The 102,070-nt window shown below is 30.4% G+C and overlaps 2 protein-coding genes across 5 annotated transcripts; both read right to left on the bottom strand.

Moving 5' to 3' along the window:
- Window positions 1-201: 201 nt before the first annotated feature.
- On the bottom strand, window positions 202-69,640 carry LOC142320429 (mitochondrial disaggregase-like). Of its 4 annotated transcripts, none has more exons than XM_075358179.1 (10): window positions 69,157-69,636; window positions 46,897-46,948; window positions 44,827-45,020; window positions 35,402-35,643; window positions 30,192-30,306; window positions 22,482-22,660; window positions 20,005-20,166; window positions 16,789-16,945; window positions 10,712-11,065; window positions 202-2,783 (listed from the first exon to the last, which is right to left on the bottom strand). In XM_075358179.1, the coding sequence occupies exons 1-10, from the start codon at window positions 69,497-69,499 to the stop codon at window positions 2,629-2,631; spliced, it is 1,953 nt and encodes a 650-aa protein (XP_075214294.1). In that variant the 5' UTR covers window positions 69,500-69,636; the 3' UTR covers window positions 202-2,628. The 4 variants fall into 4 exon arrangements, with proteins under 4 accessions (XP_075214294.1, XP_075214295.1, XP_075214297.1 ...); XM_075358180.1 differs by having other exon boundaries at window positions 69,169-69,635; XM_075358182.1 differs by having other exon boundaries at window positions 69,530-69,633.
- A 6,964-nt stretch (window positions 69,641-76,604) lies between these two features.
- LOC142320428 (small ribosomal subunit protein eS10-like) lies at window positions 76,605-94,285 on the bottom strand. The gene is made up of 5 exons (XM_075358178.1): window positions 94,134-94,285; window positions 90,086-90,230; window positions 86,921-87,034; window positions 82,052-82,231; window positions 76,605-76,696 (listed from the first exon to the last, which is right to left on the bottom strand). Exons 2-5 carry the CDS (start codon window positions 90,227-90,229, stop codon window positions 76,652-76,654), a joined length of 483 nt encoding a protein of 160 aa, XP_075214293.1. The 5' UTR covers window position 90,230; window positions 94,134-94,285; the 3' UTR covers window positions 76,605-76,651.
- Between the last annotated feature and the right edge of the window lie 7,785 nt (window positions 94,286-102,070).

The raw sequence follows: 102,070 nt of genomic DNA, 5'->3' as shown, positions 1-102,070 counted from the left end.
GAAGTTACCTTCCGAAAAACTCTGTGTGTATGTATATATATATATATTTATATATTGATGAGAGCCACTTGTGTTTATATTACTTCCAGTGAATATCTCAAATTTGTTATATTACAAACCTAGGAATTATTTTTCAACAGCATTGGTTTTTGCACTGGTTATCAGTTTCTTTACACATAACAAAAAAGTAATCATCATTCATAAGTTTATATATATTTTTTTAATTAATATACTGCTACTTACAAATTCCTTATCACAATATTCACATTAATCATTAATGATCCTAAAAAAAATTATTATCTACAATCATATCTGTTTTGGTTTATGCAGCCTTAAAAATATATCATCATAAAAACATAAATAACAAAACAATTTATTGAAGTAAATATTACATGACATGACATGAACAAAAAAAAAGTTTAAATCAAATATTAAAATGTGTTAAACTGAGTAATATGATAACCAATAAATAAACTGATAAAATAAAACACAACTTCATTAGGTGAATCCAGATGCATTCTATAAAAAATGAGAAAAATTGCGTATAGACATACAAAATACTGTCTTTTTACTTAATTTATGTTGAAATTAGACATGATTTTACAGCATTGCATTTAACAGTTTTTGTAACAAAAAGTACAATTCATTGTGCTGCAGCTTTTAAAAAATAATTCTATATGTTTAGATGAGTTTCATTAAATGTATGCCTCTCCTTCAGTTTTCATACAAGAGAAAAATTTGAAAAACTTTTATAAAGGGATGATACGGTGTGCAAACATTTGTGATAAACTATTGACCTTTTCAGATGAAACAAGTTAATTAAAACATAGGTATAAATTCTTTTAGATAATATGTACTCGTTACATATCTTGTGCAAAAATCTCCCATCAATTTGTTTTGCTGAAGTTTTCACAACATATAAGAGAACATTTTTTAGAGAATGATTTGATTGAATTTAATTCATTGTAGTAAAAATATATTTGTATTTATTCTATTACATTTACACTCCTGTCAACAACCAATGAAGAAAACATTTCACTCTTTATCTCGCTGATAAATGATCAAAGTTAGCATAACACTACATGAAGAGACTATTTAACATATTGTTTTATAAATTTTAAGAAAAATATATACATTTAAACATTACAAAGCACATCGTGTGAGTACAGAAAGAGACAGAGGCACTGGTTGCCAGGCAGAGGTCGAGAGGGTTAATGATTTTTAGATCTTAAAAACTAAACATCAAACTGAACTATTAAATAATATTCAACACTTCTTTTGTCTAACATAGCACATAAGATAATTTGCTTACACAATAGGTAACATGTTTTATTCTTTGATAAATGTGCTAGTACCATAATCTGCTGTCTTAATCTGAAAATAGTATTAATAAAATCCAGTTGATAATCTCCCATAAAATTAAACAATTTGAGCATGTACATTCATGTAAAATTTAATTTGTAATTGGTAAATCCATGGATGATAAGTTGATCCTATTTATTCCTTTATTCAGCAAACTATAGTTACTGATAAACAATAACAAATAATTTAGATACAATAATTTTTTCATGGTTATGCATAAAATCATTAATTGCTGTAAATAAGTTGTATTGCTGTATTGTACTTAACTTGTGTGAGAACTATTTTTACCTTTCTAACACTAATGAAAAACATAATTATAGTAGCTTTTGTTAATATAAAACTATTCATATTCAAATACAAATAGTTTAAAAAAAATCTAAACCTCGTTCTAAATCAATCTTGATGTTTTTAACCATAAAAAAAAATATATATTAAGACAATTTTTGATAATTTCACAGTCTTCATGCAAAATTTTGGCAACTGAAAAATGAATTGATTAATTTTATAATCACAAAAATTTTAAGTCATATAATATTATTCTTATTAAAATATCATCACTCAAGGTATTTGACATTTTTGATCACCGATATCTTTAGCAATTATCTTATCTGCAAGATAATGTTTCTAATAATAATGTTAATCCAATAATGTAATCAAAACTAAAAGATGATACAGAACCATGAAAAATTATAGTTTTATATAAAAAAAACTTGTTATTCAACTGTCTTACAACAGGTAATTTCACTATCACATAAACTCGATAAAATAGTATGGAACATGCAGCGAAAGATACTTATATCAACAGGTAAAACATATTTAGAAACAAATAATGTGCTATTATTTTGATATGATGGTCCTTACCCATAATGTCTCGAATTAATATGCTGTGTCTGAGAAAAAACAAAACATTAAATTGTCTTCTACATGCAACCTTAACAGAAAGCAAATTCTCTTGTAGGATTTTAATAATACAATGTAGTCAAATCAATTATTTTTTAATATTATTTTAAAAATTAATTTCTGAACATGGAAGTCTATTGTTTATTATAAAACTGATGAAAATTATTTAGGTAAGGTTTACAAACATTTAGTAAATATTTTAATTAATGATAACAAAATCACTAAAAAGATAACATTCTCTCTTCACATACATTACAACTTTTGAAATGGATTCAAATATTTTTTTACGAGGACTGCATAATAAAAATTATTTATCATGAGTACTTATTAAAACTTCTTTTTATAGTTACATGAATATGATTGCATTCAAAACCAAAATTTGTTTCCATTTGTAACTTGTGCTACATTATCAATATCAACAAAGTCACTACTACGTTTAGCACGAACCTGAAGTTTTATTACTAATTCACCTTCAGAATTTTCTTTCTCCTTAACAATCAATTTTACTACTGAACCTTTACCTGAAAATAAATCAAATAATTATACAAAACCATAAACCATTAACAATACAAAGTGATGCTACTTTTATTTTAAAAATCTGATGTATACACCACATGTTTTCCTTGTATACTTATTGAATTACATACACATTTTTTTAAATGAAAGTACATAAAATTTTATTTCATTAATAACTTTTGATACTTTTTCGTATTTTTATTACTGAATCATTATTTATCGTAAAAATCTTTTTACCATCAGACATTAATAATTATTAATAAATCAGTATATTTAAATTAAAAAAAAAAAAAGTTGAAAAAAGGCGATGAAGTCTGATTCGAACCGATGCGCCTTCCCCTTGTAAGATCCAAATATTCATTAATTAAAATTTTATTTGGCTATAACTCTGGGACCAATAAAAATAAGTACTACTTATGATATATCGTTGAAAATCTCTCAATGAGGGCTTATTACTGCAGTTAGGAAAAAGTCCAAAATCTAAATGTTTTGGGATTTGTGAATTTTTTGGACACTTTTGATTCAATCTATTGCAATCAAAAGAGGCGGTACACAATTAGATGTTACAAAAGTCCTAAATCCAAAATTTCAACATCCTACGGCTAATTGTTTTAGAGTTATGCGAGATACGTACATACATACAGACGTCATGCTGAAACTAGTCAAAATGAATTCAGGGATGATCAAAATGGCTATTTCCATTGAAATCTGAAAACCAAAATTTTTTGCCATCACAATACTTCCTTTACTTCGTACAGGGAAGTAAAAATACAACAGCAGGTATTTAACAAAAAAAAAGTTAAACAGCAAAACAACAGTCACCATTACCACCATTTAAAGCCATTTCTGAAAGCTCATCGAGCAATTAGTTTGAACTAAAAGCAGCATTCAGAAAAAGTATTCCTTATCAATGGAATGAATGGGCAACTATTATTATTCATATTATTACTCTAATTGTAGCAATGAAATGTTACTATCTTTTACCCCACCCTTTCTACAAGTGAACAGCTGTGGTTTGTAATATGCAAACATCACATATATAAACCTAGATCTTCCTCATCCATTCTGCAGAATCTCTATGGAAAATTACATATAAATTATAATTATTACATAATTTACACATATTCAATTAATCCACTTTTACGATTTTATTGTGATCATTATATATTTCTACAAAGGTTGAAAAAATGTAATACAAACTAGCTAACTAAAAGTAAAATGTTTACTTGAAGTACAAATACTTAATATATTAATTGTAAATTAACTGGAAAATATTAAAATTTATAAATTCTTAGTGGGTATTTTCCATAAATAGGTAGTATTTTTTAGTAAGAATTCTTCAACATGTACATTATACAAAGTCCCAACTAGGCATTTTTTGTTTTAAATTTCATACATCTTTTTTATTTCAAATAGGATTAGATTCTTTTTTTTTTTAATTTATTATTTTGTATAATTTGTATTCTATTATCTTATCATTAATATGATTAATCTATTTATGGTATGCTCAAATGATTTTTTTTAACCTTGTTGGTAGTCAGTTTCTCCCCACAGTCTATTGCTAAACGTCATCACAAATGATAACAGAATGAGTATAGTGCATCCAGTTTTACCAAAAGCTTAGCGATACACAATACCTAGCAGGTACTGATAGCAATGCTAGAGGAGTTACATAAATAAAAGTGTACAAAAGTTTCAAAAATGAACAAAACGGATGGAGAAATATGATCATTGTTGTCATAGACCATTAAAAAATTAAAAAGGTAAAAATTCCAATTGATTGTACGCCCAATAAATTAACAGTATTAGTTCACCACAAATATATACAATATTAACAAATTATTTGGGCATATGTAAGATGGTTGAAAAATCTGCACCTAAGCTGCTGTCAAGTAAGAAAAAAGAATATGTTATATACTGAACACAATTGTGTTGTTCTTTTTAAATACGGCTGCCTACTCTTTAACTCATACCTTTTTTAACAAAAATCTTTTTATATATATATATGTATCAACCAGAAATTTTATATATATATGTATCAACCTACCTTTACCCTCCATCGGGTAGAGGTAGGCATCTCATAATTACACATATCAGCAGTGATACCAGGTTTGGTCTCTGGATTTTTGAATTTCAATCTACAGGAGACTATCATAACAAAATGAACGTCTTTTGAGAAATGGTTTAGCAATGTGTTACCTATTCTGGAAGATAATTCAGTTATTGTCTTTGACAATGCCCCTTTATCACTCATGTAAAAAGAAAAAAATTCAAGCTGTGTCTTAGAAAAAGAATGATATCAAAATGTGACTTAGTTCAAAAGGAGTGATATTTGAAGAGGAAGAACTTAAGATCCAATTATTGCAAAGGGTTTTGCGTATTAAAAGAATTTTAATGTGTATAAAATTGATGAGTTAGCAAAATCACTTGGTAAAACTGTGCTTTGATTACCTCCCTATCATTGTACACTTAAACCAACTGAATTTGCGGGCAAATTAAAAGTAACAAAGCGTCAGAGAATACCAATTTTAAAATATCTGATGTTAAAAATTTATGCTTAAAAGCTAACAATAAAACAGGCAATAGGAATGGAAAAACTATATAAAACATGTAATGAATACTGTAGAACCAAATTATTGGAAATTGGATAATATAATAGAAAACTACACAGACGAATAGAGAAGAGAGCGGAAGAAGTGTTAGAAGAAGACCAATTTGGTTTCAGGAAAAGTATATGGACAAGGGAAGCAATTTTAGGCCTCAGATTAATAGTAGAAGGAAGATTAAAGAAAAACAAACCGACATTCTTGGCATTTATAGACGTAGACTGGAATAAAATGTTCAGCATTTTAAAAAAATTAGGGTTCAAATACAGAGATAAAAGAACAATTGCTAACATTTACAGGAACGAAACAGCAACAGTAATAATTGAAGAACATAAGAAAGAAGCCGTACAAGAAAGGAAGTCTGATAAGGATGTTCCCTATCCCCGTTACTTTTTAATCTTTACATAGAACTAGCAGTTAATGATGTTAAAGAACAATTTAGATTCGGAGTAACAGTACAAGATGAAAAGATAAAGATGCTACGATTTGCTGACGGTATAGTAATTCTAGCCGAGAGTAAAAAGGATTTAGAAGAAACAATGAATGGCATAGATGAAGTCTTAGCAAGAACTACCGCATGAAAATAAACAAGAACAAAACAAAAGTAATGAAATGTAATAGAAATAACAAAGATGGACCACTGAATGTGAAAATAGGAGGAGAAAAGATTATGGAGGTAGAAGAATTTTGTTATTTGGAAAGTAGAATTACTAAAGATGTATGAAGCAGGAGTGATATAAAATGCCAAATAGCACAGACAAAACGAGCCTTCAGTCAGAAGATTTTTGATGCATGACCAGTTAAACTAATTGTTCTGTATTCTTCACATTTATCTGCCCCTGCTTGCTTTGGTAACATGACTATAACATTTTTTTTGAAGTCTGACGAAAATTCCCCTTTTTCATAAATATTACACACCAGTTTGTATAATCTATCAATCGCTTCCTCACCTGCACTGTGCAGAATTCTACAGGTATTCTCTCTATTTCAGGAGCCTTTCTGCCATTTAAATCTTTTAATGCTCTCTTAAATTCAGATCTCAGTATTGTTTCTCCCATTTCATCCTCCTCAACTTCCTCTTCTTCCTCTATAACACCATTTTCTAATTCATTTCCTCCGTATAACTCTTCAATATATACCACCCATCTATCGACTTTACCTTTCGTATTATATATCGGTGTACCATCTTTGTTTAATACATTATTAGATTTTAATTTATGTACCCCAAAATTTTCCTTAACTTTCCTGTGTGCTCCGTCTATTTTACCAATGTTCATTTCTCTTTCCACTTCTGAACACTTTTCTTTAATCCACTCTTCTTTAGCCAGTTTGTACTTCCTGTTTATAGCATTTCTTAATTGCCGATAGTTCCTTTTACTTTCTTCATCACTAGCATTCTTATATTTTCTACGTTCATCCATCAGCTGCAATATATCGTCTGAAACCCAAGGTTTTCTACCAGTTCTCTTTATTCCGCCTAAGTTTGCTTCTGCTGATTTAAGAATTTCCTTTTTAACATTCTCCCATTCTTCTTCTACATTTTCTACCTTATCTCTTTTACTCAGACCTCTTGCGATGTCCTCCTCAAAAATCTTCTTTACCTCCTCTTCCTCAAGCTTCTCTAAATTCCACCGATTCATCTGACACCTTGTTTACATCAAAAATTAATTTAAATGTCAGGAAAAAATTTTTCAAAGTGTATGTTTGGAGTGTCGCTTTATATGGAAGTGAAACTTGGATGATCGGAGTATCTGAGAAGAAAAGATTAGAAGCTTTTGAAATGCGGTGCTATAGGAGAATGTCAAAAATCAGATGGGTGGATAAAGTGACAAATGAAGAGGTGTTGTGGCAAATAGATGAAGAAAGAAGCACTTGGAAAAATATAGCTAAAAGAAGGGACAAACTTATAGGTCACATATTAAGGCATCCTGGAATAGTCACTTTAATATTGGAGGGACAGGTAGAAGGAAAACATTGTGTAGGCAGGCAACGTTTGGAATATGTAAAACAAATTGTTAGGGATGTAGGATGTAGGGGGTATACCGAAATGAAACAACTAGCACTAAATAGGGAATCTTGGAGAGCTGCATCAAACCAGTCAAATGACTGAAGGCAAAAAAAAAAAGAAAACAAAATTGAGCCTCTCATTATATCTCAACACGGCAGAATTCTCACACTCAGATGATGAAAACTGAACTGAATTTATTATTTGTTTATTATCATAGAAATTTAATCTAAAATATTAATGAACTTTTACTAATAGTGGACAATTGACAATTTCATAACTATTAAAAAACTCAAGGAAACTACATAACAATAAACAATTTTAATGAATAAAATACTCATGGGTTATCATATGTGCCAAACAAGGTAAGAAATTATTTTCTGATTATTTAATACGTCTCAATTTATTTAAATTTAAAATATACATATAATTTTTGGAAAATATGGCACGTGGTTACTAAATATTAATATTGCATAGTTTCTTTTATATGCATCAGGATTTACTGGAGATGCTTCTGAATCGACCGCCTGAACACTCATATGCCAGTCTGTTTACTTGAACTCTACAAACTAACTATATTAATTATAGTTATTGACAAAATTTTAAACACTATCATTTTAAAAAGTGTAAATTATGCTGATAATCTTACGTAATATTATTTCTTTACTATTTTAATACCCCCAACAAGGAAACAGAGGACCTTAGTATTGGTACAATAGGGTGTGTTCTGTTGATCTTTATAACTATGTTAGCAGTAGATTAACTACTGGTAAAAGAAGCAAAAAGGCAACAGTATACTACTGCCCAACTGATTGTCTGAGTAAAACGTAACGGTACACAATCTTCTTCCACAAAATGTTCTCTTGTTAAAAACAGTTCCCACTCTGGGGAAAACAGCATGAGATATTATACCACTTAGCTGCAAGATAGGAGTCAGAAAATTAATATGAAATGTTTCTACTTCAGAAAATTTCTTGTCTTTTTTCAAAAGTGTTCTTCAATTCTAAAAGCAAGAAGATTTAAAGAGAGATGAAATGAACAGAAAAGATATAAATGGGATAAGTGAAGTGACATGGAAGGAAAATGTGAGGTTAATGGTATTGATGTTACAATACATTATTTGAAGAGAGGGGATTGGCATACGAATCATTTTATTAAACAAATAGTAAAAGTGTATATAAATCATGAACTTAGAATAATTAGAATAAACCCAAAAGGATTTGTTTTTAATCCAAGTGTACATATCAATTAGTCAATATGAAAATGATACAGCTGAAGTAATACACAATATACAACACAAAGTTACCAATAAAGGTAAATATAGTTGTAGAATAACAATGATATATTGGAATGTGGTAAGGAAGGGCAGGAAAAACAAGTAGTAGGAAAAAGGACTAACACAATAAATGAAAAGGGAGAGATTTATTTAGTTTTGTAAGAAATAACATGTTCACAACAAATATTTGACTTACAAACTGCCATAAAGGACTATACAAGTGGAAGTCATCTGATGAAAACAGATATCAAATTGGTTACATAATTGTAGAAGACTGTAAAATGCGATAAAAAAAGCACATGGGTTTACAGGAACCGACACTGATATGGTCATATTCTTCTAGTAGCAAAAATACAGTAATACTGAAGAGTTAAACACGGGAAGAAAGTAATTAAATGGAATCTGAAAAAAAAAACAAAATTGTAAAGGCTATCGTAGGAAAAGTTTACTTAAGACCTGAAAAGAAAAAAATGCAAAAGACAATAGACCAAATCAATTTTGGGTAAATGTAAATGATGTCATAAAAACACCAGAATAGAACAAACAGTAGCTTTATCAAAGAGGTATAAAGAAGCTATGAGCTACCAGATATAATTTAAATCTTTATATAAATTTTTTTAGCTGAATTATGAAAAAAGGGAAAGGTGGAATGGCTTACAGACAAATGTTCTTAGAAAGAAAAGGTTAGTATGAACTAATCTAAGTAGACAGTAGGATAGGTTGAGATCTGTGAGGGTACAGATGTGTTATTTTGGCTCTGTCTTTGGATGCCCACTGTGTCATTGTTTTCAGGTTTTTTATTGTTCTTTCTGTTATTCGTTGTTTCGTTTGTTATTTTGTGATGTTTCGTTCGAATTTTGTTAATTATTTTACGTTCATGTGTTTTTTGTTTTTGTTACTTCGTTTGTGTTAGAGCTGTACCGGTAACTTTTCTTTGAGAGCTAATTAGTGATTTGTATTGTTTGGTTGGTCAGTAATTTTATAGTAACTATCGTTTTGGAGTTATTTGCCGTTTCATGGTTTAATTTAGTGTTTTTCAGGTCCAATTCATTTGCAAAAATTTGATAAACTGTAGTATGGTTCAAATTCAATTGTTCTGCAATCATTCTGACACATAATTGCTGGTTGTACCGTCTCTAGATTCGCTCAGCATTGTCATCACTTTTTGACGTTAACGGTCTTCCAGAGTGTGGACCGTCTGCAACTGATTCTCAGCCATCTGAAAATGCTTTAAACCACCTAAAACCTTGGTCTCACAACAGAGTGTCATCTCCATACGCCCTTTTCAAATTTTGAAATAGTTACAGTAGCATTCTCACTGAGTTTAACACAAAACTTGATTGCACAACGTTGCTCATAATTAATATCACGCATTTTTGTAACGCACAACAAAAACTCATTTCACCAAAAGTTTGTTTACGTCTCACGTGGCAACAATAGACTAAAAATATTAATACCTAATATAAATCAGCTGTTTATAAAACCATATGTCTACTAGTAACTTTACAGTGTTGCCACTTTGGCTACCAAAAAAAAAAACTAGTCTATTACTTTATTTACGGATCTCATACATATATATATATATATATATATATATATATATATTTAATTTATATTATATATAAATCCTAGTCAGAAAAAGGTATCTGATGTAATTTGGATAACACAATTATTATGGTTAAAATTAAAATTCTCTTAATATAACAACAAAAATGAAATCTATTTATTTTTATTATACTAATCAATGGACTAAATTAACACTTGAATGGATACTACTAAATGTTAAAACACCCACAAAAAAGACTAAAGGATTGTTGGATAAATGATATTACAAGTACACAGGACTAAACTGGCAGATCGCACAAGACCGTATTAGTTGGAAACATACAGAGAGGCCTTCATCCTGCAGTACATCAATAATGGCTGAAATGTGATGATGATACAATCAATACACCTACTAACGTTTTTAAGTCACTTACATAGACGGCCATTCATAATAACTTATAATAATAGAAAGATGTAAAACATTTAAGTAAGATCAGTTACCTATATTTCCCCGTTCATAAGCAGCAGCCAACTGACTGATAACACGTCTCTCAACTTCATATTTGATTGAACGAGCTCCATAATGTACATCATAACCATCAGCCAATACACATTCAACAGCATGTTCCCATTTCAATTCAATATTATGTTTTTCTTTTGCCTTTTTTGACCAATAATGAAGTTCCCTAGAAACTAATTTATTTAGTTCAGATCTTGAAAATGGTAAGAAGTAAACAATTTCATTAATTCGTCCCAAGAATTCATCCCGACCGAAGTGTCTTTTTAAAATTGGACGAACAACTTCATCCTTAAAATGACGTGATATAGTTATATTTTCTTCTAGATGATTTTCACCTATATGAAATATTAAAAAATAAAGGTAATAATTAGCCAAGGTACAAAAGCTTTCCCATGTACAATATGATTTTTTACTACTTCTTTGATAATACTTATTTTGTAAATATTTACATATCGTGCACAAGACCTGAGAATTGTTTAACTTCACATTTGTTTTGAAAATGATATTTTAGTGCCATCTGTTGGCTTTAAACAATACCTTTCATATCAGAAAATTGTCTAACTCCATTTATTCTTCAACAATTTAAAAAAGAAGAAAACTGTAAATCTTCATCAGCTGTTTGCAGAAAGAAAGTTGTGCATCTCCACTATTTTATATTGTACTATACAAAGTATTTGTAAAGTTAGTACTTCTAAGCTAATATAATTTCTTTTATTAAAAAAAAGTACAACTGATATTTCATAGGGTAAATATAAAAACTAAGCACATCTTTTCCTACACATCAATTAAATGAATCATTTTAATTTTGTTCTTTATTCAATACAGGAGTTAGACATTTTTTCTAACTAAAAATTCTTGTTATAAGTTCTGTATTGCTATATGACAAGTAAATCTAACGTTTTAAAGGAACTACGAAAACTGAGTTGGTGAAATAACTTAATCTCTATAATTATATTTAATTTCATTATTATTATTATTATTAAGTTTTTTCAAGTAGTTTTATTCACAAAATGTAGTTAAATTACATATAGTACTGTAGTAATTACATAAAGCAGGCATATATAAATTATTGAAGTGTGCACTTCTGTAATGGTGTAAAATTAACTTTTTACTAAATTTACTATAGGAAGAACAAACAGTTTTCAGTAATGCTAAATTACTTCTAATGTAGTACCATAATGTTGTAACTGCACAATAATTGTAAGTTGTAGCACTATTAGTACTCAAAACAATACAATTTTAATGTTAAAATAATAAGTGTTTTGGGAGGGAACCTTACGAGTCAAACATTTATTCTAGTATAATAATAGTACTTACAAAATAATAGAATTATATAAATATGATCAAAATTTGTCTTTACTCTCATCATGGCTCTTGTTCACAATTTCAATTTGCTGTTGGCATTCCTGCTTTATAATGCTATGTTTTTATTATCAGCAAGTTAGATGGTAACAAAGGATTCTAGGTTAATGGATGTGATAATGCTGAATATTTAAGCTATTAAAATCCTTATCTTGTTATTGAAGATCATTTCATCCAAGAGGCAGTCTTTTTGGAACTAAAGGACAGCAGAAATTCTGTCTTCCTTTACAACTAATAAATTGCCAATCAAGTAAAATCTTATACCACAGCTTGCTTTGTGCGCATTGGGAATCTGCTCATCTAATTCAGACATTAGTCAGTTGGTAATTGGATGCCAAGACACAGAAATTCCTGCCAAGTTGCTGTGGTATTATCATCAAATTGTTTGGCCAAAATTACATAGGATATTATTGTGAAGCCTCAATGCAATAAACTGTTGCATCCAATGATGCTACACCAAATCAGTGATCGATTATGATACTCTATCACTCTAAGCCAACAGTGATCTTTAACAAATGCTTTGAAAAATGCTTCTTTATTTTTAAATAAAATTTACAATGTTATGAAAATTGTGTTAATTTTTAAATACTATTGATTTTTTTTTTCATTGTAGGTATCAGTAAATAAATTGTTTTGAGTAACTCAAGATTTTATATTACAAATTTTTTTAATAAATTATTTTCCTGGGGGAATTAAAAATGTTTCCTTTAATAATTTATGAAAGAAAGTTAAAGATATATGATAAATTGAATTATAAAATAGTTTTTCGCTTACTCTGAAAAAATTAGTGTTTTAGGATTTATATAATTTCTGGTTTCACTGATGATATATGTATATTACATAAATTTTCAAATAATTCCTTCACACAATTACATAATCAAACTTAAACAACTAAATCTCAATCGGTTTAAATAAAAGTCCTTTAAAGTTCTTACTGATTCAAAGTAAAATTTCATGTTAGCAAATTCAACATAGCAGAATAATTATGACCCCTATGGGACACATATTTAGTTCTGAATATTTTTGTTTTATTTTAAAATCATAACCCACAATTTAAAAAAAAATCATGACTGATGCTAACCAAAATTGCAATTTTTAATCATCTGAATTAATATACCTCAAAATTTCATTATACTGCAAAAAAAAAAAAAAATACTGGAAACTCCTATTTCAGTGTTTGCAAAATTAAAAAAAAAGGCAAATGTAAATTAGGGAATTTTTAATTTCTTTAATGAAACTTTTAATAGATTCAACTTTTTTTAAGTCTACTTTTATCTAACAAAGGCAACTGAGTCAAAATTGGACATTTCATAGGGGTCATGGTAATAACTTAGACAATGAATGAAAATCACTATTAACATATTAAAAAACTTAATGTTTGATGTGTTAACTACGAGGGTTATTTTTTTTCAAGATCCGATTGGTCGCAAAATAAAAACCCATGCAAAAATCGGATGAACCTTTGCGCATATGTGTTGCACAGCATCTCTAATATGGCCTTCAATCCTGCCGCATCACTTCGTTTAGTTCTGAACATGCAGCCAGCATGTAAACATATCTACAAAAATGGCATCTCCCGCCAAGTGTGAAGTGTGTGCGGTAATTCGATTTCTTCAGGCTGAGGGACGTAATGCAGCTGAAATTCATCGACAAATAAGTAATGTGTACAGTGAAACTTCAATGAGTGACAGCAAAGTGCGACAATGGTGCAGGAACTTTAAAGCAGGACCTACAGATGTTCATGATGCGGGTGGTCAGGGAAGGAAGCGAGTGTCAACTGATGATCTTGTTGAGCGAGTGGATGAGGCAATTCGAGGAAATTGTCGGTTCACAATTTCTGTACTGAGTGATTCGTTTCCTGAAATTTCAAGGCTAGGAGGACAACATTTTGGCACAGACATCGAGCTGCAGACCAGCGTAGAAACATGGCTGAAAACACAGCCGGCTCCGTTCTATGACGAGGGTATTGGAAAGTTGGTACCACGCTACAACAAATGTCTAAATCGGAGTGGCAACTATGTAGAGAAATAGCATAACTATGTAAGTACTTGATACAAATAAAAAAATTTTTATTTTCACTCTGGTTTTAATTTCATGACCGAACGGACCTTGAAAAAAAAATAACCCTCGTATAATCATTTTGTTATGGGTCCATTAATTATTCAAAAGAATCTGACAGTAAACTTCCTTGAAGAGGTGTGGCCAGTTCTACAACTAATTGGTGCAAATGCTGATCTACATGCAATTTTCCAATAAATGGTGTGCCTATTAACTCTGCTTCCAGCCATTCAACAATGGTTGAATGAAAAATTTGGAGACAGTTGGGTGGTCCAGTAGATAATTCATGATCTAGTAGAGTATTCACAAAGTCCTTCAAATTTAACTCCCTTTGACTTTTTCCTTCGGGCTATGTTAAAAATATAATTTATTCAACTTAAACGATTGTTAATCTTTATAAATAGTAAGTAATAGTTGAGTCAAAACACTAGATCATTTGAAATCAGTTAATCAGTAAGGTATAAGAAACTGGAGCTATGTTTTTAAACAGGAAGACTTTATTTTGAACAATATTAATTTGCATTTTGTTTGTGAATATTATTTTTCCCCTAGTTATTAATCAGTTATGCTTATTAACAACTGAAATTGAAATTTCAATAGTGAATTAGTTAAAATACTTTGTTTTAGTCTTTTTTCAATAGTAGTAAAAAATAAATATAAGGCATGTTTTACCATCTGCTGTATTAATTAATTAATTAGTAAATATTAAAATCAATTAGAACTTGAAAATTGTTTTTACCTAAAATGCTTAAATTTATATTTATATTTAGATTTTTTAAAAGCTTTGGTAGATCTTAGGAAATATATTTTAAGATTTAAATAAATTTAAATTGATTTTGAAAAACACCAAAGTAAAAGTATTGTTGTTTTTAAGATATTATTATAATGTAATGAAATTTGAAGTACAATAGTGAATGTTAGAGCTACTCCATGTTAGAGTTACCTCTTTTAAGGGTGGTTAGTGCTACCTTTTCAACAGTGTTAAACTTGTGTCTCTAGAGTCATAATTATTCTGTTACATTGAAATTTAAAAAATCTACTGAGTATAAAATTTTATTTGGAATAAATAAATATTCATAAAAAATACACTATATTTCTTGCTTTTATCTATGTTAGAAGGGAAAAATTGTGTAGGCAGGCCACGTTTGGAGTATGTAAAACAAATTGTTGGGGATGTAGGATGTAGAGGGTATACTGAAATGAAATGACTACCACTAGATAGGGAATCTTGGAGAGCTGCATCAAACCAGTCAAATGACTGAAGACAAAAAATAAAAAAACTCTATGTTAATTGTTGAAAACTTTGATTAGTAAATAAAATAAAATTTGTTATCTATGATACACAGTAGAAATAACAGTGCAAACGATTTTGGACTTAGTTTATGAGTTAATTTTATCTTATTTTTTATTTAATTCTTAGTTCTTTTATATCATTATGATTCAGTAAACTTTGAATATAATTTTTGCCAATTCATACATTCAGAAAATATTTTTGTTTTTAGTTTATTTGTATTTTGTTACTGTAGTTTCTAGGCAGTTGTTTAAAAACTGTAAGGTCATAAGGTGACATTGCCTTATCTTCATCCACTCTGACAAGCTGTGTGACCTAATTATTGTTATTATTATTGAATAGAAATTATTTTAACTCATGAAGTAAATAATACTTAATAAAATGGCAACAAACATTTATGCATAATTATAATCATTTAAAAATACAAAAAAATACTACAGTAAAACATTTAAATTAAAAATATCTCTTTCAAATATAAAACATACAATCAACAGAATTTTAAAAAGTTATTAGCTGTATGCTTGATATCACTGAGAGATAAAATTACCTTTGTAAAATGTTAAATATCACATTACATGTATTACTGTACTATACATATATTCAAACAGTGTATGTGTATGTATGTTAGGTGCCATAACCAGTGCCAATCCAATACCAATTCTACTTCTGAAAATGGATTAGCCGATCTCCCCCCCCCCAAAAAAAAAAACAAGCATTCCATGCAAAGCTTGCTAAGGCTGATGAGGAATAAAGTGATTTCATGTTGTCCTTTTCAAGTGAGTCAAATACAATGCTCCAAATCAGTAAGCCGAGACCTTTAAAATGCAAATAATATTTTTAAGTGAACCTTCATTCAGTCCATCACAGGGACTGCGATTAGCAATAATGAACATTACTCTCAGAGAAAGAAATTGTTGACTGGTATCACTTGTATTTTGTATGCCTTACATATACATAAGAATGAATGAAACGATGTAAAGTTACAAATTATAGATGTATGTATTTACACAAAATAAGTAATCTTAACAGCTAATCATGAGTGTGCCAAGTGCAGTTACCACAAAGAAAACTTGAACATATAACTTTATGGATCAAGCAATTATTCTGCCATCCTAAAGTATTTATATCCTTGATAGATTTTTACAAAAGATGAATAAGTACAATTATTACATAGTTATTTGAACCAGAATATGTAATAAAGGTATTAAGCACATGAAACAAATGTAACAATAAAAGAGTTAAAGATTTAACAAATTAATTATTATTTACTTTAATTTAAAACTGTAAAGTAAAATATGGTCATAAAGAGTAAAATTCGTACTTTATAAAAATTTCATACTTAAATACCTAATTTTCCTTCTAATCTGTGAGCAGTTATCTTTTCAGCCTCAGATCTGAGTTGCAGAGCATGATAAGCAATTTCATCACTAGCTAAGTTAGATGTCATAACAAATATTGCATCCTTACATTCCACAGTTTTTCCTTTCCCATCAGTTAATCGCCCCTAAGTAATTTAACAAATAAAAATAAAATTAGTACAACATTTGGATTATAGAATAAACACATAACTTATATTAAGTGTATAGACACAAATAGTTATGCGATCAATATTAAACCATCATAAAATGTTTTGACAGATGAGACATTACAGAATCTTCCCAGAAAAAAAGTTTTTAAGCAGATTTATAGATATGTATTTTTTTTTAATATTAATTTTTCTGCCGATCAACAACAGGTGTTCAAATAGTATAATCACAAAAAATAGAAATTGTAAAAAGTTCTAAATAAGAAGTATTTTATAAAAAAATGATAGAACCTTATTAATATACTATAGCAGACTCATGATAATCTGAACTGAAGCCATACTTCAATTAGCAAAATATTTTGATTACTGACAGGCTATATAGAGGATAAAACCATTAAAACTTACTTGGAAATAAATGAGTCTTCTTGTTATACTAAAAATGTATTAATCACTTGTTTAATTATTTTAAGATCCTGAACTTTTATAACACTGAACAAAAATAAAACATCACAAAAAATAAAAACACTTTAAAAAAATTTAAGAACATTTTTAATTATGGGAGTAAATTTTTCAATGATTTTATAAAGAAAAGGTAAAGGTACTAGAGTTGATTATTATTTTATTAGTGATGAAACTTACTTTTTTGAGTCAATAATTTTATTTTGTCATTTAGATATTAAAGATCTTTTTTAACAGCAACTTTATATACTGTCTAAAGTATCATTAAAATCATCATATAACTTTTCTGTAGTATGCTTCACATATTTTTTGGAACTAAAAATGCACATTTTACTTTACTCCTACTGCTGCAAACATAATTGTGCAGTACAGTAAAAAAATCAACCTATTGTGATGAATAATGTTGTTTAATAAATAAAATTGACTATATTGTTTTACATCTTAGATTATAACTTTAAAATAGTAGTACAATTGGAAATAATTTTTTGAACAGATACCTTCTTCTTTTATTAATTAGTAAAGTAAACAAGGCTTATCACCTACTTATTTACACAAAATAAGTAAACTCAACGGCTAATCAAGAGTGTGCCGAGTGCAGTTACCACTAAGTGAACTTGAACATACAACTTATGGACCAAGCAATTACGACTTATGAACATACAGCTTATTGAGCAAGCAATTACTCTGCCAGGCAAAAGTATTTATATTCTTGGCAGAGTTTCACAAAAGATGAATATATGCAACTATTACACAGTTATTCGAACCAGAATATGTAATAAAAGAAATTAGATGTTTAATTTACAACACTGAACAAAATAAAACATCATAAAAAATAAGAACATTTTAAAAGAAGATGGATGCTAAATTATTTTACTGGCTGTGTTTTTATTTTTTGGTGATTTTTTTTTTGTTCTTAAAGTTTTTAACATTTTCATGTATTAATAAAAACGGATGATTTCAATAAAAATGCTTAAGATAAAATTATTAAAATTTATTATTTTCATGGATTTTGTTTGCTGCAGAGATTTAGATTACAGGAGTTAAAGATTACTAGAAGCATGGGGACCCAGAATAGATTAACAGAATAAAAGTAAATTTGCTAAGGGGGAAGATTGTATAATGTGTACATGTACATGAACACACAGTTAAATGGTTCATTTACAACTATACCATACAAATATCAGCTCAAGCCATAAGCATGACACCATAATATCACATACAATAAACTCTCTTATTAATGAATTTGATGTGGCATGATACTTCTCTATTATAGGGAACTGTCAGAAAGCAGCACCTAAGTACTGCCTCTTTCATATATCACGTTATTTCCAAATAAAAATTATTCATAATTCAGGGATATGTTAAAATGAATGATACTATTCTAGCCAAAAAAAGAAATTGCTTATCACCTTCACATCCAAGCACTTTGGCATGCTTGATTTGAAATGGTGATACCAATCATAGTACTGCATTCACCTCATACATCATTCCCAAAGGCTTTTTACGGTTTCTATAAACACCTTGTCCAATATAAAATAAAATTTCACATGATTACATTTTCTTTCAAGGATCTTCTTTTTCTTTATTAGAAAATCTACACTAGTACCATTCAACTTCGCTTAAATCTGCAGATTAAAAATGAAACAACATACAGACACACCACATCTATATATATAAAAATCAATGTTTGTTTGTCTGTCTGTTCCAACTTAACTCGAGATCTACCGAACAGATTTGTCTAGAATTTTGCACACTTACACTTTAAAGTCCTGCGGTGAACATAGGCTAATTTTTTTGGACCTCTGACATAACAAAATTTTACAACAAAATTTAAAACAATGTATTTCTTCCTTAAAGCTTATTTAATTTTCAAAATGACTTTGATTTTCAAGAAAAATTTAATTTTTAGCTAACATTTTTTTTCAACATTGAATTAATTTTGAAAAGGTCTGAGGTTTTAACATACAGTTATTCCTCCTAAGTTTCAATTGATTTAGCGCACATGCATATGTAATTTTTACGATTCATTCATTTACAATTTTTTACAGCTGTTTAAAAACATAAATAAATAGCTGCTTTTGTTTATCATGTGTGTTACTAATTTAAAGTGTGTAAAGTATTTAACTGCAATCTTTTAAATTCTGTGATCTTTTTTCAAAACATCATACCATGCCTAAAAGACATTCTTCAATCGGGAGAAATACAAAAAAAGCACGTATGATGAAAACTGTTCGAACGGCAGAGACTGAAGACGAAAGACAGTCAAGATTGGAAAGCGACCGCATATGCACAGATCAATCCCACTCGACTGAAACAACTGAGCAACGGGAAATGCGATATGCCACCGTTACTGTATGTGTGACTGACTGCACCTGCCTCCGGTTTCTTGACTAATAAATATAAAATAAAAAGATTGACCACCACAGGAAATGCAAGTAACCATATACCGCAAGTGAAGCCGCGACTGGGAGCTAGTACTAAATATTATTTCTAAAGAATCCCACTAACAGTAGTCCACAATGAAATATTTATTATGATAAATGCTGCCATATTTATTATGATAAAATATAATGCCTAACCTCATCGAACAACTGTAAAAGTACTGTAAGAACATCAGGATGTGCTTTGTCAACTTCATCAAACAGTACAACCGCATTAGGGCATATTTTCAGTCTTTTTGTTAACTGGCCACCATCATCGTGTCCAATATAGCCAGGTGGAGCACCAATTAATTTAGCTACCTACAACACAAAAATACAAAATCAATAAAACTCATTTAGAGCACACTACGCTACAAAAACCAACCATTAATATCATATAATTTTAAATTTCACTTTTAAAACTGGCTACAATGGATGTAAATTTTAAGACAGCTGATATTGTTTGAAAACATCTAAAAATTTAACATTTTATTAATTATTCAGTCAATCGACTGGTTTCACACTTATTCCCTTTTCCCAATATTATATATTGATTTAATCTCCACATACCTGTTACATTAAACAGCCTACTTCTTCAGCTATCTGTTTCATGCATTCTAACCTTTTTAACGATTTAGTTTTTTTAACCTATGCATTTCCTTTTATTATCGCATCGCATAACACTTAATAGTTATTTTATATAAACAAAATAACCCAATTTTTTTACCACCAACAACTGTTTGGCTTCAATTACTTCTCTAACATTTTTAATTAAAACTTGATTAACCCATCTTATTTTCAACATTCTACCTTAATACCACACTTCAATGGTCTATATTATTTGGTATCATGGTTTTTCTACTTTTTATATCTTTTGAACACAGCGCCTCATTATAATCAAATACTTTAATCTTTTTAATACAAGAAGTCCAAAATTCATTTATTCATCGGACAGCAGCCATGTCATAATTCATTGTTTTAACATCATTCTTCACAATATCCATACAAAAATTGCTTGTATTTATAAATCTTAATGAAGACTGTGTGAAAATTTTCAATGTTAATTTTTTTTCCTTAAATAAACTTAAACATTTAACATCACAAAATTATGACTTTAATTATAATTTACTTTCTTTTTATATAAATTGTAACATATTTTGGATGTTAATAATTTTCAAATCATTTTACTTAAAAACACTTTTGAATAAATGTATATTATAGATTTTATTTTGTCTAGCTAACAAAAGATGTAACATTTAATTAACATAGTAATATTATTACAATGCTACAGAAGAGCAAAGTTGGATACATTCTACAACTACAGTCGAGAACCAGAGCACTAAAACTTATTCTTTAGTTTTCAGTTTCTTTAACTCAACATAAAATTATTCAAAAGCATTAAAATTTCTTCTAGATTAATACAATGATCGCAGCATTTATGACGTGTCTTGGAACACATATCTTTTTTAACTGTTAAAAACAGTTACAGTGACTATTACAGTTTAGTACTGTTCCCTGAAGGTTAATATTTTACAGACACTCTCAGAAAATTGAAGAAAATCAATACTACCTGTGAAGTTTTATTTTGGTAATTATATGTCTCATGATTTCAAAAATAGTATTTGAAAAATGACAACAAACAAATCAGGCTTTTTCCTTTTATTAACAACTATAAATTTCCATAAAAAGTAAATTAAAATGTTTTATAAGAACTAGTTCAGAAAATATTTATAACAAGTTGTGGTGTCAAGTTGTGATACCACAACTTTGTTCAATTTGCTGTGATCTTTGGTTTTGATTCTAAAACCAGGTTTCATCTTTTATTGCACAGAGCACAATTCTTTTGACAGCAGCATATTTTTTTGTCTTTCTTTCATGTTTCATACCCATCTTCAGAAACTTCACTGCCTAAATATAAAACTGTCCTCTGCTGAGTTAAAGCAGTGAATGTAAGAGTTTCACTACAGTAAAAGAAACATTAATCTGTTGCTTTACATTATCTTTTCCATACTTTCAACCAACTGTAATGTACAATTAAAGCAACATTTACAGCTGCTTTCTGTGAGTTAATGATATTCCGTATACAGTCTGTGTTGAACAGAATAAAGGAATCACTTGAAGGTCCAAATATCACCTGCACTTTGATGAGGTTGGTATGGTAATACATTTGGCCCAGTGAAGATGATAAAAAACCACTTCTTACTTTCCCTAACAAGCCTGGTATGGAATAACAAGTCTACCTTTCTTCAAAGTAACAACTGACTGATATCACGTCACTACAGCTATTACAGATATGTAGTTAACTGAAATAAATGATTATTAAAGCTCGTATTAAGCAATTCAATTTAAAATGAAATTTTAAAAGATTAACAGAATAAATTTTAAGAACGAAAACTTAAGAAAAAAATTACTTAAAAAAATTACCTTAAAAAAATTTAAAGAACGAAATTTTATAAAGATACAAAAAGTTGAAAATCAGAGATACAAGAGCACATTAGTCAAATGTTTAGGTTAAATCAGACCTAGTTACCCAAACTTAAGAAACAAAAAGCAAATTTCCTTTTACAGAAGCATTTAAATAAATGTAATTATAACATGCAATTAATACAATATCAAAAATCACAAAAAAAGTTCACCTCATGTTTTTCCTGATATTCTGACATATCCAGCCTAATAAAACCATTGGGTTTGTCTTTATGTAAATAATTAGCCAGCTGTTTCGCTAATTCAGTTTTACCAATACCAGAAGATCCAAGGAACAAAAATACCAAGGGATGTTCATCATCCACCCATCCATTTTCTTTTCTTCTAATAGCTGAAAAATACATAAAAAGAAAAATGTAATAAAACCTTAAAAATTTAATCAATGAATAACTTGTTAAATAATTAAAAATTAAAAATGTTGACAATGCCAATGATTTCAGGCTTGTTTCCATCTTCTGCACCACAGTTTTGTTGACACACAGAAAGTTAACCCCCCAAAAAATGGTTAATATGTGGATTTTTAGTTGAAAATATAGTAATACACATGAACCACCATAAGATCACAAACATGACTTTCCAATACACAATACCATCAGTAGTATTTGTATAGTAGGTACAATGAAAATAAAAACTTGTTTGCATGAAGCAGACAGTTGTGCAGAATACTCTGTATATTCTCTTATAACATATTACTCTTTTCTCGTAGCATTAGGCTCATTCAGAAACCGAGTATTTTGCAATATGGTGTGTTTTAACTACTTTCATAAATAGCAAAAATTCTTCCACAATTAAAATTTATAATAATTTTGTTTAATTTCAGACGATAATTTCTTTAAAAATATTTAGCATACTCATAAATAATTCTTACTGTATGCAGTACAAAAACAGTTCATACATGTATTAATAAACTATTATTCCACTCCCTTTATCAAGTTAGTCATAAAATGAATGACCACTTTATATGAATGAAGGTTATCAAAATATTTCATTTGGCTTATATTTATGGGCACTTGTTGTAATGGGTATTAGTATTGTTTATGATGTTTATAGTAATAAAATTTATCATTAAATAACAGATCTGTACTCTACAAATTATAATAATTTAAAAACAGTTTACTCTTTTATATGTATTCATAGAAAAAAGTTAAGTAATATTTTTCAGTGTTAAACTAATATTCAGTAGTAATGTTTACTTTTCATTTTCAATTCTTGGTGTGCACCAACATGAATGGTATAGTTTATTCCTTCTGTAATGTTTGGCGTGTTAGTTGTTTTGTATGTATTAATAAATTTGTATGGTTTTTGTAAGTATTTTCTTTTTTGCAATGACAGAATTTAAATCCAAGTTAAGGATAAAAAGCTCTGTAGTCAAGCTTGTGAAATAGTTAATAATGAATACAATTTTATGAAGAAAGAAGCTAAGATTAGGAAAATTAGAAGACAATAAACATTTAATATGCATTCAAAAATGTGAAGTAAGAACTGCTGCAGCTTGTGGGATTTCAGATCACAAGTTCAAAAATTCTGAAAAGAAAAACAGGGTCTTCTTAAATTCAAATCACTGTCATGCTCATTCAGCACACCAAAAAAGTATAAACAACATTCTAACCAGTTAGTGGATTGATATTTTTGATCAAGGTATAGTAAGAACAGTTAATGAGTTTCACGTAAAACATAATAAGCTACCTATGTTAAATAAATTATATGAAGAACTTCAAAAGAATATTCAGTTTAAATGCTCTAGAACTACACTAGCAGCTATCCTGAAAGAGTTAGAGTTTAAGTGGTGTGAAACTAATATAATTAGGAAACTTTTGATTGAGTAAAAAGACACCCAGTGGAACAGGATAGAATATTTAAGAAAAATGACCAATGGCAGAAAAGAAAGTTCTTCAATTGTTTATTTGGACGAATAGTATATTTATTTTAATAACCCAATCGATGACAAAATTTTGGGCGGATGAGAGTGGTGTAGGAGTAAAAGTATTGATAAAAAAAAAATGATTGATTAATCACAATCCACACTGAAAGAAAAATGGGGTTCATTCTGATGATAACTTAGAAAACTAGTTCAAAAAGTTGTGACTACTATGAAAGCGTCAACAAAGACAATTTCATGAAGTGGGTATCTGAAAAATTAGTTCCTGGTCTTCCACCCAGTCAGTGTTTGTTATTGATAATGCACTATACCACAATTCACTACTACAGAAGCCTCCAAATTCAAATGATAAGAAGAGTAACATGATTAATTGGTTAGAAAAGAACAATATTCCATTTAATCAAGTAATGTTAAAACCACAATTTTATGACATAATTAAATCACTTAGAAATTCAAAAATAAAGTACCACTTTGATGAATAATGAAAAAAACAAGGGCATCAGGTTTCGCAACTTCTACTTCACCATTCCGATTTAAATTTATCAAGATGGTATGGCCGGCTGTGAAAAGATATGTTGGTAGTAATAACATAACATTTTTAATGTCAGATATTAAAAAATTTGCTGAGGAAAAAATGAATGAAATGAATAAGGATGATTGGGAACCATATTGTGAATATGTAAAAAAAAAAGCTGAAACTGAAACTGAGTATAAGAAGATGGAACCGCTAATTGACGAAATAACGGATAAATTTATCATACATCTACACAATGGTAGTGAAAGTGACTGTTCCGAAGAAGACAGAGAAGATGCTGAACTTGCACAGTAGCTGGACACATAATGCAAATTTCAAGTAAGCAATAATAATAATAATAATAATAATAATACAATCAACAATGAAAACAATCATACAAATAAAAAGAATTTAAAAACTCTTTAAAAAAATTGTACAATAACAATAATAATTGTATATTTACTTTGGTGTAATTAAGGACACAACATACATTCAAGCACCAGTTACAATTTCTTTAATTTAAAAATATACCTAAATTAAAATTCTTGTTAATGCAATCTTTATTTATTGAATTATTAATAGTAACTACATAATAATGAATTACAACTAATAAAACATGAAAATGGTAATAATAAATTAAATGTGCATAAATAAAATAATGATTATTATTGTCCAATTAATGGGTGTAAATATTTTCAGATTCAGTAGTAATGCAATCACAAACTTCTCTAAGCAAGCTTTTATTTTCATTCTAAGCATAGTATATGTGTATGAATCATCAAAACAAAGACTTGTTCCAAGTAGTAAATTCAGTAATACTAATACGGAAACAAAGTTCAAGAGAAAGAAATTTGTAATATCAGAATGAGTCATAGATTAATTGTAACATATTAAATACGATTAAAACATTAAGAAATAATACTTTTTTATAAAAAACTTGGTCTACTGACAGGTAAGACAATATATACCACGAACGATATTAAATATGCTTTTATAAAATGCATAAGCACAAATCTTGCTATTGTGCTTGAATATCCTTCAAGTATCAAAGATAATGAAACTTTATTTCCACTTTGTAACCATTCCAGTTTAAAATGGTTTTATTTTTTAATTATAAAAACTTTTAATTTGTGACTAAGATTTCTTTTAACATCAAGAAATGAAACCGTTACTATACAAATTTGTAATGTTGATTTATGGATGTAGTTTGATTTCAAGTGATCATTACCAGGAAGTAGGAAAATATAATTCCTAAAACTAAATTCTAGCTCCATAAAAGATAATTTTAGAAGTATTTATAATGATGAAAAATAACATATTAAAGCAATTACAGAAATATTACACTAACAAATTTACAACGAAGAATAAAATGATGAACCATCTATCAGTTTATGAATAATTCACTTGCAAAGATGATAATTTATTGTCCACCATTTAATGTCACTGTATAAGACAATGAATCCTATCTTTGCATTTTTTTTTTTACTATGAGTCAACCAAGTTTAATTCTAATTTAAAAGGTAGCACCACAGTGCTGAATGAAAATGTATGGTTTAACTTTATATTTGGGTATTTTTGTATGCAAGATTATTTTAATTTATTTTCTATTGTTGTTATTTATATCAGGATATTAGATTTATATTTTTTAAACTATTTTGCATATCCAAATTAAAATGTTGTGTGAACTTTCATAATAAAATTATAATTAGAATATAGTTGAGATACAAATATTACAACAATTTAATTTGTGACTATTTTTAATGTTAGTTTTTTAATATGTTAACTATCCACTCCATTGCTATGAATGCAAGGTAATTTAAAATATAATTTTGTAAAAAGCATATACATACATTAAAAATTATACCATACACAATATGCAATGTAAAACTATATAACTATTACAGACATTTTAAATATCTGAAAGACATTATTTTTAATAAATGATATAATTTTAAAAAAAACACACACAAGCATACAAAAACGAGGCATTTTAGAACATATGTATATGAGAACTTTTTCCATTACTTTCACTAGTAGAAAAAGATATGAATGAATATCCTTTTCTACTTCTTTATTTCCTGTTTAGCCTTCGGGAATCACCATCAGGTATTACTTCAGATCATGAATAAGGATGATATGTATGAATGTACATGAAGTCTAGTCTTGTACAGCCTCAGGCCGACCATTTCAGAGATGTATGTGGTTAATTGGAACCCAACCACCAAAGAACACAGATATCCATGAAATAGTATTCAAATCCGTATAAAAGCAACTGCCTTTACTAGGATTTGAACATTGGAACTCTTGACTTCGAAATTAGCTGATTTGTGAAGACACATTCACCACTAGAACAACCTGATGGGTTAGGTTATGAATATCCTGGGAGATCTTTGTGATCCACTCTCTCTCTCTCTCTCTCTCTATATATATATATATATATATATATATAATGTAAATGTTTTTCTAAAATCAATCCTTTCAAGATCCATATCACCTCTGTGATACATATTAAGTATGTAAAATTACATATTAAACTATTAAAATTGCGATCATATACAAGAGTATATGAAGTCATTAAATAAAATATATTAAAAACAAAATAAAAGCAAACACTTAAAAATGTATGTGGCTAGCCAAATACTGTAGTACTGTAAAATGTTTGTTTTTAATATATTTTATTTAATGACTTCATCGCAATTTTAATTTTTTAATCGTTTAATATGTAATTTTATAAATATCACACGACTGATGATGCGGGATTCCACAAAAGTACTTTCATGAAAAATTATAGATGTACAAATAAGGTAAGAATTCTCTTATATCTGTACTTCAGTGGATTAAGTTGAATTATATATATTTGAATGAAATGTATATAAAACTCGAAGAAAGTATAAAAACTGTACCACCAAGAGTACAGAATTCAATATGCTTCTTACCTTATGCTTGTTACTATATAAAAGTGCTTTCGAGGGTTTCCCTCATCATCAGTTAATAAAACATATTCTTTTTTAAAAATCACACATTAAAAATTTAAAACTTAAAATTGTAAACATATAAAAATATGTAGTCATAAAAGTTAAAAAGGTTAAGAATTTGTTTATATGTGGCTAGCCACACATACAATACTGTACTAAAATATTTTGAATTTTTATTTAAATTATATAAATGTGCTGTTATCTAAGGCGGTTCTGATAAAGACATTATCAAATTCTGTCTGTACATTAATCAAATTAAACTTTTGTCTATAATTGTAAATATAATATTTTTCTAAAATATTTAATTTTTTATTATCACACCTTTTACAATTTCTATTATATTTAAATTTGTATCCAAATCTGTGATTGAAAGTTTATTGATTATTAAATGGTCTTCAAGTTTGAGGAAACCTACCTTGTTGTTTTTATAAGATCTAAAATGTTCTGCAAACCTTGCCCTAAATGATCTATTAGTTTTACCAATATAAACTTTGTTACAATCATTGCATGTTATTTTATAGATAGCACACTAATTATTAGCATCATTATCATTATTATGGATTTTTAAATGTTTTATTATATGATTATATGGTCTATAACCTATTTTATATTTTTATCATTATAAACATTAGCCAAGTTTTCAATAATGTTGTTAGTGTAGGAATATTTTATATAAATATTTTCATCAACACTTATTATTTATAGGTATCAAAATTGTTTCATTATTAGATTTTAATTTTTGCTTTTTATACATATTATCAATTAATGACGTGTTATATCCATCTTTTACTGCAATACATTTTATAATATCTATTTCTGAATCTATTTTTCTTCATTATTATGTGTGTAATGTATTATTGCTCTACTTGACATGTTTGTAAATGTATTAATTTTGTGTGCTCAAGGATGATTCGAACTTCTGCTAATAGTTATTTTATTAGTTGTTGGTTTCCTACGTACATATGTTATAATTTTATTACTTTTACTTATTTCTATGTCAACATTTAAAAAATTTATTTTTCTGTATGTCAGTTTTGAAGGTAAATTTTAGATTATTATGATAGGAATTAAGTTTTTTTTAAATTATTAAATATTCAACGAATAATTAAGCAACAAAGAGAGGGTATAAAAGAGTAAAACTGATTATCTAAAAGGGAAATAGAAAGCGATTATAAATATAAAACTTCAGCTGAGAATAGAGAAGTATGGATTTGGAATTACAGCGATGCACCTACCTCAGGCCAAAAAACTATATGTTGATGATGATAATAATTATTAATAATAATAAAGTAAATACAAAATATAGTAGGGTCTGATTAGAGTACTTTCCCTTACATACAGTGTGAGCAACATAAAACAGAACCCATAATGTAACCACTGCACAATCGGTAGGTTATACTGGAATGAAATTTTACGAATGATAATAATAAATTAAAGAAAAAAAACATAAAATGTAATTTAAATGTTGCATTTATTTACCTTACTGTTACAAAAGATGTTCAAAATGACCGCTCTGGGTATCGATGCACTTTTGTGCTCAACTGATCATATCCTGAGTCGTCTGATGCAAAACTTTGTTGTCAATTGCGTTGATTTCTCATTGAATGTTCACCTTCAGTTCATCAATATTGTGGGAATTAGAAGCATAAATTCTCTCCTTTAAGTACCCCCAAAGGAATAAATCGCAAGTAGTCAACTCTATCTGTCCACCAATGTTTTTGAGAAGCAAGTTGCAATAATCAAGTCGTTTCAGTTTGTCTATCTCCTTCAGTTGTTTCACAGTTAACGCGGTATGGTTTCAACTTTAATTTGTGAAGAATTTTACGACAAGATGTTTATTTAGTACCAGATTGTTGGGATAACTTGCATAGTGATTTTTTTGGACTAGCAGTAATTCTCCTTTCAATATTGACAATGGCCTGTGGAGTCCTAACAGAAAGTTGCCTATTTCAGTTTGCATTTAAAACTGAACCTGTTGTATGCCATTTTTTAACTAAATTGTGTATGTACTCTTCGCTGGGATATAGGCACTCAGAAATTTTTCTACTAATACTTGACATGATTCTTCAAACGATCCAGAACGAATATAGACCTCAACTACAGCTATTCTCTCCTGAATTGAATAAGGCATTTTACACAAACACAACCACACTCACAACACTGCACTGCAACAAAACATATACTGCACTGACATGTAACCACCTGACAAATGGCAGTAGCAAACAGTAAAGTAACATATACATCCACTAGTCGCGCTAGTTGTGTCTTTCATACAAGTGTTAGGTAGCGGTTTTATTTTGGGTTTAGTTTTATTTTGCTCACCCTGTAGTATATTATATAGCTATATTGTATAACTACATAGCCGGGAAACTAAAAATGTTAGGCAATATTCTTTACAAAAATCAAAAATTCTTGTATGAAAAATTATCTATGTTTATATTTCAGAGATTAAAAAAAAAGGGATAATCATGGTAAAATGGCTAGTATTACAAACCTGCTGAAACAATGGTAATCGGTCCTTCTTGACCAACAATATGTTGCTTTAATCTATCCTCAATAGGAAACAATCTACGTGCCTCCTTTTCTCGTTCCGTTTGAATTTCATCATACTAATACAACAAAGTACAATAAATAAATACACTGTCATGGTTAAAATTAATTTTAATTTTCTAAAAACAACAGATTTATGGATGGAATGTGAAATACTTTTTTGTAGATTTTTCTAAGAAAAGTTAAAAAAATTGCAAGACTATATTTAATTATTTATCAAAACTTAATTGAACATCTTAACATTAAAAAAAAAAAAACAAAATACTTCTTTGTATAAATAAAGAAAAAAAAATTATATATACAAAAAACAATCCAAATTGAAAAAAAAAGTTTTCACAACCAGAAAAGGTTTCTTTCTATAATTAAGATGAAATACAGAATGCTTACATAAAAAACACACTGTTTACAAAAAAATTGGGGTGAAAACAGTTTGAAATGCAATTTAATCCTTTAAGAAAAAAAACCATCTCACAAAATGTAATATACCTTTTGACTTTTTTTTACTAGAAATGAATAAGTTCATCATTTTTTTTTTTTAGTTAAAAATCAAATTTTCCAACTCATATTTTTGATGCACTAATTAAGACTAATGACTGATTAGATTTGAGTTCTTTGTCTAGTTCTTATACATTATATAAAGTACTACAAACAGTGCAGAGTAGCTGTTTATAACTCAACTGAATGCACTATGTTAATGGTGTTATCAGTTGTTCTATGCTCTGGTTTTGGTGATGATAAACTGATTTAGTTGCAATAATCAACATTACTTCACAAATTTTCTGTAAAAATGTTGAAAAACTGTGATTACTTTAAGTAAACTGACTAAATTAATGAATCATATCTTCTATTTTACTTTGTCAGGAAGACTTGTGCCTAAAAAATCAAAACTAAAAAATTTTACTTTTTACGTAATTCAAAAAGGTTTATATCAGATGATAGAACTTTTTATTTCGTTAAGAAAGCTACAAAGGGCTTAACATAAAATGCCTTGATTTATTTATTTCTTTAAATATGGATATATGATATAAACAAAAACATATTCAATTTATCCTTCAAGGTTATAATAATATCCGTGTGTAGCATGTATTTTTCATTAGCAAGGTTTACCTATAATACTTTTTTTATGCAAGTAAATTAAAATGATTGATCAATTTCTTTTTAAGAAAGTCATTAATCGATCTCAAAGAAGGAAAGTTAATAGGGATATGGCTTTCAACTTCCTTCTTGATGGAATCAAATCTGCTATTACAAATCAGCACGCCAAGTCCACTGAAATGCACAAGAAGAGTTACCTTCACTATATTTTACATGTATCACAGGTCGCAGCCACAAGGAAAATGGGAAAAATAAAGTAAAGCAAAAATTTAATGTTGTCATCACTGTGAAAAAATGCATTATTATATACTGCCTCGAGTCAAGAAGGGTATTAAATTAAGTCAGCTAGCACATAGAATTATTAAGAACAATTATAATAATTAGAATTAGAATTATAAAAATGTAATTAGAAAGAGAATTAGCCATTTTATAATTAAATGAACAATGAAATTTGTTTTATCACCAAAAGAAACTGAGGATTCATAAACAAGTTAGAATGTATATATTGAGATTAACTTGCAAAGGAATTTAGATTGTTTTAACATTTGACTAAATTAAATTTTTTTATACCAGTGCTCTTTTGTTAAACAAACAAAAAAAATTATTGTAAACAAAAATGTATTATACTGTAAAAAGTAGTTTACTTCAACTGGATTGGATGTTAATGTTCATTCTAACTTGAATTACTCTCAGTGATACCAATATTTAGACTGTAAATCTGTTCAAAAGAAAAGAAGGTATCGGAGATAAAATAAATGTGGTTCATAGGTGAGTGTGCACGTGCGCAAACATACTCACTCACTCACACACACACACACACACACACACACACACACACACAGAGAGAGAGAAAACAAAGAATTCATATATTCCATGGCATGTCAGATTCAATTATTAATCTCATCAAAAAAAAAGGTATGTTTAATTAATTTTGCTAGTCTCCAATCACAAACGGGATATTTTCTACCTGCAACTTACACCTCATGGACTCAGTACAGCAAGATTATGTGAGTGAAACTGAACTAAATGAATTTCCAAATGTGTTTGCCACATCAATTGGTAAGGTGAAGAGGACACCATAGTTTTCCAGTCCAAACGGCTCCAGAGATAGTTTGATCCAGATAAGGTTCAAACTTTTCTCCATACAACAAATGATGGTGTTGTCCATGAAATGGATTCTATGTAATTCTGCCATGATTTCCATTTAGCACATCAAAACACTCGACAGCAAATAGTCCTTGCATTTTGGAATGTACAGAGCAATTCAGTTGTAGGCCTTTGATTGAAATTACTAGGGACCTCACAGGGCTGCCCTGTGATGATTGCTGTAATTTATATGCACATCTGCAGTCTTCATCCCACCAAGGAACAGCAGGTCATCTTGGCTTTCCAGATGTTAAAGGGATAAATTCATTCCTGCTATAGAGAATTAGATGTGTAAACTTGGTAAGATGGTGGATCACACTACCATTCTTATCATATTGGCCAAAGGAATCTTTATATTCAATCCAGTCCACTTTCTGAACCACCCATCTGCATGGCTGACTCTGAGGCAAATCACTGTTACTGACAAAGATAATACCCGTCTATGATCACTTCCAAAGAATTTTTTTGAAAACACGCCAGGTAAGATGTGAGAGTAAGGTTGCTGAACACAATGATAGATCGATACATGAAAACGTACCTGATAAATTTGACATAAACCTGCACGATCCATCATTCAATAAGCAGAGATCTAAGTTCTGCCTCAGTCGATCAACTACAGTGCCTCGGGAAGGACATGATAATGAGCTCCATGAATAGTGATGGGCATTGAAATCGTCAATTATTAGGCAGGGTAAAGGAATCTAGGAAAACAGACTGGACAGTTCACCCTCACTGATATCTAAATTTGGAGGAAGGTATAAGATGCATATATTCATTTTGAATGGCACCAATATCTTCACTGAGACTGCAGGGATGATTGTCACTAGTGAAATACAGGCGGCTATAACAATTTCCTTCAGGAGCCACACCTTCACATCTTCTGCCCTCAGTTTGATAGTTACTTGTTTCACTGATATATCTACAAAAGGACACATCCTGGGGATGGAAAAAAATTTCATGCGGATACAGTATTAAAGGATTTTCTTCCTTTAATAGAATTTCAATAGCCTCACAGCAACCACAGGGACTGCAAACATTTCAATGAATTACATTTGCACCCATAAATAATCTTCTACTGTTGCTGCAATAGCATGGGCAAGAGATTTTACCTGGCATGATAAAGCCTGGACCAATTTGGTTAGCTCTTTGCACGATGTACTCGTTATTTTTTTGCAGATTTTTAGGGAGAGCCTGGACAAAACTAACACTGGGCGCTAAAGGATTTTTCATGTTGAGGGATTTTTTATATTTCCAATGAGCCTCAGAAAGGATACTTTTTGTTCAATACAAATTCTTAATATAGCTGGTTCCTGCTTATAAACAGGGCATTCTTGAGATCTCGTTGAATGTGAACCCTTACAATTAATAAACTTTTCAGCTTCTGTGCATGCACTATCATCATGTCCTGTACTGCTACAATGCGCACAAATTTGCTGCTTAGTGCAGCCAATTTTGTTGTGACCAAAACCCTGAACTGAAAGCAGCATCTTAGTTAGGTATGTATAGTCGCACACAGACAGAGAGGCAGCCATTTCTTGTTCTCTCAGGAATAATTAGAGCAGGTTAGGATAAGTGAGGGTGTTGGCACATTAACAATATTCTCCCTTCTTCATGATCCTCTGTACCAAAGTAACCGATTATAGTGATAGCTTCTCTGAGATCTTCAATAATTCTATCCCTTGCTGGAAATTAGCGTATTATGTGGCTCCACTATTACTTTGTCTTTCCATTCATACCTTAGGGCTGTGAGTTTTCAGCTCTGTGCATCATCATTCACCTCAATCAACAGGGTGCCACTCCTAAGGGTTTTAATTGATTTCGGTTAGCCACATGCTGTTACTACACATTTGTTTATTAAAAAGGGAGAAACCTTAGAGAAGGAATTACATTCTTCCTTACATTTTACTATAAGAAATAATTAGTTACATAATTTAGTACTCTGCGTTACATTACTTGTTTCTTGATTGCTTGACAAATTTTTGGCTGACCTCCATTTTTTGGTGCCCAGAGGAAATCATTTGAGACTCACTATATAGAGCCATCCATCCATCGGCATGATAGAATCCACCTTGGGTTACACTTGCATTTCAAGTGTCACAATACCGAGTGTAAGTGTAAGAAGAAACAGCGTAAGATGTTGTGTTGCTGTGTAAGGGTATATGCTGTAATTTGTTAGTGCTTGTGATGTGGTGTATATGTATTGTGTAAAGCATTCAGCAGATCAGTGTGTAATAGGAAGTAAAACTGCTGACGCTAGGGCCATGGGGACGCCAATCCCTAAAGTCTTTAAGAGTAAGACTCCCCGTCGGAGTTATTAGATTATTGAGACAGTTTGTTTAACAAAGTTGTGGCAAAACAACAAATAGTAGTTTATTACTGTGTAAGAGAACAATATTTTAATGCGAGTTAGATTTCAATACTTGAATTATTGTAAGTGGTCACTGTTGTTGTTTAGATATCATGTGCGTGGACTCTCACTTTATTTAAAAAATAGACGATAAAAAAATGTACACCGATTCATTTATAATAAAAAACCAGCTCATACAAGTTAGATATTGATAACTATATTCTAACTCTTGAAATTTTAACTTATCCTGCCAACTTATCATTAAATTAAAACCATAATTTAAGAAATTGAATTACACAATAATTCCATTTTAACTTTTTGAGTTTAATTTACAGCTAATTCAGCAACAGTTTAATTCATAAATTTTCCAAGTGATCCTGTCAATTTGATATACACTACCGGAAGGAAAAGAGGGAGAAAAGACTCGTTTATATTTTCCTACCATTAATAACGTTTGCTCTGCCTTTAACAAATGTTATAGCACTTAAATGGATGAGAAGCAGCAATATCATCATCTATTAAAAAAAAATTTGATAATATATAGATAACATAAAATAAGATAATACCTCAACTATGTACTTAGATAGAACTTCTTTTGTTGTGCCATCAGCTGCTAAATCAATAGCTTGAACTCCTGTAGAGCTAACCACTTTTGGATTACAACCAGCTTTAATTAGCAATTTCACACACTGCAGATCATCAACAAGAACAGCATAATGAAGTGCGGTAAAACCATGGAAAGAATACCTTTTACCTACATGGACTTCATCTAGCCTATTACTGAAATCTTCTTCTCTCCTGTTCAATACTGAAAAAATGTATTAAAAAAAAAAAGAATAAATTTTAATTAATGGATTATTGTTAGATTTATTAAAAAATGTAAGATGTAAGTAAATTTACCTCTATGTAACATAAACTGGAAATAACATTTGGTAGTGAATACAACATTTGGAGCTAAAAGTACAATTCATTCATTGCTTATAGGACACAATCTTTTTTTATTGATAGCAAGTGATTTAATTACTTTTATTTTATAATAGTTTGTAAATTGTGGGGAAAACCAGAAGTTCAGTTATGTTTGGGAAGAGGAAATGAAGGGAAAATATTTGGTTTTATTAATTACGAACTCATTTGAATTTACACATCAAATCTCACATTCAATGAATGTGAGAAAAGAACCCTAAAAGGAAGAGGATCGAGGCAATGGAAATGAGGATCAGGAGGGCAAGCTGGAAGGTAGAAAAAGTAAAGAACAAGTTCTAAAAGAACTGAATGAAAACAGATTGCTTTTAGATTTGATTGGATAAAGAAGAGCAAAATTGATTGGGCATATATTACACCACAATCAAATTTTTAATAAATATATTTGAAGGAAAAGTAGTAAGGAAAACCAAGAAATCGTCCCAGAACTGCACTCGTTCAAAAATATGGAAAGGGAGAAGAATTATGTCATACAGATTGAAGATGGAGATGGCAGAGTTGGAGGGAAAGAGTTAATCTTACATAAACTTATATATTACACAGTTATCTTACGTAAATCTTATCTCAACATGCTATGTTAAGGTACCTTTAGAATTTAAAAAAGAACTAATGTGAACAACTAAACAAAATCTACATAAGAAAAGAAAAAATTACCAATATTGTTTAAGTTAATAAACTGATAATGTTGTGAACAGGAAAGACAGATAATTAAAAAGTAGCAGTTACTGTGCTCTTTTTCTGAGCCTAGCAATGAATTGATACTGTAAAAAATTATGTAAACACGTCCAACATGCAAAATTTTAAACACAGAGTGAACACAAATACTGTTTGATCAGAAATAACAAGAATGTGTGTCTGTGACTTGTTTTAGCTGACTTGTGTATAGGTACCAGTAAATTAGTAATTGTTTAGCAGTAAATTGTGTATAGGTATCAGCAATTTTGATTCTGGGAATTACAGCATTAGTGCTGTGCTCTTTGCATACACAAAACTAAATTTTTTTATATCCCCAAACTTTTGTGCGCAATATTACAAAATCATCACATTTCTATTGTCTCAAGCATCCACAGTTTACAAAAATGACATTATAGCCTAGACTATAGTCAAGGATTAAAACCAAAGGAATAAAAGTATCTATTCAAAATGTAAACTTATGGTACCACATCTTTCCATTTATTTTGTTTCACATTCCTTTTTTTCAATAAGTACTAACAATGTTTGCTTCTAAAACACATAGGTTTTAAGAAACAAAAAATAAAAAAAATACAGGGCCTTATACAGCTACAAGAGTGAATCGGGCAATTTTAAAACGTTATTAAGAGTAAATTTGTTTTAGTTGATATTAAGAAGGATGAACACAGCTATGAGGTCTGTTCAGAAAATAACCGAACTTTATTGTTTTTAATCTTTATTATTTATTTTAGATTATTGGTCCCTGTCACCTTCAAAGTACCCCTCTCCCTTATTCACACACTTTTCCCAGCAGTGTTTCTACTTCACGAAGCAGTCCTGGATAGTTTCATTTGAAATGCCCTTTAAGGTCCATGACGAATTTGCTTTAATGTCATCAATAGTCTCAAAACAGCATCCTTTCATCTCAGATTTTAATTTAGGAAAAAAGAAAAAAATCACAAGAAGCCAGGTCTGGTAGGTAGGGAAGTTGAGGGAGAACAGTCATCTGATTTTTGCACAAAGCTGTGTAATGTGTGTGCGTCTATGTACACAAATACTAAACGAGATATCAACAATCCAAGAACACATGGTTACAGAGGAGGTTATGCGGAACAAAATGCGACCAACCACAAGGCACTAAATACCTCTGTTGGTGCATAATAAAAATGTTCAGTTATTTTCTGAACATACCGCATAGACATGAAAGCATTTTTATTATTTATGATTTAAGTCACCAAAAAAAAAAATTTATCATCCAAAAATGACTGTTGCAGATGACCCCATTCCAACATACATAATCAATAAGTCTCTTGCTAAAGTCCCCCATTACTCTTTGCAGCATCTCTTTTTTTTTGTCTTCAGTCATTTGACTGGTTTGATGCAGCTCTCCAAGATTCCCTATCTAGTGCTAATCCTTTCATTTCAGTATACCCCCTACATCCTACATCCCTAACAATTTGTTTTACACACTCCAAACATTGCCTGCCTGCACAATTTTTTCCCTCTACATCCCTCCAATACTGAAGCGGCTATTCCAGGATGCCTTAATATGTGGCTTATAAGTCTGCCTCTTCCTTTAACTATATTTTTCCAAAGGCTTCTTTCTTCATCTATTTGCTGCAACACCTCTTCATTTGTCACTTTATCCACCCATCTGATTTTTAACATTCTCCTATAGCACCGCATTTCAAAAGCTTCTAATCTTTTCTTCTCGGGTACTCCGATCGTCCAAGTTTCACTTCCATATAAAGCTACGCTCCAAACATATATTTTCAAAAATCTTTTCCTAACGTTTAAATTAATTTTTGATGTAAACAAATTATATTTTTGACTGAAGTTTCATTTCGCCTGTGCTATTCGGCATTTTATATCGTTCCTGCTTCGTCCATCTTTAATAATTCTACTTCCCAAATAAGAAAATTCTTCTACCTCCATAATCTTTTCTCTTCCTATTTTTACATTCAGTGGTCCATATTCATTATTTCTACTACATTTCATTACTTTCATTTTGTTCTTGTTTATTTTCATGCGGTAGTTCTTGCGTAGGATTTCATCCATGCCGTTACTTGTTCCTTCTAAATCCGTTTTACTCTCAGCTAGAATTACTACATCATCCACAAATCATAGCATCTTTATCTTTTCACCTTGTACTGTTACTCCAGATCTAAATTGTTCTTTAACATCATTAACTGCTACTAGTTCTATGTAAAGATTAAAAAGTAACGGGGATAGGGAACATCCTTGGAATTTTTTTTAAATGCTGAAATTTGATTCCAGTCTACGTTATCAAATGCCATTTCTAGGTTTATAAATGCCAAGTATGTTGGTTTGTTTTTCCTTAATCTTCCTTCTACTATTAATCTTAGTGCTAAAATTGCTTCCCTTGTCCCTATACTTTTCCTGAAACCAAAGTGGTCTTCTCCTAACACTTCTTTCACTCTCCTCTCAATTCTTCTGTACAAAATTCTACTTAAGATTTTTAATGCATGAATAGTTAAGCTAATTGTTTTATATTCTTCACTTTTATCTGCTACTGCTTTCTTTGGTATCATGACTATAACACTCTATTTGGTCTGATGGAACTTCCCCTTTGTCGTAAATATTATATACCAGTTTGTATAATCTATATCGCTTCCTCACCTGCACTGCGTAGTAATTCTGCAGGTATTCCATCTATTCCAGGAGCCTTCTGCCACTCAAATCTTTTAATGATCTCTTAAATTCAGATCTCAGTATTGTGTCTCCCCTTTCATCCTCTTCAACTTCCTCTTCTTCCTCTATAACACTATTTTCTAATTCATTTCCTCCATATAACTCTTCAATAAATTCCACCCACCAATCGACTTTGCAGCATCTCTAGGAAATTCTTTCAACTTATTCCTGAATGTAATGTTTCAACTCTTGAATTGTGTAAGTTTTGAAGACTAGGGCTTTGTGATATTCCCAAAAAAAATCACATGCTGAAAAATTGGGTGATCTGGCTGGCCATTTGATGTTCCCAAACTTGGAGATAACACAATTAGGAAACAGGTTCTTTGAAAGTACCATGGAAGCATGTGCAGTGCTTCTTAAATTTAAAAAAGTAAATGAATACCACTAAAATACTTGCTAATATATTTACTGAAAACCTAATGACTAATTAACCAATTCCACATTACACTAGCAATGCTATCAATGGATGTCATGGAACAGTCAATACAATCTTAACAACTTTTAACAATTTTAGTGATGTCTTAGAACCAAGTTTTAATCAACTACAGTAGGTAAGAACAGTCTGCCAGGTGAGCTGTTTTCACAGTTCTGACTAAACGGAGTACCAAATTTTTAGAGCATTTCGTAATTATTTTTAAATAATTGAATCTTAACCTAGCACATTTCATAAGAAAAATAAAAAAATTAAAATTTTCATTGCATTTGTTAACAGCAACATACAAGAAATTAAAGGCATTAAAAATTGTTAAATATCATTTAAATTACAATTTCCTCTAAAAAGATTTAAAAACTGTCAGGTTATAAAATTTCAATTAATATTCTGGATTTTGTGGTCTATCTTACAACTTTTGTAAATTTACACCTCATTTCCATAAAACGCTAGAAATATTTTTATCTGTATTTATACTGAATATTTGCATGCATTTATCTACATGTACTCTATTTTGCATTTTTTATTTTAAATCAATTTATTTACAAAATTTAATTTTGAAATTAAATTTTTTTTTATGTTGAATATACTACAGTAAATGTAAGGAATATGAGAATTCTGTATCACTGTGAAATCCTCTTTCATCAAAAAAGAAAAAAATGTATATATATATATATATATATATATATATATATATATATATAGATTTTAAAACTATTATAAGGAACAAATCTAAAATTATGTTTTTCAATTCCTGGCAAATTTTCCATCAATTTAAATAACCCAAACTTCCTTTTATAAAGTGATACTCTAAAACAATAAACACCTCTAAATAATGCAATTAAATGTTAAAAATTCTTTTTTAGAATGAATTGCAAGGAAAATTTATTAAAGGTTTTTAATGGACAAATGTGTAGGGTGAGATATTTAACTGTAAGTACAGTGCATAAATTAACTCAACTTCTTTTCATCACACTACTTAACTGATCTAAAGCTTGTTAATGTTTTGTTTTAACAAGTGAAAAAAAAACATTATCAAATTGAACAAAGTGAAAAATAATTAGTTGTTTAAACATAGAAATCTTGAGATAATTTCTGATTTCCAGCTTTTCTGTGCCCCTCTTACTGATGATCAAACAAGAGATGACACTAATCCTTCTACATCTTTGGTCAGCAAGTTTGAAGATTAATAACTAACTTCATCTTTGTTAAACAATTGCACATGGTTAATTTTATTTCAATCCTGATTGAAACAACTTATCAAAAAATGTTTACTTATAGGAAAAACTGTTGGTCTAAAATCTGGACAGGACAATGCAAAAAGATTTTTAATAATGATACAGAAAATTTTCATTGTTGAATAACAACTGGGAGACCAATATTCGTTTTAGAGTTTGAAATCTATTAAAACTTTTTTGTGAGAAACACTCCAAAAAAATTACATATCAGGAATTAATAAGACAATTAAAATTTGTTTGCATGTTTCACACAGCCATTAAGTCAAATTAAAAAATAATCAAAAAATGGTACATTTTCTTTAGTATTCTAAAGAACGATTTCAATAATGAAATAAAAATAAGTACTGTTTTAAGAATAAAATAAGATCATTTACAATTCTTTACCTTTTTTATGAAGAAGGTTATTAAGCTTTAAACTTATCAATAAATAAAGGGCTATTACACTAAACACTTAATAAAATAAATTTAAAAACAAAACACTCACAAAAAAGGTTACTTAAATTCTAAAATGATGACAATTTTGATTGTTATATAACTAGATGGTGTTTCGACTGATGTTAGATACTGCTGAAATAGTACATATAAATAAAAAATGAAATGAATAAATTAAAAAATTACAATAAAACATTTATTGACAAATGAACAATAAAAGACAATAGAAAATAGTATTTTTAATGGTGAACAAGAGTAAAATACATGTAAACCGGGATTAAGAGTAAAACTACAGGCAAACAACTTTTGACGTTCAATCAATCCCAAATTAGAGTAAATTTAGCTTTAAAAATCCAAATCACTAAAATTTTTAATTAAGAACATGAACCTAACCAATTAAATGTTATTCCTGTTCATGAAAAAAGTTAGGGCAGTGGATAACCACTTGATTTTATGGAAGAAAGCTTTCACAAAAAAGATTTTAATAAATTTCATATTTCTAATAAATTAATTTTGTGACCAGTTTCTAAACAATGTTGGGCAGCAACAGATTATTTGGTCTTCAATATTTATGAGCCAAATTTTTCTTTATTCCAGTTTTAATCTTCTTCTAGTCGGCCCTTCATACCCTAAACTGCTATTATTGTAAATACAAATCAATTTGTAAATGTCCTTTCTTTCAATGTATCGTTTCATCTTTAGCGTTCCCAAGGACAAAGGGCAATTTCCTACATACAGTCATGGCAATGATTATAATTCCTTAAAATATATTTTTTATCTTCCTGCTATATGGAGTATAAAATACATTTTTTCTCCACAATTTCTCCAATCCTACTCCTAGATCATACTGAAGTAAAAACCACTGTAAGATTATTGAAATAAAGTTATCTTGTTGCATTTGCTACATTTTTTGTTAATTCTTTCAGCATCATGTTGCCAGTGGCTTCTCTGGTAAAATCACTGAACTCAGTATTATATCTTTAATAAAATTTATTCTCTGCAATATCTTGCAAACAAACTGTTATCCAGATTGCTCAGTAAACAAACACAATAAAATCCGCTATTTATGTTGTATAGGACATTATATATTATATATATATATATATATATATATATATATATATATATATATACATGTATTATACAAAATATAAACCACCAAAACACAGTAATTAGATAGTAAACTTACCATATTAATTTCCAATAATCGATTTTTGCAGGATACCGCATCTTCAGTTGGTACTGAATTCTATAACATATTCATATTATAATTTGTTGGAATTATTTTCTGTTTTAAAAATTTTGAAATTTATTATAAATGTATATGCAAATTCTGCTTTCCTTACTGGCCATCAGAATTTGCAAATTATAAAACAAATATGTTTTAATGTAGTTATATAATTCAATACAAACTGAAGAGCCTGGATCCTGTGAAAATTGATTATTGGAAATTAATATGATAACTCTAATTTATCTAATTACTGTGTTTTGTTTATATTTCAAATAATATTAAATTAAACAACACAATGGTCAATGAATTATTTGAATTTTCAATAAGTTATATATATATATTTATATTTTAAAGGCAATTCTTTTAATAACCATACTCCTCTATACCTATTCAAATTAATTTATATTTAATAGATCAACCCTAAGTACAGATCAATTGAAATAGTATGACTTATCTTATTTCAGTACGTAACAGAAGCGCTTCTGTGTTTGATTCACATCATCAGCTGCATACATTATATATATATAACATCAAAAACTTGCAATCCATGACAACATACCTCCCATTCACTTATAATTGTATGTTAAAAATTATTTTTAAAATAGTTTAAATATATATAGTGTATGAAAGTGATGGTGCAAATCAAATTCACGAAAGCACTTCTGTTATGTAATGAAATAAGGTAAGTCATCCTATTTTAGTTGTTCTGTACTTAGGGTTGATCTATTAAATATAAATTTAAAAAAAAAAATATATATATATATCTAAATTCTGTTAAATAAACCACCTAGCGCAGAATACCGAGATAAAAGACATATCTTATCTCAAGTACAATATTGAAATAAGACATCTCAATATTCTGTAATAGGTGGTTTATTTAATAGAATTCAAATATAATTTAAGAGAAGAGAGGAATAATATGAATCTTAAAATGATTAATTTCAGTAAAATATATATAAATATACTAACTTAAGTACCCAAATCTGGTCCATACTAAATTTATTACTCATTAAATTTTTATGCTTTCATAAAAGCTCGCTGCAAACCATATTCCTTCCTTTGAAGTTTAAGAAATGAATATAAAGGCTAGATGGAGCCTCTGTGCTTAATAATGCCGCATACAATTGCTCATCAGAAAAAAATACCACTTTTAGTTTTTTACCTACAACTTTAACAATTTGTTCCTGAGATTTATTTATTTTTACATGCTGCTTTCATAAAAATTATAGTCATAAGCTTGATGATTATTACTAAAGCAACCTGCAGTCAAATTTGATTTATTAGAGACTGATACACAAGAGAAATTTATGGTGTAATTACTGTTTTGTAACGCTTTCATTAACAGCCAAAATAATTTGTCTTGATTAGATATTTTTTAAAGATATGATTTCAAGTCTAGTACCATTACAGAGTGAAGGAGGGTCAAGGTTTCTTAATAATATAATGGAACAGCCATTTTAATATTATTTTTTAATTTTAGTATAAGAAGCATCCAGCCAATTCTGAGAATTAAATATTAAAAGAAAAATCAATAGAATTGTCTTCAATTAGATTGGTATCAATGGATTTGTAGATAATTCCCTCCTCACAATTAATTTGTTTTAAAAGCAGGTAATCAATATAATTTACTTTTATCACTTTTTATTTTCAGTATTGAACATCTTTTATCTGTCTAACTCTTCATCTTCTAAAAAAGTAAACCTGTAAAATTTAAGTCTTTTTAACTTCCTTGTTTTATATTTCAAATTGTATTCTTTCCTCTGGATTTTAAAAGCGGACAAGTATTTATAATCATCAATTATTTCACTCTAACCAAAACAAGTCATTAGAAATACTGAATTATAGTCTCATATTTGAAAGAAAATAATTTGATTTCGAATGAGTTGTAAAGAGAATATATAAGATGCTTCAAGGAGTTCTATGACATCCCAGAATTACCAATAATTAGGTCGATGATGCCGATAGTTACTTTAAACTGAACTTTACTAAAATACTTTAAAATAAAAATTAAAATAATTTTTTTTTTAATAATAAAATGAGGCAGAGAAAAATTACAGACAGCAGGATGAATTGATCACTTTTGGCTTCTGTGGAAACACCAATTTTTTTATAGATAATGCAAAAGACAGATAAAACACAAAATTAATAACACAAAGTTATCATATATATATTAAACACAATAACATTAAGGTTATATGAAAAGAAATTAAAAAAGAGGAAAGAAACCAGTTTATTTGTTATGTTAACTGATCTCTAAACCACATATAATCAATTTTTTTTTTACAAAAATTTCACCTTCCATTAGATGAGCACGTTTCTCCTGTGAAGTTTTGTAAACATTATAATACTCGTCACCCAAATTTGGATCCGCTCCTAAATCAAGTAAAACCTTCAGATTATCTGCTTTGCCATTAATTGCAGCAACATGTAGAAGAGTCCAACCCAAAGGATGTCTCATATTAACATCACACTTATCCTCCTTAATCAACCTGATCAGGATAAACATATTAATATTAAAAAACAGCAACGCTATCAATATGATTACAAGTTAATAAAACATAATAGAAATATGAAATTAATAAGTGCAAACAAATGCCATTATTCAACAAATGTACATCAATTTTTCATTTGTTTAACCCACAGTATTTTTACAAATTATAAACATTTCATGTATGTGCACACACATACAAATATATATATATAAAACCATCACAAGCAGTTCATGACAGCATGTGAACTGCTTTATGACATGAAATTGAGGCATTCCCACATTTTAAAAATATAATAAAACAAAAAAACTTTTACCTATTATATGATACAACATAAATCCCATCAACAAAACTATAGTGGGGAATAATTTAAAGGGTTTTTCTGGATTGCTTTTGGATATCTTGAATTTTACTTCACCCGTGCCTTCTGAAGGTAATTCTTTTTTTTTTTTTTTAATCAAATAAGATGCCAACATAATGTTTGGCAAACTGCCAAACATAATTTCTATTTCTTTTTAATTACAAAATTTATTCAATTACACAAATAACTGTCTATACGGGTGTGTGTTCAAAAAGTAATGAGAATTTTGCAGGCTGTATTAGTTTGGTTCTCAAGATTTTTTTGTTGTTATATTGGTAAACATGTCTGAAAAGTATCTGTACATCTTTATCCATATTGAATGCTTAGTCTGTTGTCAGCTGTCCAAACGATAACACGAATTTTGGTACGATCGGAAATTTTTTATTTGTATAAATAATGGATCAGAGAGTTTGTATTAAATTTTGCTATAAGAATGGAATAAAGTGTAGCAATGTTTTAAAAATGTTAAATATTGCTTTTGGTGAGTCTGCTATGAGTAAAGCAAGTTTTACGCGTGGTATAAACATTTCCAAGAAGGTCATGAAGATGTTGAAAATGACAAGCGCGCCGGTTGCCCCAGCCCATCAAAAACTGATGAAAACGTGGAAAAAGTGAAAGAAATGATTATGAATGATTGCCGAATTACAATCAGAGAAGTCGCTAATGATGTTGGGATATCAATTGGCTCATACCATGAAATTTTTTCGGATGTTATGGGTATGAAACTTGTGACAGCAAAATTTGTTCCAAAATTGTTGAATTTCAAACAAAAACAGCATCGAATGGAAGTTGCTCAGGAGTCGCTAAATGAAGTCAATAATAATACAGAACTACTGAAACGTGTCATAACAAGTGATGAAACATGATTTTATGGATATGATGTCAAAACTAAGGCTCAATCGTCCCAGTGGAGGCATTCCGGATCACCAAGATCGATAAAAGTTTGACAAATACCGTCAAATGTGAACTTATGCTCACAGTGTTCTTTGATTTTAACAGCACAGTGCATCATGACTTATTGCAACAAGGTCAAACAATCAATAAGGAATTCAACACCATTTGCGTGAAGCAATCCGGAAAAAGCAACCAAATTTTTGGCGAAATTATTCATGGCTTCTGCATCACGATAATGTGCCTTCATTGCTTGTTCATCAATTCTTAGCCAAAAATAACAATGTAATGATACACCAGCCGCCATCTTCGCCAGACATAGCCCCGTGTGACTTTTTTTTACTCCCAAAAATAAAGAGAAAATGAAGGGTCGTCGTTTTACAAGCACAGACGTGATTAAAAGTGAATAGCTGAAAGAGCTTAACACTATTCCAAAGATCGAGTTCCAGAAGTGTTTCGGGGATCGGAAAAAGCGCTAGCATAAGTGTATAATATCTAATGGAGACTACTCTGAACGGGATAACATTAATGAAGATGAATAAATAAAATTCTTTCCAAAAAACAAAAATTCTCATTACTTTTTGAACACACTTCGTATATGAAACAAAAACAGTAAAATAAGACCTTTTAAGTTCAGTAGGAGTTCCATATCTTGCAGTACGAAACAGTCTTAACTCTGAAAAAAAAAGAACACTCAATTAGAAGACTTACAAAATATGAAATTAAAAAAAAATCATGATAAAAGTGACATACTTTCAAAATAAATATATAATATACATTAATTCTTGGTCACTCAAGCAGTTAAATGTAACATTTTCTGGTCACTTTTTTTTTATTAATGGATGTTGAGATTGTTTCTCCCCACCTATGTTTCCACTGGCATTTGAATTTTGTACTGTAAAGCCATGTTTCATGATGTGTGTGAGGAGTAATAGAATCATTTATTTATATAACATGAATTGAGATTTAACTACAGGAATAATTGTGTTTCTTGTGTTAATATATAAGTGAGTGCTAGATAATTTTAAGAACACAAATTATGGCACTTTAATGTTTTAACTTCTGACTATTTTTTTTGAACTTTTAGTTTGGGTTTTGTAATTTAATCAAACAATTTTCTTAGTTGCTCACTTCTTTAATTTTTTGTTAATTGATTTTGAACGTACTTCATTTTTATTTTTTGTTTAATTAATTTGTTTTACTGTTAGATATACATTGTCCCAGGAACATGAATAATGGATAATGACTAATGACATTGAATAGACACAGTGCTGATTAAACAAGGCAAAAAATATTATACAAGATTCAACCATTGAATGAAAGTTAGTTAAATCAGATGACATTGACATTCTATCCAAGCAGTGTTCCTAATACCAATATGGAACAATTAGATGAGAATAACAAAGAATCTGGAGATGAGCCTACTTTACCACACTTAAGCAAACCATCAGCAGATTAATTTACAGAAGTAAAAATCAAATGACAATCTGATATATTCACAAACTGCCAACAACAATAACTGCTTACCACAATATTGACACAAAGTTATCACTAACAAATCAAATGAAAAAAAAAATTATACATTTTAGATTGCTGGACATTTTTTTTTACTGAAAATACTATTGCTGAAATTGTGGATTGAATAAATGAAAGGATTTTAAAAATGAGCATGGTTTACAAACATGGATTAAGAGAGTCCCTGCTAAATGACTGAAGAAATGTCTATATTTTTTAGTTTACTAAATTTTGGTAAGAAAAGAGCACGTTACGTTAAATACTTATGAGTAGTAACATTGGTAGATTGATGTAACACTGGAATAGCTGGTGATATTTATGTTGCAACTATATAAAAAAGGTGGCTGCACGCTTGGGTAAGCTATTCATTTTGAGATGTAACTAAAAAAGAATGAAAGAAATAAGATAAGGTAGAGCTAATACAGGCATTTTTTATCAACTTGTTAAAATTTGTGAATAAATATACACTGTTGGGAAATACGTAATGAGTCATTTAGGGGTAATTCTACAAAATTATGAGAAAAAAGCTAGCAAAATACTTTAAAAAATGTTCAGTTGACACAAGAACATTATTAACAAACATGAAGATTTATCCAAGAAAGCAAAGCTTTACCAAATTTATAATAATCTGTAGTGTTGCAAAATATGCCATATAAATAAGTATTTAACAAACAGGAAAAATATTACCATGGAAAACTATTGGTTAAGTCAATCTCAATTAACATAAAGGAAGAAATGCTGCAGGAATTTGAGACAGCACTACTAACTGTAAAACCTGAAAATAAATTTTAATGAATGCATGGCCTGTTAGCAAACAGATATACATAGCATAATTGCAGCATCTGATTGAACCCAATTTGAAAAGAGCTTACAGGAACAACAGACAATGCTAATGTGTCAAATATGATCCTACTGAGTAAATGTGTCATAAAGTCTTTAGAGTTACGTAGGTTACTTTTTCTGATAATCTAATGTTTTATTAAATTGAATTACAATTAGTAGCAACTACAACTACAATTAGTAGCGACTGTTATTAAAACTGAGTTTATTTATAAATAGGAATTTTTTTAACTTCAGTTATATTATTGTTCTTTGTTTTTAATTTTAATCATTATGGTGTGCTATATTCATTTTTAAACTGAATTTAGAGAAAACTGTAGTGAATTTAACTTTTTGTGATAACTAATTATGGTAACTTAATTAATTTTTTATTAAGCTAGTATGCATTTTAATGCATACTAGCTGACCCGGCGAACTTCGTACCGCCTAACTTTAGCTAAACTTAATTTAGTATTTATTAAAATAAGTAGCTGACCCGTCAGACGTTGTCCTGTCATAACTATAATTATTCAATTTGAACAGGAATAAAAACTAAAAAAAAAATTTATTTCCAAAGCATAATGTTTATTGTAATGTACAAGAATACTCAATATATTTTAGACCATTACGTATTTTTAGTCGTTTTATAGAGAAAGGTCTGACAGTTCAAGTTTTGGATTGAATGCTATTTATTGAAGCGCTTTTGGATACACAATGTTTTTTGTTTTTCCTTCTAGTGCGTACACAAATAAATTAGAAGATTTTCCGACGTGTGAGCAGGCCACATACAGCTGTCCATGTGAGAAGCATGGATTTTCCAAATTCAGTCCATACAATTTTAGCGATTATCCTTGTGCTTTGTTGATAGTCATTGCAAAGGCAATCAAACGTTTGCAGTTTCCTGCAAACGTTTGAATTCGAATGGCATATCTGTTGGAATTATTGGGATGAGCGGCAACAGTACATTTTTGCCTTTAAATTTTCTGTTTAAAATTGTAGCTTTGATTATGTTGTTCATTAGCTTTTTCACCGAAAGCCTGGTACCATTGCAGAGTTGTGGTGGATTGATATTTCATAGAAGTATGATAGGCACACCAATTTTCAGTGTTAGAAGGTGCTATGGCATACCTGGTAAATCAAGTGAATTTAAAAATTCTGTGGGATAATTGACAACTTCCTCTTGATTCATTACAGTATCGATGGACTTGTACATTGTCATAAAGTCATTATGACTTTCTCGTCACCTGGGATTTTGTTTTGAATGTTGAAATTGATTGTATTGACATCGTTGTTTTTGGCTGCTAATATAGCCCATGAACTCAGCCATTGATGATTTCTGTAATCTTGTGCTATATTTAGGAAAACTTTGTCCATTAACTTGTCAGTGGTTGCTGTGATTTTACAGAAATTTGTTGGCAATGTGATTCATTGTGTTGATTCATCGATGGCCATTTTTCCATTCCCAATATCCAACAATTGTTTTGCGAAAGGATCAGCGGATGTATCATTTTGTAGTTGTACAAGCATATTGGTCTTGAAGTTCAATCTATGTACGTGTTGCCATAAAACTGATGATTTGAGACATGGATTGAGTTCATCAGCTGGTGTTGAACGTGATATTACTGGTAGAGTTTGTCGAAGATCACCAGACAATAAAATGATTGCACCACCAAAGAGCAGTTGATTTCTCTTAAATCTTATAGTGTACGCCATAGTATCTTTTGTGCGCCATAGTACACTCATTCCATATGAGTTTACACATTTGGAGTATTTTACCCATATCTGAATTTTTGGTGATATTGCATGTTGGTCTTTCAGTGATTTGGATATTCAACAGCAGTTTCAGTGCTGAATGAGCTGTTCGACCGCCATCCAGAAGAGTTGCTGCAATGCCTGATGATGCGATTGCCAGTGCAGTATCAATTCGTGATCGTAGGTTTGCCAAAATAAGTGAAATGAGAAAAGTTTTTCCTGTTCCTCTGGGCACATCCAGGAAATACAATCCACTGCTTTTGCTTGTGATTGCATGCATAATTCTGTCATATGCTATGCGTTGTTCTGGAACCAAATTTGGAAGATTCATTTGAACAAATTTACTTAATTCGTCAACATCAACGTGTGTTTCTCGTTGCAAATCACGATCGAAAAGGCTGTTTGCGGATCGATTCGGCGCAGGCATTCGCAGCTGTACCAGTGCTTTGTTAACAATTGCCAAACACATGTCCAACCAATGCCTCGTTATACATGTTTGGATTTTGATTCATTGAAAACTGAATGTCTAGATTTTGATTCGTTGTACGCAAACGATGCAAAATGTCTTCACTCATGTAGTCTTTGTAATTTTTCCAAAGATCTTTCGAATTTGATGGGAAACACGTTGTCAATATTATCGCAAACAAAGTGCGTATTTGCTGTGGTCGAGCAGTTAGTCGATGCATCTGCGAGTGAAGTGTCCTAATGTGCATAGTTTTCAAGAAGATTTAATTCTTGGCAAGCTTCACGATATGTGGCCCAAACTTGGCCGTTCACTGTTCTCAATTGTTCGAAGGATGTCGGTCCATGTATGTTGATTAACAGTAAAAGCATTCTGCATTGTTTGGATGCACAGTGTACAGACGGCCTAACGCGTTGGTAGAATATAAATTGGGATGTCTTTCAACTCCTTTGCCATGTTTGCGGCGTTGAATCTTTTTCGCTGATGCATTCCATGTGTAATATAATGGCACTTCAGAGTAAAGCAGCGTCTTTGCAAATACATCTTCGCTGCACAGTGAGAAAAATGCAGTAAACGTTGTTAATGGTGCTGACAATGCTCTTGTATGTACATTTTCCGTCCTGAAGTACACGAGCCGGCCATTTTCAAGGTGCACTGCCAAATGAACAACTGCTGGATGTCATTCATGGATTGAAAATTATAAAATGCGCCATACTACTTCATTACTACTGATGTAGTGTCCCAGTTGATATTGATTGATTTCATCGATAGATCTAGTTGTTTTTCCCAATCCAAAAACTGCAATATCGCTCGCTACCTTTGTTAATATATTTGCAAAAAATGTACTTGATCGATTTCACCGAATTGCAATACTCGACGTTGATGTGAATGTCTTCGAGAGTAACGGTGAATGGTGAATACGGTACAACCCAACGATTATCGATTTCAACATCACTGTTCCGTACTTTTAAAGTGATGGATTTGCCGCCATCTTCAGTTTATCGTCGACGATAGAGTGGATATCCGTCATTTCCAGTGATAGTCTCGGCAACTAAAGCTCTTGGGTATCATTTTGTGCATTTCCCATCAGACATGCATGGTGAATGGTTGTTAGTTACACCACATGGGCCGTGAATCATGTTTTTCGTGACGACTTCAAATAAGTCTGGATCGCTGTTGACATCTGATATTTCTGCTGAGATGACCTGATCAATTTGATCTGGTGTGAGTTTTGTGATCAACTAAATTAAAATGTGTGCATGTGGCAATCCTCGTTTTTACCACTCAATAGAATACATCCAACAGCGTATCTCACCAAATACCTGATGCTTAACAAAGAAATCCATTAAAGATTTCAATTTTTGTTTGAACACACGTGCGGTAATGTCATGACGATCCGAAGATGACTGTATAGGTAACAAGAGTTCTTTAATTTCTTCCCGCGTAGGATTGCATGTGAATGTAATAAACAGATCTGGACGGCCATATGCGCGAACATATGTCATTGCATCTTGTGCATATTCATGCATGTGCCGTGGGCTCTGTTAATGTAGCCGGCAGAATGACTATTTTTCCAAATTCGTTGGGATTCAGATTGCCATCATTAACAACTACATTACGTAAATAAATGTATTCTTTTGAATGTAGAGAATGTAGAGAAGTCGTTCGGTTTCGATTTTCGCATACATATCGACAATATATTGATGGAACAATTGTCGAAATTTCAATACATGATTTTCAGCATTTTCACGAATCATCAAACGACAGGAATAGAAATTCATGGCACTGACTTTCTCTTGTTAGTTTCCTCATCTGACTTCTCATTTTGATGTTCAAATGATATCCATCTTCACCTTTCCAAAATAAAATCGGATATTGCAATCCGTCGTATGAGCGATATGTTTCTGCGACTCGCTGAACATTACCATTTCTGCGAAGAAGAATTATTTATATCACGTGAATTAAACTCTTCGCCAAGTATAACGATCGCCACTTCATCAATTGTCGGTGCATTGTATCGTCTTTCGTGTTGGCCGAGAGGTGTTTTGTCTGCTCTAACTACAACTCTGTAGTTATCAGCTGGCATTTGGTCAAGGGCAGTTCTAAACCATCGAATCAATTCGTTGTGTTGATCGAATAAAGTTTGTAATGCAGCGACAATTTCTTGTCAAGTGCCCGTATTGTTTCGACAGCGTTGATAGATTTTTTCATCAGTGTTTCCCATGAAATAAATTTGAAGAAATTTATGATCGGTATCTGGTAGTGGTAGTAATGATCCAGGACTATGATAGATTTGACCTTGCACTTTGAATGTCGGCATGTAATTGTCACACACGATATCGGTTGTCATTTGGAAACATGAATTGTACTTGCGTATGTTCGTTAAGAAATGTTTCGATTCACTTGTGTCGCCCGATACCAACATTGATAACGGTTCGGGTGGTGGATGTAATTCTGGCAATTTTTTTTTTCCACCAGCACAGCACATTCCTGGTGCTTCATTCTTAAATTTGAATGCACTACAATATGCGCATAGTTCATCCATTTCTCCAATAACCACACTTGGATGAATGCTGTAATTATAATTAGCATCGTAATGGAATGCACTGAGATTCAAATCAGCGTGAGTGGTTGTTCTCGTTGCTCGTTTGTTTCTAATGAACTGGCTCGAAAATTACGTTCTCGATTGAATTCCAATCTCGCTTCTCGTTTGTTTCTGATGCTCGTGTTGCCTATTTCTTTCGTGCTTCAGACGTAGAACGACCGATCGCTCGTTTTTTGGGAGGCATACCTGCACAGAAATGGCGTTGAAATTGGTTGAAAATTAAAACGTCGGAATGCAATGTTCACAACTACCGAAAGTTTTATATTTTAATTTTCAAAATAACAGATTTAAATTAAATATTCTATAATTTTCAGAAGTATCAAATCACCCTTTATCTTACAATTCTAAGTCTGGCATCTATATATGAACTCCAGTTTTTTAAAGTACAATATTATTTTTTTAAATATCTCATTGTATCATAATCTAGGCGTAGTAATTGTAGGAGTTATTCGGAAAACCCCAAACACGTTTCTTAATTTTTAACGGGATACCTATACACCAAATTGCACTACTATATCTCTATTGGTCCCCGAGATATGAAGGCTCCATACTCCTAACTTACACCAGTTTCAGTTTAATTTAGGATTTATTCGGAAAATCCCGTATTTTACTAACTCAGAAACCTTCCCTGGCACGCGTCCAACCATTCCCCAAAGTTTCATCGCTATCGGATGAACGGTTTAGGAAGGCTTAAGAGACATACATACAAACATACATATATATATATATATATATAGATTGTATTTGGAGATATACCATGCAAATGTCAGTTAATTTTGAATTTACATTTTTGGGATCACTGGAGTAACAGTATTTCACTTTGCATAAAATAGTTAATGTATGAAAAAAAATAGTTTCTATAAAGAAATAAAAATAAAATTATTAGGATAAAAAAAATATATATATATATATATAAATGTTATTTAGGACGAAATGATTCCGGAACCGATTTAAACTTTCTCCATACTTAAAATCTCAATTAAAAAAATCGGTTTGCGCCTCCACGTTGGTTCGTCTGGATAACCAGTTAGAAACGTGGAGATTTCTACTGGTGAACTAAATCGGAATCACCTCTCTGGATCACATCCAGAGTTGTAACTCGGGAATTTATTCCCACCCAAGGCTGACTTGCCTTTGAAAGTCAAATATGGAAGGTCTTTTAAGAAAAAATCCACCGTCTGGTAAATACCAGAGAAGGCTGCACTCGGATCCGGTGGGCAGCTGCTTAAAAGATAACAATGAATCGGAGCGTTTGGAAATACCCAAAAACAACACAACTTCAAAATTGAGGATAAGACACAAGCAAATAAACTACATTGCCACTCACAACATTAATTCTCTAACTCAACCCGGCAAACTAAAAACTCTAACAGACATAATGGACAAACAAAATATCCTAATCGCAGGACTTCAAGAAATGAGAAACACCGATCGAGAGCCGTTTGAATCTCAGGGTTACAGAATTTACAAAGGAATCCCCGGGAAACGTGTGATGAAGAATTGCCCACAGTTCGGAACAGGATTTGCAATCAATCTTAAAATAATTGACTCGGTCGTAGAATTTAAGTCTTACTCCCCCAGGATTTCAACCTTAACCCTAAAATCAGCCGATAAATTCTACACCATAATAAATGTCCATGCTCCCACCAATGACAAAAACAATCTTAAAAAAGATAGAGAAGAGATGGATAAATTCTGGGAACTTCTTGACCAAACTGCAAACAACATAAATAAGACCCACACGAAGATTTTAATAGGGGACTTTAATGCCCAACTTGGTAAAGAACGAAGATATCGTAATATTATCGGAAAATGGCCTGCCCAAAAGAAAACTAACAAGAACGGCCAAAGACTTGTCGAATTTTGCAGAAACCATAATATGATCTCAAAATCCACCTATTTTATGAGAAAACCAAACAAATTGAAGACTTGGAAACACCCAGATTGGAAAAAAGGAGAATGGCAACTGGATCATGTTTGCATGGACCGGAATTATCACAAGGAGATTTATAATGTAAAAGTCTTGAGAGGAACAGATACTGGATCGGACCATTACTTAATTAAAGTTAAAATAAAATTCACCCCGCATAAAAAGAAAAAATCCCAACCTAAAAACAAAAGAGCTTATGATCCACATAAATTAATAAACAATGCCATCTTTGAAGAAACAAAAAAAAAATCAAATTAACTAATAATTTAAAAGAACTGACATTCCAACTGAAAGAAATAGCTGAAGAACTAGCCCCTATAAACCCAAGAAAAAAACACCAATGGTGGAATGAAGAATGTGACAAAGCATTCAAAGACCGACACCGGGCTTGGATCAACCAACAAACCCAGAAAACTGAAGAATCTAACCATGAATTCACCAAACAAAGGAAAATAACTCAGAAAATTATAAGAGGAACCAAACGACAAGCCCAAAAAAACTTGATTCAGCAAATAGAAGAAAGTTCCAAGAAAACTAATTTCTGAGACTATTATAAAATTTTTGGTCAGGCTCTTCAAAGATATGAACCACCCACCCTTATGCTGAGAGGAAAAAAAGGAAATATGGCCCACACCAATAAAGAAAATGCTGAAATTTTGGCAGAAACCTTCAATAGACTCCTCAACTGTGACGACCCCCCAGAGCTTTTTGAGATTGACACTGAAACTCCAGTTAAAACTTCACCGGTAAATATCAACCCACCAACAATTCAAGAAGTTCTCGCAGCCTTAAATGAAATAAAAAACTACAAAGCAAGCGGAGAAGACCAGCTTTTCGCAGAACTCTGGAAACACTCGTCAGTTTATTCAGTCAAAACTTCCCTACATCTATGCCCCGTGAAAATATGGAACGAAGAAAAACTTCCAGAACACTGGACCACAGTCCTCATCCATCCATTACATAAAAAAAGGGATAAAACTAATTCGGAAAACTACAGAGGCATATCTCTCCTGGATTGCACATACAAAATCCTGTCGAGAATCATATACAACCGATGCAAAGACAAACTTGAACTGGAACTTGGGGAATACCAAGGGGGATTTAGGCCATGGAGAGGTTGCCCGGAGCAAATAATATCCCTAAAACTTATGATGGACTTATATAAAAGACAGAAAAAACAACTAATAATCACCTTCGTCGACTTTAAAAGGGCCTATGATTGTATACACTGACCATCCATGCTGAATATTCTGAGAAACCTGGGCCTTCACCCTAAACTCGTAAACATGATAAAATTAACTTTAACCAATACCCAGTCCAGAGTGAAATTCAGAGGTGAACTCTCTCAACCCTTCTACATAAAAACTGGATTGAGGCAAGGAGACGGCCTCTCACCACTCCTTTTTAACTGCGCCCTCGAATTTGTCATGAGAAAATGGTATGAAATAAATCCCAAAAATATAAAAATGGGTACTAAGAAAAACTCCATCACACTAAATTGCCTAGGATTTGCAGATGACCTCGCTCTTTTAGCAAATAATATTCAAGAAGCCAAAACACAAATCATGAGCCTTCAAAACCTAGCACAAAAGGTAGGGCTTCATATCTCTTTTGAAAAACTGAACAAATGGCCATAGATCCTCTGGTAATAGAGCGCATTACGGTAAACAATCAGAAAATTAAAATAGTAAAACAATTTAAATATCTAGGGGAAATAATTTATAATTTAAATGAAAAAGTGACATGGCAAAACAGGACGAATAAAATGATTAAATCCCAAAAATTAACTTGGTCAACATATAACAAAAAATGCCTTTCTGCTAAAACAAAACTTAAATATTATAAAACTGTAGTACAGGCAGAAGTCACCTACGGAAGCGAGACCCTTTTCAAAATCACTCAGAAAAACCGAATTGAAAAAATTCTGAAAATAGAGAGGAGAATTGTCAGAACGTGTATCAATAAAAAACACCAAAAAGAAGGCCAATGGTGGATTGTGCCAAATGAGGTGGTGTATCGAGAAATAGAGCCTGTTACTGATACTATGCGGAAAAAATAATCTCTTTCTTCGGTCATCTCATAAGGACACCGGAAACAAGACTGTCAAGAAATATCATTGAAAAGCTCTGGTTCCAAAAGCTAGAAGTAGGATGGATCAAAGAAATTAGAGAAGATATGAAAGAATTGGGAATTTCCCTGACCGACCTACAGAATAAAACTGGAAAAATTACAAAGCTAAAAGATAAAAGCATTAGATTTAAACAAAAGACAGACAAACGACAAAATACAACGAAGAGGGTGTTTACGGATGAAAAAAAGAAAGCAAGATCTGAACGGATGAAGAAATACTGGGCAGCTCGAAAGAGTAAAATAACACGCTTTTCTCAGAAAAGATCCAACTAAAATTGACTTAAGTGGTCCCATGTTGGCCGTAAAAGCATAATAATAATAAAAATGTTATTTAAAAACTGTTATGGACAACTCCATCTTCAACTCTATGCAAAAAAATTAAATCAATGCACATCCCATCAAGTATTTTTCAAGATTTATTAATTATTTATACTGAACACTGTTCATGGATACAGTGTTTTTCAAAACAGAAATTTTTCTCCATATTTATTTTTAAAATTAGTGATAATTTTTTTTTTTACAAAGAAAAATTATTTAGGAGCAAGTATGACTATTTACATGAAACTCTACAGATTCCAACTTCAACTCTATGAAAAAAATGAAATCTAAACACATTTTGTCAAGTTTAAACTTTCATTCAATAATCTTCTTACTACATGAGGTTTCTTTTACATTTCAGTATATGACATGTTTTTTGCAAACCATTTATATACACTAGATCTCAACAAAAGAAATGTAATGAAAAACTGTATCACAACTTATTTTTAAATAAGTTGTTTAAATAGTTGTATGAGTGAACATTGTGCAATATATATTTATTTATGCTTGTGTATAAAATGTTGAGGCTCAAAAATCTCCTACTACATCAGTTTCATTAAAATGTAGATATGAATGTTAAAATTTGATGTAAATGGTTGAGTCGTAGGAGTCATTCTTTACTGATCAGTATCAGCTGGACCACTTCTGAAGACTGAATATTTTGATAGTAGTTAATAAGAATGCTAACAGAAAAACTGTTTTGCGCATATGATTGCATTTTTATTCAGGACTCTTAAACACAATCTTTCATAAGACATCACTCTTACTTATTTAATAAAATGTATTTGAATGTACGGATGAAGTCGATAAACCCTATTTTAAGGATTATAGAGGTAGCATCACCGCCTCTCTGTCAAGAAGAAGGGCTAGCAACACCCTTCCAACTTTTTCTTGCATAACCTATTAAAAATTAGTTTTAGAAAAAATTTATCATTCAACCAATCACAGAATTGTGACATTTGAATTAATAAACAATTTTTTTTTGTTTAATTATGGCAATAATATTTTGTCAATAATGAATTTTAATAACACAGTAAGAAAAAAAGAAGACGATTAAAACATCTCTGAATTTTTGAAAACCAAAAGGTATTCCACCTTCAATAATGTAATTTACAAAATAACAGAAATGACATTACTGGGATTAAATGAATAATCTCTTGAAAACTAAAAAGTGAATAGTAACTAGAGAATCATATTTCTAATGCGAATTTTAAGCATCGCTGGCTACTATGGTGATTAGCTATGAATAAATGTTTACAGCATACAATGAAACAGTGTCCACGAGCATTTATTACTTTCTATTTACATTTTAAGTGTAATCTTGCAACATGAAAGAACTTAGCAAGTAAAAGGTGCTTGATGTCTTTAATGGTTTGGTTTCATGGAAGCGTGTACGTAGAAAAAAAAGAACTAGTATATCTTGTTTGAATTTGTTGTGTTTTATTGAAGTGATTATCATTAAAAAATCTTTCTTTTACACTTTAGCTACATATTTATAAAATAATACACTATTCTGTTTATCCTTTAGAATAGAATTCCAGGTGATAGATTCTATGTATTTTTCTTTCGAGGCAAGCAATAGCCCATGTTAAATAATAGTTCACGTAAGACAAAATTTTGTTACAATATTATAAAAGATTCTATCCTAAATTAGAAGTCTTAAATCGTGAAAAAGTTCTGGAAACTACATGAAAGATGGTACTCAACCACTGCCGCCTGGTTCATATGGATTTTTTTTCATTTTGGATTGAGTACAGTCCTTCTAATAATTTCTTTACTTCAAAGCTCTCAATAAAATTTATTTTACACAATTAGTAACAGTTTCTCTGAAATGTTATAAAAATTTTTAAATTTTCATTATATAAGCGCTGAAGAAAAATCCTGTTTTTTAAGTTTAATAGCTCTGATTGATGGCAAAAATAACATCACATATTAGTTATTTATTCTTTATGAAAAAAATGGCTTAAACAGGTAAGAAAGATAATTGTATTTTTCAATACAACTTTCTTTGGTAATTAACTAAAATCTGGCAAATGAAAAGAGGTACCTGTATTTTGAGTAGTTATAACTTCTAAACAAACAGTTAAAAACAGATTATGTCAAATTAAAGACTGTTCTATTTTAAGTTGTACTTATTTTACTGAGACCTTATTTAACACTCTTAGCGCTACGCCTAAATCAGTAAAACTTCACCCCAGGCCAGACATTTTTTATTTATTTATTAAGACCATTACGTGTGCATCAAAATTATACACATGGCCGTTTTGACATTGCTAAAAATGTATCAGATTGATACACATGGCGCTAAGAGTGTTAAACAGCATGAAAAGAATCATTTACATTTTCCATTATTTTATTGGTATGTGCAATTTCCAAGCTCTGTAACTTTTTTTTTAACTAAACATCTGTAAAATATTTAGTTGACATTACAAAATATGGACTTTATCTTTTTCCTAATCAAATTTCAAGTTGTTTTGTAATTACTGGGATGGCAGTGTGTTTCGTTTATGTTAAGTGGATTTAAATAAAACAAATACCGATTCGAATTAACAATTGTATATTAACATATTCATGATTTAATTAAATTTGTATTACATTGTTGAAAAATATATATAATTTAATGAATATATACATGTCTACTATATGATGGGTAAATTTTGACTGAAGAAAATGAGTCTTCAAATGACAGATTGAGACTAGACTAGACTGCCAGATTCTAGTGTGGAGCCAACTTATACAGAGTAGATGGAGCCGAGTGAATCGTCAGGAGCTGGGTGAAGCATACGAAGCCGAGTGAATCATCAGGAGAGGAGTGAATGATATGGAACTGTGTCTCAACATATTGCCCGCCATAATTTAACAATTATCTTACAATAATATACTATAAGTGAATCCAACAAGCTTGGCGACTAGGCCGTATCATATGGTTGTGTTATGCATTTGATAAACAATTAATGAATACAACCACACGTTAAATAAAATAGAAACAATTATGTTGAAAAGAAAGTAAAACTAATATTTAACATCACATGGTGTCAGACAGCACTGCTGCCTGAACATAGTAAACATGTTTAATGAAATTTATTACCATAAATGTTTTTTTTTTCTTTTCAGACATAAGACAACTTGAAAACTAACAATGAAAGTTAAGTTGGAGATTTTAACATTAGTGAACAAATCTTAAGAAATGGATTTAAAATGTCAAAATGGATAATAATTTCCAGGTTAAAGAAAAAATCTTAACATATATTGTAATATTAAAAAGTGTATGCAAGACTGAATACACTGATAGAGAAAAAAACATTTTTAATGTTTCTCTCAGTGTGATACTATTTCTTGAATTGCTTTTTTGTGTGCATTACAGATCTGTAAATACAATTTTTCTATCACCCTTAGTTTTAAATAAATAATGCTTCAAAAAGAATTACGGAAAAATATAGTTAAAATCTGTAAAATTTATCATTTTGTACGGCCATATCTGGGTTAGAATGATTTTGCCGATGCTTTTATTTTATAAATAGTCTCAGGCACATCCCAAATTAATGTTCAACAGTAATTGGCTAGCACGTTAGTATTCCACTTGCCTTTATAGCGGCTTTCCATCACCAAAATGTCTTGGTAGAAACGTTCACCATGGTTCGTCATTTACATCTCCAAGGTTGTCCGGGAAAAAATCCAGATGTGAGTGGAGGAGATGTATTTACGAAGACATATTACATCCCATTGCTCTGTATGAAATAGGAAGTTGATTAACAATATCGTGGTAGTTGTCGGATTTTTGTTTGCTGAGAAACATTTTTACAAACGCCTTTAAATGAAGCCCAAGCTTCACTTTCTACATTATTTAACATCGAGTTAAATACATCATCTTTGACCAACTCTATTATTTGAGGACCAACAAATATTCCTTCTTTAATTTTTCCTTCACTTACATTTGGAAATTTCTGCCTGTTGTACAAAAATCCAGGACTCTCCTTCATTGCTTTTACAAAATTTTTCATTGGTCCTAGCTTGATATTGAGAGGGGGTAAACATATTTTTTTGGGTTCAACTAAGTGCTCATGAATAATATTTTTCGCATTTGGAGTTAAATTGTCTCACTTCTTCCATTCTTTGGTAACATAATGTTTATCCCTAGCTCGGCTGTCCCATTTGCAAACACATATACTTAGTACAGCCTAACTACATGCCTACCAAAATAGCTATAACTTTCAAATCACCACATATGTTTCAGCTATGTTTTTATAATTTATTTTTTCAAGAATGTCTTTCATTACATCATATGTCTCTTTCAAATTAATACCATAAGCGATTGGTATCGAAGGATATTTGTTACCGTTATGTACTAGAACCACTTTTAAACTATACTTGGACGAATCTATGAAAAGGTGCCAGTCCACAGGTTTATGAACTTGTCCTAGGTGCAAAATAACCTCATCAATATTTGTACAATAAACCAAATTATTTTCATCAATAAAGTACTGAGAAAGTTCTTTTTGTCGGCTTCAAAAGCCCAAAATTTCAGAATTATTTGAAGTAAATTCCAAACTTGCAGTCTTGATCCTAACGGTTCAGCTTGATTTTTTTGATAAATTTAAATCCCTAACCAAGTCATTTAATTCACTTTGTGATGTAAGATGTGGCTTATTGGAAGATAATTCAAAATCAAAATCATTACTGTCTTCTTCAGTAGTGCCTGTTTCTTCATCGCTGCTTTCGAAACATACATTCACAGGTGGCGGAAATTATTCAATTTCATAAGGTACAGACCTGATTGCAGATTGTAATGAAGGATATTTTACAGTATGTTTAGATTTTTTAGAAATTCAAAACACACTTGTTAAACAAAAGTAACAATCTGCTACATGATCCTTTGGTTCACGCCAAACCATAGGTACATAAGTCATAATATGTAATTATGACATGATTTAATTGTTTGTCTAGTACACATGACAATTTTTATAAATAAAAATAAATTTATAACTTACAAATGATGTTAACAAAGTTAAACATAAAAAATGAGCTAACAAAATAAAATTCAGGAGTTTAAAAGGTTGAAAAATATGTTGAAAATGAAAAAAAATTCTTTAATAAAAATTTAAAGTTTTTCAAAAATGGTGGGCGATAGAAAGATTCTGAGTTCATATTCGTTTTCAGCATTAAAAAACAGATTAAAATAATGCATCACATGTTAGGAAACAAAAATTATATTTATCAGTGATATTTTTGCAATTTCAGTTTTTATCTTGTGAAAAATGTTTTAACATACATTAATCAAAATTACTGGTACTGCACAGATTTCTGTGTACTACCAGTGAATTTAACAAGGTGATACACAACTAGGCACAATACAAAAATACAGAATTTTATACTGTAATACAAAATTATTAGTACAAGAGATATTATTAGCAGTAGTATTTACTTATTATTAATAAAATGGATCAGGGGTGCTCAAACCTTTTTTGATGTATTATAATACAAAAGTATTTCATCATTGTACTTCTTTTCCCCTTAAATTGAGGAAATTATTTATGAATAGCAACAATAAGAATATCAGCTGTTCGAACAGCAAGAACAAACACTGACAGTTCTTACATACCACAGTGCATATGTCTGTCCAACATGCATCATGTTGCACATATAAAAAAAAAATCTTAATGGCTATTATAAAAGGATTACCATACTTTCCTCCAGCAGTTAAGTGAATTGATCATGATAATCCTACACATGGACGGATGTAGCTGCTTCCATTGTTTTACAAACTCTCTGATTTGAAAATATTGTAATTGTGTTACTTTTTCATTTGATAAAACTAGTGTCCTAGAAGTCCTAGTGTTGGCATACGTATCTTGAAAGCACCTTTTTTCTTATATACTTTCTTATTTATGTGCTTTGCTTGAATTAATTTGGTTTAATTTAATTAACAAAATTAGTTAAAGTTGATAAAATATAAATCAATATAGAAAAGGGGCTTAATAGAGCAATGACAAACAAAACAACACCAGACAAAAAACTTGTATCAATGAGCTCTACTTCAGAATCAGAATTTGCAGTAAGGCAAGATCATTCTCCTATTAAAATATGAATATTTATAAGAAAATATGATCCTGGGGACATTAATATTGTATTTACTGTGACGGATGTATAAAATGAATCAGCTTTCTTAAAACAGATTCAAAATCTGCTTTCTGACCAAAGTATGAAACCTTCAATATTGAAACACTACCTTACCACTAAACATTCAACATTAGAAACAAAAATTACTTTGTTCAAAAATTGTCAGAGATAAAATGCACAAAGAAAATTATGTCGTCTTTTTACAGGCAGTACTCAAAGAGCAGTTGAGGCACATCTTTCTAACAACTGGTGAAAAGCTGTTGTTACCTGCTGCAAAAGATATGGTAACTTGAATGTTAGGTGAATTGTCCACTAAACAACTACATACAGTACCACCGTGCACTAAACTAAACTGAAAGCATTGCATTAAACATAAAAGAAAACATAATAACTCAAGTAAAAAATAGTAATTTTTTTTGCTGTACAATTCAATGAGTGCATATGGAAGAAACTAAGTTCAAAAAAACAATGTAAAGCAAGTAATTTTAGCTACATTCAGAGATGCAGATGTTCCTAATGGATACAGACTTTGAATTGTATGATTGATTGACAGATGAGCTGTTGACTTTTCTTTCTTTTTCCTGTTGTAGCCTCCGGTAACTACCGTTTAGATAATACTTCAGGGGATGAATGAGGATGATATGTATGAGTGTAAATGAAGTGTAGTCCTGTACCGTCTCAGTTTGACCATTCCTGAGATGTGTGGTTAATTGAACCCCAACCACCAAAGAACACCGGTATCCACGATCTAGTATTCAAGTCCGTGTAAAACTAGCTGGCTTTACTAGGACTTGAAAGCTGTAACTCTCAACTTTCCAAACCAGCTGATTTGGGAAGACGCGTTCACCACTAGACCAACCCGGTGGGTAGATGAGCTGTTGACTAACACTAGTCTACTTAACAGATATTTTAAATTGTTTCAAGACTTAAATTCAAATTTGTAAGGTGAAACAACGATCAATTTTCAGTAGACAAAATAAAGGAATTTATCAAAAAAAATGTCAAATAATGAATAACAGGGTTTCAAATGAAAACCTCCTGCATTTTCCAAATCTGGAAAAATTTGTGACAGTACACAAAATTGAAATAAAAAGGATAATCTCATCAAATAATATAAAATTCCATTGCATAATCCTTACTGAAACTTTTGAAATTTCCAAGTTATGGAAATATTTCAAAAAATACTTTGAATTCCTATGATTAGAAACCCTTTTCATACTGGATATTATTCCTGGAATCCTAACTAGTAACAAAACAAAATCTTTGATGGAATTATTTTGTGACTGAGGCTTAAAAATGGAATTTACTAAATCAGAGTTATGAGAATTTTGGCAAAAGTTTAAAAATAAATATCCATCACTGTTGAGAAAACCACTATTTTTAATTCTATTTTCTAACACATATCTTTGAGAAACTAGATTTTCTGCTGTTGGGACGGTAAAAGTTAAATTTTGTAATACTGGAACTTGAACCAAATCTCCACTTATTATTAGGTTCAGCTAAACCAAAGACATCTCTCTACTTTTTCAAATACAGAGTACCACCCTCCTCAATGAATTTTTAGTCTTCAAGAATATTGTTATCAGTAATGTTAATAACTGTATAATGTAACATTTCTTTATAAAGTAAATAAATGTTTTTGTAACAAATGATTAAAAAACTTTTACACAAATTTTTAATTTTTACCAGGTTCGAGTCCCAGTCAGACGTCTTTTTTTATACACAACAAAACTTTTGGTTCATATTCCCATGCACAAGCTTCAAACCTTATATCGTGAATTAATCACAAAAAAATTGTAATAAATGATTATTTTCAAAATAAATGGTTACTTTCAAAAATAATTATAATTTTTTATTGCTTTACCATTCAGAGTTATAACTGTTGTTACCTTAATGACATATTTAATACCTCAGTGGCACACTACTGATCTGTAATTCACGTAAGTATACGTAAAAAAAAAGTTTGTGAACTACTGCTCTAGTACTTAACTTCTCACTAACATAATACAAAATTTTTCAGTTGTGATATATTCAAAATGAACAGGAGGTTTATTAATTATGAATTAATTATAACAAAAAGGATTGTTAATTTTAGGTTAGTTTATTTATTTCATAAAGAAATTTAAACCTTTGGCAAGGAATTTAGCTTAATTAAGTTACAAAGTAAATTCAACCTTACATTAATATATAACTTAACCTTAAATATGTAAAGGTGAGCTTCATAAATATAAAAAACAAAATATAATAAATGAGATAATTAATATTGTTTGTGAAAGATATATTAAAAATAAACATTAAACAGCTGAAAAATATTAACAAACCCCAAAAGTCATTTGTATTTATATTTTAAATGTATCTTTACTTAATTATTTTCACAATTAATTTAAGTTAAAACAATACTGACACTAAAATGAAAGGTAATATGTATATTTTATCTCAATTCATTAAAAGCAATTCACGCAAAACATAATGTGACATTATTTATTTATATACAAACACAAAAAATAAATAAATGTTAAAGGAATAATAAAATTGACTTTTACTATAATAATCTGTCTGGAAGTAGATTGCTAACAGAAAGCCTGAATTTGCTAGTATAGAGTAGGTGGAAATTAATTAATTTGAAGAATATATATGAAAACGTGCAAAAATAGAAAAACTAATAAATGTCTTTCTAAATTCCAATCTCATTTGAAATATTAGAAATTACAAATGCCAAATTAAAAAAAAACTTATATGTTTGTACTTAGTAGGTCATAACTGTAAAATTAGGAGACCTCATAAATTTTTAGTTGATGGGACTGAATGAATAAATTAGACATATCAAAATAGATACAATAAAAAAAACCTTTAAAATTAAACTGAAATCAAATACAGTGTACACAAAATAAAATCAGTTTTATTTATGCTAAAGAATAAAATATCCTAATAATTACAAAAGAAAATACTTTTTTAACACGATGTAGTTAATGAAATATTCAGAGTGATGAAGTCAATACAGTATATGGTCTGCTTTTGTTACTGGATAAATTGTTCAATAATCAACAGAACTTTACTTAAATTATGTATTTAATTAACTGAATGCCTTTCATGTATGAAAGTAAGAACTGAGTGGTAAATAATTTGTTGCCAGAATAAAGCCTTAGCAAATACAGAAACAAAGAATGTATAAGTAATAACAAGCTATACTGTATATGATAAAACATCAATACTTTTAAAAACTTTCATATTCATAAAAAATACAAAAATCAACTCCATATTTTCATGCAATGACTGGTCAAGAAGTCCAGCATGAACTGATAAAACAGAAGTAAAAACCCTACTATATGAACTAACTTGTTTAACTCAATTCAGGTTCTACAACCCATTGCAAAAAGAATCGTTTGTTTATTATCAACAGTTGTTAATTGCTAATTATTACTTAGTATTTGTTCTTAATACCTTGGAGAATTCATTAATGTCACACTCAATTACAAAACCTTATAGTATAACATTCAAAGCAAGACAATGAAATAAAAATCAAACTTAAAAAAAATTTCAATCCTATGAGAATAAATGTTGAGTATTTTTAACCCTTTCCAATCCATAAATTTAAAACTTTATTACTTTACTTTCTTCATAAAAAAGTAACAAATCAAAGAAAACAAACAAACTTAAATAAACAACTGTTAAGATTAATAGTAATGAATAGTACGTTTCATGGATATTACTGGTGCCAGGGCCTCCCTTAGTACGTTTTATTATAAGACAACTAGTATTTATGTATTTAAAGTAGCCAAATTTACCAAAACAGTGATCATTTATTGAGAATATCTGGCAGCAAAACATTTTTAACAATTTGTTTCAGCAAGTCTATGAAGAGAATGGGCAAAATGTGCATCGTGTAATTTGAAAAATTGTACTTTCTAATGCATTATCCTGTATATCTTGTTCAAAAACAGAATGTTCTTTTTTTGTTTAACCTCAGAGACCACCATTAGGTATTGCTTCAGAGGATGAGGTGAATGAATTGTAGCGTGTGTAAAAATGCCATGCTTGATCAGAATTCGAACCCAAGACCTACGGATGAAAGGCCGAGACGCTACCACTCACGCCACAGAGGCCAGCAAGCAGAATGTTCTATAACAATTATAATATTACTGCCTTTGAGTTACAGCACAAATGCTAGGTCAAAATAATACCATGTAACCAATGTAATGAGCAAAATTAGAAATTCTGAAAATAATACTACTATTAAATTATATCTAAAATACTAAAGTGGATATGACTGAGTAATTGTACAGAATCTCCCCACTAAATACTTAGAAACTGATTTAACAATATTACAAGAAACATGCATGACATTAAAACATATCAAACTCTATAAAGAGCAATGAAGGAAAATGGTTTTTTCAAGAAATGAACTATAGCAATTGTAATCTATGGGAGAGATTTAATCAACTGAAATCGCCAGGTCATAAAAAATATAAAATCAATAACTTAGCATGCACTTAATACAGTTTCTAACCACTTATTTGTTTTTTTTTTATTCAAATACAACAAACCAACAGTAAAAGGTAAGATGGTAATAGCAATTTAATCTACAACAGTAGATTAATAACAGCAACAGAATATTTCATATTTATATAAAAAGTAAACACAAAAAATACTTATAAAAGGTTAAATTTCTAGAATAAATAATTAAATAAACTTTTGCTACAATAAACTGTAAGTAAATTGCTAATATAAAGTAACTGTATTTGTTATGTATAGAGTAGGTGAAAATTACATAATTGAAGAATACAAATGAAAAATGTTCTCCTATCATCTAAGAACAATAAAAACTGTATTGAGTGCACATCGGTAAAAAAGTTAAAAACACAAAAAGAAAACTCATATAGTATTATGCAATAATCATTCGATGTGAACATAAGCACGACATGGAGAAATGGATAGGCGAATATTTTTTTGGGAACACTAGCACTGTGTGTACTGTTAATAGTCATAACACAGGTAAAAGCTACTTGTTCAAACAAATGACCACTGGAACCCCCAAATTAAAAACAATACACGAGACAACAATCATACTTCATTAAAATAATTAATAAAAACAAAAATTCGCGTCATAACAGCCCTTCCGTAATGCAGAACTTACACCCAAGCAAATCATGCAGTTCGTTCTATCGTTTATGTTAGAATGATGACTAGTCATTCCCAAAATTTACAACTGGAAAGGAAAGGGTTAATACTACATACGTTTCATCTTGCCTGTATGCGAACAATTTGCAACCGTGAGACCAAATCCACATACAGCAAACAGAAATTTAAGCCATACGTAACCAGATTCATAACGTTTACTCTCGTCTTCATAATTGTCATCGATGGCACTGTAAGGAGTTAAACTGATATAACTTCGTTTGGAAACTAGTAATATTCTCGAGGTTTGTAAACAATAATTAAATTTGTGATGTTCATACAAACGAGTACAATACTGACTATAACATAACCTCCTTACACTCGGAAAAGTATTGTTTTCTTTAGATAGAGAAAAACATCGAGAGCGATAAGTACAAATAAATCTTCTAAAACTAACTGCCATTATGAAATAGAAACAATACTACATAATTACTTAATATTTAACAAATTCAGTAACGTCCCAAACACTAGCGAAATCAAACTCATTGCATCATTAAAATTTGCGTTTGCTTCACAGCCTTTTTGATTACAATACACTTAACCTTCCGTTTAAGGACCGCGCAAGATTTGTTCTTTATATACAAACACATAATTTTCATACGCGCTGGATACACCCACTGAAAATTACACAGTACACCCTAATTATATAAAAACTTGTATTACAAACTTAACGGTATTAATTATAATAGTACATAGGTTGTAGCCTAGCTAGAATAATTATTTTCTACAGTAGGTCTTTAAATTTGAAGTTAGCTAGTACAAAGGCGTGGGTATTTGTTGATTGTACCAAAGGATCTGCGTATCGGTTGACTATGTACCCGTACTAGATATGGTGTTTGCATTGTCTTGTAATACCACAATTGGATTATTTTTCTCGAAAGGCCATCAACCAGAATCGTTTACGCTATCTTTCAAAAAAATGTCATACAATCTCTCATTTTCAGAAAACGCTTGGTAATGCTTACACAAAAATCTAATTAATCTCTTATAAAAAAAAATTCCGCACAATATTTGTTCTCTGTAAATCTAAATAATTTTTCTTTATTGTGAACAAATGAATATTGTCATAAAACATCTGACAATGTTTGAATCTAACTATGGATTTCAGGATATCACATAAGCTTGGCTTTTTAAGAAGTGTATCTATGTACACTTTAAAAGGTAATGTGCCATTCCTCTGCAACATTTGATTCTCTACATTTATCAGTGGTGCTTTTAAAAAGCGTATGGCTTTCCTGTAAGAATTTATTTTGTGCCAGTAAGCATATTTGGTCTCATGGTTCTCACCACCAGTTTTTTCAATTCCTATATATCCACAACCAGCCAATTAAATAGTTTGTTGGCTACTAGATCAATTGGTTGCAATTAACAATATATTGCCATTTTTTCATGTAATATTTTTATGGAATTTTTCAAACAAGTTTAAAATTGGAATTTTTTGTACAACACAAAGCTATGCTGTTGATTCTTGCTGTAATTTTATACATTTTGGTTTAGTTGCTGTTTTGACCCGTGTTACTTCAGAATAATTTCAGATATTATAAGCATCTAACCCTTCTTTCTTCATATTTCTAGAGAAAGGTTGTAAAAATCTCTTCAGTAAGAGAATAAATACTGTGTAAACTCTGCTGCACACTTAGTACAGGTGGCCAGGAAGTCACTGTACATCCCTAAAGGTAGAACCAAAAATTTATAATGAGTTATAAATAAAAATGCAATATAACAATGAATTATTTAATTTACTCACTTACACATAGTATTAATTTTAATGGTCTAGTGGATCTGTGTTCACCTTCATTTCATATGCACAATTCTACACTTCCTCTGCGACATATAATGGAGCATTTCTGGTGTTATATTACAGAAGACATCCCTCACAGCATCACATAATTCTACATTTGTGGTGTAGCGATGTACAGATACATGTACCTTGGTAATTTCCCCATAATGAATTGTCTGGTATGGTGAGATAAGGATTTTGTGGTGGCTATAATAACAGAGCTGGTATACCATGGTCAATTCAACATCTGGGAAATTTTTAATTTAGAAACAAGCAGACTGAAGAGTGAAATGTGCTCAATCCTGCTGCAATCATACCATGAGATGGTACACATTCCATGAGATCCTTCTCTTGAAGGTGTGGTATTTGTTTTCTTTGACCTTTAGCTTAATGTAATCATATCCTGTCATCATTTGAATAGCAGAAAGGCTACTAGAATAGATGGAATTACTGCGCAGTGCAGGTGAGGAAGCAATTGATAAATTTACAAACTGGTGTGTAATATTTATGAAAAACAGCAGGTTGCATCAGACTTTAAAAAGAGTCTTTAAAAGGAGTCATGATAACAAAGAAAGCAGGACCAAATAAACATGAAGAATACAGAATAATTAGATTAACTAGCCATGCATCAAAAATCTTAACTAGAATTCTGTACAGAAGAATTGAGAGAGGAGTGTTATAAGTGTTAGGAGAAGATCAATTTGGTTTCAGGAAAAGTATAAGGACAAGGGAAGCAACTTTAGTGCTCAGATTAATAGTAGAAGGAAGATTAAAGAAAAACAAACCAACATACTCAGCATTTATAGACCTAGAAAAGGCATTCGATAATGTAGACTGGAATAAAATGTTCAGAATTTAAAAAAAATTAGGGTTTAAATACAGAGATAAAAGAACAATTGCTAACATTTATGGGAACCAAACAAGAGTAATAAATGAAGAACATAAAAAAGAAGCTGTAATAAGAAAGGGAGTCCGACAAGGATGTTCCCAATATCCGTTAGTTTTTAATGTTTACATAGAACTAGCAGTTAATGATGTTAAAGAACAATTTAGATCTGGAGTAACAGTACAAGGTGAAAAGATAAAGATGCTACAAATTGCTGATGATGTGGTAATTCTAGCTGAGAGTAAAAAGGATTTAGAAGCAACAATGAACGGCATGGATGAAATTCTACAAAAGAACTACTGCATGAAAATAAACAAGAACAAAACGAAAGTAATGAAATTGACTAGAAATAACGAAGATGGACCACTGAATGTAAAAATAGGAAGAGAAAAGATTATGGAGGTAGAAAAATTTTGTTATTTGGGAAGTAGAATTACTAAAGGTGTACGAAGCTGGAGTGATATAAAATGCCAAATAGCACAGAAGAAACAAGGCTTCAGTCAGAAATATAATTTGTTTACATCAAAAATTAATTTAAATGTCAGGAAAAGATTTTTGAATGTATATGTTTGGAGTGTAGCTTTATATGAAAGTGAAACTTGGACGATCGGAGTACCCGAGAAGAAAAGATTAGAAGCTTTTGAAATGCGGTGCTATAGGAGAATGTTAAAAAAAAGATGGGTGGATAAAGTGACAAATGTAGAGGTATTGCGGCAAATAGATGAAGAAAGAAGCATTTGGAAAAATATAGCTAAAAGAAGAGACAGACTAATAGGCTACATATTAAGGCACCTGGAATAGTCGCTTTAATACTGGAGGGACAGGTAGAAGGAAAAAATTGTGCAGTCAGGTAATGTTTGGAATATGTAAAACAAACTGTTAGGGATGTAGGATGTAGGGGTATACCAAAACGAAACGACTAGCACTCTATAGGAAATCTTGGAGCTGCATAAAACCAGTCAAATGTCTGAAGACAAAAAAAAACTGTATTCTTATTTGTAAATGAACCAGGTAATTTTATTTATTGTTAGAATTAATTACATGAATTTACTTGAGAAGTTTTAGCAACATCGCTAAATTTTTATTGTTCTATCTAGACATATTTAAAATGTGAACCTAACTAAAAACATAAATTATTATAACTCATTGCAATGTTTAATTAATGAAAGGTAAATGAAGGAAGTGATTATTAATAATTGGTTATCTGGCAGTATTTAATGTATACAGTCTACAAAACCAACTTAATTGCTCTGCAGCTGAAATTGTTGTGCAGTATTAACCATACTTCCAACATCTCAAGTTTGTGCATTCACTGGCCCATCAAAAAATTGACCAAATGACGAACTGCCATTCCAGCCCATATCATGATGTGCAGTGGATTTCTTTCCAACTCATGTAATAAGGATTTTCTTTCACCCAAAATAAAATATTTCTGACCTGCAAACCAAGATAAGATTACACATTCATCAGTAAAACGCACCTTCCACGATGCACTGCAGTGGGTAATTCTAATAAAGCCCAGCAGTTTGCAGCAGAACGTTCCATGTCACCATCTGACAGTACACATTTACGAACATCAGCTGAAATGGCCTACTTTCAAGTCCTTGGTCTTGCATTATTGTCTGCGATATATGAAGTTCAACTGATCGTTTAATGAATTTATTTCATTGCAGATTGTTCAATGGAAACTGCAACCGCAGTAAATGTTTCTAACCATGTTAACTTTCATCCACTCTGCACCTATCTTTAACACTGCCTAGTATGTGATGTAAAAGCTTTTGCCAATCGATCTCAACAAAAATACCTTATGTACTAAACACACATTTTCATTAACTATAGGGGTACAGTGACTTCCAGGCCATACTGTACAGCAGTTTTGACAAAATTACGATTTGGGACGTACATTTGCAGTCCTGGATGCACCTTTTCTTTAGAGAAAACTTAAGGTCTTTATTTTTAGGAGACCTAAATATAAACTTCATTAAACAAAAAACCTACTTAATAACAATAAAAAATGTAATAATCTTTTTGTTTTAATATATCATTATAACTTTTGTTACTGTTTTTATGCAAACTATATAATCATATTTTTTTAACCACTTACAATCACTATTATTTACTACCCAACATGGATTGTTTCAAAATAATCTAGTTTTTTAGTTTGGGGAAAATGGATTTGGTCCCTGTCAAATAGTATAGTTGAAAAAGCACAAGTGGAATGTTAGTATAGTTTTATGCATCAAATTAAATAAAAATTCCATTCTAAGAAAAGTTTTTCTGAAATGTTTAAAAAAATATTTTTTTTACTATAGGAAAAATCATTGCACAACAGAAAAATTTAAGTTGTTTTCCTAGCAACACACTATATTCAATTTTGGATAATGGCCTAGACTTGGAACAGGTTCTGGTGTATTATTTATAGTAGACACAAACAAATAAGATTCAGTCATTTTATAACTATGCTATACTACAATATAAGCTGAACCTTTACAAGAAAAAATTACATGCTACTTCATTGTTAACTAAATTACAAAATGAAACAGGTTATTACCTTGTTGAAAATTGTTAATTAAGAAAAGGTGTAAGTAAGTTTATTGTAACTCTGAAAATGAGTATGTTAATACAATTTTAATTTGTAAACATCTTCTGGATGATGAGATCCTACTTAAAGCTTATTTCAGGTTCACTCTCATCAATAGTTTTATTCCTTATTGTGCCTCATTGAAGGCAACTAAATTACAGCGACTACTGCTTGTTCCCGTATTTAAAGCACCACCCTGTCAGTCAGCTCCATGCTGATGTCAAAATAGCTGTTCAGCAATGGTTATTTTCTCAGGCAGCAGATTTCTATGAAGCTGGAATACAGAAGCAGATTATAATGCAACTGCCTTCTCTTCTCATGTGTAAACCACTCCAGACCCTTAAGGGAAAGCTACAATTTTTTGCTTGAACACTCCGGTGTTACTGAAGAGCTGGATGGGAAGCATGTTATTGTTGCACCAAATAAAATAGAGCATAAAAAACGATAAAAAATATTTGACTATTCTTTCTAGTAACACGACGATGTTAACTGCTAATTTTTCCTGGTAAAGTAGATGTGGGAATCTTCAGTTAAGTCAGAATTAGAACAATTTGTCCAAAAAGATTTAGTGATTTTTCTCCCAATAAAATATCCTCCTCTACAAACATATAATGAAAGCATATTACAAACACCTAGCACTAGAAATGGCAAAAACCACTTACCCAACATTATATGTTTCTGAGAATTGTTTTGGAATCTGTATTTAATTTTCAGGTACTTCTTTGCACAATCTAATAAGGGATAACTTTCTTGTCAACCATCTTTATCAGTGAAGAAAGAAAACATGGTTACTGCCAGCTAAAAACATGATTTCATTAGCATGAACTGGAAGTTTTGTCAGAGATGAAGGATTAAAAGTAAGGTTCAGTTTACAGAATATTATAAGAACATATTGCTGCCTTTTCCCCAAGACACACAGTTGTTTGAAAAAAGAACTGCACTAAACAGAAAGATTTAATTTGTAGTTTGCATTTTACCAGTAATGACATTTTTTTCAATAAAATGTGGGTTTACAAGATTACCTTTTTCAACAATCTTTAGTATAGTGGTTATAAATTATTTGGTGAATATTTGATTATTTACCCTGTCAGTTACTTTATTTTGGCCAATTCTAATACTAGTTATGAATGATCTAATAATATACTGAAATTACAGCATAATTAAGTTCCATGTAACAAAAGTTATAACAGAACTTCTGAAACTGTTAACCCATAATTTGTGGTTTTGGAGCCATGCTCACAAAAAAGAACAGGTTCAAATTGATTCAAAACAACTACAACTTACAATTTACAATTGTAAATTACAATTTACAACTTACAACTACAGTTTTTTGCTCAAACTCTGTTCTTGTGAACCTCGCTTGAAAATTAATTAGGTTTACATCATCCTACAAAGTTTTATCAAAATTGATTAAAAATTGCACCTATAAAAGCAGAAAATGTACCCAAAACTCCATTTTTGGCTCTAACTCTGGTTTCTGTCAACTGATTTGCTTGAATATCATTAGGGCTTTATTCCCAACAGGTTTATATCACCCCACCAAGTTAAGATTTGTCTGGTAGAGCAGACAAAAAGTTGGCCTCCCCTTTAGAAAATCAGACAGATGCAATAGCGATTTCTACAAATTCTTTGGAAATATGCTAAAAATTATAGAAGACATGGAGAGTGATCAACTAATACAATTTGTGTGACAAATAATCTATAACCATTATTAGTGAAGATTGAAATAATGTTTGTCAAGTAAATTTTTGTTTGTCTAATAAATTATTAATAAAGAGTAATTAATTTATTAGATGGTATTATAATACATATGATTTTACATAATCTTTGTACTTGTTCCCACTTCCCACAAAGGAATAAAAAACTAAATGAATAGCAGGAAATCTAGATTTGGTCATCCTGCAAATGAAATCAGCTACTTTTTGCAAATAATAACTCCCAAGTCACAGCTGAACTATATCAGCGAAAACAGAACAAGTTGAAATGGGATATAAGATACTCAAGTTTTTTAATATTAATTTTAAATACAAAACAATGAGTGGTTTATAGTCAGTAGATGTAACTACATAGTTATTTTTTGTAATTGTAAGTACTTTTTTTACAGAATTAATAAATCTATTTTTAAACATTTAGGTACTTTAAACATAGGTATGGGGGATCTTCCTGTAGGTAATGCATGAAAGAATAACAACAAAATTTACAAAGTATTGCAAATTAATTGGCTCAGAGAATGGTTTGTCTAAATAAATTAAAATAAAGAATAAATTTTCAGAATTATTTTTAATAGCAATAATAAAAATACAAATAATTATTGAGGTGGAGGACCACCACGACCACGGCTGTAACCAGCTCTCTGAAAAAGAAAGAAAAAAAATAGTGAATATATATTTTACAAAAAAAAAAAGAATATAATAAAGTAGCCAGATTCAGTAGAGTAATCAATATATGGCTAGGTGGATCTACTGTGTTACATGTCACATAAATTTGTAACAAAAACATCACTTCTAAATCTACTCAAGCTTTTAAGTTTGTCTCAATCTCCACATAATATTGTGGTTATTCCTCCTATTATTTGATTCTGGTTGCCCATATTCTGTAAATATGATCAAGAACTTTTATGGTTAAAAAAGAATTTACATAGGCAATTTTACATTCATCTTGCACTACTAGGGAACATTTGAAATTTGGGGAATTTTAATGGCATTTAAACAGAGTGGACAAGCCTTCCTCCTTGCAATTAAATAGCCACTACTCAGATGATGCCATTGTTAATACAACTTTTTTTTCAATTTTCTGAGGAGTTTGTTAGTTAAAAAAAAATTATACCCCTTGTCTTCTGTGTATTTAAAAAGAAAATAAATTATCATTTCAGTTAATAGTTAAAAGAAATGTAGTTAAGTATATTTAATACTGTTCCCTGGTTAAAAGTGGCTCATGCAATATAATATATTTATATTTTTAATTATTTCTACACTTTGTGCAACATCTTACAGTATTAGAGATAGAGAAATTCTTTATATTTGATTTTAATGTTTTTAATAACTGAAGACAAATCAAAATTGAACACTGATTAATTTGACATAAAGTTTTAATTTTACTTTGTATTTGCCTCAATGTTACTTATTAATCTGCATCTGGGAGATAGTTACATTTATTTTCTTTGATGGTCCTCACATCTTTATTACGTCCCATACATTTTTCCTTGGTTGAAATTTTGCAGTTTAATAGGATAATGACAAAAAGAATTTTGATAGGCCCAGGGATCTACAAACTGCTGACTATGAGGCAATCATCCTAGGGCACCACAACCTACTAGGATAATTTTTATATTAACATTTACTACTGTTTTATAATTGAAAAATATTGCTCCCTCCACATTATGCAATAACATTTGGAAATAAAAATATTCAGAGTTGTTAGAAGGAACTATAAAAAAAAAACTAGCACTACAATATAATCATTTCTTATGCTTGGAGAACTGTTTACAGAAACTTCTCTCCTTCTGGTCTATTATTTACTATTCCATGTAAAACATGAGGGAATCTCATTTCAAGTAGTCTTTTCTTTAAGTCTTCTCAAAAAAGGATTTTCACAACAAAAGTCAAAAAATTCTTTATTAGGCATTTCATGAGGTTTATGTACTTTTTCTTTAACATTTTCTATATTAAAACTAGTTTTCTCCATTTTCAAGATGGGCAGGTAAATGTGTATCATTGCAGGATACATTACAAGAATGTCAGAACAAAGCTTCTGCTGTGGTTTTGTCTACCAGTTTATAAAGTTAACATTTCAGAGATTTTATTCAAAACCAAAAGATATTCTGATCAGAGCCCTTATTCATATATTTGCAGATATATTTAGTGGCTTTGACTAATGAACAATACTCAACATTAATGCAAGCATCAGTACATGGAGGACACACTACAGAACAATCCATTAAATTAAGGAATAATCCATTAATCCACTATGACTGTAGTTTAATGATTTTTTAATAAATTTATTCAAAAGGCCATATTTTTTTCAGATCTGCAATAAATTGGATAACTATTTTTATCAGAAATGATTTATTTTAGGAAGTAACTACTAAGCAAGGGGATTTTAGACAAACATCGTACCATGTACCATATGCTTGACTACATCAGCAAAGGATTGTGCAGCAGAGGAACTGATTGTGGATTAGGTATTTCTTAACTAATTAACAAATCTATTTTTCTGGTTGAATGTTAGTGTCTAACCACACTAAAAGATGGAATCGCCTTTTTAGCCATTCCACGGTGTACATATGACATTTTAACCAAAAATCTTCTTCAATTAAAGAGTTCTAATAACTTTTTTTAGTTTAAAATTAAAAATGCATGCTACTTTATCAAGGTTAAATCAGGCAGTAATTTTTCAATTAGCTTTTGGTTTCTCTATGCAATCAGAGATACATGTAAATGTAATACCAAGGTCAGGCCAGCCATATTTTGGAATATTACGAACAGCATCGTGCATTTTTCACATATATATTTCTCCATGAAGAAATGGAGAAAATTCCAGAAAATGTTTTTTACTAGTGCAAATAATGAAAAAAGTTCATATAAATGTAGGTCTAGAAACACTTTGTTTTCAAGTTATGGCTAGTGAAAGATATCGCACAGATTTCAACTCTTCTATTAAAAAGAACCCTACTGTAACTCTTGGGTAAATAGAAAAATAAATAAAAACTTAATTAATAAAAATTCTCTCCTTCACAATGTACACAACACTCTACCTTATGTAAAATATTACAGGTGGTTTCCCGTATTATCTCAGGACCTTTTCTTATAAATTCAATAGCATTTTGTATGTTAATGAGCAACTCTTCTTTATTATTAACTTTTTGTTGATATACTATAGTTTTCATATGGCCCCAAATGAAATAATCTTGTGGCGTTAAGTCAGGAGATTATGGTGGTCAATTTATTGGTCCACCACATCCAATCCAGTTTTAATTAGTGTTAAAGTGATTTCTAGCTACTAAAAAAAATGTGGCGTTGCACCATCATGATGGGAAATCATTTGCAATCTAATTTATAAAGGTACATTCTCAAAGAGCCAAAAAATTATTTTTCAAAAAAGGAACACATGCATCTCCCATAAAGTTTTCATTGAAAATCAATGGTCCCAGCGTTATGTCAAATGATGCCACACCAAACATTAATGTGAAATCTATGGTTGGAAACTAGTTTCCACAGTACGTGAATTGTTTTCACTCCATAAATGACTATTTTTAGAATTGAAGACTCAGTTTTTCATAAAAGTGTCTAATCAGTAAATAAAACTGAATTTATCTTATCAGTAAAGACTGGATTATATGCAACATAAAAAGCTTGAAATATGCACGTAAATATGCATGAAAAATGTCAAAATCAGCATACAATTAGTAAGTAATAATGTATCGATAAATTTGATAATTAACAATCATTTAACATTTTGTTACTTTTGTAAACATAAACAACCAGGTACTGTTCCAAATATTCGGTAGTAAGATTGTGCCTTCAATCTTTTAAAATATTTTTATGAGTGGAAAAGGATCGTTCCAGATCCAATGAGGTAACTGGGCAGTACTTGAATCTGGGTTCTGTGTTAGCATTTATTGTTTCTGGCAAAGGTTCACCCGTCCCATTAATAAAACTATCAATTTGACACAAAGGTTCAAAGGCTGGATTATCGTTCAAAATGTTTTAAAATTTTTCTTTAAGTTTACACAGGAATACCTTTGGCAATATGAAATTCATTTGGCGGATTTTATTCATTAACTGAATAGATTCAGTCAACGCAAACCTTGAGTTTCAAGCTTATAAAAATATAGCTGTGATTAGCACTCATTCTTCCCAGAGAACCTGTGGGAAGAATGAGTGCTAATCACAGATATGTTTTTTTTTATACTAGAATCGTTAAATGCTTCCTTGGACTGAAAACTGCCATAGCCTCTGCACTATTGAAGTTGTTTACTACAACTTTGATGCCCTCAAAATGTTTACTGTAAAATAATACATCTTCAATCAAAGTTTCCCACCGAGTTACCACTGGGGTTTAGGAGGTAAAGGCACAGTTGGCATTTTCCTTTAGAGGCCTTATTGCGAGCAGTTGCCTTAAGAAACACTTTCTTTGTAGGTGAAATCACTTTACATTCTCAAATGTGGATCATACTTCTTCAGCAAGTCTATGTACTCTGTAAGCAAAGCAACGTCACATAAATCAAATCGAGATGAAATACTTGTAGGCCTTTGGCTGCGTTGATCATATACGGAGCAGCATCTGAGAGAAATATAAACACTCTTTCATCTGCAGAAGATAAGGAAATATTTTTTTAATACACTCATTTACAAATCTAGCGATTGTAAAATGGTTTATATTTTCAAGATCTTTGCATGCCACCAAATAGGAAGAAGGCTCTACTTTTAATGCACCAACAATTAAATACACAATGTAACGGCCACAACTGTCGGTAGTTTCGTCAGCTTAAATCCAAATAATGCTATCCTTAAGTTCAATGCATATTTCTTCTAGAACATGTAGGAGATTGTTGGTATGTAATTTTTATGCAATGTTGATTCATCTGGTATATTTTGATTCAAGAAATATTTTCGCAGAAAATCTTTGAAGGTAGGATTTGTAAGTTTGTGAAGAGGAATATTACTTGTAAGCAGCTAATGGTTAGCCCCTCATGGATGAGGGGGCAATGAAATGTACTACAAACCTAATGACACCAAATGTTGTGTTTACATCATTTAAAAATTACTGGAGTTACAGTTCTGGGACCTGTTTTATCTTATTTCCCAGCTCAAATTACATAAGAAATCACCAACTTCACTGCTTAATTTGGGTCCCAAAAATTACACCAGGGCTTCAACTTCACTGCTTAATTTGGGTCCCAAAAATTACACCAGGGCTTCTTTTTATTAGAACAGAAATTCGGGCGAAATCTTTTGCTAGCCATAAATCAAAAACAAAGTATTTCCACACCTTATGTTTGTATGAACTATTTTTATTATTTTCATAAATAGAACATGTCCTGAAACATTGTTTCTTTATGAGACATCCTATATATCTTGGACTTCCCACAAAAGTAGCTGGTAATATAACCCTTTAGACTTATATCCTCTATGTCAGTTTGTACACAAACGTAATGAGTTTGTTTTCTTAATTTAACTGAGCTATTGAGAGTTTTATTTTACAGTCTTTAATTAACAAAAAAAATTCTTGCAGTTCAAAGAATGAGCACAATTCTGGAGCTAAAAATTCTTTAAGGTAATTAATGTTGATAAATAGTATCATTTTGAAACTTGAAATATGTATAAGTATTGTAAATTCAATGAAATTATAATTAATGATAATTATTAAAGATGATTATACTTGAAAATATTTTCAGCTATTCAGATTTTGGTTATGTGAACTTTTATTTAAATGATCCATAATTAGAATAGATCACTTAATACACTGTGAAGGTCAGATGGGTAGCAAGAACTTCTACATGTAGGATTATAGAAATTGCTTATAAAATCTTATTTTATGTGCTACATATTTTTTCTTGGCAAAACAATTATTTTTTTCATGTTAAATCTAATGAAATAATTTTTTTGTTCACCCACAAAAAAATTTATAAGCTCAACACATTAGCAAATAAAAAAAATCCTTTTTTTCTGCAAATTGTGATACTATTTATTGATAAAACAATACCTACAAATTCCATTTCTCCTATTCCAGCACCAACATCAGCCTTCTTATCCGGTCCAGTTGTTCCTGGAGCTCTTCTGTAAGCAGCACGATCCTCAGCTGGCCGTGAACCTTCGCTACGTGGGGCTGTTGGTCTTGGGCGAGTTGTTTCTGATCTTGGCTGTCTTTTTAATGTAGCTGGTACAATCTGAAAAGAAGTAAAGAATTAACGCTGGTATTTAACATTATATGATGTCAAAGAACCATGACAACTTTAACTGTCGTAATTCAAATTTAAAGTTCTGTCATAATCAATTAACATAAATTACCTGAATTAGACTAATCTTGTAAAATAAAAATTACCAAAACATTCTATCAGTGTCCCAAAATAACTGAAATAATATGCCTGGTCAATTTGACACTTGTAGGCATTTGTGATAGCCTGTGTTCAGATATCACCAAACCCAGGTAGGAAAAAGCTATTATGCCACAAAATTATAACATGTTTAATTTTGTAATTTATAGGTTATTTTTTGGTCTTCAGTCATTTGACTGGTTTGATGCAGCTCTCCAAGATTTCCAAGTGCTAATCCTTTCATTTTGGTATACCCCTACATCCCTAACAATTTGTTTTACGTATTCCAAACGTTGCCTGCCTGCTCAATTTTTTCTTTCTACCAGTCCCTCCAATATTAAAACGACTATTCCAGGATGCCTTAATATGCAGCCTATAAGTCTGTCTCTTCTTTTCATTATATTTTTCCAAATGCTTTTCTTCATCTATTTGCCGCAATACCCCATTTGTCACATTATCTACCCAACTTATTTTTAACGTTCTCCTATAGCACCACATTTCAAAAGCTTCTAATCATTTCTCAGGTACTCTGATAGTCCAAGTTTCACTTCCATATAAAGCTACGCTCTAAACATATACTTTCAAAAATCTTTTCCTGATGTTTAAATTAATTTTTTATGTAAACAAATTATATTTCTGACTGAAGGCTTGTTTCAGCATTTTATATTGCTTCTGCTTCGTACATCTTTAGTAATTCTACTTCCATAATCTTTTCTCTTCCTATTTTTACATTCAATGGTCCATCTTCGTTATTTCTAGTACATTTCATTACTTTCATTTCGTTCTTGTTTATTTTCACGAAGTAGTTCTTGTGTAGAATTTCATCCATGCCGTTCATTGTTGCTTCTAATTCCTTTTTCCTCTCAGCTAGAATTACTACATCATCAGCAACTTGTAGCATCTTTATCTTTTCACCTTGTACTGTTACTCTGGATCTAAATTATTCTTTAACATCATTAACTCTGCTAGTTCTATGTAAACACTAAAAAGTAACGGTATTGGGAACATCCTTGTCTGACTCCCTTTCTTATGTTCTTCAATTATTACTGTTGTTGTTTGGTTCCTGTAAATATTAGCAATTGTTCTTCTATCTCTGTATTTGAATCCTAATTTTTTAAAAATGCTGAATATTTTATTCCAGTCTATATTATCGAATGTCTTTTCTAGGTCTATAAATGCCAAGTATGTTGGTTTATTTTTCTTTAATCTTCCTTCTACTATTAATCTGAGCACTAAAATTGCTTCCGTTGTCCTTGTACTTTTCCTGAAACCAAATCGATCTTCTTCTAACACTTCTTCCACTCCCCTCTCAATTCTTCTGTACAGAATTCTAGTTAAGATTTTTGATGCATGGCTAGTTAAGCTAATTGTTCTGTATTCTTCACATCTGCTCCTGCTTTCTTTGGTATCATGACTAACATTTTTTTCAAGTCTGACAGAACTTCCCCTTTTTCATAAATATTACACACCAGTTTGTGTGATCTATCAATCGCTTCCTCACCTGCACTGCGCAGTAATTCTAGTATTCCGTCTATTCCCGGAGCCTTTCTGCCATTTAAATCTTTTAATGCTCTCTTAAATTCAGATCTGAGTATTATTTCTCCCATTTCATCCTCCTCAACTTCCTCTTCTTCCTCTATAACATCATTTTCTAATTCATTTCCTCCGTATAACTCTTCAATATATTCCACCCATCTATCGACTTTACCATTCGTATTATATATTGGTGTACCATCTTTGTTTAACACATTATTAGATTTTAATTTATCTACCCCAAAATTTTCCTTAACTTTCCTGTATGCTCTGTCTATTTTACCAATGTTCATTTCTCTTTCCACTTCTGAACACTTTTCTTTAATCCACTCTTCTTTCGATAGTTTGCACTTCCTGTTTATAGTACTTCTTAGTTGTCTACAGTTCCTTTTACTTTCTTCATCACTAGCATTCTTATATTTTCTACGTTCATCCATCAGCTGCAATATATCGTCTGAAATCCAAGCTTTTCTACCATTTCTCTTTGTTTTGCCTAAGTTTGCTTCTGCTGATTTAATAATTTTCTTTTTAACATTCTCCCATTCTTCTTCCACATTTTCTACTTAATTATAATTAATTTATAGGTTATAACATGTTTAACCTATATATTTAATATAGCAAGTTACATAATAAATGATTAATTATGTACAATTTTTTACTTTTAACAGAGTAAGAAAGAAAATCCACCAACTTAAGAGTAATTTTACATCAAAACATCTATTTGCAAAGTTTTATAACTTAACTTTTCTATTAGTTTTTAAGTTATTTTCTTCAGTACAGGCCAAAATATGTTTTAGACATAAAACATAGTTGTTTTATGCAAATTAATATGGGTTTTCTTTGATTTGATAACTTCAAACAAAGGAAGTTATTAAATTTTTAAAAAATGCAAAATTGGCCGACATGTACATACAAATGCTCTGAAAGTATACTGTTAGTATATTTTTATTTTTGATATAACAAGTAGTACAGAAATGAAATCATGCGTAAAATTTACTATATCAAGCAAAATAGCATTATGTGAAATTATTTTTTTCTCTTCAGTCAAATAATCTCTATTCCAGAGACTAAACAATTTTTGACATGGAACATGGCTCATCAAATCATGAGTACATTTATGCACAGCTGTTATTAACTGTTATTAAACAGCTGGATTAAAGCATACAATTCGGTCAAATTCAGTCTAGAAGTACTGGAAATGAACCATAACACATGCGTCAATTAGAACAGTTACATGTGTGAGGTGCGCAAAGGCAATTTACTAAATAATACGTTGATGAATGTCGAAATACAGGAAGAGTATTGCCTCATCAATGGGTGTTCCGCGGAATTTGCCAAGAAGCAAGAAATTTTTAACTCGTGGCAGTGCCAGACATATCTGCAGAGACACTTTATTTTCAAACATCCAACAATACATTACACCAAGGACTACTGTTCTGTCAGATGAACGGGCAGCGTTACATACACAAGATACAGACCGATAATATTCTTGGTTCCTCATGTTATATTTCTTTTATGTATGTTTATTTTTATATAAAGTTAATATTAACAATTTCAAAAATTAAAGTAAGCAATAAACAATATAATCAATTGAATACTAAATTATTGTTTTGATAACCATCTGGCACTACTGAGTTGCAGCCAGCAGGCCAGTCACTGTTTTGTTGCCGGCAATGCGCAACAATTCTAGCTTATACAGAGGTCTGTTTACACCACTCTCAACAAAATGAAAATACTGCCACTTAATGGAAAAGATGCCATTTTTTTAAAATATAAATACCTCTTAAATATTACTAATTCAGCAATTCTTCAAGCCAATGCTTTCTAAAATACCTGAGATAATTGTTCTTTTACAAGAATATTCATTATTTAATTTTTTTAAATATAATCACAAAATTTTGATATCAAAAGTTTGACTTTAGAAATGCAAACTGCAAATGCCATTACAGATTTCTACAAACCAAATCCAGTAATTAAAGTTAAGATTGAAATAAGAAATGTATTGATGGATAAGTAGTCATTTAATAGTAGCAACTTTCTGAAAATCAGTAAACATACCTTTAAATGCAGTGTCCACAGTGTAATGCAACTGTTGCCAATTTCCAGCATTATTGAATAAATCTTACTTTTGAAATGCAAACAAGAGGCATTTGCCACTTAGTAAATTAATTGTCTGAAAGATAATGTTCGCCCACAACAAGGATAGAAGACAATAAAGAATGCAGTAGCAGCAAGCTACTATCGCAACTGAAAGCATTATCCAATAATAATAATAATTCAAAACAGACTGTTATTATTCACTTATAACAGTGTTTAATTTATTTACAAATTTATTAGCATTTTTTAAATTTAATTTTAAATTCTTCATTTAAAAATAATTTATTTGTATTTACATAATTATTCTAACACATAAAATACATTTCATGCCTAATTAGTTAAATTTAAAGCATTATAAAATAAAATTTAATGACATCGCTAGTTGAAATAAGATAATTTAAATATAAATAATTACTTTTGAAATCAGTAACTTTAACAAATTTAATAGGTTGCTTACTTTTGCAGAACCAGTAGACCTAAATATTCACAGTTCACAAAACAAAATTCTGATAAAAGAACATTCTATAATTAAGTTAAATAATTTGTTGGTTTACAGAGTTTAGCTATTAACATGTCTGCAGTATTTTACATAATAAAATTATAAACGTAATCAGAAATGAACTGAATTTTAGTGTTATAATGGAACATGAAAAAAATTTAGTCAAACAAGGGTGATGCTCGATTTGAATCTGATTCTTCACATGTCTCCCCTGCACTCTAATCATTCCAATTACAAGCTTCTTCATACACAGTCTTCATCAATATTGATTATAATAAAATCTATTGTTTCTCATACTACAAATTTTGCAGTTCTTTAATGAGAACCACTTCAATTAGTTATAATACACAAAGAAATTCAAATAGAAACAAATTCCTGATCTACAAAACAAACAAGGATATAAAATTACGTACTTCTGAAGGTAAATGAAGATAATCACGAAGATACCTGATGCCATCATTTGTTAAATACCAGTAGAAGTGTCTCCATGCAAATTGCTCCCTAACATAACCCTGAGATTTTAAACTCTAGAAAAACAAGAAAAATTTATTAATGTATAATTTCTCAAATTAATGGTAAAATGTTTACAAGCAATATATAAGAATTAAAAAAATAGAAAAATTAAAAAACTACCTTCTGAAGAAATATATGCAATCTATTGAGCAGGAAAGTGGTAAATGCTTTGTGCTACTATCTTACTCTTTCTCAAGGCTGAAATCTGAGGCAAGCATCTGAGGTACAGGTACACCAATCAGAATTGTATACTTTGAAGGTAATATCTGTATAGCCCCCTCCTCATGGATAAGATAATGCCGGTAACACTTGTAAGTTTGATTATAACCATATTTCAGTGGATGATAAGTATCCATATACACTGCTCTGTAAAAAAAGCAGCAAGAAACTACTTCACTCATAAATTTCCTATAAGGCTAGTATGAGATGGTTTTTATCCTTGCAAATGTTTGTAAGCGACCTGACATGAGTCAGTTGCTAATGTTTTCAATTTTAGCTGTGTCTAAAAGTATAGTATTTTCTGAAGAGATCAAACAAAATTATAGTTGATCACAAATAGTCGAACAACAACGTTTCAGCATATACATGTATAAAACTATATGTAGAAATAATAGCAGCTGACATCACACAGTAACAAAATATTTTTAATAAAATGCTACATTCATAAACAATCATATAACAAAATTTATACAAAAAATTTCAGATGTTTGTTCTGAACGGTCCAAAGTATCTTGTTAATGAAAACATTAAACATACAGTCCAACTAACATTAATTAAATCAAACTTTATGAGGTAAGTGATATAGTCAATGATCAACAATAACAGGCTTACAAAGAATAATTTATTATTTCTTGACAATTCTCAGAAAATTGTTTCACACAACCTTGGTTTCTTAATGTGTGTGTAGTTAATCTTAATCTCTCAGTTAAATACTTCTAACTCAATATTTTTATTAGACCAGATTAAATGTCATTGAAATCACAAAAAAACTGATTTTTTCTTTCAACAGTTTTATTAACATAAAAAAATGATCATATGATTAAAAAAATAATAAATAAATGCAATTTTAGAGGTAACTGCGAGTTGTAAATGTATGCAAAATTTCTAAATTTGATTTAAAGTATTTTTGTTCTATTAATATTATAAATAATATTAACTGATAGAACTATATTATGAAATGCTACTAAGATTTTCATTTCCATTCAGAAATGAAAATGCTCTTGGAAGCAGTTTCTGAAAATGAAACAACAGTACAGAACTTATTGAATACACCAAAATTTCAGAACATTAATAATCACAAAAATGCTTTGAAAAATCACAGTCTATACCTAATACAATTGGGAAACAAAATAAAGAACCCTTAAAATGAATACCTTCTTAAATCTGTCATCACCTATATTTTTTCCAACAAAAAATTTAATTTGAAACAGACTTTGTCAATTAGCAAAAATTACAAACACAATAATGTATTTAACTAAAGAATTTACACGATATAAATATTTCTTTCTGAACATCTAAGACTGCAATAGTTAATTTCAATAATAACAATTTAAAAGGTGGAAATCCTTCACACAACACCAAACCTGTTAAATATTATACTTAGATTTGGTTTAGTCCAATGTTTCTCAACACCAGTCCCTGAACACATCGGCCCACAAAAAAATTAAAACTTTAAAAATACGAGAATAAAATTAACATTAAAAAAATTAATATAAAATTTATGAATACATTGTATTCTTTGCACAATCGGCAGCAACAACAAACTACCCCGCGACGCATGAAGTGTAGTAGCAGAAGATACCACAACGCCGCGCTAAAGAGTGCAGCTTTGTTGGTACCTTTGTTTTGACTTAGCTATGTGCATGTTCAATTTATTGAAAAGACTATGTTTGCAATTAGATTCTTTATTTTCGATTGACTACTAGTGTTACAGTGAAGCGTTTACTTTAAATTCCAAAAACACAAATTTTTTTACTCTATGAGTAAATAAAGACAAAGAACTATACATAAATTTTTCCACACTGAAATTTCTACTCTGGGAAATGGAAATGGTTCATCCATAATAATCCTGATGTATTTAATTCTTATGATTTTATTTAAACAAAAAGGCATCAATAGTTGATAATCTGAATGAAGTAATATATCAACATTTAAAGTCATTGCATGATCGATTTGAAAAATATTCCAAGAACGTCTCTTAGAAGTGAGTTTAGACATAACATTAAAAAATAAATTTTCAACTACGAATTTAACTAAATTTTGGATTGCAATGAATATACAAATTTACATAACAAAGCCAAGCTACTTCCTCTTGCAATCACATTTGTGTAAAGCTGAATTCTCAGCTACGACGCTTATTAAAATCAAAACAAGAAATCATTTATCAATAAATTCATCTCTTTGATTCGATTTATGTAATTTACAACCTGACATTTGAAACAAATGAGCAAAATAAGCAACATCAAATTTCTCAATAACTTTTATTATTTAACTACATTTATTTTTTAATATTTTCTGATTTTCATTTATATATTGTTTGTTTTTTATAGATAGAAATGATAATATCACAATATTTTGATCGTCAATCTAGAAACAAATTAAGTTAAAATGTCTTAAACTACATGGATTGGCTATTGGAATGCATTTACCTCTCCCTTCACACCCTATTCTGTAAACTTGCCTAACCTAATTATACCCAGCACTCTTCACCTTGAATGGGGCTGAAAGAACACCATTAATCAACAGTTTTTTGTATAAGTCAGTGGCTCTCTACAATCCTTCTGTGGGCAAATGGTAAATAAAGAATTTAACCTCTGCAGTATAAGTTCTCATTAACATATCATAATAAGGTTATGTAGGTCAAAGCTACAGCTCAGCTGCAGCTTATACACTTTTATAAACTGAATCTTCAGTATTATATTTTCTGCTAATTTCCACTTCATTAATTTCATAAGTTGAGAAATTTTTATCTTTTCATTGCTTGGATCCAGAACTTTCTGTAGTTTGCTCAATGATGGTGGATTATTTCAAATTATATAGAAAATCATTAGAGAAGAGACACTTACTTGCATAGCTTTAATAACTTGAAGATTTGGAATAGTTTCCAGTTCAGGATGTTTTGGTAGGTGGAAATCCTTTTTTGCTACCATGACTCCCTCCTTAAAAAGGTATTCATAGATAGCCACTCGATTCTTTTTTGGCATCAACATGCTTAAAAAAAAAAAAATAAGAAAGTATTAATATTAAAATATTACATAATATAGTCTCTGTAAAAGGTTTAAGGATACCATGTAGAAAAGAAATTTGAGTTTTGTAGTAGAATTATTTTATAAAAAAAAAGAACCATCTTACAGTCGGTAATCAGTGTGCCCTTCTTTGACTCTTCAGACCTCCTTCACACAATCTGGCATTAAGTTGATTAGCCTCCTGCATTTATTAACAGTGAAATTGCGCCACAATGCAGCAATATTCTGCTTCAAATCTTCCTTTGATTTGGGCTTCCTCTTGGCCAACTCAACTGTCATAGAGTTCCATAGATTCTCTATGAGATTAAGGTCCTTCTGAGCATGTTGGCCACGGTAGCAGTTCAGTATCTTTGCCGTTGAACCGGTCTGTTGTAAAGCAATTCCAAAGACAGGGGTTGCTGGAAGAGATAATTCTCTACCATTACCTTAGTCGCTGAAGGAACCATTACTTCAATATTTGCATATATTTCAGCTTGAATGCCAGGTGCGATGCAGGATGGCAAAACTTTTTGGTTCGAGTGAGACTAACCTTCAATTGCTGTCTAGGATAGTTTGAATGTGAAAACAAAAAATGGATCTTTGCCAGACTTCTTTTATCCAATTACGTCTCAATAACATCACCTCATTCACCTTTTCTTAGAGGTTTGTGCAAGGCTACATTAAGACATCAACCCAGGATCTCTCAGACGATGACATAGGGTTTTTCAGCACCTATGTTATGTCGAAAACGATCCTTAACTTTCACAAAAAGAACAAGTATACTAGCTTTATAATCTTGTTTACTTATACTTACAATTTTACGGCTAAGTTCTTATTGGGATTAGTCTAAGCTATCTTACAGGAAGCATCAAGAACAATACCAATTGTTTTAAATTTTTTTAGCCTTGTTTCATGCATGTCTCCAAGTTTTTCTGCAATCTATCCATAGCTTAAGCCACTCTTCCATATCCCAACAATCTGCCACTACGCATTAGTATTCACTGAATTACAATCTATTTTTAGATTTTTAAGAAAAATTAACCTAAAACACATAATAAGGCTGACTGCCGAAAATTGAAGCGGTGGGAATCTGCTGGTTTACCAGTGCTACCGATTATCAGATCCTCTTTAAATTTGTGCAACAGTCCGACATTAATAAAGTGCCGTCTGACATTAACAAAGTGCCAATTATAAACCTGATCAAAATTAGCATTTTTTTTATGCAAGAGCTGAAAAAAACATTTGTTCAGGGCCATGACAAAGATGTCACAAGTGTTTAAAAAAAAGACAAACCTAAGGTGGTACCTTTCCTGTAAGCCTATATACAACCCAAAATTCATTAGTCTGGGTGTACCTATAATCGCAATAAAATCAGTTCTATAAAACAAAGAGAAGTCAAATTTGAGTAAAAAAAAAACTACTACCAATTTTAAGAGTTATTTGGCTGTCTAGCGTTGGTTGGTACGGTTTAGCAAAAGTGTAAGGACAGGAAGCAGTAATTTAATTTGTAATATATGGGGTGTCCTTAAACATTTGACTTTTATACAGGGATATTCCATTTTAATTCAACAAATGATCAGTACATCACTACTTTTGATTTTAATTATATTTGGTATATGACAAATACCCACCTTGTAGTGGCCAAAAAATATTTTTTTTATATTTTAAAATATAATTTTTTTTGAGTAATTTTCTAACTTTCCAATAAGTAAAAACAACCATTTTCATAACTTTTTCCACAAGCTGTAGCATTCTTATTTTACATCATATAGAGGTCAAAAAGGGCTTTTTGGAAGGAGTAAAAACGGAACTTCATCTTAGTATACTCAAAATTAATTTTGATACATAACCAAATCTTGTAATGTTTACTGAAATTACGTTTACAAATTTTGGGTCCAAAATAAATAATAAAGGGCTTAGGGTAACAGGCCTGATTTTACCCTTTCAACTTATAAAAGGGTAGGTACTAGTAGTACTTATAAAAAAAATAAATTGGACTATTACATAGTATCCATAAAAAAAAAATGACCACCAAATCTAGGATTTTGAAAATGTCTCATTTTTAGGGCTTCACATGTGGAACAGGTGGAAAAAATCATAATAGCAGCTTACAGTCAAATACAGAAGTAAACTCAATAAAATTTGATGCTAAAGTATGCAACTATATTAAATTTCTACCTTCAACTCGCATAGTTCTTTTTTAATGGGCACTGTTCTGAGTATATCCTGAGTCAACTTCAAGTTACTTTCCAATATTAAAATGATTTTAATATGTTCAAAAATTAAATGAGTAATTCTGAGAAATTAATTAACTTTAATTATGTTCATACTTTAATATACTGCAGTAAATATGTTTAAGATCAGGAAAAAATATCTAAATGTAGTAAAAACAGATTAAGACAACTGATACCTGTGCAATGTCAAAGTGAGCGCCATGTTATCAATACACTAGACAATTGGCAATCAGTTTTGTAAGTTATGGTGAACTATTCAGATGCTAATCCACTGTAGAGACAGGTTGGATTTCTTGGAAAGAAGTTACTCTAGTGGTGAAGGGGGGTTAGAAACAATTGCCAAGGATGTCAATATTCAACATAATCTCATTGGGCACTTTGCCAAATTTATTGTTTAAACAGAAATATAGTCACTACAGAGAAAGACTACACATGTTCCATGCTCTGTCACGTGTACATGAATAATTATCAGAACCCACAAAAGTGATTGCTACAAAACTTGACTAACATTTTCACGTTGACTTCAAGGGTTACCTGCAGTTCAAACCTGCTTCCCAACATTTAGATCTGTGCTTTCCTGATACTGTGCATGCATATCCATTATGATATATTAAAGTAGGAAAAAATTAAAGTTGATCATGTAGTTGCTTGTGAAATAAAATGACAACCATGAACAGCTAACAGGTTATGAACCATATATCTTGAAGGCAATGTAACTTCAAAAAATATGAAGTTACATTGCCAATTTATGTTCCTATTCTGTTATCTTTTCTTTTCTAAACTTAGGCAGAAGATATTTGGCAGTTTTTATGTCAGTGGCCTACCTGATTCCATCCCACTAAATACCAGCAACATAGGATACAAATAAACTCATCTGTATGGACTAGCAACAATATTGTTCTAAGCCCACAAATATTATTTCTTTCTAAACAAATCAGAAAGCAAAATTTCAAATGGTGAGTGCTAGTCACAATCAAGTTAATGTCTACCACTACAAACATTATTCAACATTTAAGAATTACAATATAAAAAAGTGAAATAAAAACTGATATTTTCTAAGATATTCCATTCAAGTAGTTCATATTTGCTGAATAGGAACCTTAATATTATATAAGAATATTCTCATTAATTTCATATAACCCATAAAGTTAATGAGCTATTCACTTACAACCTCACAGTTAATTAATCGTAAAAGGACCATATTTTCATGGAAAGTGATCGGTGTGACCCTTACAATAAATAAATACCAGGGTCGACCACTCTACATTAGAAAATATTTTCTGATTTTAGGAGTTAATCATGTAATATATACAATAACGTGTATAACTGTGGTTATAAACAAGCATAAAAAATTAAGCTGCAACGATTCCAAAGAAAAGCGCAGCTAACATTTAACGAAACTGTAACATAGCCTATATGTTTTTTAACTGTCAATAAACATTACATTATTAACAATCGCACACTAAATCGATTAGGCCAAAGTATTAGGCACTAAAGTTACAGAGTATTAAGTATTATAAAAAAAATTTGGTTCTCTTGTTTTATGTAGCAATCCTATCAAAAACCATGTGTTAACAATATTTACTATAAAATCTAATTCGTAGTAATAAAATATCCAAAACAAATTATTAATAAATAGACTTCAGAGTACTTACTTGGCTAATTGCAAAAAACGATTAGGTAAATAACTACAGATATAACAATACGACCAAACTTTTCATCAACTGCTAACACGCCACAAGATCATCACAAAAAGGAAACTAACTCATAGGAAACAGCAGATTTCACTGCTGCCGATAAACAAATTTAGTGTATATTTTAATTAAATTGTAAAACTATTGGGTATCGTAATTCAGATAGAATTTGTCTGAATTTTCAAACTTATTTTTTTATTAATTATTAAAAACATCTCATTGGAAAATATAAGTTTCTGTTTCAATATATTTTCACTGGTATGAATCAAAGAAACGTATTGTACCTCAGACAATTTTATTATAATTTTCACTCTAGTAAAATTTTTATTTATTTGATTTCTACAATTTGTGTTCAAAAAATTAAATCATCTCAAGTAATTAGGTTGCAGAAGGGAATTTTTTCATTTCTTTGAACATCCTGATTAATTTAATCATTGGAGAATAAAACAAAAGCGGGAAATGCAATTTTTGTTTTCTTCTTTCTAAAGAAACAAAAAAATAATCAGAATTTTGTGTGAGGCTATTTACTAGTTTTTACTTTAAACTGTTAAACGTCTAACTTTAATGTTAGATTTCAGTCTAGCGCTAAAGTATGTATTTCAACAATTACAAGAAGAAATAAAGATATCTAAATGAAATTTTGAATACTGTTTACATCACAACTTGTGTATAATACAAATTAATTTTTTTTTTCTTTATTGTTATAAAACCATAGATTACAGATCATCACTATAAAAATTATTCAGTACTTAGAGTAAAAATACTACAAAGCATACAAGAGAAATATTCCAATATTGGTTAAAGAAAAATGAATAATTTTTTTTAACAACTCTTCTATGGCCTTTTAGTTTTCTTACAGAATGTCATTACTTCAAAGAATTTATATGACTGCTGCTTGCATAAAATATGGAGAGAAATGAAATCTGTTTTAAGATATTTTGCTTTGGTTACTTTCTATAAGTGCATTTTGTTTGTAATATTATATCGCTCACTATTCTAGGTCAGATCTTGTCTGAATGAAACATTATATCTTGATAATAATATAACCCTTGTTTCCTAGTTTATTGTCATTACAGAGATAAGATATTCTTAGTCAGACTATCATTGTTTGTTTAGTGCCCTCATCACTGAATTAATTTTTGAGAAACTATTTTTTCTGATGTCAAGTTTTCTATTTTGCTGCTGTTTCCACTTACCCACTAGCAAATCTTTTATATTTCGGATGATCTTTATGCATATAACACAGTTCAATATAATACAATATGATAGTAGACCTATGAAGGGCAATGTGGAAGTGTAATGTGTACATTCAGCATTGGGCTAGGTCTAGAGACAGCTCCGAAACAAAAATTTAATCAGTGGTCTACTTAACAGAACTGAAAGTACAGTTTTGTATAATAGGTTATATAATAATTTGCAAATGACACTTTAAAAAGAATAAATAAAAAACTAATTAAAACAACTCATGAAGTTAAAAATGATTTTGAAAGATTATGACATGAGTAACAAAAAAAATAAAATTAAGGCCAATTATATATTACAAATAGGCTGACATTTTTTGTAAAGCCAAAATAATAAAATGTAAAAAAAGGTTTAAATATAAATTAATTGCAATAGATATCAAACTTATTGTAAAATTACTGCAATTAATGTGGCTCATTTAAGAAAAAAATTAATATGTAGGCTATTTGGTTCAAACAAAGATAAAGACACTTTTAGCTTTTCTGTAAAGCTGGTTAAATGAAGTTGACAATAAAGTATTAAGTTTTAATAGAGTTCATGAATAGAAACAAATGATAAAAATTTCCACAAAAAATTCTTAGAAAAAGGTTTCATACAAAATTACCTGTCATCCATAATAAGTTAAGATACAGCAAATTATAATAAAGCTGAAGGGTGTAATAGAGCCCTTCCATGAGCAAAACTCATATTAGAATATAATAATAAAACATTATTTAAAAATATTTAAATATAAATACACATTTATTTAGAATATTTATGCCAACATTAAATAACACCTTATTATAACCAATATAAAATATATAATAATATGAATGTCAATATTATTATTGTCTTTTGTGATCACATAGGATCACTTTAGTCAGTCTATTATCCATTTACCCACCGGGTTGGTCTAGTGGTTAACGCGTCTTCCCAAATCAGCTGATTTGGAAATCGAGAGTTACAGCGTTCAAGTCCTAGTAAAGCCAGTTATTTTTACACGGATTTGAATACTAGATCGTGAATACCAGTGTTTTTTGGTGGTTGGGTTTCAATTAACCACACATCTCAGGAATGGTCGAACTGAGAATGTACAAGACTACACTTCATTTACACTCATACATATCATCCTCAGAAGAATTATCTAAACGGTAGTTACCGGAGGCTAAACAGGAAAAAGAAAGAAGTCTATTATCCAAGTCTCTTCGATGAGACTGTTTGGGCCTTGTGGTCCTCCAAGTACTTTTTATACATTCTGATTTTTGTGCCCTTTCTAGTGTTGTGAATTTTTTTCTTGCAAGTGTTTGTGTTCTTGATTTTCTTGTTTAATTTTATCTTATCTATGGTGTCTTCTGGTATAAGGCTGATTTCCTTCAGATCCACTCTTATTTCTCTGATCCATATGTATCCTGTCTTGGTGTTTTTTGAGTCAAGATTGTACAGTACTAGCCGTTTCAGAAGTCTTGAATCTTGTATTTTCATGATGTGTCCATAGTCTCCTCTTATGCATAGTATCAGTGATGGGTTCTAACTCTTTGTACACTAATTTGTTGAGCACAGTCCATCACTGCCCATCTTTCTGGTACCTTTTATTGATGCAGGTTCTTCCAATTCTCCTTGCAATTTTCTGTGTAATCTGTCTGTCTTTGATTATTCAAAGGTGGAAGAGTGTTCTGCTGCATAAGTGGCTTCTAGTTTTGTAACTGTGCTATAGTGTATTATTTTTGGGTTTATTGATGAGGATTTTATTGTTAGTGTATCAGGTTAGTTTTTGAGCCTTAACTAGTTTGTTTCTTCTTATTTGGATTGAGGTTTTTTCATTTAGGTTGTTTGTTATTATTTCTCTGAGGTATTTAAATTGGGTTATTATTTTGATTTTATTACCGTTTATGTTTACTTCTTTTAATTGTGTTGGTTTTTGGATTATAATTTCTGTCTTTTAGAATGATATTTTCAGGCCAATTTTATTTGCAATGTTTTGAAGTTCTAATATCTGATTTAACATCATCAATTTCATCTGCTAGCAGTGCCAAGTCGGCAAAACCAAGACAGTTTGTTTTGATTTTTCGGCCTATTTTTACTTTTGGAGGGCATTTTTTGAGCCATTCTCTTGTTACCATTTCTACAGCATAGTTGAATAACAGCAATGGGAGCCCATCACCTTGGCACGGTCCTGTTTTGATCTAAAATGGTTCTGAAAGCTCACCTCTGAATTTTTACGTTCGAGTGATTGTGAGGGTCAGTTTTATCATGTTTATTTGGGTATAGTCCGAGGTGTCATAGAATTTTTAGTAAGGATTCTCTGTGAATGCAGTCATAAGCTTTCCTGAAATCTACAATCTCTCCTGAAATCTCCAGGGTTGAAACCCTCCTCGTACTCTCCTAGTTCTTTCTCAAGTTGTGAACCAATCCTGTTGAAGATAATTCTTGAAAGAATTCTGTATGTTTTGTCTAGAAGTGAGATTCCGCTGTAATTATCAGATTCTGTTGTGTCCCCTTTTTTGTGTAGCGAATGGATACTGGCTGTTGTCCATTGTTCTGGTAGTTCTTCTTTGATTCAGATATTGACAAGCTGTTGATGAAGGGAATATTTGCTGATCTTCCTGCATGTTTCCAGATCTGTACAAAAGTTTGATCTTCTGCTGTTGGTATGTAATTCTTCATCTCATCAAGTGCTTGGTAGACTTCTTTTATTGTGGGAGGGTTGATTGATGTTTTCTGGTGGTGTTGTTATTAGGGTGCTGGTATTGAAGTTTAGAAGTTCTCGCAGTTCTTTGCAATTTAGGAGTTTATTGAAATATTTAGCTAGGATTTCCGCATTGCCTTTTTTATTTTTTCATTCTTTATTAGTAGGGTTGGGGTTTTGTATTTTTGGAGATGATTGTAAAAGGTTTTGTTGTAGACTTTCAACTGTGTTTTATTGAATTCTTCTTCTATTGACTTCAGTGTGTCCTTATAGTATTGTCTTTTTATTCTCTTTAGATTTCGGGTTGTTTCTTTTCTTTGTTTTACTAGATTGGAAGGATGTTTCTGAATTTTGGGATTGGTGAAATAGCCATGCTTGATGTCTTTGATCCACTGTTTCATCACATTTGTTTTTGTTCCACTGTTGATGTCTTTTATGGGATTTTATTGGGGCTAATTCTTCTGTAATTTGTTTAAGGTTGTTGACTAGGATCTTCAAGTTTATTCATGATTGTTATTTTTCTGTTGCTTTTTGGTAATTTTCATTCTTGATTAGTTGGGTAGGGTCCATTATTCTTTTAATTTTAGGGGCTTGGTTTTATTGCTTTCTTTGGGGAGTAAATTTAATTTTGACTACCTAGTGATCTGAGCTTGTGTCTACTCGGTGGAGGACTTTATGTTGTGGATCTTCTTGTGGTGGTGTTTGTCCATGAAGACATGATCTAATTGCCATTCTCCTTTAGTGTACTCAGGATATTTCCAGGTTTTGAGTTTTAGAGGTTTCATCTTTAAATATGTAAATTTCAAGATTAGGTTGTGATTTCTGCAGAAATCGATGAGTCTGTCTGTTTTTGTTTGTATTCTTTTAGGTGGGCCATTTTCAATTAATTGTTTAACATTGTTTCTGGAGATGTTATTTATAGTCAGGTCAAGTAAATCCCAGAACTAATCTGTTTCTTTACACTCTTTTGGAGAGTTATTTTTATTATTAGTGGGTGCATGGGCATTTATTATTGTGTAAATTTTAGTAAATGCTTTTAGGGTGAGTGTTGAGATTCTTGGAGATTGTGACTTGTATTCTTATATGGGCTTTATTATTTTGAGGCTGACTATGAGCCCTGTTCCAAACTTTGGAAAATATTTCATTACTTTCTTCAGGTATACCTTTGCAGAGTCAAAGCTCCTATCTCAAGGAGTATGTCCTTGAGATTTCATGGCATTCCTGGTCGGTGTTTTTTATTTCTTTTAGACCCATTATGAGAATTTTGTGTTGGTCCATTAAGCCAGTTATTATTTTTAGTTTACCAGTCTGAATAAGCAATTTTACATTATGTGGGGAAATGTAAGTGATTTCCTTTGGTTTGATTTTGAACTTTATATTTTTCTTGTTAGTGTGTATAGTGTTGGGCATAGCAATGCTTCTAATCACATGTTATCTTCTAAGTAGCAGCCCATCGTATCCGAATGCTACCTTCTCTGAACTCTGGTGTTGCTTGGTTCAGTCAGTGAAGTATTCCTTAAAAGAGAGCCTTTTAAGTATTCATTAAAAGTGATCTAGGCCTGTGTCTACTCCTCGGAGGGGTTTTACATTGTAGATCGGCTTGTGGTGGTGTTTGTACATGAAGACATGATCTAGTTACCATTCAATTTTACAAATCATCTTATAGAAATAGGACATTAAACACAACAAGCAGTTTTTATTTATAGCACATAAAAATAAAGATCTCAGTAACTGAATACTATTAAATTTATTAAGAAATACACACAATTTGAAAAAAAGCAACTTATTAAATGAACAAACACACTAAATTATTTGATTATATACTTAAGGAATTTCCTAACCTTTACTTTAAAACTGCCCTCCATTGACTACAGTATGATCAGATACTCCAATTAGCTTTGAATGCCCTATGGAAGAAAAATTCCATTAATTTGAAAGTGGATCTTTTAATGTTGTCACGTTTTGTCATGTTATTGAAAGAATTATATCTGTTGAGAGTAACAGTCACAGAAAAAGTCCACAAATAATGTAACCTATTTGTAGTTATATAAATGAATTTATGATGAATAAGTCATAACAAGAATCATTATAAATTTTATAATTATTCTAAATATAGATTAAAAAAAAACACTGCAGAATAATGGAAATAATGGTTGTACTTTAAATATATATAATGAGTGTACTGCATCATTACTGATTAGAAGTGGTTTGCCAGTTACATATAATAATGTGAAACATGTGTCTAGAATGCATTGGCCATCTAGAGATCAGTGTAAGAAAACATTTTACTTTTCTTATGTAAGTTTAGTATTAAAAAAAAAAACTTTTTTATTGTAAAATGATATTTACTTAGTTCAGGATTGGTAAAGTTTACATGGTTTTTGTAGTTACTATACTAAAATAGTCATGTAAAGTGTACACATATATATTCCATTTTTTTTTTTAAATGGAATAGCTCAGTCTCTTTATTTCACTACCATACATCTCACAGAATAGATTACCTTTACACGTCACATTTTATTTAAGTAATTCTATATAGTTTAGTTCTACTTTTGATGTGAAAATTTAAATAATGAATTTATGATAGCAAAAGAAACGAAAACTATTACAAGAAAAATGGGTAAACCTACATCTGAGTAAATTCAGATAATTCTATTGATAGCTACTTCTTAATTTATAGAAGAAAAAAAAATGTTTGTTGGGAAATATTGTGACTGCTTAATACTGAGAAGCACTTGATCTTCCTTGATGAACTGAATTAAATTTTTAAAGCATATAGTTTTTTTCTTCAGAAAGGGAAACAAAAGAAATTTTTTCCATTTTGCAATGACTCAAAATTGAATAAAGTAATAAAACATTTTTTGTTAAATCTACTCCCTTAATCTTACAACTATCTAAATAACTTATTATTGAAATTAAAAACTGGAAGGATAAAGGAATTCTTTAACAAAGTTAAAAATGTTTTTATTAAGATCTGCTTTACTCATTTTATGCAAATTTTCTGTCATCATTTTTCTGCCAACGTGTGAATGTTTGGTATTCTTAATGAATTTTCACTAGGCATAAATTCAAATAATGTTATTCTTTGGTGATTCCTTTACTTAATTAGAGTTCCAAAGACAAAACTTAAGTTTACCATGGAATGTATAGAATGGCCCAAGATAAACTGAACTCAAAGCAAGCGAAAAACACATGAACTCAAGGCGACATTATATAAGTAAATGAAAGACAAAAACCTACTTATGTGGGCTCCTCCATATCTACGGGTACTGCTAGAAATATTGTCTACCATGATCCAGGCACAGTTTGGCCCGATGAGTCACGTTCAGTGCAACTTGCTGTAATTTGTCCCATTGTATGTAGGGATGGCGTTGTGTATATTCTGTTGCAGTGCATCAAGAGTTCATGGATTGTTCTGGTAAATCTTGCCCTTCAGGTTGCCCCACAAATAAAAATCACAACTGGTTAGATTAGGTGACTGTGGAGGCCATAGATCCTTTGAGACAGTATCAAGAGTGAAAACTGAGTGCACTGTTTCCAAGGAAGCATCACACCATCATGCTGGTAATAGGCAAAACGTTCATATGGCATCAGTTGCTCTAGAAGGACTGGAAAATATCAGTAACGTAACATGCTGAGTTCACTGTGTCTTTGAAGAAAATGGGTCTAATGATTCTTGTCTCCAACAGTGCACCACACTCGAATCTTTACATCATGCAACGGCAGCTCAAATATTTGTAATGGGTTTTCAGCAGACTAATATTGCAAATTTTGGTAATTAATGTAGCCATGATGTGGAACCATGCTTTGTCCGCCATTAAGTAGAGGTTTGGATTGAGTAAACCACTTTCAATTTCCTGCAAAATCCACGTGCAATATTGTTCACATTCATCATGGTCTTTTGGTTTTAACTTTAGTAAAGCCATTATCTTGTATGGTTTCAGGTTCAAGTCCCCTCTTTCTGTTTTTTCCCCTCTCACTGTTCAAGGTC

This window comes from Lycorma delicatula, chromosome 2 (assembly GCF_047948215.1).
Source record: "Lycorma delicatula isolate Av1 chromosome 2, ASM4794821v1, whole genome shotgun sequence".
NCBI classification, from domain to species: domain Eukaryota; kingdom Metazoa; phylum Arthropoda; class Insecta; order Hemiptera; family Fulgoridae; genus Lycorma; species Lycorma delicatula.
Note: the sequence above shows the minus strand (reverse complement) of the source record. Positions and strands in the feature narration are given on the sequence as shown.

Bases quoted from the DNA above. Each gene is read 5' to 3' on its own strand.
- LOC142320429 (XM_075358179.1), bottom strand. From the start codon at position 69,499: ATGGCAGTTAGTTTTAGAAGATTTATTTGTACTTATCGCTCTCGATGT. The intron at 45,021-46,896 runs GTCTTATTTTAC...TATCCTGATCAG, and splicing joins ACTCCTACTGAACTTAAAAG to GTTGATTAAGGAGGATAAGT. The intron at 22,661-30,191 runs GTTTGTAATACT...TGTATTTTTCAG, and splicing joins GATTACCATTGTTTCAGCAG to CTATTAGAAGAAAAGAAAAT.
- LOC142320428 (XM_075358178.1), bottom strand. From the start codon at position 90,229: ATGTTGATGCCAAAAAAGAATCGAGTGGCTATCTATGAATACCTTTTT. The intron at 82,232-86,920 runs GTACGTAATTTT...ACTTCTTTTCAG, and splicing joins ATCTTCATTTACCTTCAGAA to ATTGTACCAGCTACATTAAA. The intron at 76,697-82,051 runs GTAGGTATTGTT...TTTCTTTTTCAG, and splicing joins GAATAGGAGAAATGGAATTT to AGAGCTGGTTACAGCCGTGG.